Below are 144179 nucleotides of genomic sequence, written 5' to 3' on the forward strand. Positions count from 1 at the left end.
TATTGTAAATTATTACCTTGATATTCTGTATGATTTAAAAAATGAATTATCTTGTGATTTTGTGGTGAAATATGATCCGCAGGTTAAACAAGATTCAGTTGATTGATGTTCAGTATCTCTCACAAGGTATCATGAGTGCTTTTTTTTTTTTTTTTTTTCTCAAAGTATTTTATAATAGTGTAATATTGCATGTAATATTTTTTAAACTGAGAATTTTACTGTATTTCTTTTGGTTGTTACTTTTTTCTGTTCTGTGTAATTTTGTATCAGCTTGTTAAAGTTATTTTTCTCTTTTTCAGTAAATAAAAAATAAAAAAGAAACTTGATTTGACTGTTGATCAAAATACATGGAGATCATACAGATAAACATTCTGAGAAAAAAAACAACACATTTAATGAAATCTACAGCTGCAGCAACAGCAACATGACAAATTCATCATCTGATAATGAACAGCAAAGAAAAATACATAAAAACGCAAATCCAGGAAGGTTAATTTCTATGACAAACAACAACAACTGAACTGTGAGAGTTGATTAATCACCAAAAACCTGTAGAGGAACGAGAGCGTGTCTGTTTGAGCTTGTGTGAGTGTGTGTGTGTGTGTGTGTGTGTGTGTGTGAACAGCCCTTCTGTATCAAACACATTCTGTAGAGAATCTCACAGAATCATTTCTCAGAAGCGGCTTATGAGAACGACAAGAGACACTCATGAGATGATTTATCTCATGATTCATATTCCACCAGAAAATCAATCTCTGGATAAAAAAAAATATTATTAATAATAATAAAATTTAATTATACATTAATCTGATAACTGTCACTTACATTTTTTTTTACATAGACTTGAAAGTGCATGATCCAAACCTACATTTTTATAATGCATGACTGAAAACATTTTGTAACATGAATTTGATGTGCCATTTTCATGGTAATGCAATGTTTGATTTTAAAATGTGTTTCAAAGGATGAATTTTGAGATTTTAAGTTTTCAAGTGATAGATCATGTCTGATGATTTCTAAAGTGTGATAGAGAAAAAGGCAACAAAGAATACTTTTTTTTTGCCATAAATTAATCTAATACTTAAGATATATATAAAAAATGATATATATAAAATATCTACTTAGGAGTCTTAGACCTTTCCAACGATATATAGTTTGTCATGATTAGATTAGGATTTAATTGTAATATAGTGAAGTAAACGTAGGCGTCCCGTCCCGTACACGGGACAGGGTGACAGTTGTTAACAGGTTAAAAAAACAACACACAAAAACTAAAATCAAGGGAAAGGACAAGGCAAAGAGAAAATGAAAAATCTTTTGTTTTCACGCTTAAGTGTTTTTTTTTTATATATATTTATATATAACCCTTGTATTTAGTGTGTTTTTTGACTTAGGATGAAAAGAAACAGAGTCGGTAAAAGCTGATGGTTCTTTGGTTTTCATCCACATTCTCATTCTTGCAGAAAATAATAAAGCCAGTAAACATGAAACTAAAGTGCAGCAGCTCGCACAAAATCACTGATATACAGAATATAATAATCTACAAAGCATGAGACAAAAATTTAAATGATAGTAATATTAACAGATCAATGTTGCCTCCTCGTTTCAGTATTTTTGTCTGTACAAATACAAAAAATGATCAGAGGAAAGAAGCTGAAACGGTTCAAACTACATGCGCTGATAGTTCCATCTTTATGTTTCTCACACAGACTGTTGGAAAGCAGATAAAAACAACGAGATGTCAATGAAACATGTTAAATCATGCCATGAAAGCTGAATTTAAAAAAGGCAGTTGCTTTGGCAAAGAAACAAATGAAGTAGAAACATGTTAAGAGAGACTGTACACAGTAGTTCTGAGAGCAGAGTCTTCAGCTGAAGATCTGCGCATCACAGGAAGCAGCTTTAGCATCGGTGCTGGAGGTATTTCTGACCTCTGACCCCTGCGCTCATGCACACGCTACATGCCTCTGTCCGGCCATGGGAAACTAAACTAAACGAAACCAGACAAAACAAAACAAAACAAAACACAGACTGGCTTTGGTTGCAGCTTCCTTTGTGATTCTGTTTGCTGCTATTCTCAAATGACTCAAAGCGTCACAGGTAACAGCACATCAATAACGGCCACATGCAACTACAGTCTGAAAGAAAAACACTTATATTTGGGGAAAAACATTAAAGAGTGATCAGATCGATCCATTCACAGGCTTCAAATCACTAGAAACATGGGAAATAAAAGTTCAGCATCCAACATTTCATAACAGACATACATGTGGGGTGGAATTACACACAGATTTAATATATTCAGATTCGCCGCTGATTCACATGAAAACTACAAATAGAATCAATGTTCAAACAAACATGTCACAGCAGAGTTCATTTGCATCTCTCACAGTTGCAGCGCTCACTGTGATGGATTATAACTAGTTTAAAGCCTTCTAACCGGATTTATAAAGTGATGTTGAGTTAGAATACTAGTTTCAAAAGTCATCTGATAGAACCTCCACCCAGCGCTGCAGTAATTTGCAACATAAAAGATCTTTTGGATATAAATCTGAAATCATCTACAATCAGCCCATTTCACAGAGCCGCAAATAAAAAGACAAAACCTTGTAGAAAGTCAATATAAACTCTGTTATGTGAAATAATCTCTCTAAAATTTTTGGTTAATTTTGACGTAAGTTTAAGAAATAGATTGAAAAATAAAGTTAAATCCTGACCGTTTCCTAAAGCAATCAAATGCGCGACAGACATTCGGTTGCAGGAAGTACTAAGCATGTCAGAAGCATTTTTGGTAATAGCACAGGATTGGACCGAGCCGCATGCGCTCACTGAGCCTTTGAGGCCAAGGCAATGCTCTTGGTTGTCGTGGCAACAGAACTCTGCTGCAAGTCACTGGCCAGCTGCAGGTTGAAAGCTCCGCCTCCAGCCCCGCCTGCTGACAGCAGATTGGATGGTAGTAGAGAGAGGCTGGATGGGTTGAGGAAGAGGGGCGTGGTCACCAGACTGGGGGAAGAGCTTCCTGCACTGGTGTTGGCGAATAGCAGGCCGGTGTTTCCATTAATGGAGTTCAGAGGCAGAATGCCACCCGAAGTCAGAGCTGACCAAAAAACACATGGAATATATTTATATGGCACATTAAGGCTCTCACTAAAAATAAATTTGATAATGGAGTCATCGGTCGATTATTCTGACGATTAATCAGATTTTTTTTGTGGTAATAAAAATAAACCTAAGCGAACAATAGACTTAAAATACATGTATAATAGCAATGAGGCAATAATAATTGGTTCAAATAAACTATAAAAAGAAAATAATCAAACTGTTCAATAACTGTTCAAATGCAAAGTAATAAAACAATACAATTATATAACTTTGTATTTTAGCAGTGGCCTTATGATTGTTTTTAGATTGAGATCTAATCCTTGATTAATATTGACCAAACAACATTTAATTCAAAAGTCAACATAAACTTTAATATTTGCCTACTTCTTTCTGATATAAATGCTACACCCACTGTCATCGAAACATGCAAACTCAGAGGGAGTGTTTAATTAAAGTTTAAAAACTTACATTTTTTTTATACGTTATTTTATTTTGAACATATTTACAAAGAAAATTATGTATTCTTCTGTGTTGGCATAGGTTTATGAATTATTTACCTTATAAATATGATAGAAGGGTGCACATTGTTCCAAGATGAACTATCTATTGCGAATGGAGCCATTCTGAGATGCATGCATATTAAACCTGCAGTGTATATATTTATTTAATTGAATCACAGCTTTTGTGAATTCACACTAGCACTACGCTTTATTATGGTTTTTAAATGTTTTAATATTTCGTGCAGCCTTAGAAAATGTAATGCTTTTCATGGCTTCTCGTCCGTGGAATGCGCTACTTCCAGTATTTTGCCGGTTAATTGACAATTTTTAATAATAGAGTACTTGAATTTAATCAAGGAATCATGGCAGCCCTACAGCGCATTGCTTCATAGCAGCTTTACAAAAAATCATGGTGTTAATGTTTATAATGTCTTAATTTCTTCATGCCTTAGTCACATTAATTAGATTTGAGATGAACAATAACATAGTTACCCTGGATGGTGGCCAGTGCATTGTTGTTCATCAGCGCAGGACCAAAAGCGTTTCCCAGAGCAGGAGCCAAACTCAAAAACGCCCCACTGCAAAAAACAGAAGCAGAAATTATCTGTAAAGTCAGCCGTCTCTAACACATGTCCCAGTCAGACATGTCCTTCATCTCTGTGCAGCAGCGTTTACAACTAATGAGATTTAACTGTGGGAGTATTTCTTATCGTCAACAGAGTGACCAACAAAACCTCAGATTAACATGAAAGGTCACATGAAAAATATTTTTATTTTGCATTTTCATGCTGTCATTGAGTGTATGTTTTTGGTTATTTGTGTGTGTTTTCTTTCCACTAATCTGAACAAAGTCTGTCTGGAGCAAAATGGACCAAAATATCAAAATAGTCACCTTTATTAAAACAGATAAAATTCAAATGGATTAAGTGTAATAAAAGTGCATTAAATCAAAATGAATAAACAAACTTTAAATAAATACATGCATACTGGATTTTTTTCACTAGTCTAAAAGAAGACTTTATAGAAGCAAAATACACAAAAAACTCAAAATTGACCATTGCATGAAACACATGGGTTTTGCCCACAGTGTCTTGACTTAAGTAAAATAAAATTTCTTATTTTTTTATCCTTTTATTTTGGTGTGAATTGTGACAAGGGATGTTTTTAATGAAACCTGTCCATAATACCACACACACACACACTCACCCTTGCGTCAGTTGTGATGGCGTTATGATTGTTGGGTTCAAGCCTGTGACAGCAGTCAGATTAGCACCGCCCAGTCCTGTACCTGTCACCAGCAGCTGCCCTGCCCCCTGCGTGGCTGTTGTTGCAATGGAAACTGGCTGAGCGGCAATTTCCTTTTTTACGGTAGTGGCAGACGGGCTGATCGAGTGTGATGTCACGGCAGGGGCAGAAGTGGTCACAGCAGGAGCCATGGAGATGACAGACGGTGAGTTAGACATCACCTGACCCAGAACTCCACCTACAGCAGAGAGAAAGTGTCACATGACTCACAACCCCACATCAGGAATATTGAGCAAGGAAAAGTTGTACTGGTCAGAGGGACGCACCACTGAGTGTGAGGTTTGAGATGCTGTTGTTTAGAGGAACCACAGAATTGACAGTCAGTGTGTTTGTGCTGCTGGACACCTGAACACAAACAATCATTCATCAATAATCGATAAGAAAACACTTCACATGCAGAAACACTCTACAGATTACAGCATCATACACAAAACAGCTGAGGTTGCAGTCGTGCTGCAAGATTTTAGGAAAAAAAAAATATATAAAAGTGATTTTTCTGACAAAAATGGGAATTCAGATTTTAAAATGCCCAAAACAACAACAACAACAACAACAAAAAACTCCTGGTTTCCTGTGCTTGTCTGTAGGACTGCCCCAAAAATATTATCAATAAGACAACAAAAGAATAATAATTACTACTACTTTCATTACTAAATATTACTATTGTATTGTTTAATAGTTTTATTTTTTTATTTTTCGTAATGGTTTTATTTAGCTGTAGAAAAATTGTATAATTATAATTATTTTGTCATTTTATATATATTAAGAGAAATAGTACAATATATATTTATATTTCACTTTAGAATAAAAAAAAAAAAAACATCAATGACTACAACAATTATTATTAATACTTTTATTATGATTTTTAATGTTACTAAATACAAGTATTAAACAAAATAAGAAATGTAATTATTGTATTTAGGTTTGCACTGAAATGAAAATTATTGGCCGAAGCCAAACAAAGTGAAACACTTGGCCAAAGGCCAAATACGGGTTTTCACATTTTTCCCCATGTAGTCCTATTTTGCCTTATATAATACTAATTAGTAGTATTCAATAAAATGAGAAATATTACCATTGCATAATATTATTTTAATTATTTGCTTATAATATTCTGGTTCTGGAAGGGTTTAAATTGAGACGATTTAAAATCTCTTATTTTTCATTGAATGTATCATTATGTATTTTCCTGTTAAATACCAATAAAACGATTTTAAAATAATAAAATAAAAAAGTTTAATAATTATGTGATAATCACACTAAGCCATATGGTGATTTTGTTTTATTTCAGCTAATCGTGCAGCCCTTGTTAAAATAGGACACAAGATGGTGGCGCGAACACATAGCAAGGCTCAGCGTCTTACCAGATTTCAGAAAATAGTGCTAAAAAACAGTTTTCCAATGTAGTTTTGGATAATCCTTTCGACTTCAGCGAACTCCCGCCCGAGCTACATAGATCACCGCAGACAAGCAGATCACTCGCACCGACCGCAAGTGTTCAGCATTGGCGTAGAGATCATAAACAAAGATGGGAAAAGCGTGGAGGGCTGCACATCCCTCTTTCAACTGGGTCAGTCTCTCCAAGTATACCCTGATCATCAAATGTGTGAAACCTACAATAAGAATTGTTAAAATCTGTCTGGAATGTGCTGACTCCACTCTTCAACATCAATTCCAGCAGAGAGGTTCGGCTCCTGTTCAAAGCAAGAGATGCAGCCTTCCGGTCTGGAGAGCAGGAGACTTACAGCTCAGCCAGAGCCAACCTGAGGAAAGGTTATCTGCCAGGCCAAACTCATATACAAACAGAGGATAGAAACAATTCAATTCTTTAGATCCCCGGCATATGTAGCAAGGCATATAATCTATCACAGACCACAAACCACTCAGCACTGTGCCTCCCTCCAGCTCTGCCTCCCTCCCTGATGAGCTCAATCAGTTTCATGCTCGTTTTGATAAAAATAATAAGGAGATCTCCCTCAAAGCTGAGCATCAACCCAATGAACTGCTTTTCACACTCCCCACCTCAGATGGTCCTCAATGACTTCCGTCCTGTCACACTCACCCCCATCATTGCCAAGTGCTTTATGAGGCTGGTTGCATCCCACTTAAAATCCTGTCTCCCTGCTACACTAGACCCATTCCAATTTGCCTATTGCTGCAATAGGTCAACAGAGGACCCCATCTCAATGGCACTTCACTCTACCTTCATCCACCTGGACAGTCAAAATACACATTTGAGAAAGCTGTTCGCTGATTTCAGTTCTGCATTTAACACGGTAATCCCCTCCAAGTTGATCTCCAGCATGGAATCACCACATCCATCTGCAATTGTATTCTAGATTTTCTGACTGACAGACCTCAGTCTGTTATGTTAGATAACCTCTGCTCCTCCATCATCACCCTGAACACCGTCGTGCCACAGGGCTGCATACTGAGCCCTCCTCTGTACTCCCTATTCACCCAAGACTGCGTTCCTGTTTATGGCTCCAACACCATAATCAAATTTGCAGATGACACCACGGTGGTAGGTCTGATCAAAGATGATGATGAGTCAGCCAACAAGGATGAGGTGCAGCACCTGTCTGTGTGGTGTGCCACCAACAATCTGGAACTAAACACCCAGAAGACAAAGGAGATCATTGTGGACTTCAGGTAGACTAGGAGTTAAGCACACACCCCCATCTACATCAACGGAGCTGTCGTGGAGCGTGTATGGAGTTTTAAGTTCCTTGGCATCCACATCTCTGATGACCTCACCCGGTCCCTAAACACCTTCTGCCAGGTCAAAAAGGCACAGCAGCACCTTTAAATCTTACGGAGCTTTAAGAAAGTTCACTTGAATCCCAGGATCCTTGTGGAATTGTACCGCTATACCATTGAAAGCATACTCACAAACTGCATGGTACAGCAATGGCTCCGGCTCTGACCGCAAAGTACTCCAGCAGGTGATGAAAACTGCCCAACGGATCACCGGTACCCAGTTATCTACTATTGAGAACATTTATCACAAGCTGCCTGGGAAAGGCAACAAGGATGTCTCTCATCACACCATGGACTTTTCACCCTTCTTCCATCCGGCAGGCGTTACAGTCTCCCAGGCCGTGACCCTTCTGAACTCCACACCACCAATCTAACCTGCACCTGCTGTCTTACTGCACTGGTCACAGTACTTTGTACAATTTGCACTACTCACTGTATATTTTGCACAGTCTGCACATTGTTCAAGCTATTACACTGTAAACTGTCTAACATTGTTCCTGTACAAAGCACAGTAAACTGTCTATAAAAAAAAACAATCAACTGTATTTATTACCACTGTCTTACGGTACGTTAGATGCTAACTGCATTTCATTAGCTCTGTACTTGTACTCTGCATAATGACAATAAAGTTGAATGTAATCTAATCTATTTAGACCTGGATTGTGGGGGATCTACTGATCTCTTCAGTTAGGGCTTTCTGACCCAGATGTTCATCACCATTAAATTACTGTGTTAAAAAAAGCAGCAGAATAATGTCAGTAATGAACACGAATGAAGACAGTAAACAGTGTCACATGACTGCAGGATCTGTAATAACTCTGGTTTAGGACATACTGCTGTGGTGGAGCTGCTGTAGATAGTTTTAATGGCTGATCCAGGCGATCCGCCGATGCTACTGGGAGGATTGATCCGTTTCTCCTTCTGTCTGCGGTTACAGAACCAAACGCGTACCACCTCCTTCTCCATGTTGAGCTGATCCGCAATCAGCGTGATTTCCTCTGATGATGGCTTTTGACTCTGCTGTAGATGAGACAGAAACGCTCAAATGTAATCTTTGTCTCATTAGCGTTTATTACAGATATCAGCTAACCCCTGCCTCCAAAACATCAATCACCTTAACATCTATTGCCATCCGCAGGTGCTTGCTCTTTTGGATTGTTAACATGTAATTTTACGTAAATTATTCAAAAACGCAGTAGAATTTGTTGCGGTAATTTGCTGCAGTGTAAAGCAGTATAAATCAGTGTTTCTCAACTGGTGGGTCACAATACCGTTCTTAGTGGGTCACAGAGTATACAGTCAAAGAAACAACATCAACAACAGATATTCAACAAAATATTTCTGTGTTTTTCTGATGCGAGAATGTTATTTTGAAAAACTTAGTTTTGTTAGTAGAGACATCTGCTGTCAGATGAGATGTTGTCAGGCTTAATGTCAGTCCTATTATTCTCTCGTTATTTGTAACTTATTAAATAAAAAGTTTCACCTCAGAAAAATGAACCATCCTGTCCTGTCAGACGTTATACTGTGCTTGTAGCATACACTCTTCAATTGCATGTGCAAATGCGGCGTCGCACACTGTATATCATTTTACTAAAGCGCAAATGAAACTACTTTTATTTCACATGTTGCATGCTTGTGTAACAGATATGCAGGTCATCGATTCATGGGTTAAATTGAGGCATACAAATGAAACCCTGTTTGCACTAAATGCCTGGCCTGGCGCCAGCCTGGCTGGACTTAAATTATTTTACGATACCCATGCGAGCCTCAAAGGAGACCTGAAACCCCCCCCCAAATTCCTCAACACTGGAGACAAAGGAAACCTTTCGTAGAAGTTCCTTACTTTTATCATTTTATTAATAATATGTATTTTGAATATGTTTTGTGTGTACCATGGTTAATCCTTGTTATGTGAGGATTATAATTTTTCTAGTTTATAAATTGGAATCGTTTCTCCTCACTTTAACTTTCTCAAAGAGAGCCATGTTTCTGCAACCCCCACCCCGGCAGGGTTTTGTACAGGGACATCTATTTAATAGCCTTACCTTACAGGCTGTTTATTAATCATTATTAGATATATTCTTACAATTTATGTCTATGTTTAAAGGGGTCATATGATGCGAATAAAATTTTTCCTTTGTCTTTGGAGTGTTACAAGTTCTTGGTGCATAAAGAAGATCTGTAAAGTTGCAAAGACTAAAGTCTCAAATCCAAAGAGATATTCAAATATCAAAAGTATATCAAAGTTGATATTCTGCCACGCCCCCCTAAAATGGCTCATTCAAACATGCCCCCACGTCTACATCAATATGTGGAAATATTTGCGTAATGCCGCCCAAATGTTCATTCAAAGAAAGAAGGCGTGGTTTCAGTAACCACAGTTAGTGTTCATCGTCCATGCGTCCATCTAGGCAAAAGCACTTTATATTTGGCTTTCTGAAAATAGATGCATTTAGGAATCTTTAAGATTACTTACAACAGAACAGCAAAGCATTTTATGGATGACCTTTTGTGAACCTAAGACTTGAGGTAATTCTGACTTTGCTACGACAATCTGGGCTTCTGAATCAGCTATAACCCCGCCTTTTTTAAATAGTTTGGCCAGAGATTGCATGATATACCTATTACTATTATGGCAACACTGAAGAATACGCCGTGGTCAAACGAGGAGGTGATTCATACATACACTCGATTTCCTCCATTGTCCTGTGTGTGTGGGTAGCGGGTGTGTGTTGCGTTGAAGATTATGGTCACGGTAGTTTCCTGCGGTGTCGCTACCAGGTACTATTTTGGAGGTACCTATCTGCAATGGAAACGGAGCGAAAAGCGTGCAGAGACAAGACGAGACGAGTCGAGCTGGTACTGGTAAATGAAAAGTGCCAAAAGGATACCAAAGAACCAAAGGATATAAGGGACCAATAAAAGCACATATGTAACCCTGGACCACAAAACCAGTCTTAAGTCGCTGGGGTATATTTTTAGCAATATCCAAAAAAACACATTGTATGGGTCTAAATTATTGAGTTTTATTTTATGGCAAAATTCATTCAAATATTACGTAAAGATCATGTTCCATGAAGATATTTTGTAATATTTCAAACCTTAATTTTTGATTAGTATTATAAATGGCTACGAATTCATTTGGAGAAATTCAATGGTGAATTACTCACTATTTCATTTTTTTTTCAACCTCAGATTCCAGATTTTCAAAAAGTTGTATCTCAGCCAAATCCTAGCAAACCATACATCAATGGGAAGCTCATTTAGTCCGATTTGATAAAATTTATAATTGAGACATATGAGGGTCACATATGAAAGAATAAAATATCAGAACTGTATAGTGTGTACAGTGCAACAGCAAAGAGCTTTTTTACATTTTAGAAATGTCTGTGCCTGTGCATAAATACAATGTGCGATCAGTGCGTCAAGAGCAAACATACATGATTATTATAATGCATTTACTGTACGACTCCTGTACGCCACCGCAATCGTCTTTACCTTGATTGCAGTCTTCATCCATAAAAACTTTACTAGCGAGACTGGTTATCCAGTCCAGAAAGCGTTGTCTGTGTATCAACTTGGCCATACAGCTGTGGGATGTGTTTACAATTTGTTTAGTCTGTACTTCACACAGTGGGACATGTGAGGGCTCATGCATTTCAGAGACAATATGACAGAGCTTGTGTTTTAAAGTGAAACACACTGGAATGAATAATTCACTGAAAACGCAATGCAAGTCTCTGTTCTCTCTGCAATCTTTAATGTAATCAGCCATGTTTACTTTATAATAGCGCTGTTTTGGATGAATTGTTTGAATGCATTTGCTTACTGGATCATTGGACTGAAAATTTTCCTGGAGTTTAGCAGCTTAAAATGCCATAATCGCAACTAGAGAAGGGTTAGAATAGAAATTGTGCTTCAGTCATTTAGCATTAAATTATTTTATCGTATTAAGGATTGTACAATTAATTGCATGCGTTAAAGGTGCTGTAGGGAACTTTTGTAAAAAAATATATTTTTTACATATTAAACCTGTCATTATGTCCTGACAGTAGAATATGAGACAGATAATTTGTGAAAAAAATCAAGCTCCTCTGGCTCCTCCCAGTGGTCCTATTGCCATTTGCAGAAAGTCATGCGCTCCCGGTAAAAAACAACCAATCAGAGCTGCGGTCCATAACTTTGTTTGTGTTCAAAATGTAGAAAAATGAACATAATAAGCGAGTACACCATGAATCCATTTTCCAAACAGTGTTTATAGCTTGTCCTGAATCACTAGGGTACACCTATAATTAGAGTTTATATTCGGACTATTTTAGATTGCTTCGGGGGTACCGTGGCGGAGTAACCCAGTACCTTTGTGATTCTTCATAGACATAAACAGAGAGAAGTAGTTCTGGCTACAGTGTTCTTCCGCAAGACGCAAGCAGTTCTGTTTATTAACCGCTAGAGCGTCAAGTTCCCTACCGCAGCTTTAACGCGTTAACGTTGACAGCACTATTATATGTGTGTACATATATTAAAGTTGGTCGAGGCTTGATGACCATGGGAAAATATGGGTCCCATGGACAAACCTGTTACACCACTGGTGTAAATGACTGTGTCACAGTCAATAACATTTCACTAGCAAACACAAATCTGCAGCTCACTGTTATGTGTATTGTTACAACAGTAACCAGGAGGGGCAGAGCTCAGTGTGTGTGACAAGGTGGTGTATGCTGAGTTCTGATGCCCTCTAATGGTCATGCTCACCTCAAGGAAGCTCTTCTCTAAGGCAAGACGGATGCTGGTTTCGATGCTTGTCCGCTTCTTACGCCGCCGGTTCAGACTCTCACAGAGACCCGGAGACATTTCATTCTGACTCGACACCACACAGTCAGCAGACATGTTCTCTGAGGAAGAGCAGAGATGCTCATGAAAAAAAACCTACAGATGATCTCAAATAGACGTAGGAATGTGCAATATATATATATATTTTTTTTTTTTTTCTGGGATTTTGACAATAATTACAAGCGGCTCATATTTAGCTGGGTGTGTTTTTGTGCTGGTTTAGACCTGTTGGTGTCAGCTGACTCACAAAACTATGAGTATATCATATTATTACTTAAATTAAAGTGATAGTTCACCCCAAAATAAAAACAATTATGTTTATCTGCTTAAAAGCCCTGCATTTCAGCCCGAGCCCGACAGGCCCCGACTTATTTATGCCCCTAGGACCGGGCTTCGGGCCAATTTTCACGTTATAGCTCACATGCCGGGCCTTTTCCATCAGCACGACCCACGATTATACTTCACTTATATCCACTTATTGTAGTAGTAGCTATTATAGGCCTCTAAAGTAATGTAAATGTAAACAGCACGAGACCCTGCTGCCGCAACTGTCAAGACTGGCTCGCTCTGTGTTTAGTGTCCCGTCAGCAGCAGCAGCGAACGTGTCTTCAGCGCAGCGGGAAGAGTGATAGAAGAGAGGAGGATGGGGTTAAAACCAGTTAAAACCTTCCACTCTGGAGGCTACTCTTTTTCTCGACGATGCTCTTTAAGAGACTGTTGTAATTTTTCATTTGACTGGACTTTATTTTCGTTTAACTGTTGGAAACTAATGGAAAAAAGAATGGACATGTTCTGTGGTGCATTTTTGAGGTAAGATAACCTGCAAGTTTGTTTTTAATTAATTTAATTTGTTTAGATTACAGGCTATTTCTCATTTCGTTTGCGAGCGCTGTTGCAAGCCTGCCTCAGTATTTATTTTTTTTTATTTTATTTTACTCACTGTGGTTTAATAAATAAACATTTATTAAACTAACTGGCTGTGTGATATGCTTTAAGTGTTTTATATCTATGAATTTTATTGTAGCCAAGTAAAGTATTAGCGTTAATTTGAGAGGCTTAATTGATTAAATATGTTTTAGGCTACTTGCTGTCAGCTTGGCTGTTTAACGTTAATCATCATTTTTAAAAAAATGCTCCAAACATTTTTCTAAATTAACTTGATGAAGAACATAACACAAAACTGACCCATTTTTTAATTGTTGCAAATAGGGCAGGCTTCCGCTGTGTAATAAAATAAATAAATAAATAAAAACATGGGCTCGTGTCGGACTCGGGCGGATAATTCTGATGAGCTGTTGGACACGGGTCGGGCTAGGGCCTGAGCGTCTTGGGCCAGGGCCGGGCTCGGGCCTAGATTTGAGGCCCGTGCAGGGCTCTAATCTGCTTACTCCCAGGGCATCCAAGATGTAGGTGACTTTGTTTCGTCAGTAGAACACAGGTAGAGATTTTTTTTTCTTAAACCATTGCAGTTTGTCAGTCGTATAATATAAGTGGGATGGGAATCACAGCTTTGAGAGTCATAAAACATGCACCAACAAAACCAAATTAAACCCCATGGCTTGTGCATTAGCATTTTTAACCTTATTAGATGTATGCATGATCTTCTATGTCACAGTCTCAAGTTAGATGAAATTACCAATTTAGCAATCAAATTAAATTATTATCAGTCTTTGCTCTGCAAAAGCGACATAGAAGAGATTTAAATGCTGGACCAGCATTTAGATGCATTTACACTGACTGTTTAATGCAGCTCAGAGGTGTGTTGAACACATTTACACTGTGCGTTTACATGTTCATAAAAAATATTATGAGCAGGATTATTATACTTTAAAACTCAATCCATAAAAAAAATATATTACTTGAAATAAAAGAAATGTTAACAGATACAAATTTTAAAAAAGTCTGCTATTTGTCACCGCAACATCTCTTATTTTAGTTTAAATTTAGTTTAAAATAAACGTAAAATCAAAAACGAAAATAAAAATAAAAATAAAATAAAATCACAAAATTACTAAAACTTTACATAAAATAAAAAACGGACTTAGGACTGGTTAGGCAATGTGCTATTGAGTAAGGTGTGTTGACAAAAGGGTCCTGTAGAATTCCAATATTTTCAGCATTTATGCAGATTTCTACTTATCTACAAGTACAAAAGTACTAGTTAAAAAGTTCAAAAGAAGCATCGAGAAGACTAGAAGAGAAGCTGAAGTGAAGTGGACAAAGATGTTTGCAGTGACACAGAAAACACCAGTTTATTACTAAACAATTAAATGTCTCCTTGCATATTTTCGAACCAGCAGGCCATTCAGGGTTGAGCTAGACCCCACGGAATGAGCGTAAAATATGGAGAAATGCGCTCTCCGCTCACAAGCTCTGGACCCGGTTCCCCGATAATTTGAATAACTCTTAGCGCGCTAAGAAGACTCGAAAGATATATCTTACCAAAGTTGTTTATGTTCCTAAGTGAGTTCCCTGAAGTGTCCCTTAGGAAGCTTCTTAACACACTGCCTCATTCGTCCGACGTTATAAAAAAGCAAAATTCCGGCGCGTTAGCCTGGCAAGCGCAGATCTGAGAAGGTCCAGCAGCTCCATAATTGTCTCGAGTTGTCTCGGGAAGGATTTTTTTTTTTTTTTTATATATAGCCACGTCGGGCAAAATGTCAAAAGGGTTTAAGTTTTGCAAAAAAAAAAACTGAAATGGCTTCGCGGCTGGCGCCGTCTTTGATTCAATACAAGGACATGTTGGATCGATAGTTTGTCGTTTATTGGACAACACCATGCTTACCCATTTATAGATAGATTATCCATTTAGAGCTAAACTGTTTGCAAGATTTGTATTATCAAAAATGATTGCCAATTTGCTTTAATGACATTACGAAATAACCTAGGCTAATTACCACCATATTAGTTCTGATACCAAATAAAGTCAACTTCATAAATAGGCCTGTATCCATTGCGAACATATTTTATTATTAGTCTTAAAATGTCAATAACATAAAAAGATTGTTGAGGCTCAACATACAATAGTTTGACTTGTACTGCGCTGTGCTGATGGTTCTAAAGACAGCTGCACAGTGGCGGTGACTAGCGTCTTGAGCTCAAACAAAGCTAAGAAAGAGCTTACGAATGGTCCAGACCAACCTTACGAAAGTGTGACTTACAGAAGATATACTTAGAGTACAAATGTGTCGGGAATCGTGCCATAAGGTTAAGAGAGAGGTTAAGGAATGGGTTAAGAACTACTTAGCGAACGTTTTGGGGAACACAAAATAAAACTCAGGCCTTGTCCTCTCTCGTCCCTCACCGTCGTCGCTCCTCTTTTATATCCTTCCAATCTCCTCCGTGGGACGCGAGACCTGCGAGTGGAGCAGGTGTCGCTCATTTCCCAATCACTCCACCGACCTCGTTCCATTCCCACGGCCCCGCCAAACTCGTCACACATTCCAAACTCTGAATAATTTGTAATATATCCTTCCTAAATCTTCACATTGATCATCAACAGATCCCTGGAGCTGTGTGAAGTCCCCTCCTGCTTCAAACACTCAACCATCATCCTTGTACCCAAGAAACCAAAAATCACAGAACTTACGGACTACAGACCTGTTGCCTTAACATCTGTGGTCATGAAGTCATTTGAGAGACTGGTGTTGGCCTACTTGAAGGACATTACTGGACTCTTGCTGAAAATGCTTACAGAGCAAACAGGTCTGTGGATGATGCAGTCAATATGGGATTGCACTAGATCCTCCAACATCTGGACAAACCAGCTTTCTGACAGACAGGCAGCAGCTAGTGAGGCTGGGAAAAAAAATCACATCCAACACCTGCACCATCAGCACCGGAGCTCCTCAGGAGTGCGTTCTCTCCTCACTGCTCTTCTCCCTTTACACAAATGACTGCACCTCTAAAGACCCCTCTGTCAAGGTCCCGAAATTTGCAGATGACACCACAGTCATCGTTCTCATCCAAGATGGAGACAAGTCTGCTTACAGATGAGAGGTTGAGCAGCTGATTGTCTGGTGCAGTCACAACAACCTGGAGCTGAAAAAGCTCAAAACTGTGGAGATGATAGTGGACTTCAGGAGAAACTCCCCTGCTCTCCCCCACTCACCAGTATGGACAGCACAGTGGCTGCAGTGGAGTCATTCAGGTTCCTGGTCACAACCATCTTTCAGGACCTGAAGTGGGACATTCACATTGACTCCATTGTGAAAAAGGCCCAGTAGAGGCTGTACTTCCTTCGTCAGCTGAAAAAGTTGCCAACCTGCCACAGACACAGATAACACTGTTTTACTCAGCTATTACGGAGTCTGTTCTGTGCTCTTCTATAACTGTCTGGTTTTGGTCAGCCAGCAAATCAGATTTATGAAGAATGCAAAGGACTTTTAGGACAGCAGAAAAGATCATTGGTGTGCACCTGCCCAGTCTTCAGGACGTGTACAACTCCAGAGTGAAGAAACGGGCAGGTAACATCATCAAAGACCCCTCTCACCCTGGACACAACCTGTTTGCACTTCTCCCTTCAGGCAGACGCTACAGATCTCTGGGCACTTGAACATCCAGACAAAGTTTTTTCTCCCCATGTCATCTCCAGCTTAAACAGCTAGCATATGAACCATTACCTGTGTTCTGTAATTCTGTGTTCTGTAATTCATTTCTGTAAATCATTCAATCAATCAATCAATCACCTTTATTTATATAGTGCTTTAAACAAAATACATTGCGCCAAAGCACTGAACAACATTCATTTGGAAAAACAGTGTCTCAATAATGCAAAATGATAGTTAAAGGCAGTTCATCATTGAATTCAGTTATGTAATCTCTGTTCAGTTGAAATAGTGTCTGTTTTAATTTGCAATCAAGTCAACGATATCGCTGTAGATGAAGTGACCCCAACTAAGCAAGCCAGAGGCGACAGCGGCAAGGAACCGAAACTCCATCGGTGACAGAATGGAGAAAAAAAAACCTTGGGAGAAACCAGGCTCAGTTGGGGGGCCAGTTCTCCTCTGACCAGACGAAACCAGTAGTTCAATTCCAGGCTGCAGCAAAGTCAGATTGTGCAGAAGAATCATCTGTTTCCTGTGGTCTTGTCCTGGTGCTCCTCTGAGACAAGGTCTTTACAGGGCATCTGTATCTGGGGCTCTAGTTGTCCTGGTCTCCGCTGTCTTTCAGGGCAGTAGAGGTCCTTTCTAGGTGCTGATCCACCATCTGGTCTGGATACGTACTGGATCCGGGTGACTGCAGTGACCCTCTGATCTGGACACAGACTGGATCTGGTGGCCACCGTGACCTCGGAACAAGAGAGAAACAGACAAATATTAGCGTAGATGCCATTCTTCTAATGATGTAGAAAGTACGGTGTTATGTGAAGTGTTCCGGTTCCAGTTTACCTAATTAATGCAGCCTAAAAATCCTTTAACGGATTTGGATATTAAAAGCATATTAGTATGTTATGTGTATGCCAGGTTAAAGAGATGGGTCTTTAATCTAGATTTAAACTGCAAGAGTGTGTCTGCCTCCCGAACAATGTTAGGTAGGTTATTCCAGAGTTTAGGCGCCAAATAGGAAAAGGATCTGCCGCCCGCAGTTGATTTTGATATTCTAGGTATTATCAAATTGCCTGAGTTTTGAGAACGTAGCTGACGTAGAGGAGTATAATGTAAAAGGAGCTCATTCAAATACTGAGGTGCTAAACCATTCAGGGCTTTATAAGTAATAAGCAATATTTTAAAATCTATACGATGTTTGATAGGGAGCCAGTGCAGTGTGGACAGGACCGGGCTAATATGGTCATACTTCCTGGTTCTAGTAAGAACTCTTGCTGCTGCATTTTGGACTAGCTGTAGTTTGTTTACCAAGCGTGCAGAACAACCACCCAATAAAGCATTACAATAGTCTAACCTTGAAGTCATAAATGCATGGATTAACATTTCTGCATTTGACATTGAGAGCATAGGCCGTAATTTAGATATATTTTTGAGATGGAAAAATGCAGTTTTACAAATGCTAGAAACTTGGCTTTCTAAGGAAAGATTGCGATCAAGTAGCACACCTAGGTTCCTGACTGATGACGAAGAATTGACAGAGCAACCATCAAGTCTTAGACAGTGTTCTAGGTTATTACAAGTAGAGTTTTTAGGCCCTATGATTAACACCTCTGTTTTTTCTGAATTTAGCAGTAAGAAATTACTCGTCATCCAATTTTTTATATCGACTATGCATTCCATTAGTTTTTCAAATTGGTGTGTTTCACCGGGCTGCGAGGAAATATAGAGCTGCGTATCATCAGCATAACAGTGAAAGCTAACACCATGTTTCCTGATGATATCTCCCAAGGGTAACATATAAAGCGTGAAGAGTAGCGGCCCTAGAACTGAGCCTTGAGGTACTCCATACTGCACTTGTGATCGATATGATACATCTTCATTCACTGCTACGAACTGATGGCGGTCATATAAGTACGATTTAAACCATGCTAATGCACTTCCACTGATGCCAACAAAGTGTTCAAGTCTATGCAAAAGAATGTTGTGGTCAATTGTGTCAAACGCAGCACTAAGATCCAATAAAACTAATAGAGAGATACACCCACGATCAGATGATAAGAGCAGATCATTTGTAACTTTAAGGAGAGCAGTCTCAGTACTATGATACGGTCTAAATCCTGACTGGAAATCCTCACATATACCATTTTTCTCTAAGAAGGAATATAATTGTGAGGATACCACCTTTTCTAGTATCTTGGACAGAAAAGGGAGATTCGAGATTGGTCTATAATTAAATAGTTCTCTGGGGTCAAGTTGTGGCTTTTTTATGAGAGGCTTAATAACAGCCAGTTTGAAGGTTTTGGGGACATATCCTAATGACAATGAGGAATTAATAATAGTCAGAAGAGGACCTATGACTTCTGGAAGCACCTCTTTTAAGAGCTTAGATGGTATAGGGTCTAACATACATGTTGTAAGTTTAGATGATTTAACAAGTTTATACAATTCTTCCTCTCCTATAGTAGAGAATGAGTGGAACTGTTCCTCAGGGGGTCTATAGTGCACTGTCTGATGCGAAACTGTAGCTGACGGCTGAATGGTTGCAATTTTATCTCTAATAGTATCGATTTTAGAAGTAAAGTAGTTCATAAAGTCATTACTGCTGTGGTGTTGGGAAATGTCAACACTTGTTGAGGCTTTATTTTTCGTTAATTTAGCCACTGTATTGAAAAAATACCTGGGGTTATGTTTGTTTTCTTCTAAAAGAGAAGAAAAGTAATCAGATCTAGCAGTTTTTAATGCTTTTCTGTAGGATATGCTACTTTCCCGCCAAGCAATACGAAATACCTCTAGTTTTGTTTTCCTCCAGCTGCGCTCCATTTTTCGGGCTGCTCTCTTTAGGGTGCGAGTATGCTCATTATACCATGGTGTCAAACTGTTTTCCTTAACCTTTCTTAAGCGTAAAGGAGCAACTGTATTTAAAGTGCTAGAAAAGAGAGAGTCCATAGTTTCTGTTACATCATCAAGTTGTTCTGAGGTTTTGGATATGCTAAGGAATTCGGATACATCAGGAAGATAACTTAAAAAGCAGTCTTTTGTGGTAGAAGTGATGGTTCTTCGATACTTGTAACAAGAAGTAGAATTTACAATTTTGGCTATATGAAGTTTACACAGAACTAAATAATGATCTGAGATATCATCGCTTGGCTGAATAATTTCAACACTATCAACATCAATTCCATGTGACAGTATTAAATCTAGAGTATGATTTCGACAATGAGTAGGTCCTGAAACGTGTTGTCTGACACCAATAGAGTTCAGAATGTCTATAAATGCTGATCCCAATGCATCTTTTTCATTATCGACATGGATATTAAAATCACCAACTATTAAGACTTTATCTGCAGCCAGAACTAACTCGGATGTAAAATCACCAAACTCTTTAATAAAGTCTGTATGGTGCCCTGGTGGCCTGTATACAGTAGCCAGTACAAACATAACAGGGGATTTATCATTAACATTGGTTTCTCTGGATAATGTTATATGAAGCACCATTACTTCAAACGAGTTATACTTGAAGCCTGCCCTCTGAGAAATCCTGAAAACGTCGTTATAAATTGAAGCAACTCCTCCCCCTTTGCCTTTTAGACGCGGCTCGTGTTTATAACAATAATCTTGGGGGGTGGACTCATTTAAAATAATGTAATCATCAGGTTTTAGCCAGGTTTCTGTCAAGCAGAGCACATCTATATTATGATCAGTTATCATATTATTTACAAAAAGTGTTTTCGTAGAAATGGATCTGATATTCAGTAAGCCAATCTTTATCATTTGTTTATCCATATTGCATTTGTTTTTTATTTGTTGAACCTCAATTAAATTGTTAACCTTAACTTGGTTTGGACGTTTTTTGTATTTTCTAGTTCGTGGAACAGACACAGTCTCTATAGTGTGATATCTAGGTGAAAGAGTCTCTATGTGCTGAGAATTAACTGACCTCTGTGACGGGAGGCAGCTAGCAGACGGTCGGTTTAGCCAGTCTGTCTGCTTCCTGACCTGGGCCCCAGTTAGTCAAGTATAAACACTAAGACTATTTGCCATATTTCTAGACAGAAGAGTGGCGCCACCCCAGGAGGGATGAAGACCATCTCTTTTAAACAGGTCAGGTCTGCCCCAAAAGCTCGTCCAATTGTCTATGAAATCTATGTTATTCTGTGGGCACCACTTAGACATCCAGCCATTGAGTGATGACAATCTGCTATGCATCTCGTCACCACGGTAAGCAGGGAGGGGACCAGAGCATATTACAGTGTCTGACATCGTGCTTGCAAGTTCACACACCTCTTTAAAGTTATTTTTAGTGATCTCCGACTGGCGAAGTCGAACATCATTAGCGCCGGCATGAATAACAATCTTACTGTATTTACGTTTATCATTAGCCAGCACTTTTAAATTTGCCAAGATGTCAGGCGCTCTGGCTCCCGGTAAACATTTGACTATGGTGGCTGGTGTCTCTATATTCACGTTCCGTACAATAGAATCACCAATAACTAGAGCACTTTCATCAGGTTTCTCAGTGGGTGCATCACTGAGTGGGGAGAACCTGTTTAATGTTTTGATCGGAACAGAAGAGCGGTGTTTTGACCCACGACTACGCTGCCTGACCGTCACCCAGTTGCCCTGCTGCAGGGGCTCTGCTGGAACCGGACAATGTACAGGAATCCCTGAGCTAGACGCATCCAAAGCCATATCTAGAGCCCTAACATTCTTACTGTCCTCAATTAAAGTTTGGATGCGTGTCTCTAATTCTGAAATCTTCTCTGTCAGCCTAACTGTTTCCCTGCATTTATCACATGTGAATCCCTCATCAGCGACAGAGATAGATAAACTGTACATGTGGCAAGAGGTGCAAATAACAATTGTAGGAGAAGCCATTACTCACCGTGCTTGATGAAATATTCTTACTGCGGTTGTTTGATGAACTTGTGGAAAACTGCAGCGTGAGAGAGGAGAGGAGAGGAGAAAAGAAAACGCTAATGACAAGCTAACGAGTGCTCCAATGACCCAAAACTTACCACCAAGGCAACAAAAGGAGTGGCTCGAGAAGAAGTACATTAAAGTCATAGAGTGCCTAGCCAGTCTCAAGACCTCAATCCAATAGAAAATCTATGGAGGGAGCTAAAACATCACGATGCCAAATGACAGCCAAGAAACCTTAAGGATTTAGAGATGATCTGTAAAGAGGATTGGATAAAAATCCGTCCTAGGATGTGTTTAAACCTGGTGACCATAGACTGTATAAAAACATGGACGTAGTGTCCGTGACTCCTGAAGAGCGTTTTTGAAGGTTAAAGTGTGCAGAGCGGGCCATCGGCATCTTGGCAGCCCGTCACCGTGCGACTCTCCCGGAAAAGTCAAAAAGTGGCCACACCCTTAATTATTCAGAACTTTAAGGCTTAAAATAATTTAAACAGATGAGTTATAAAATTAAATTCACCCCCCTCACAGCTGTCATGAAGGGCAAAATTAGCTAAAAATCAAAAAAAAATTTGAACCAGGCTGTAAACATGTTTTTTTCTGCTGTAAAGTTGGGCATTTTAACATATGGGATTGACTCCCTTATGCAGCTAGCCTTAAGCGGCCAATCGAGGAATTGCAGTTTTAGTCACTTCCTTGTTGGCTTCACGAGAGAGATTGGGAGGTTGCCGCTCGCTGGTGACCAACTACAAAAAACATTTTACCTCTGTGCTTGCCAACAAGGGTTTCTGCAAGGGGATCAAAAACTTATTTCACTCACTGAAATGCAAATACATTTCTAACCTTTATATAATGAGTTCTTCTGGATTTGTTTGGTATTTTGTCTCTATATGTTAAAATAAACTTACCATAAAAATGACAGACCCTTAATTTCTTGTATTATTATTATTATTATTATTATTATTAATGTTGAAATGAGCTGAGAATATTTTTCCAGGTTTTTGGGGGATAAATTGAAAGAACAGCATTGTTTGTTACATTTGTTACATTTACATTTATTTGTTACATTTATATTATTTACATCAAGCTTTTGAATGGTATATTATCAGTATCAGAATGAGCTTTACTGCCAGATATGTTTACACATTTCATTTACAGTTCATTTTAATGATCTGTTTGTAAATGAAGATCACCGCAGACCAAGGCTGCAGACAGCACATCTTGTTTGTTATCTTTAAGTTTTGTTATTATGTCTGTATACCAAAAAGTAGACCCTTTACAGGTTTGATTGATGTATTGCTCTTATCTGCATGATAAATCTTCTGTTTTTAATTGTGAGTGCTTTTGCGGATTATATCTTACTCCAAAGGGATTTTTGTTTTTGCCTCAGCTGTTCGATCAAAATGTGCAGAGCAGTGGGGCGCGAGGACTGAGTTGAGAACCGCTGATATAAAGGGTAACCTTGGTCAGTTTAAATAGACCTTAGTATAACGATCCAATCTACTGTTAAGCCAAGGATGTTTTTGCTCATGTGAAGAGGATCTTTTCCGTCTATATGTGAATGCTTGTAAAGTACACGCAAGTATTAAGGTTAACCATTAATCGCTTAATTGATCGTTAATTTAAACAACGATCAATCATGGAAAAAGATAGAAAATTTACATCCCTATCATACACAATACATATCTTACAGCTCTAGATATATATGAATGAATAAAGACTATTTGATCACTGCCTCATTTTATGGTAATTTAGCATTCTGCTAAACGTCTCAATCTTAAGAAACTCATACGGCAGAGGCTGGTTTCATTCTTGAGTGTCTCACCTGCATCGCTGAGCCATTTCTCTAGCAGAGGTTTGAGTTTGCACATGTTCTTGAAGCTCAGGTTCAAGGCCTCAAATCTGGAAATTGTGGTCTGGCTGAAGTCATTTCCATAGAGTTTCCCCATCGCCAACCCCACGTCACCCTGAGACACAGAATTATACGTCAGTGTTACAAATGACCACTCAATTATGAACACCGATGACACAGCTCACCTGAGTGAAGCCCAGCTTGATGCGCCTTTGTTTGAAAGTCTTTGCAAACTGTTCAAGCTCCTCGAGGTCACTGGCCTCCTCTACACACGGTGCATCCATGTGCTTTGGAGTGGCCACCGCTGGAGCCGGCATGGCGGCAATTTTTCTTGTTGGTGTGGCCGCCTGTGAAATCAGATCAACTGCATTAATACAGATAATCTCAATTAACATGGACCACATCAGTAGAAGAACATCAGAGAAGGGAATTAATTATTTTATTTCATTTTTATTTCTCATATCTCATTTTAATGGGATTAAATAACATTTAAGCAATCAAAAAGTATGTCTAATTAATTGAAATCATTAAACTTTTACAATAACAATATATTTTTTTAAAGTTTAACAAAGACCACATTTTTTGTTCCCTATGAAATTGTTTTTATGTTTTCCAAATTCCATGCTAATAATTAATTTATACACAAATTCTGCTTTAATTTTTCTGCACTCTGTGGGATTGAATTAAGTTATAGTAATCAAAAAGCATGTTTAATTAATTAAAATCATTAAAATTACAAAATTTTGAAAACAGGTAAATTTGTAGGGCCCTATGAAATGCATTTTATTTTTTACCAAACTGTGTTTTTTCCTTTTTCTGGATTCCGCTTTAATGGTAATGTCTAATCAATTGAATTCATAAATCAACTGAAACTGGCCAAAGAAGTTCAAAATCACTCTCGAGCCGAGCTGGTGGAATGATCTCCCAATCTCAATTCGTACAGCTGAGTCTTTACTAAAACATCAAAAAGACTCATATTTTTTGCGAGCACTTAACCAACTAATACTAGCACTTTTCCTTTTCTTGTCTTTCATATTTAAAAACAAAAACACCTTGGCTATGCGTTCGGTAGTAGACTAACTGAGACTTGTCATGGCACTTGTATGCTGCTGTTGTTCTCTTGTTGACCTGACTGCTTCTATTGTTCTCATTTGTAAGTCGCTTTGGATAAAAGAGTCTGCTAAATGATTAAATGTAATGTAAATGTAATGTGTGTGTGTGTATATATATATATATATATATATATATTCAGGTCCGGTGACTGTGGAGGCCAGGTCATCTGGCGCAGCACCCCATCACTCTCCTTCTTGGTCAAATAGCCCTTGATGCCTTCAGTGTGACTCTACAATTTTCATAGTCATGAAAATAAAGAAAACTCTTTGAATGAGAAGGTGTGTCCAAACTTTTGGTCTGTACTGTATATTATATATATATATATATATATATATATATATATATATATATATATATATATATATATATATATATAAATAATAACTCCTGTAGTACGAGGCAACAATATATTTTTTTAAATCTTGATTAAAATCACATGATTATCATGATTATGCACAAAATTCAATAATGTATTCAAAAGTAGTGTATTGTGCATTTTTTTTCTTTTACAAGTACTGCTTTATGAACAAAAGTGCAATAACATTTGGTTTGCAAACACTTTAACCAAATAAGGTGCTTTTTTACAACAGCATTCCTTTTTATATTGTAGCAATTAAAATATTTGTTGTAAGTCTCAACTTATAACATTAATGCAATCAAATTAAATTAAAACAAGCTATTTGCCATTGCCAGACCTGCACGACTGTGGGACCCATCGCAACCTAACACTTGATGGGCGAGTGTGGGTGGGTAGAAACTCACGTAAGCGGGATGCGGGAGAATAAGGGTGTACACTCACACTAGGCGTTTTGAGCCAGAGTGCTTGACCCCCAAAGTCTGGTTTGATTAGTGTGATTGCTCCATGCCATGTGCAGGCGCAGCTTGTTTAGCCGTCCATTGCTCAGTTGGAGGAGGTGGGCCAGAGCAAAGTTTAGTTATATATAGATATGAGTGTGAACGCGAGCGCTAACTGCACCAGAGCGCAGAACCTGTTAGAGGGCCGTATCCCAATGTCCCAATCACCACAAAGTTAACAAAACAATGTACTCCACTGTAACTTCCTATTTCCCACTTATGCTAGTCATGATTATGAGCACATTGCATTATTTTTGTTAAAAATAACAGTGGACAGTGTTTTTTAATGTTAATGCTTTATCCAAAATAATTTTATTGGGAGCATTCATGTGAGATGCCTGATGAAACCCCTCTCAAGCCAGTACTGATCAACAAGCCTCCCTTCCTGTGACTTGTGGTTTGTCTGTATGTGAATTCAGAGCCAGTTAGCAACAGTCTTTCATAATAATACAAAACTGCATTAATGCACAATAAAATAATTGTTCCTGTTAATCACTTAATGCGTTAACGCGATAATGTGTTAACTTGCCCCGCTCTAGTAAAGTGACAGTGTGAACAGAATATGGCTGAGGTTTGATCAGTGTTGGGACCTGTGTGGTGAGGGTGATGCTGGTCTGAGTTGGGAGGAGGTTAGCTTGACTTTGAGGTAGTTGAGTCAGGAGATTTTGAGCTTGCAGGAGACCTAAGACAGACACAGACAAGTTAGAATTGCTGATGAGGAACAGCAGCATCACAACATGGTGGAAACACTCTTACCGGTCTGACCCTGAGGTGAAGGTGATATGATGAACTGCGGCTGAATCTGAGGACTGATGGAGTGGCCTGGCTGAACCAACACAAACTGCTGCAGGTTCAAACCCTGAGGCTGCAGCTGCTGCAGGATGACAGAAATACAGAGATTTACACAGGGCACAGAACAGTTTCACAGTATTTACTGTTAATATTGTTGTGGAACTGCCATCTAGCGGTGGACACTTTGGGAACCTGCGGAGAATGTGTAAAGCAGGAAGTCAACAGCTGAACACATGGCTGATGTATTTTTTTTTAGATGGGGTGCTTTTTTTGGGTAGTCCTCAATCCTTGCTTTAAAGAGTTTTGAAGAGCAACAGTTTGTTTTTCTATTTGTTTTGGGTGATATATATATTTTTATATTAATGTGTAAAGTAGATAAGATTTTGTCATTTATTAGCATAGCATGTTATCTTAAAGGGGTCATATGATGTGATTTCTGTTTTTCCTTTTTTTAGTGCGTTATGTAGCTATTTGTGTATGTATATGATCTACAGAGTTACAAAGCTCAAAGTCTCCCACAAAAGGATTTATTTGATCTAAAAGAGAAGGCTGATCCAGACTGGGTTAAAACACATTCAAACACGTCCCCATGTCTACGTCACGATATAGAAATATTTGCGTAATGCTAAGAAAGGCGGCGTGATTTCAGGAACACCCATAGTGTTAGATGATGCAGCCATGTCAGGGAGACGCTGTGTGTTTCTGTGCAAAAGCACTTTATTTGGCCTTCTGGAAGTTGATGCAAAGAGGAATCATTGGTTAAGATTTGTTTACAACAGAACAGCACAACCCAGTTGTTTGAAAGTGTTACACATTTTATGGCAGACAGTTTTATGAACTTAAGAGAGTACAAGGCTGGCTGAGCACAAAGGCTATTTATAAAAAAAAAAAAAAAAAGTTTTTTTTTTTTTTTTTTTTTAATTTGCCAGTTCCGACTTTGCTATGATGATCTGCCACTTCTGATTCCGTGACTGTAAGTGTGTTTTTGTAACAGTTTAAGTGTACTGACTGTTCAAATACGGAGTTTTGTGCAGTGTAGAGCAATGCATCATGTGTGTGTGTGTGTGTTTGTGTGTGTGTGTGTGTGTGTGTGTGTGAGAGAGGGGAACAGGGTTATATCACAGCCTGTCAGAAATCATAGCACCTCAGTTGTCTTAACCGTGGCTTGTGTACTGCATCACCACAGTGTCTGTCACGCGACTATGTTGCCCTTTCAGGCTTGAACTGATGGTTAAACTAATGACATTATTAACTGTCTTTATATTTACTTAGAAAGTCAAAGCTCACGATAATTGTAAGCGGCTTTATATTTCCGACCTGTGCTTGTGGGGTTCGGCAAATCACAATGCAATGGGTCAGCTGGCCAATCAGAGCAGACTGCGCTTATTGGAATGAGGGGCTTTGTTAAAAACGACACGTTTGAGATAGGCGGGGCATAGAGGACCTACAATAATTTAGAGAATTTAAAAAATCATGTTCTTTTTGTTTTTGCAAATGTTTGTACAATTAACTGCATTCTTGTAACCTGTATATCATAATTTGTGTTATTCAAACAAGTTTAGTCATAAGACTAATTAGATAACTGTATTTTTTTCACTTTGGTCTATTCATCAAAGCTGCAATAAATGTTGGAGTTGAAGGTTTAATTTCTCTACTTTACAATGGATTGATTTTAACTTCCTGTCAAACTTCGGAAAGGTTAAAGGGGTCATATGATGTTGCTAAAAATAATATTTTGTGTATTTGGTTTAATGCAATGTGTTTACGTGGTTAAAGGTTTAAAAAAAAACACAATTTTCCTTATAATGTACACTATTGTTTCTCCTCTATGCCTTGTCTTTATGAAATGCATCGAAAAGCTCATTGTTCTAAAAAAGCGAGGTGTGCTCTGATTGGACTCAGTCAATCTGCTCTGCTCGTGCACATCCCATCATTGGTTCTCTTTTAGCAGTTCAGTCGATGTACTGTTAGAAGTACAAACTATTCATTTCGAATTTGGTGAACTGGTCTGACCGATACACTAAGATCATCAAGTTAAACAGAACGATTCGTTAGTGATCTAGACATCACAAGACGAGACAAAACTAATACAAACCATCACAAAGGAGGCATTTATTGAATCCAGTGGGGACACTCTACACTGCTCAAAACTAACATATGAATCATCATTGGCAAATTATTTTTAAATATAAAAAACATACTTGCAGGCTGTGAGTCAGAAGTGACAGACTGTCCCTACAAAGTTGGAATTGTCCAACTTTGTAGAAACAGCCTTTGTGGTTCAGGAAACAGTCATCCTCCATTAAATGCACAGAACACATCTGAATGTTTGGGTTGAACTGTTCTGAAACATTGTTGTTAATACAACTTAACCACTGATTTCTAGTTGTTTCCTCTTTTGGAAGGCCATACAAAGTAGTCATACAAAGTATGTCTGTCTATGTGTGCAATATTGCACATTTTCAACTGATGAAGTCTGTATGACTACATGTTAATTGTTTCTGCAATTTCCGGAGCATGCTCCCAAGAATTTCACTCACCAAGGCACATGTGCAGTGGTGATGTGACAATAAAAGTGACTTGACGGTGTCTCCACAACATGGCGGCAGCGAGAATAAAAATAAGAATAAAAGTTAAACCTTCTTTCTTTGTGTGAACTTGGGCAGTGTTAAGCAAATCTTCACACATCGTGACATACACATGTGGGGCCATGTTAGAATGAACCATTTTAGGAGGCCGTAATTTAACTTTTATAAAGAATATCTCTTTGGATTTGAGACTTTAGTCTTTGCAACTTTACAGATCTTTAAGAGTTTAAGAGTGGAGGATAAACCCAACAAATCTGGTAATGCTTTGTCAGTCAGTTCTAGGGGAACCTCTTCAAGATCTTCGACCAGTAATGCAGAAGCAAGTGCTGTGGCTGAAGCGGCACGAGCATGTGCATCAATTACAAAGAGAGCTGGCCATGAAAAAAAAAAAAAAAAAAAGATTAGAAAGCAGAGAAAGCAACATTGGAGGGTACACTGGAAGCATTACAAGCAAAAAAGGAGGTGGCAGCTGTGCATGCTGATGCTGAGATTCTATCACGGTGATTACAAAAGCACTTCAGACATACCCCTAAGCATCCAAGAGCAAACAAATGAGTATGTTGAGGTACAAAGCAAACGTCTTGCGTACCCCATCATTTCCCCAAAAAGAGAAGTTAACAGAAAACTAATAAGAAACTAATAATATCTCTATTTTTTATAAAAGCTCCCGAAAAAAAAAAACACTATTATATTTTTATGACAAAGGCTACGTGGAGCTAAACTCTCGAGACGAGACTTATGAAAGATAAAATATATTACTACATGATTGTGATAGAGAATAAGAAGCTGACGTCTGATTTCTTCAAGCGGTCACAGTTTACCATGTTTACTATAGCAACTTTAATACTTAGCGTGCATAGTCTTTTGCATCGCTTATAAATATTTCTTTCTTTTATGGTGATTATAATCCACATCGGATCAGATCAAATTATTTCAAACACTCGCTGCTGACCAGGGCTGTCAACGAATATAGTTTAAAATAGTTAAAAAAAATAATTTCGAAGGTGAAAATTAATATGCGAATAAAAAAAAATGTGAAAAAAAAAACGCCCGTGGTAGTAGAGGCGTGGCTGTCTGCTTTGCGAACATCAGCGTGCGTGAGGGACAGGTCACAGGAGTCGCACAGTCTGGCACAGCATCACTGCTGAAAGTTAAAGCGTCTTCATGGAAGCAGAGAAAGCGAGGTAAAATTATTGACCCACAAGATAAAGTTGTATGCAAGCTATTTAAGATACAGTTAGCATACCATTCGACCACAAGCAACATGAGGTCACATCTAAAAAATATGCACCCAAATGAGCATGGCATAATGTGTGGAACTCCAGCTAAACAGTAACGTCTTGACACATAATGTTACTTTGCATCGCCTACCACAAGCTCTGTGTCTGCAACACGACAAGAGGCCATAACGGATAAATTAATTTCATTCATTTGTAAGGACATTAGACCGATCAGTGTCGTGGATGGGCCAGGCTTCAGGGAATTCTGTCAAGCAATGGAACTGAGGTTTGATTATTTATCGTTTTATGTCAAGGAAAAGTTCCATGTTTACCACAGCACAGCTCGCTCGGAGAATTCACTGTTAATTTTATATGCTTTAAAAATTTAATTAATATTAATAATATTTTTTACTATTATAGATGTGTTTATTATAGATGTGTACAATACTAGATGTGTTTCCCCCCAAAACGCTATAAACCTATCCTTTTTTTTTCATTTTTTTCACACCTATCCGTTTTGTCATTTTTAAAACGTCTTTTGTCATTTATTTTTCGTGTTTGCATTAATGAGGAAAAAACAATGTTATGTGACTCTGAAAGCGGCACTAAAAGACTTTCAAACTCTCACAGAGACCTCAAACAGAAAGCACAAAGCCTTTCTTTAAAGCGAATTTTGTTTTGTTTTACTTGTATCTTAATTGTAATCCAAGTTTCATTAACCAATTTAGGTTCAATCTCGATTGTGTAGGCTATTTTTGTAATATTTAAGTGTAAAATATTAGGCTGTGTATACCAACGTGGATCAATTATTAATGTAACATTTGATCTGTCTTTTGTAGGCATAGCTGATGGTGCACCAAAGAAAAAAAAAGCCTAGGACTGACTTCAAAGAATGGGAGGAGGAATCGGATACTATAATTCTGGAAGAAGTACAGAAGTATTCCTCTACAAACTTCCGTATAGACAGATCAGCAGAGGAAAATCTATTTTCATTTTGGGAGAAACAAGGCCAGTCATTCTCACTACAGCACCTTGCCAAGAGAATTCTATGCATTCCAGCAACAAGTGCTGCGAGCGGGCGCTCATTCAGTGCAGCAGGGCGCATTATAGAGGCCAGGTAATCTCGTCTGAATCCTGACACTGTAGATGCTATTTTATTCCTGCATAATGCCAAGAAAAATTCAAACTAGACATAAGGTAAGGCTTATTAAACCAATTAGCCTATGTTATCTAGGCTACACATAGCCCATGTTTAACAAACTTTTGAGTTCGGTCAGCTGATAATTTTACGTTCATATCGGTTTAGCCTATTCTATCCTAGACATTTTGTGCGTTAGTTATTTGGCCTCACTTTTACGTTCCGAGGCTTAAGGCTATTTTGCCAGAATTTCTTTGTCGCAACTGTGATGGCATAGTATTTCATTGATGCTTCAAGTTTGTGGGGATGATCCTAAGTCCATGCTATTTGGTCACAGACTTGTCATAAAGGCAATTTAGCCTGGTCAGACTCAAAGAGGGATAGCATATTTATTTTTCTAATTTAAGTTTCTGGGGGTGACTGAGCCTATAAGGCTTAGTTACTAGGGGTGTGACGGTTAGTATATAACCGTGAGACCGGCGGTTATAGTTGAACACCGTCGTCAGAACTCTATAACCGGCAAAACCGAGTCATTAAAATATTTTTTACAAACATTTTTTATCAAAAATTATTTTCATTTTTTAGATAGGATCATAAGATCCGCAATATATCGGGAAACATGGTTTTTACCACTTAATGAAGTTTTGTAAATCGTCAGACATATTTACCACTTCATTAAATTTTGCTTTGTAGAAAACCTTTCTTAAAAACGAATTTCGTTTTGTACAATTTTATCTTAATTTTAATAAATGTTTCATCAACCAATTGCATGTATTTTAATAAATAAAAAGCAAATATAGCAGACAATGATAACTGTGACATGGAAGCACCAGCACGCCGCGTTCACTTGCACTGCACTGTGAACTAGAGCGCATCTCATCGTAAATGAAACTCAGCGTAGGCCTATGCCTCATACATTAGCATTAAATATCTTTGCTGCATCCTTTCTAGAACAGACGGGTGCGGCTTTGAAATTTGCTCAAAAAACTGTGGCGCTGATGATGAGTTTTGTGACACATCTCCTTAATAAACGGAGGTCTGAAATCTCTGCCCCTTTACCGATCAGAGCGCGCGCTGACACGGAGTTAACCCGCTATCTCCAAGAACAACCAACTGACTCTACGACAGATCCACTAGCATACCACTCCCCCCCCCCCCCCGACGGTTATGTTATGAACCGTAACATTTGACTCACGTCATAACCGTCATCACCAATTCTGAAACCGGCACACCCCTATTAGTTACGATATGACGTTTTTATGACGTTTGCCAAAACATGCGACTATAGCCTATGCCTACATTAAGATATTTATTTTTATATTTTTTTACTGCCTGTTGTTTCTTTTGGCATATAAAATATAGAGATATCAATAAAGGTTCATCTGTGGCGCAGAATTTTTTTTTTTTTTCAGATTTCTACAAGCTCAATAACATTTACAGCAAAAAATAAATTAAATAAAAATAGTCGCAAAACTGTGCCTATTAGATGAAAAGGCAAGCAGGTAAGTTTTTGGGGTTGTTATGGACAACTACAAATGTGAACATTATTAGCCTATAATGTAAATGACTTGTTATTTTATTCGAGCTTTCTTTCTATTTGCTAAAAAAATTTGTGAAATAGGCATTTAGTAGAAGGCTAAATAGCAGCAATGTTGAAATGATGTGCCAAAATGCGTTTTCTATTAGGCTACAATGAAAATATAGTACAATACTTTGCGTTTAATTTAGGCTATTTATTTATTTTTGTCCCTGTGTGCTGATCGGAGACGGAGTTCACTGCTGATATTCTGAGAGCTTTCTAGTCTCGCGGCTGTCATCAGCAGCGTTTTGCATCGCCCAATCAGCGGATGGCGGGTGGGTGTGGTTTTGAAAATTGGTCAAAAACGCTGGTGCGGATGGATGGCGGATGGATGATAAGTTTTGTGATGCGGTTTCGAACTAAATAATAGCCCATCCACGCATCAGTCACGTACGGGAACACAGGAGATGGAAGATCCAAGTGCAGTGTGGTTTTATTAAGGGTAATCCAAATCAGGGTCTAAAACAAGCCGGGGACGTAACCAACATAATCCAAACAGAAACAAACAAACAAACAAACAGGAACAGGAACTCAAGGACTAGGAAACGCGAGGAAACTAGGTGACGGAAAGTTAGGACTCTGTGACAAGAACAGAAACAGAACAGTTTAAATAGGCAGGATAAAGACTGTGAAAGTGAAGACATCTGAGTGCAATTAACAGGTGTGCATTTACTGTGAAGAAGGGACAAGGCTTTGTGGGAATTGTAGTGCCTGCGGTGAGGTGCCTATGGGGAAGGGAGACTACTAGTGGACACCCAGGGAAACAGAGACCAGACAGCGTGGCATTACCCCCTCCTCCACGGAGCAGCTACCAGATGTTCCACCCGAAACCAAGAAGAGACCAAGGAACACAGTGACCAGGAGGGAGGTGGAGCGGAGGGCCAGATAAAAATGGGGAAACAGAGACAAGAAGTGCAAAACAAAAACAGGGAGCCCAGGAGGGAGGTGGACCGGTGGAGGATCAGGGGGAGGTCCAAAAAGGGAAAGAGAGAGAAAAGGGCAAAAAACAAAACAAAACAACAACAAAAAAAAAGTCCAGCAAGGGCAGAAAGTTCAGTGGCCCAGGGCCGAACTGACAGGGCAGTAATCCAGGGTGGAGCGAGGTGGAACTGGAGCCATGCGGTTGAGTCAGAAACCCACCAGGGCGGCGCAGAGGACCACCACATCCGTGCGGTCGAGACAGAAGCCCACTAGGGCGGCGCAGAAGACCACCACATCCGTGCGATCGAGACAGAAGCCCACCAGGGCGGCGCAGAAGACCACCACATCCATGCGGTCGAGACAGAAGCCATCCAGGGCGGCGCAGAAGACCACCACATCCGTGCGGTTGAAACAGAAGCCCACCAGGGCGGCGCAGAAGACCACCACAGCCGTGCAGTCGAGGCAGAAGCCCACCAGGGCGGCGCAGAAGACCACCACAATGGAATCGATGATACATGAGAGCAAGTCTGGATAGGCAAGTCTGAAACAGAAAACATGAACAAGTTAAGGGTGGCCTCCGTGGCCACGACGGGATCAGTCGAGCGCTCAGAGAGTTCGGCCAAGACGTGGAGAGGCTCTGGTAGTTCAGCAGAGACATGGAGAGGCTTTAGTAGTTCAGCAGAGACGTGGAGAAACTCTGGTAGTTCCGCAGAGTTTAGACTGGATTCAGGAAGATCAATAGTGACTTGACTCTGCTCATGAAGATCAATGTTGACTTGTATTTGCTCATGAAGATCAATGGTGACTTGCCTTTGCCCATGAAGATAGTCGGTGACTTGACCTTGCCCATGAAGATCACTGGTGACTTGCCCTTGCACATGAAGATCAATGGTGACTTGAATTTGCCCATGAAGAACACCGGTGACTTGACTTTGTCCTTGAAGATCACCAGTGACTTGACTTGCCTCCTGAGGTCTAACTGTGGTAGTGCTTCATGAGTGTCAACGGTGACTTGACCTGACTCTGGAGTGTCAACGGTGACTTGACCTGACTCTGGAGTGTCAACGGTGACTTGACCTGACTCTGGAGTGTCAACGGTGACTGGACCTGACTCTGGAGGGTCAACGGTGACTGGACCTGACTCTGGAGGGTCAACGGTGACTTGACCTGACTCTGGAGGGTCAACGGGAACCTGACTCGACTCTGGATGGTCAACGGGAACCTGACTCGACTCTGGATGGTCAACGGGAACCTGACTCGACTCTGGATGGTCAACGGGAACCTGACTCGACTCTGGATGGTCAACTGTGGCTGTCATCCCATGTAGAGGCGCTGGACAAGCGGCCATCTTGTGCCATGACTCTGGACCGGCGGCCATCTTGTGCCATGACTCTGGACCGGCGGCCATCCTGGGCAGTGGCGCTGGACCGGCGGCCATCTTGGGCAGTGGCGCTGGGCTGGTGGCCACCTTGTGCTGTGGCGCTTGGCCAGCGGCCATCTTGGGTGGTGGCACTGGGCCGTTGGCCATCTTGGTTAGTGGCGCTAGGCTGGCGGCCATCTTGTGCAGTGGTGCAGCGGTCCTACTGTCTGTAGACCCCAGTCTAGAACCGGCCATCTCACCGAGAAAGACAGGTGTGGCTGAGTCATACAACCGAGATCGATGCTGTAGGTACCTGGTGAAACCCCAAAAGTCCAGTATCTCCAGCCCCTTCATCTCCCACCCGGGCAAAGGGTCATCCAGGCAGTCATTGAAAAGGTCCTTCAGGGCCTCATCGTTATACCCCATCCCCACTGCCATTGTCCAGAACATTTGCACCAAGCCCCCCACCTTACTCCCCTTTTGACGGAGAGTGGTTAGGTTAGAAAGTCTCCGCCTCCGCTCCTTTATGGTGGCTGGGGAACGTATACGAAATCCCACACCGCTGGATCTTAGCATGATGGAGAACACAGGAGACCGTAACACAGGAGACGGAAGATCCAAGTGCAGTCTGGTTTTATTTTGGTTAATCCAAATCAGGGTCAAAAACAACATGGGGTCATAACCAACATAATCCAAACAGAAACAAATAAACAAACAAACAAACAAACAGGAACAAGAACAGGAACTCAAGGACTAGGAAACTAGGTGACGAAAAGTAAGGACTCCATGACAAGAACAGAACAAGAACTGTTTAAATAGGCAGGATAAAGACTATGAAAGTGAAGACACCTGAGTGGAATTAACAGGTGTGCAATTACCGTGATGAAGGGACGTGCCTATGGGGAAGTGAGACCACTAGTGGACACCAAGGGAAACAGAGACCAGACAGCGTGACAGCATCTCTACCCCCCTGAAATGGCTCATTCTATAATGCCCACACATATCTACGTCAGTATGTGGGAAGGTTTGCAAACTTTTATTCTCGTTGCAGCATTGTTATTGCCACCACCGCCATGTCGTATAGATGCTGTGTGTTTTACTGTGAAAGCCTTCCTAAAGAAGATGATATCTGCTTTGTCATGCCTGGAGCTGATCCTTGCTGTTTTCGCTGAGGAAATACATCAACTTTGCACTGTGGATCACCGAATCGGCTTTCACCATGGATGGAGCTGCGTCCGACCCGGAGTTGACACTCTAGGCCTTCGGCCTCTGCTCACTCATGCCTGCAGGCCTGGAGTTGTCACTCTAGGCCTCCGGCCTCTGCTCACTCAAGTCCACGGTGTGTGATGTTGTTCCATTGAGAAAGTGAAACTACTCTTGTTTTTTGCCTTCCAAAAGAAAAAACGACTAGAAATCATGTTTATGTCATGTTTATAATGGGTTTTATGTTTGTGTCTCGTTACTCCGGCCAGACAAGGATTCACAATATGTTAAGAGGCGTAACATTTCTGTCTTGCGCTTGAGGCATTTGGCCAATAACAACGTGCTGGATAGTTGGCCAACAACAGCACACCTCACTTTTCAGAGAGATGTGGCTTGTGAAAATCGACGCGTTTCAGAAGGCAGGGCATACAGTAGAAACAATAATGTACAGTATCTGGAAAATAATGCGAAATGAAATAATCACTTTACCATTAAATTCAAAACTTAACTTTTTTTAAATAGCTGAAACTGTAGTATAAGCTGTTTTGGGAAAACGGGGCAAAAAATACGGGCTGGACATCGTCAAGTGAGTGGCGGGGCAAACCGAAAGTTGATGCTGAAAGTCCAGCACTCGTAATGTTAATTATTTGAGTAGCCTACAGGTCTGCTCATGTCTGAAAATAATGTGTGAAAACAAACTTATTTTACATAAAAACATTATAGCTTATATTTGTTTAGTACATTTTTTAATTAATGTAAGAACTAAAATGAATAGTAAAACTGAAAGTTATGTTTAAAATTGTGTTCAGCATGGTGAGCCGCATTTGAATTTGTGATGGGCTGTATGTGGCCCGCGGACCACGGGTTGAGAACCACTGGTATAGCATGCATGGAAGACTTCAATTATAAATCATTATTTTATCAAAAATAAATCTTTGAACTTTGACTTGCTGTGGCTATAAGTTTATAGATAACACAACATTATAATATTATTTTCCAATTCATATTTAAATTATCACATATTATATATCAGTTCCACTTAAAAAAGATGCAATCTAATCCTGTTTACATGAAATAAACCTGCTCCTGAGCTCTGGACCTGTTGCTATGACAGCAAGTCCAGGATGAGCTTCGAAGAACCAAATAATCCAAGATCATGCCAAATTGCCAGAAAATCAAATCCAGCTAACTAGTGATGTACGAAGAATGGGCCTCAGAAAAATTATTAATTTTGTTTTTAAGGATTAAACCAGTTGTGAATGAGCAGCCATTCTTAATCTGAGACAGACAGACAAAAGTGATGCATCCAGTGTTAGAGGGAGAGTCCGTAATCTGGAATCTAAATTTGGGCAGTGAGATGTCACTTACAGACGCAATCTGAATTGGTTGGGACAGTGTGATGGGCGTGGCTGCAGAGGCAGAAATACTGGCTCCAGTGGTGCTGCTCTGTTGACTTCCAGACTGCTGCACGGCTGCGGCGAGGAGCTGCGCCTGCGTTTGCGGCAACAATACCTGCGCTGGAGTTAAACTCAACTGCACAGAAAGAAAAAGAGAGAGCGTGAGAGAGAGAGAGAGAGAAAATAAAGGATCTGTGATTGACAGCTGCTCAAACAAACACAGAGACAGCTAAGCTTAATAACACTTATAAACACACAAAAAAATCAAATAGGGTAAAACACAGTACCTAAAGAAATTCATAATACATTTTTTTGTTATATGACTGACTTTTCGCAGTGGCTTTTCTCAAAACCTGAAGCAATATTTGCATGATTTCTTGTGTTGTTTTGCAGTGAAAAAATAACAATCTTAACTACTTTTCTGACCTCAAGAAACTTTTGGCCATGCCAACACTCTCCATTGATTTTGAATTGCAGGAAGCTGCCTCCTTGTCATTTCTGACTTGTAACAAAAAACTGAATTTGTAGAAGCTGCTGTGTGACAGTACACAAAAAAAAAAAAAACAGAACTACATTTTTATAAGATGTCAACCCCCCAAAAAACAAGCATTTAAGGACAAAAGAAGAGAGCAATGTGTCATATTACTCTGAAAACTATGCCCACTGGAGGGAAACGTAATCGTAATCAATGACAGGAAACATTCACTATTTTTAACCATGTCAAAGTATTATTTCACCACTTTATGTGAACTCGAAAGGAAACTACATTTTATTGGTATGTCAATGCCAGACACCTTCCTTACCTTCCTTTAGTTGGAGAAATTATCCAACTTAGTGGCACTGAAAACGTGAAATACCCTGACATCTACAACTATTTGATCAAATCACCAGGTAACAGCATCATTTAATCTACCTAACAAAGATCAAAACACAGCTTAGATGGCTTCAATCATTTAAGACATATCATAACTTACGTAATGATAATGACAGAAAATAGCCTCAGTTTTATGAAAGTTAGAAGGAAGCAGGGGTGCAGTTGATTACTAAAATGATGGGACAAATTAGCTATTAGAAAGCTTATATTAGCTATGCATGTTAGCAAGCTGTAGCTTGGGCCAATCATCCACTTTGAGATATACTAATTAATATGAACTATATGATAAAATTGTGATATTTACAAGTATTTGTTTATAATCAAATAGGGAATGTTTCCTGTCACCGATAACAATTATGTTTCCCTCCAATGAGCATAGTTCTCAGACTAATATGACACGTTTCGCTCTACTTTTGTGTCCTTAAATGCTTGTTTTTTTTTGGGGTCGACAGCTTATAAAAATTTACTTCTGGGTTTTTTCTTTTTTTTTTGTACACCTTTTTACTGTACACCTTTGTCAACAGCATCCTTTAAGCATTGTTCTCGGTTTTTATTTATTATTATTCTTTTTTTTTATAAGCCTTATACCCCTGTCCATTTTTGGTGGTTTCAAGCCAATGTGTGCATATAGATTGTCTCTCTTTTGGGCCATTTTATTTGTCTTTTTTTCCACGTTTCCACTGAAATTACCCAGAACAATTGTACCCGGAAAAACTGTACCAGGAACTTTTTTCCCCAGGAATTATTTTCTTCCCAGACCTGTTGCTTTCTGTGTTTCCACCGCGGTCTAAAGTCGCGGGAAGATTAGGCAAATACACTGGTGACAGGTCTGCGAAGTACGCAAATTTCGGACTTGCATCCTCGGTAGTTCAGACTTTGTGCATTTGACTCGGGAGTGTGATGTCTGCGACAATGCAAATCCAGTAATTCTGCAAACAGCAGCATACCTTATAACATCAATCAGCCCACATTGACTACTGCAATTTTCATCACTGTACCGTATTTTCCGGACTATAAGTTGCACTTTTTTTTCGTAGTTTGGCTGGTCCTGCGACTTATAGTCAGGTGCGACTTATCAAAATTAATTTAACATGAACCAAGAGAAAACATTACAGTCTATAACCGCATTTTTTTCCGCAATGTTTTCTCTTGGTTCTTGGTTCTAAATGAATGCAACTTATAGTCCAGTGCAACTTATATATATATTTTTCCCCGTCATGACGTATTTGTGGACTGATGCGACTTAAACTTAGGTGTGACATAGTTCGAAAAATACGGTATATTTATAATAAAACAAAATAGGATATCAAATACCACTGCCTCCTTTCGTTTTTCATTTAAACATAATAATAGCAGCAGAAATGTATTTAGTTCAGGTAAATGTTTATATATACTAGGGATGCAACGATACCATTTTTTCAGAACAGTTCCGATCCTGAAAATTCTGAGTATTTGCCGATCCAATCCAATCCGATATCAGCATAGTTTTATTTATTAAATATAGAATTTCTATGCTTCTCTGTGTTGACCTGATCATCACTCTTTTGTGTTAATCACAATATGCTAGATAAACACATTTCAATTTAATTTTAATTAGAAATAACAAATGAAAAAATATATAATCATAAACGATTACAAAAATATTATTATAAACTAGGTTGGAAGATAATTCAGCAGCAAAACATACTATAGATTCTAGAAAAATCACGGGAGCACAATAATTGTATAAAATGTATTGAAATATTTTATTTACAAATAAAAGAGAATAAGTCTAAAATCTGGTAAAATGTTACACATTGCTCTTTGTATTGTTGTAAAATACATTATAAAAAAAAGTATAGACATTTATATAGAAATCTAAAAGAGGTTTCTTTTAAATCTATAGCACAGTAATAAAGGCAGCAACATATCATAGATAGGACAGAACAAGAAAAACAATGAATAATCTTTGATTTCGCAGAAAATATTATAATACTCTAGGCGCCAATATAGAGCGCAACAGAGCGCTTATGCGCATCCTGTGTGCAGAATGATGAGCTTGAAACAACACGGAGTCACAGTGCACAGGCTGCACAACCCTCAGAGTCTGCATAGAAAGCTGCTTGTCTCGTGTTCATCTTCAGTTCTCTCATCACAACAGTTCAATCAGTGTACTGTTTAAGTAAATGAATAACTCTGTGATACTGGTTTATTTCAACTCACTTTAAAAAAGTAAATAAACTGTGGATAAATGCTAACTGGAGACGCAAATCAGTTCAAACAATTCAGTCCTATCTGGTGAACTGGTTCAACTGGTTCACTAAAGCCGCGTTTCCACCACAGGAACTTTACCCAGGAACTAGGGACTTGGTCCGGTACTTGGTGTGTTTCCACCGCAGGAACCAGGAACTAAATAAAAGTTCCGGGTAAAAAAATGCCCCCCAGAAAGTCCCTGCTGGCGAGGTGGTACTTTTTTAAAGTTCCGGAACTTTCGGGGGCGGGACTTTGGCGCTAAACATCCTGATTGGTTGAGTTCACGCAGCATTGGTTGAGTTCAACCACCATTTATTCGGATCAACATTTTCAAAATATTACTGTTATTGTGTCATGAAATGTAATTTTAAAAGTATTTCAGGCGAGAATGTAGTTGTTTCAAACTCAAATCTGTTGTTTATTTATAAAGACAGCGCCTATTTAAAAAAGTGTTTCGCCGATCTCGTAGACGGTGAGCTCCACTCGATCAGCGGGAGCTCAGTCCTCATGTATCCGCAGAGAGCAGCCTCTCCTGGGATAGACCTTCTGATATGTGCCGCTGGCTCTGATGTGTCTTTAGTGGTTAAACATAAAATATAATTCAGCTGCGGGGTAAATCTAACAGGTTTTCTTTGGTCTGTATTCAATTTATCTATATGTAAAAATGAAAATAAAAAGGCAAGTCTATATAATATTTCTTTCATTGTAATGGCTGTATATAACGTTACACTTATCCCTGAACTAAGTACATTTCTGCAGCTGTTATTATGTTTAAATGAAAATGAAAGGAGGCAGTGGTATTTTATATCCTATTTCGTTTTATTGTAAATATACAGTAAGGAAAATTGGAGTAGCCATGACGAGCAGACTGAAGTTATCAAGTACGCTGCTGTTTATAGATTTACTGGACTTGCGTCGTCGCGGACATCACACTCCCGAGACGAATGCACAAAGTCTGAACCAACTACCGAGGATGCACGTCCAAAATCAGCGTACTTTTTTTTTTTTTTTAATCAGCGGTACTTTGTTTTGAGAAACGCGCGCAGACCTACGTCACCAGTCTATTTGCCTAATCTACCCGGTACTTTACACCGCGGTGGAAACGCAGAAAGCAACAGGTCTGGGGGGAAAAAAGTTCCTGGGAAAAAAAGTTCCTGGTACAAATGTTCCGGGTAATTTCGGTGGAAACGCGGCATAAGAAGAACCAGTCAAATCAAACGATTCGTTTGGGAACCAGACATCACTAGTACAAAGGGAAGAGATATTGATGTGTAGTCTATTAAATCTGTGCATTAGTTTAAAAAGCCTTTTCTTTGAACGGATATAAACCTCAGTTGCTGTGCGCTCTTGAACAGAGTTTCATCGTTTTGACTGTAGTTACTGAACGCGACACGCAGTTTGAACACTGAATGGAGAATGACAGACATCCACAGTGGAAATAAGAGTTTATGTGAACTTGAATTTAATGACTTCAAGTTAATGCTGTGGATGTAAACATGAGCACTGAGCTCACACTGATCTGCAAAACATTTCGGAAAACGGTGCTGTCTTTATAAATAAACAACACATTTGAGTTTTAAACAAATACATTCTCAACTGAAATACTTTTAAAATTACATTTCACGACACAATAACAGTAATATTAAGAAAATGATCCGAATAAATGGTGGTTGAAATATCAATGCTGCATTAACTCAACCAAGCAGCATGTTTAGCGCCCAAGTCCTGCCCCCAAAAGTTTCAGAACTTTGAAGAAGTACTACCTTACCAGCAGGGACTTTCTGAGGGGCACTTTTTTACCCGGAACTTTATTTAGTTCCTGGTCCCTGTGGTGGACACACTTGCCGCGTTTCCACCGAAATTACCCGGAACATTTGTACCAGGAACTTTTTTTCCCAGGAACTTTTTTCCCCCCAGACCTGTTGCTTTCTGCGTTTCCACCGCGGTGTAAAGTACCGGGTAGATTAGGCAAATAGACTGGTGACGTAGGTCTGCGCGCGTTTCTCAAAACAAAGTACCGCTGATTAAAAAAAAAAAAAGTACGCTGATTTTGGACGTGCATCCTCGGTAGTTGGTTCAGACTTTGTGCATTGGTCTCGGGAGTGTGATGTCCGCGACGACGCAAGTCCGGTAAATCTATAAACAGCAGCGTACTTGATAACTTCAGTCTGCTCGTCATGGCTACTCCAATTTTCCTTACTGTATATTTACAATAAAACGAAATATGATATCAAATACCACTGCCTCCTTTCGTTTTCATTTAAGCATAATAACAACTGCAGAAATGTACTTAGTTCAGGGAAATGTGTATATGCAGCCATTACAATGAAACGAAATATTATATAAATTTGCCTTTTTTATTTTCATTTTAACATATAGATAAATTGAATACAGACCAAAGAAACCTGTTAGATTTACCCCGCAGCTCAATTATATGTTATGTTTAACCACTAAAGACACATCAGAGCCAGCGGCACATATCAGAAGGTCTATCCCAGGAGAGGCTGCTCTCTGCGGATACATGAGGACTGAGCTTCCGCTGATCGAGTGGAGCTCACCGTCTACGAGATCGGCGAAACACATTTTTAAATAGGCGCTGTCTCTATAAATAAACCATAGATTTGAGTTTTAAACAACTACATTCTCGCCTGAAATACTTTTAAAATTACATTTCATGACACAATAACAGTAATATTTGAAAATTATCCGAATAAATGGTGGTTGAACTCAACCAATGCTGCGTGAACTCAGATCGCTTTGGCTACTGTTATTTTCCCCTCAGTATATTTACAATAAAACGAAATAGGATATAAAATACCACTGCCTCTTTTCATTTTCATTTAAACATAATAACAGCTGCAGAAATGTACTTAGTTCAGGGATAAGTGTAACGTTATATAGAGCCATTACAATGAAAGAAATATTATATAGACTTGCCTTTTTATTTTCATTTTTACATATAGATAAATTGAATACAGACCAAAGAAAACCTGTTAGATTTACCCCGCAGCTGAATTATATTTTATGTTTAACCACTAAAGACACATCAGAGCCAGCGGCGCATATCAGAAGGTCTATCCCAGGAGAGGCTGCTCTCGGCGGATACATGAGGACTGAGCTCCCGCTGATCGAGTGGAGCTCACCGTCTACGAGATCGGCGAAACACATTTTTAAATAGGCGCTGTCTTTATAAATAAACAACAGATTTGAGTTTGAAACAACTACATTCTCGCCTGAAATACTTTTAAAATTACATTTCATGACACAATAACAGTAATATTTTGAAAATGTTGATCCGAATAAATGGTGGTTGAACTCAACCAATGCTGCGTGAACTCAACCAATCAGCATGTTTAGCGCCAAAGTCCCGCCCCTGAAAGTTCCGGAACTTTAAAAAAGTACCACCTCGCCAGCAGGGACTTTCTGGGGGGCATTTTTTTACCCGGAACTTTTATTTAGTTCCTGGTTCCTGCGGTGGAAACACACCAAGTACCGGACCAAGTCCCTAGTTCCTGGGTAAAGTTCCTGCGGTGGAAACGCGGCTACTGAGTACTAGCCATAGTTCCTGGGTAAAGTTCCAGTGTTGGAAACGCTGCATTTGCTGGCCAAAACTAGTTTAGCGGCCCTGATGGCCCAGGTCATTTGCACCTTGGCTCCAGACGCAGAGAGTGCTTATGTGTGAACAATGGGCATTGGTGATTGAATTAGCCTGTGATTAACAGGTCATTGATGTAGTCTCTCTTGCCCTTCACCTCTGGCAACATAATAAAAATCATACAGACGAGATCCTCAACACATGCATTTCAAATGACAAAGTGCTCACAAAATCTCAATAAAGATTTATGATGTGTATACATTAATGATATACATTCATATATATAAATCTTATTGTCTTATGTAGAGTGATGCTACAGTTTCAATCTCTGCTACGTGTGGATATAAAGTGGAACGAAAAGTCGCACCTCACAGGACCACCGTGCTACATTAATACAGACATAGAACAATGAAGTAAAACAGTATAAACCTATACACTACTAACCTACTGACAGATTTTGACTATAAATATACTATATACATTTTTACCTACACAAACTAAAAAATACAAACTATACGAATGTTTCACATAAATACTGCACCTATACACTACTAACAGATTTTTACTATAAATATACTATTTACGTGTGTGTGTGTGTGTTTACCTATACATAAATGGAAAAAAAAAGATGATACGAGTGCTTCACATAATACTGTACCTGTGCAAAAAAAAAAATCGTAAGTTAAGAAGCTGGCTGGGGAACAGTGCAATATGATTTGTAGTGGATGAGCATGTAAACATACACATTGTATTTTTTGGGATTATGTACACAAAGCAGTGTGTGAAAGGTCTCTAGTGCACATAGAGAAGTGTGTGTTACTACAACTGCGTGTAGCCCACTTTGAAATAAATTTCAGAAAGTTTTTTTTCTTTTATTAATTTGGGGGGTGATCGAGGGGCGGAGGAGGTGAGATGGTCCATGTTTCAGGAGGTAGGGGGTTTGTTTGGGTTTTAGGAAGAGAGTGGGGTTATTTGAGTTCAGGGCTCTCACCAGGTGGGCAGGTTTTCATATTTTTTTGAAGCACCCCTGGGCGCCGCAATTGGCTAGCTAGCGGATCCCCACCTGCTGTTAGCATTCCATTGACTCCCATCCATTTTCCGTCACTTTGACAGCAAATAACTTTACATCTGAGGCATTTAAAGCCTCCATTTGTCCATTCATTATTTCTAAAAAAAAAAACATGAAAATGTATAAAAGGCCCCATTACCTTGTATCTTTTGCCGCGTTTCCACCGAAATTACCCGGAACATTTGTACCAGGAACTTTTTTTCCCAGGAACTTTTTTCCCCCCAGACCTGTTGCTTTCTGTGTTTCCACCGTGGTGTAAAGTACCGGGTAGATTAGGCAAATAGACTGGTGACGTAGGTCTGCGCGCGTTTCTCAATACAAAGTACCGCTGAAAAAAAAAAAAAAAAAAAGTACGCTGATTTTGGACGTGCATCCTCGGTAGTTGGTTCAGACTTTGTGCGTTCCTCTCGGGAGTGTGATGTCCGCGACGACGCAAGTCCGGTAAATCTATAAACAGCAGCGTACTTGATAACTTCAGTCTGCTCGTCCTGGCTACTGCAATTTTCCTTACTGTATATTTACAATAAAACGAAATATGATATCAAATACCACTGCCTCCTTTCATTTTCATTTAAGCATAATAACAACTGCAGAAATGTACTTAGTTCAGGGAAATGTGTATACAGCCATTACAATGAAACGAAATATTATATAAATTCGCCTTTTTTATTTTGCATTTTAACATATAGATAAATTGAATACAGACCAAAGAAAACCTGTTAGATTTACCCCGCAGCTGAATTATATGTTATGTTTAACCACTAAAGACACATCAGAGCCAGCGGCACATATCAGAAGGTCTATCCCAGGAGAGGCTGCTCTATGCGGATACATGAGGACTGAGCTCCCGCTGATCGAGTGGAGCTCACCGTCTACGAGATCGGCGAAACACATTTTTAAATAGGCGCTGTCTTTATAAATAAACCACAGATTTGAGTTTTAAACAACTACATTCTCGCCTGAAATACTTTTAAAATTACATTTTATGACACAATAACAGTAATATTTGAAAATGATCCGAATAAATGGTGGTTGAACTCAACCAATGCTGCGTGAACTCAGATCGCTTTGGCTACTGCAATTTTCCCCTCAGTATATTTACAATAAAACGAAATAGGATATAAAATACCAATGCCTCCTTTCATTTTCATTTAAACATAATAACAGCTGCAGAAATGTACTTAGTTCAGGGATAAGTGTAACGTTATATACAGCCATTACAATGAAATAAATATTATATAGACTTGCCTTTTTATTTTCATTTTTACATATAGATAAATTGAATACAGACCAAAGAAAACCTGTTAGATTTACCCCGCAGCTGAATTATATTTTATGTTTAACCACTAAAGACACATCAGAGCCAGCGGCACAGAAGGTCTATCCCAGGAGAGGCTGCTCTCTGTGGATACAGGAGGACTGAGCTCCCGCTAATCGAGTGGAGCTCATCGTCTATGAGATCGGCGAAACACATTTTTAAATAGGCGCTGTCTTTATAAATAAACAACAGATTTGAGTTGTAAACAACTACATTCTCGCCCGAAATACTTTTAAAATTACATTTCATGACACAATAACAGTAATATTTTGAAAATGTTGATCCGAATAAATGGTGGTTGAACTCAACCAATGCTGCGTGAACTCAACCAATCAGCATGTTTAGCGCCAAAGTCCCGCCCCCGAAAGTTCCGGAACTTTAAAAAAGTACCACCTCGCCAGCAGGGACTTTCTGGGGGGCATTTTTTTACCCGGAACTTTTATTTAGTTCCTGGTTCCTGTGGTGGAAACACACCAAGTACCGGACCAAGTCCCTAGTTCCTGGGTAAAGTTCCTGCGGTGGAAACGCGGCTTTACATTGTGTCCCCATAGAAGCAGTTTTTGTAAAAAATAGGCTAACGATTGCATCATAACCTGCAACTCTCTGTCGCACAGTAGAGAAATTACCGTATGGACAGGAGGAGAAGCTCGCAGGCAATCTTTTACTGTCTATGAGGCAATCGGGGGGACGTGGAGGCATGACGTCAAGGGAGAAGCCCATAGAGAGTCCATAAAAGCAACGGAATAAATTATTCAACAACGTCTGCAAGATTTGGTGGGTGATTCAGATTTTTCTTGGTACAGTGGTTAGAAGACTTACAGGTTGCACACGTGACATTTAAGTCATCAAGTTCAGTTTGAGTCTGCGCAGTACGCTTGACCCCCAGGAAGTGCGTGCTTCTAATTGACTTCACTTTTCTCTGTTGAATCCAATGGGGTCACTGTGTCCATTTCTTTTACTGTCTATGACTCTCACAGCCTGGGGGAAAAAGCTGTTGAGTGTTCTGGTTATGGGTGGGCAATATAGCCTCAAAATTATATCACAATATTTCAAGGATAAATGCGATAACTATATTTATTACTATATATAAATACAATTTATTACTATATATATATATATATATATATATATATATATATATATATATATATATATATATATATATACACACACACACACACACACATACACACACAGTACAGACCAAAAGTTTGGAAACGTTAACACTACTGTTTTTGAAAGAAGTTTCTTCTGCTCATCAAGCCTGCATTTATTTGATCAAAAATACAGAAAAAACTGTAATATTGTAAAATATTATTACAACTTAAAATAATAGTTTCCTATTTGAATATACTTAAAAAAATTATTTGAAAAGCAAAATGTTATTGATAGTGTAAAAAACTAACTTTGAAACATATGCTGATTGATGGACTAGTATTACTACTTACTACTAGAGCCCGATGCACAAAGGGTGGTGTTCGAGAGGGCTCTCTGTTCACAAATTGGATCTCTGTTCACGAATTGGATCTAGAACTTGCATTACCGAGCTAAAGATGATCGATTATTGAACATTTCGAATTAATTACTTCAAGTTCACTTGTAAAGCACATAAAGCTATCAATTAACTTTTATTTCATGCATGAGTCATATGGATCGGTTTAACAATGCAAAGTGTGAATTATAGGATAATCTTTGTGTCATGATGAGCATGTATACACGCTCACAAGGAGTTGCTAGATGAACAGGCTACTGCACTCAGTTTTTTGTTTCAGTGGAGAATCAGTTGCTGTTTTGGTTAAAAGTAATCACTTTGGTAATCTAAAATACTTTTCAGATGTAACTGTAATCAGATTACCCTATTTATAATCCTATTTATAATGGATTATAATGAAATACAATTACTCATATTTTGAATTTTAAATACGTAACACGGTTAAATGTATTTCGTTACTCCCCAGTGCTGGGGATAGCCCATTTGAAATGTCAAATTAATTCAACATTTCTCTAAACTTCATTTGTCTTTTCAAATGAATTCTTCAACTGAATTAATCTGTAATTAGCTATGCCTTCATGAGGACTAGACCACAATTTAGTCTTCATATTCAAAAATAAAATCTAAAGCTCTTCAAATGCAAATTCAGCAGTTTTCAACTGCATTGAGTTTGTGCAGGAACAATTCAATTTAGTAATACATAATAAATAACTAGGGATGCACCGGTTGACCGGCCATAAATTGGAACCGGACGGTTTTAGCTTAAAATACGCAATCGGCCGGTTTTTGGTCTTTTTTTGGCCGATTTTTCCGGACGTGCGCCCGCTTGCACAGACTACATTGTAATCATTCGCTATCATGTCGTTTGCAGAGGAAGTATTTCGAAATCTGTGTGCAGGACACGGGCAGCCGTTCAGCGCTGCAAGTGCAGAGCTACACTTCTGAGGTACAGATAGCAGGAAGCGATCAGCAGCTTGTTTACTGGCGCACAAATAAAAGTCTTTCCTGTGCGCACTGAAGCTGTGCAAGCGTATACTGTACCGGTCCGTGCCCTGAACACGAGTAGACCGTGAAGAGTTGTTCAGCTCAACTTCTCGCGTGTAGGATGATTATGTTTATTTTACCTTAAAATTAAATCGACTTAATTTGATTTAAAAATCACCTACTGTAGCACAATGAAAAAAGTTTTCATTCATCCAATTAAAATATTTTAGGGTAATGATTCACATCTATATTTTTTTAACTTGAGACAATAGTTTCAACCCAATTCAAAAACAAAAGCTAAATGCTGATGTCTGTAGCATCTATGTTTGTATTGAATGTAGGCTACTTACTGTGCAGTAACTGCTGTTAATTTCAGATGGTTACGGTTTTTGTTTTCAATAGTCAAAAGCCAGTTTGGCCTATTAAATACCAAATAAAAATCTTGTTTATGCACACTTTCCTTCTTTCTTGCTTGTTGCTTAATAATAATTGGAAATCGGTATCGGAATCGAATATGGTAAAATTTTTATTTGTGCTGAATGACACATGAGCAGTAATCTCTAAATAAATCTAGCCAAACCTGTGCTCGCTCATCTTTGTCTGCAAGCACGCATGCACTCTCACGACGATCTAATGCCCTGTGTGTCGGATTTTTAAAAACAAATAGGCTAGGCCAAAAGGCAGTCACAGGCGGGCCACAGTTACGTTTGGGATAATTTTATTTTAAATGCCATAATGTCAGTTGAAAACATTGCACAACAAGCACCACAAAACCATGTAAAGAGGCGTGTTCAGTGGTCAGGACACAGTCAACAAAGTAAATGACCTCAAACGTATAGCGCACTCTTCATTTTATCAAATGATCATAATCACATATATTCATTGTATAATCCTGCTACTAGCATTTTAGTTAGACTAAAACCCCATTAATTCAAGTGAGAAAGTGTTTTGTGTGTGTGTGTGTCTGTATGGCTTTTGCACATCTTGTCATTCCAGGGACCGCTGCCTGCAATAGATGCATTTTGCAGCATTGTGGTTAACGATTAATCAATGAATTGATCGTTAATTAAAACAACAATCGATTATGGAATATATACAATACACATATATATGTTTTGAAGATTTACCCATTTTAACTCGTTTAATTGCCATAAGCAAATTATGACTTAAAACATTTGATCAAACTCACAACGAACAATTAATCTTGCTCAGGATCTTAAGTTACAATGGAGTACATGTGTAAGAATTGAATTTATACATTGACAGCTTCTGTAAATATTGTATTCTGTAAATACTGCACGTGTTCACTTACGATTTACATGGCAAACTTATGCCTTTTATTTATTTTCAGTTCCATAGTTACAGAAATGGAGCTAGACACAATAAATACACATAAAACATATTGACATCTTCAATATTCAGCATAATAAAAATATTATGAATGCTCAGTGTTCACTTCGGTTAGAACAAACCTTTAGATTTTTTAATGAATCTCTATGAACAAATAATGACTCAAAAAGAATATTCTTACTTAACAACTAGCTAAAAAAAAAACAAAAAAAACATATATATATATATATATATATATATATATATATATATAGCTAGCTAGCTCCAGGTCATCAGTTACAAAAGCAGACAACAAGGCAAAAGGCAAAAATTATAATTAAGGACACAAGGTGAACACAAACACAAAACAATCGTATAAATCATCGACAGCTTCTAAGAAAAATATTAATATTTAAAATTACAGTTGGCTAGAAACCATTTTTATTTATTTATTCAGGTCAACATACATTTTGAGATTTTTACTTAGCCTAATGAGCATTTAAAATCCAACAAATAATTCACATAATTAATCTTCAAGCTTAATCGCAAGTAATTTACATATCCTAAAGCATATTAACAGCTTATAAGAAATCGATATGAATATTATGGACACACACTGAACTTGGTTAATACCACACATATGGGTAAGAGCTTATGGTAGAAGTATGTATTATAAAAATAATAATAATAATAATAATAATAATAATAATAATAATAATAACAACAATATAAACAGCACATTCTATATTTGAGTAGGCCTATAACTGAAACAAGTGGTTCCCTTTCAAGGGAACTTCGAACTGTGTCCTCTAGGGGTCGCTATGGGGAACACGTCCCTGCCAGTGTGACTATAAACAGGCACCTGGAGAACACATCATTCTCTTCTTCGTCTTCACTGACTGTTCTGTTTGAAGCGTGCATCTAAAAGAACTGGTAAGAGCGATCTTTCTCTGTCTATCATGGCAACTACAAGCAAGCGTTTAGACAATGTGTGCATCCATGTCGGCGTTATTTGACACCCGATGATACAAACAATCTTTTGCGTCATTTGTTTGAGAGAAGAGCACGTACGCGATGCCTTTGAGGAGGCAATCTGCGTGCATTGTGAGCGTTTTTTCAATGAAGAAACTCCGCTCTCGTTCATCTCTCTTTCAGAGGAAAAAAAGGGAAAAAAAGGCAGGGATCTGCTCCCCGCGGTTCAGGACCCACAGCTGCTGAGGCACGGAGTAGAATGAGCTTGTGAAAATTACAGGTGGATCTGTCTGAATGGTTTAGAGAGGGACTTTCCCTTTCGTGCTCGTAATGGCGGTGGATGAGAGAGAGCCTAGGGAGGACGATGTTATATATTTAACACTTTCTGATACTGAGGTTAGAACTCTGCTGGGTTTTTACCCAGGAAAAGTCACACTCTTCCCCAACCTGCAGGCAGGAATCATGGGTCACGAGAAGGTAAGCAGAACCTAAGGGATGTGATCCAGACGAGGCAGTGTTCATGCCCGAATCAGAGCAATACCTAGGTATCTATTTTTAACTTCTGCTTTAATACTCCCCTTCCTAATTCTCCTGTAACCACTAGCTCTCCACCTGATCGAGGTTAGGTGGAAACTTTTCGCATAACAGTCTTCTATGCTGGACCTATAATGTTTTTGGCTGGTTCTATGTTCATTGCAACCACATTACTGATGGTCCGGACTAAAAGGAGGCGCCCCTTGAATGGGGCTCCAGCCCAGTAGGGTGGGTGAGTATGTAACCCATTCTGTATATACTTATGTGGTTTAAATTGCTGGTGGTTATGTGTCTACTAATAAACTGTGAGTTTCCTTTGCAGTGCTGAGTTACAGTGTTTACTAAACACTAGTCAGCACCAGCCACCCGGCTTCATGTTCCGGTATTAGGCGGCTGAGATCACAGGTTTCTACAGGAGCCTCCTTGATCATCAGGCCTGGTACAGCACTGCAGGGAATTCCATGGATGTCCAGCCAGGTCACCCTGAGGGGTCTCCTGGCCACTTAGTTGTGCCGTCACATACAGCGGGAAGTGGAAATGGCAGTTACAGAAGTCTTCTTGTATATGCTGCCTCTGTGATTCTTAGGAACCTTTAGGTACACACGCTAAGCTTTGTTTACTTTCTCAAAACCACATGGTGGTCAGTGTGCAAGTGAACATTTTGCACACTTTCTAAAATCCACATAAGTGGTAAGTGTGCAAGCAAGACTCTGCGCACTTTCTGAAATCCTGTATGGTAATGGTAACACAACTCACTGGAAACTCTAGTCCCATCAAGAGGGGAATATTTCTCTTGTTAAGTGAAACTTTTTTATGCAGCGCATATAAATTCTGGTAACACTTTACAATACTGTTTCTTACTTACTACATAACTAATAAGGAATTATTGAAGAACTAACAAGTGCATATTCTCTTCCACCTGTTTACGAGTGACAGAAGCACTGTTTAATTAACACACTGCACTGATCCCTCCAGCGATAACAAACACTGGAGCCATGGAAATGATGGACGCTGTGTTTAACAGCCTCATGTAAATTTGTGTAATTTCACCATACATTGACATTCTGTGCTCTTCGTGTACCTGTTGGAGCAGTGCTTGTGCCTGAACATTGCTGATTGCACTTGTTCCTTGTCCATTTGATTTATGGGCGTCCAGACCATTGGCCTGATCTGCTGTTGGATGGACAGATGAGAGTTAATGAATCAGCAACTGTGAGACAGACATGCAGATGTTATGAGTCAAAACATCATAGCTCACCTCCTTGTGCTCCGTTTTCCATGCTGCTTTTATTTTGATCTGCTGGGTGGCCACTGGAATCTGTTCAGAGAGAAAACGTGTTAAGAACCAGTGCAGCTCTTTTCAACAAGTAAAAATTTATTGGCTGGACAATTTCATTGATTAATTCGCATTAATGTTTTGCCATCATTTTTTTTTTCTGTTCTGAATAAAAAATATTAGCAGTGAGAAATTTTGACAATCCACCAATGTTGATGTAAGTGCTGATGAAGTGCTCACATTTGACGAGCTATATGGAGCATAACATAATCACTAGTCCTGAGTGGCGATTCACACAAAAGGAAATTGTGCTGAAATAAATGAGATGCTGCAGTGAAACAGGAAAAATACAAAGTTATGAGATGTCAGTTGAACTAATTTTTATTCTAGCACCACGTTTCTTTAACCCTTGTGTGGTGTTCATATTTTTATTACTCCGGCACAATTAAAAAATATATATATATGTTAAAATACTCAATAGATATTTGATATTTGCCCTTTAACTTGGTCAGATCCCATTTATTAATTAAACTGCTACAAACTTGTGCAGGAACATTAGGGGTGGTAATGCAAAACTCACACTTACACTCACACTCTCACAGACGCTCTCTCTTCTTTGTGTCTCTCATGAACACACATACCCATACTAATAGCAGTCCCAGACAGTAGGAGGACAGAGTGAAAGTACAAAGGACCTACAATTTCCACACTTTTATTTAGTGGTGGGCCGTTATCGGCGTAATATTGCCGTTAATCTATTCTCAAAGTTGGGTTGGGAGCTGGGTCTATACTAAGCAAGCTATGATGACTTTCACCTTGATATTTTATATAACTGACCGGCTGAGGCCAGCCTAAAAAGGTGCTCAGGACAGTTGACGGGCCACTGATGCGCATCGTCACAAAGGCTACAGGTGTCAAGGTACAGAAACCAAATAATTACATGTAAAATAGCAATGGATAGTCTTCAATGTAAAAATGAAATATACAATCAAACCTACATTTGATTGTATTACAGTTTTACTTTATACAGTACAGACCAAAAGTTTGGAAACATTACAATTTTTTTATGTTTTTGAAAGAAGTTTCTTCTGCTCATCAAGCCTGCATTTATTTGATCAAAAATACAGAAAAAAACAGTTATATTGTGAAATATTACTACAACTTAAAATAATAGTTTTCTATTTGAATATACAAAAAAAAAAAAAAAAAAAAAAGTATTCCTGTGATGCAAAGCTGAATTTTCCGCATCATTACGCCAGCCTTCAGTGTCGCATGTAACATCCAGTCTATCACATGATCTGTTAGAAATCATTCTAATATTCTGATTTATCATGAGTGTTGGAAACAGTTCTGCTGTCTAATATATTTGATGAATAAAAGGTTAAAAATAACTGCATTTATTAAAAAAAAAAAAAAATCTAATAATATATATTCTAACAATATATTTTCTTTACTATCACTTTTTATCAATTTAACACATCCTTGCTGAATAAAAGTATTGATTTTATTTAAAAAGAAGAAAAAAAATACTGACCCCAAATTACTGACCAGTAGTGTATATTATTACAAAATATTTATATCCTTTTTGTTTTCTCGTTATAACGACTTAATCTTCTCATTATCTCGACATAACGGAAGTCGTTTTCTCGTTATAACGACTTATTTTTCTCGTTATCTCGACATAATGAAGTTTGTTTTCTCGTTATAAGGACTTATTTTTCTCGTTATCTCGACATAACGAAAGTTTGTTTTCTCGTTATAACGACATGACTGTTGCTATAGTAATGAACTCAACTTTGAAAGGCATCTGATGGACAACCATGCAGGCGCTCTTACTGTAGCCTATATTTCAGCAAATTTAACTTCGCCTAGGTAATAACGTCTACAATACTGTATATAAATAAAGGCTGATCAATCACTGTTGATTTTTCCAGAGACAGTACAACAAACGTTTTGTTTTTGTAATTAACATGTTTAAATGGCAACACCGCAAAATTAGAGCTGCTTGGATTAAACTCACTTTTAATTTTCCCTATATTTGAAATAAAATTATATATAATTTGTAATTTGTAGTAGTCATTATATGATGTGGCAGATATCATGTGTGTTACAAGCTTCTGTTTGAAAAGAGCGTCCATGTGTAGGACTACGTGTAGTGTGTGTGTGTGTAGAAAAAACGATTACAACATTATAGAACAAAACTGAATTAAATAAGCCTATGGATTTTACATATACATCACATTTCTCATTAATATGGTTAACAATAAAGATTAGTAATAAGGAAAAGAAGCACATCAGCCTACATCGTTAAATCCCGTCCTACTGTACATAAACAGAATACAGTGACGTCAACCTTGGTTTTGATAAGCAGTTATTTTATGACACAGTTGGTGAAACTCATGCATCTAGCAGGAACTTAATACACAAAATATTCATATTGATTCAAGCATATTTAACATTTATGAATTAATTAAATGTCAGTAATGAAGACTGCACAAATTATAGCGATCACGAGGAAGGTCCGCGTACAGTAAAGTGGATAGTGTACAACACCGCATCAGTTATATTCAGGTCTATAGTGCCACCTGCTGGTGCAGACGAGAAAATTAAGTCGTTATAACGAGAAAACAAGAAGAAAAAATATTATAATGCATGGCCGCTTAGAACTTCCGTACAGAAGAAACTTCTTTCAAAACATTAAAAATAGTAATGTTTCCAAACTTTTGGTCTGTACTGTACATAGCAAAACTGTAATAATGTAAGAAATGTTGAAGGTGTCTAAATAAATGTAGGTTTAATTGTATATTTCATTTTTACATTGAAGACTATCCAGTGCTATTTTACATTTAATTATTTGGTTTCTGTACCTTGACACCTACAAACTTGAAAAAAAAAAACTTAAACATTGTGTAAATAGCACAAATAAATGAAAATAAATGAACATACAAATTAAACAATTTAAAACAGGGCCCACTGGTACAACCTTCACTACGGCCCTGCTCACGCCTGTTTCACACATAATCTGTCTGCAGTGCGTATGCAGTCCGTGTGTGTTACGTATGTGGTGCAGCACAGACTCGATGTGCCTTCACACACAGGGCCGGTGTAAGCTCAAATGCCGCTCTAGGCAGAGCACAATCGTGCTGTAAACAAATAAAAAAAAAACAATTCTATAAAATTACACAAAAAAAAAAGGAAAACGTGTAATCATGGTTTCAGTAGTTTTTTTTTTCAAACTGCAGCGTTAAAAAAGTACACAATGCAACAGCTGCTTAATTTCTACTTTATAGTGTACAGAATAAAACTAAACATATGCAGACAACTTTTTAGCTCTTAAGTACTGGAGGTATCTTTCCTTGACTGATACACACGAACACACATTCACACAACTATTGTGAGCCTACATTTCAGAAGCGTGCGCGTCGGGCTTTTGCAGCGGCAAACGCTTTGATTGCGTCCTTGAGTTTAACTTGTACTTCGGAGATAATTATTAATCAGTTTAAGCTTTGAGAAACTGCGTTCTCCAGAGCTCACAGTGACGGGGAGAGTGAAAAGCACTATCAATGCTACAAAAACATTTGGAAAAATTAATTCCATCCCTTTTTCACAGATGAATTTAAGCGCATCCAGTGGTTTAGCTCCAACAACCAGGCGTAGAGCTGTAATTGGGCTTAGGCCCGACAGGACCCGAGCCCGACAAGTACATTTTGATTGACAGCTTTTTTAAAGCCCGAACCCGTTTACGGCCCGACATTATTTAAATGTGTGCAAGCACACAACTCTTTTGCCTTTTGTCAATAATGAGTCATTTATACATGTTTCTGTCACGATAGGTATTGGGGAAAAACACAAAGAGAGGGTAGATCCAAATGCAGGTAAGGGTTTTATTTAAACAGAGGGGTAAATACAAAATAAACAGTCATGAGAGACAAATCAAACAAAAAGGGAACCGGATGAAACGGGGAACTCGGAAGAACGGAAAGGTAGAGGAAGTCTGGTGGAACGAGAGAATGAGACACATAGGGTAAGACAAAGCAAGACTGATGGACCTGAAACACAATGACATCAGACAAGGACTCCGTGACATAGACTAAGACAGACTGGGTATTTATACACAGAAGGATAATTGGGAAACAGGAGACAGGTGGGGTGAACAATCAATCAGGTAACAAGGAGGAAGGTGACCATATAAGGGAACAGGAAGTGATCTGGGACAGGCACCGTGAGAAGGAGGACATCTAGTGGAACCCCGGGGAACAACAACCCAGACACTGTGACAGTACCCCCCCTCTACGGAGCGGCTACCAGACGCTTAAAGACAAAACATGACACAGAGACCAGGAGGGAGGCGGACAGGTGGAGGCTCAGGGGGAGGGACGGAGGGCCAGAAAAGGAACACATGGGGGACAAACACCAGAAATGATACATAAAACCGGGAGATCAGGAGGGAGGAGGACCGGAGGAGGTACAGGGGGAGGGACGGAGGGCCAGACTAAACTAAAGAGAACAGACAGAAACAGAACTCAAAAAACACAAAACATAAGTCCATGAAGGACATGTTGAGGCGTCCACTAGGACGGAGCAGATGACCACCACAGCCGTGTGGTCAAGGCCAGAGCCCTCCAGGGCGGAGCGGAAGACCACCACGTCTCTGTGGTCGAGGCCGGAGTCCACCAGGTCGGAGCAGAAGACCACCACGTCCTCATGGTCATCACCAGAGTCCCCCAGGGTGGAGCGGACGACCACCACGTCCTCGTGGTCACCGCCAGAGTCCCCCAGGGCGGAGCGGATGACCACCACGTCCTCGTGGTCACCGCCAGAGTCTCCCAGGGCGGAACCGAAGACCACCACGGCCTTGTGGTCACCGCCTCGGGAACTGTAACGGACACCGCCTCGGGAACAACATCGGGCACCGCCTCGGGAACAACCTCGGGCACCGCCTCGGGAACAGCATCGGGCACCGCCTCGGGAACAGCATCGGGCACCGCCTCGGGAACAGCATCGGGCTCCGCCTCGGGAACTGCATCGGGCTCCGCCTCGGGAACTGCATCGGGCTCCGCCTCGGGAACGACCTCGGCCTCGGGAACAGCATCGGGCTCCGCCTCGGGAACTGCATCGGGCTCCGCCTCGGGAACAGCATCGGGCTCCGCCTCGGGAACAGCATCGGGCTCCGCCTCGGGAACTGCATCGGGCACCGCCTCGGGAACTGCATCGAGCACCGCCTCGGGAACTGCATCGAGCACCGCCTCGGGAACTGCATCGGGCTCCGCCTCGGAAACAGCATCGGGCACCGCCTCGGGAACTGCATCGGGAACTGCATCGGGCTTCGCCTCGGGAACTGCATCGGGCACCGCCTCGGGAACTGCATCGGGCACCGCCTCGGGAACTGCATCGGGCACCGCCTCGGAAACTGCATCGGGCACCGCCTCGGGAACTGCATCGGGCACCGCCTCGGGAACTGCATCGGGCACCGCCTCGGGAACTGCATCGGGAACTGCATCGGGCTTCGCCTCGGGAACTGCATCGGGCACCGCCTCGGGAACTGCATCGGGCACCGCCTCGGGAACTGCATCGGGCACCGCCTCGGAAACTGCATCGGGCACCGCCTCGGGAACTGCATCGGGCACCGCCTCGGGAACTGCATCGGGCACCGCCTCGGGAACTGCATCGAGCACCGCCTCGGGAACTGCATCGAGCACCGCCTCGGGAACTGCATCGGGCTCCGCCTCGGGAACTGCATAGGGCACCGCCTCGGAAACAGCATCGGGCACCGCCTCGGGAACTGCATCGGGAACTGCATCAGGCTTCGCCTCGGGAACTGCATCGGGCACCGCCTCGGGAACTGCATCGGGCACCGCCTCGGAAACAGTATCGGGCACCGCCTCGGGAACTGCATCGGGCACCGCCTCGGGAACTGCATCGGGCTCCGCCTCGGGAACTGCATCGGGCACCGCCTCGGAAACAGCATCGGGAACTGCATCGGGCTTCGCCTCGGGAACTGCATCGGGCTTCGCCTCGGGAACTGCATCGGGCTCCGCCTCGGGAACTGCCTCGGCCTCGGCCTCGGGAACAGCATCGGGCACCGCCTCGGGAACTGCATCGGGCTCCGCCTCGGGAACAGCATCGGGCTCCGCCTCGGGAACAGCATCGGGCACCGCCTCGGGAACTGCATCGGGCACCGCCTCGGAAACTGCATCGGGCACCGCCTCGGGAACTGCATCGAGCACCGCCTCGGGAACTGCATCGAGCACCGCCTCGGGAACTGCATCGGGCTCCGCCTCGGGAACTGCATAGGGCACCGCCTCGGAAACAGCATCGGGCACCGCCTCGGGAACTGCATCGGGAACTGCATCGGGCTTCGCCTCGGGAACTGCATCGGGCACCGCCTCGGGAACTGCATCGGGCTCCGCCTCGGGAACTGCATCGGGCACCGCCTCGGAAACAGCATCGGGCACCGCCTCGGGAACTGCATCGGGCTCCGCCTCGGGAACTGCATCGGGCTCCGCCTCGGGAACTGCATCGGGCACCGCCTCGGAAACAGCATCGGGCACCGCCTCGGGAACTGCATCGGGCACCGCCTCGGGAACTGCATCGGGCACCGCCTCGGAAACAGCATCGGGCACCGCCTCGGGAACTGCATCGGGCACCGCCTCGGGAACTGCATCGGGCTCCGCCTCGGGAACTGCATCGGGCACCGCCTCGGAAACAGCATCGGGCACCGCCTCGGGCACCGCCTCGGGAACTGCATCGGGCACCGCCTCGGAAACAGCATCGGGCACCGCCTCGGGAACTGCATCGGGCACCGCCTCGGGAACTGCATCGGGCTCCGCCTCGGGAACTGCATCGGGCACCGCCTCGGGAACAGCCTCGGGCACCGCCTCGGGAACTGCCTCGGGCTCCGCCTCGGGAACAGCAGCTGCCTGTCTCCTCCTCCGCCCTCTACGATGGGGAGTCGGTGGCGTTGAGTCGGCCATCTTGTGCTGTGGTGCTGGGCTGGCGGCCATCTTGGGCTGTGACGCTAGGTTGGCGGCCATCTTGGGCTGTGGGGCTGGGCTGGTGGCCATCTTGGGTTGTGGGGCTGGGTTGGCGGCCATCCTGTGCTGTGGGGTTGGGCTGGCGCCCATCTTGTGCTGTGGGGCTGAGCTGGCAGCCTTGTCTGGACACTCTGGTGTGGTTGTTGCATCCCACTGGGCACGATGGTGCAGGTAATTGGTAAACCCCCAAAAGTCCAGTATCTCTAACCCCTTCATCTCCCATGAAGGTAAAGGATCATCCAGGCAATTATTAAATAAATCCTTTAGTGCTGCATCATTGTAACCTAGCCCGACTGCCATAGTCCAAAACAATTGCGCCAGGCCACCCACCTCACTTCCCTCTTGATGAAGGGTGATTAAGTTCTGGTATCTCCCCCTCCGTTCCTCCATGGTGGCTGGGGAACCGATTCGAAATCCCACACCGCTGGATCTAGGCATGACGGAGTCCTTCTGTCACGATAGGTATTGGGGAAAAACACAAAGAGAGGGTAGATCCAAATGCAGGTAAGGGTTTTATTTAAACAGAGGGGTAAATACAAAATAAACAGTCATGAGAGACAAATCAAACAAAAAGGGAACCGGATGAAACGGGGAACTCGGAAGAACGGAAAGGTAGAGGAAGTCTGGTGGAACGAGAGAATGAGACACATAGGGTAAGACAAAGCAAGACTGATGGACCTGAAACACAATGACATCAGACAAGGACTCCGTGACATAGACTAAGACAGACTGGGTATTTATACACAGAAGGATAATTGGGAAACAGGAGACAGGTGGGGTGAACAATCAATCAGGTAACAAGGAGGAAGGTGACCATATAAGGGAACAGGAAGTGATCTGGGACAGGCACCGTGAGAAGGAGGACATCTAGTGGAACCCCGGGGAACAACAACCCAGACACTGTGACAGTTTTAACATAATTTATTCATAACTAACGTAGATTAGACCACTTGGAAGTTTGAATAAAGAAATAAAATAAATCCTCTGTGACATCGTAACGTCTCAGCATTCTAGACATAGGCTCAGTTAACCTATAAATAGACCAACGCACCAATAAAAACGAGTCATTTTTTTACAAATTAAATTAAGATAAATTTTAAATTAAGATGGGTATTTGGCAATAACGAAATTAAGATAAAGGCTCCGCCAGATTTGCTTCGCACTAGCAGATGATATTTAATAAATAAATAATGCCAACATTAGCGTAAATACTCTGTCCACATGCATTTAAGTCTCAATTAATATTTAGTTATCATTTGAAAAACCATAACTCACAGCGATTAGCTAGGTCTTCATGTTTTTGTGGAGGAAAATGATTGAATCCACTGTAGATGTCTTCAGCGCGTTCATGCGCTCACTGATGGTGCGTCATTATTCCCTCATTATTCCCATAAACATGGTCAAAACTTTTCCACACCTCAAACTTTGCTTTAGTTGCTGGTGCAACCAAAACGTAATCGCCAGAGGCAAGCTTCCGTTTCACCTACTCAGCATCCATTTTCGCATCTTTCTCGCGATAATCAAAACGCATCACATGACCGCTTGTTTATCTCGCAAACCGGAGGACAAGCCCGAGCCTGACCCGAGCCCGCGTAAGATGATATAAATTAAGTCCGAACACATCGATCTTCAGCTCTAACCAGGCGTCTCCACAAAACAGCCAGCTCTTCAAACAATTCATGCCCATCAACATCTCGCGAGTCTCCATGAGTCAGGGCCTTTTCCAGTCTTAAGCAGTCCTGAAGAACTATTGTATTCTCCTTTTCTTTAAGAGATGCGATGCCATATAAAAATCCAAATACGCTTCCAATCAGCAAAAAGCGCTCTTCCACGGAACGGAGGTGATGCATTTAAAAAAGGAGAATTGTTTCTCCAGTGCTTGGTCATTTAAAAGCCGTCGTCTTTTGTACTCATGACCATATCATTTTATTCGTTTTGACCTTTTTTGGAATATACGTTATAATATTTTGCATGTATATATATGGGGCGCGGCTGGGCAGGGGTTTTTATTCAAATTTTAAAGTTAATTTAAATTTATACTAATGGAGTGGGGGAAAATGCTGTTGATATAAGTGCGATAATTGTAACTGTGGCGAGTGGGGCGGGGCCGAGAGGCGTGGGAACGGGGAGTGAGGCCAGGTGTAGTGATTGGAGATGAGCTACACCTGCGCCCCACCGCCAGTATCGAGTCCCACGTAGGAGATGGAAGGATATAAAACTGGAGTGACGACCGTGAAGGACGAGAGAGGACCAGGCCTGGGACGTTATTTTATGTGTTTGCTTTTATTTGTGCGCGTCAGTCGCCGTGAGGGGCTGACACGCTGTTTTGTGTTTATTTTGAATATTAAAATTATGTTTTGATTGTGCGCCGGTTCCCGCCTCCTTCTTCCCGATGAGTATGGAGATTGTATCGTTACAGTAACCTAATGTAAAACAAACAAATAAATTAATAATTATCTCTCTCTTTTTCTTTCTCTCTCCCTCTTGCCGCCCTGGCTGAGCTGCCGCCCTAGGCGGCTGCCTAGTTCACCTATAGGCACGCGCCGGCCCTGTTCACACAGGACGTGTTTGCAGTCCGCTACTCGGTACGTAAACGATCGCTGCACTGCTGCAGACACAACACTCCTGGAACGTATGGAATCCGTTAACATGGGTGTGTAAAAAAAATATGCAACGCATACGCACTGCAGACGCAGTATGTGTGAAACAGGCGTAAGGTTGTTTGCACCTTGTGCAATGTGGAATTAGTTTACAGCTTTTTCAAGCACTTTGTGATGCATTTTGGAAAACGGAGATGAGCCCCTTTTCCAATGCACCACCTAGCTTGATAAACCCCTTCTCAAAGACTTACTGTTTGTCAATTTTATTTGGTTAACACACATATTCTGAATGCCTTCGGCAGAATTCGAATGAGTAGGGGTGTCACGATTTCAATTTTAAATCGAAATCGATTGAAATTAAGTCACAGTCTCAAACTTCGAATTAAAAACTGGAATCGTCGATGCTGCCACGCCCCCATGTTGAATGACGGCAAATCAATGACAAAAATAACCGAGCATTCAACTGATGCTGGCGCGCGCGCTATATGGCTTCCGCGAGAGGAAAACTGAATCGGATGCGAAGAAACAGGAGGCCGCGAGCTCATTTCAAACTCTGCGCGCAATAAAAGCCCTCGCGCGCGCATGCTCATTCCCCACATCCTCGCGCTCGATCATCTCACCTCTGCTCGCGCGAACAATTTTATTTTTGTCAGTCGTGGGGCGGGGCTTGCTGTTTTAGTTGTTATATCAAATGTCATTGGTTATTCCCCTTTTCCTAAAGTCAGTATTCGACGCCTGTTAGAAAATTATTAATAATTCACTTGACTTGACCCATGACTTCATCAGTGGACCAGATACATGTGAGTAATCATTCGTTTTGCTTGTTTAATTTATTTTTGTCTTTAATGTAATTTAATGCATTGTTTATAGAGTAGATCTTTTGTAGATACTTGATTAACTGGAATTCTTCTGATTGCTAGTGATTGCAGTCTTGTAATAAGAGATACACATATTTTACAGACTGTAATGATGCACACACACACATACATACATACATATTTATATATATATATTATGTATACATATAAATAAATAAATAAATAAATAAATATATATATATAAATAAATATTATATATATATATATATATCTAAATGAATGACAGTGAAGTGTTTAACAAGTGTTTTATCTTTAATCTTTTAAATAGATACATCGTAATATTTGAAGGTTAGTTTAGTCATTTTTTATTGTTTTTGTTTGTTTTGTTATGAACTTGAATGTCATCTTTTATGAAGACTGCACTTACAAAAGAGAAACTGGATGGCAGTTTATTTTAAGTTTTCAATTGACTAAAGATATAAGTTATTGTTACATTATGTTGTTAATAAAAGTTTTAAATTTGACAGTGTAATGTGGTACATTGCAAACAAAGGTCAGATATTATATTACATAAAATTCTAGTTTGAAAAATGACAATCTGTGCTTTAAAAAGAATAAATGTAAAAATCGAGAATCGAATCGAACAGTGACCTTAGAATCGAAAATGCAATTGAATCGAGGATTTGGAGAATCGTGACACCCCTACGAATGAGCCATTTTAATCCAGATTAATTTCAAGATCACAGTGAGATTAATCTAGATTAAAAAAATTAATCTATGCCCACCACTACTTTTATTACACCCTGTGGACCCGAACATACTGTATGTAATAAGTGTTTTGGTGTAGTAGAGAGTGTGGTCATTGAAAATTTGTTCTGATATATGTTCTTCACAGAAAATGGGCCAAGGCCAATGAGTACAAGTTTGAAAAACAATAATTCATCGTATAATTTTTCTTTTGACAAAAAGTGAACCGGTACCACAGACCTGAACACCATAAAAAGGTTAATGCCATTTCATTCGGAAGATTCTGCAAAAGATGCAAGACACGAGTGTAATGGTCAAAGATATCCGCCAAGTGCATGTTAACTTAAACAAAACCAAAAGGAAAAGCAGAAACCTGTGCTGAACTACTACTGTGTGTTTGATGTTTCATGTTTGCCAGATGAAGACTGACTGAAGGCTGCTATTTTCACTTACTGTTAATAATCACCTACTACTGCTACAGTCATAATAAGCATTTTTCTTTTATATTATTTTTATTATATTTATATATATATATATATATATATATATATATATATATATATATATATATATATATATATATATATATACACACACACACATACACATATAGAACTTTACCTAGACGGTTAATAAAGAGAATGTTAACTCTATTCATGCTGCAGTTTAAAAAAACAAAATATGGAAAAAGTTACAGCTGCAATATTAAGCACAGAATATCAAAGTCAACCAAAGCAGAATAGTATTAACCCACCATCACATTTCCTAGCAGAACTTTACAGCTCTGATTCACTTACATGGCAGATACATGATCACAATCAACAAAGTAAATGCTGCCCGCTTTAGTTCATTAATATCTGGATCATCACATGAGAAACTTACCTGCATCCATGAGTGGCCACTTGAACCAAATGCTACCTGACACACTAGGAGCTCCAGAAACAAGCTATGACGGGTTGTGCTACAATACTGAATGTTCAAAGATAGAACCAGCGCATCAACGACAACAACCGCTTCTATGCTGATGCATCCGATGGTGAACACCAGGATGGTTGTTTGTTCTGTGGCGAGCAAAACACAAAGACTACAGCTGTAGGCACCGCATCCATAATAAAAGTTGTTCAGTATGCATCTGATTAAAGCCATATGCAAATCGTATACCCCATTGCTCATTAGAAGAGAGCCGCTTTGAAGTTCTGCACACAATTCATTTCACATGGACCTCTGAAAGCTTTCTGCATAATTCAACATTCCACATAAATATTTATCAGCTCATTAGCATATTAATTGGATAGCTTTTAGAACAGAGGAACGGTGAACACAACAGTGAGAAAGAAGTGAGACAAGGCCAATTACCAGCCGTGTGTGACTATTTTAATTACTGGGGGTGGGGGGGCACTTCCCAGCATGCAACATGGCTATGATGAAAGAATGTGTTGTTAATGACCACTGACTCAAAATATCTTGGAGCTCATTTAAACAACATCTCAAACAACAGAAATAACAAACCCTTAACTCAGCCACCGACTGAGATCAAACATATTTATCACCTGATTAATGTTGTTCCAACAGTTTGAGAAGGGAGGCTACTGATGATGATGGAATCAAGGGTGATCAAACCTCCTCTTTTTCAGGACATGTTCTGCCCTTCTAAATTTGCACAAATTGTCATGGTTTTAGCTTTGTATTTTCTATTGGCAGTCTCTCTGCTAGTGGTCAACTGGATTTTTTGATGGTTGATATCTTAGAGAGCAGATGACTATATATGTATATGTAGTCTGAGTGGCCACACCTGCGTGCCATCAGCCGCTACACATATAAACCCTGCAAGCGGGCACAGAGGTGAGAAATGTCTCCACGAGATTCAGCTAACATTGTCTTTTCCTCTGCCCTAAAAAGCAGGGTGTGACCGCCAGCCCCAACGCCGCAGGAGAGCACGGACCCACACTGCACTAGAGCACTTCCAAGACAGGACCGCGAGCACCGAACACCCAAACCACCTCAAAGCATCGCCAGTTCTTTTACAGAATTCCCTTAATAAAATCCACCCTTCGGGGAACTTACCCTCCTTCTCATGTCATGTCCTTTTTAACCCCACCACACTGGTGGAGAATGCTTCCCCCGGAGCTAAGCACCTCCTACGAGGACATATGAAAGGAGATCCTGGGACGAATGGGGTTGTCACCGATTAGCGCTGCTCAACTCTTCAACGAGTGGACCTTCGACCCATGGCAGCCAGCCCGGGCCCAAGCCGCTAGCCTCTCCCGTTTGGCTCAACAGTGGTTGCTGGCCTGGGGTCCCACCGTACACCAAGTAGCGGAACGCATCGTGGTCGACCACCTCTAACGTGCCCTTCCCCGCCCACTACGTCAGGCCGCCGGGATGCGGAATCCGGCCAACGTAAATGAACTTTGAGCTGGCGGAGGCCACCCAACACCGGGAGATAGGGGAGAGAGCGCCGCCATTTCCGGAGGTGGTGATCGAGATCACCCATGCCCATCCGATGGCAAGCCACCTAGGAGCCCAAAACACCATACAGCGCCTCCGGGACCGATTCCAGTGGCCGGGCCTCGAGGCTGAGGTCCGTCGATTCTGCCAGGCCTGTCCAACATACCAGCGGACATCGCCTCAAACCCCTCCCCCCAGCCCGCTGATACCGCTACCCATCATAGAGGGGCCCTTCGAGCGGATTGGGATGGATTTGGTGGGGCCGCTGCCGAAATCCGCCCGGGGGCACGAACACATTCTGGTCATCGTGGACTATGCTACCCGATACCCTGAGGCTATTCCTCTTCGGAAGGCAACGACAAAAGCCATAGCCCAGGAGCTCATCCTCTCCAGCCGGGTCGGTATCCCGTCGCAGATCCTGACTGACCAGAGTACCCCCTTCATGTCCCGGATGATGGCGGATGTCTGCAAGTTACTGAAGGTACAACAGCTCCTCACCACAGTGTACCACCCTCAGACCGATGGGCTTATCGAGCGATTTAATCAAACGCTAAAGCAGATGCTGCGCCGTGTGGCAGCGAAAGACAAGCGGGACTGGGACCAGATGCTCCCCTATGTGCTATTCGGCATTCGGGAAATCACTCACTTTCCACTGGCCTCCACTGGCTTCACCCCCTTCGAACTGCTCTTTGGTCGACAGCCTCGCGGACTTCTCGACGTGGCCCAAGAGGCATGGGAACAACAACCGGCGGTACACCGAATCACCATCGAGCATGTGCGTGAGATGAGGGAACGGATCGATAGAGTGATGCCCATTGTACAGGAACATCTCATAAAAACACAACAAGCGCAGCAACGGCATTACAACCGGGTGGCCCAACCACGGGAGTTCCAGCGAGGAGACCACGTCCTGGTCCTTATGCCCACAGCTGCCTGCAAGCTCCTCGCTACCTGGCAAGGCCCTTATACAGTCACAGAAAAGGTCGGCCCCATTACGTACTGTGTGTGGCAGCCCGGAAAAAGAAGGGAGGATCAGCTCTACCACATTAATCTGTTGAAGCGCTGGATCGGGACCCAGGAAGGTGCTCACGGAGCTGCGCCGGGCTGGCCTGACCGCCAACCCCCGGAAGTGTCATCTGGCCCTAGCCGAAGCCAAGTATTTGGGGTACCAGGTGGGTTGCGGCCTGATCCGACCTCAAGAGAATCAAGGTAGCAGCTATCCTCTCTGCGCCGCGGCCCACCTCGAGAACACAGATACGGGTCTTTTTGGTGTTGGCGGGATATTATCACTGCGTCATCCCTAACTTCTCCTCCTTAGTTTCTCCCCTGACTGACCAGGAAGGGGGAGCCGGAGAAAGTCTTGTGGAACTCCAGAACAGAAGCAGCATTCCTCAAGATCAAGGAACCTGACGATGGAACCGGTCCTCTGTGCCCCGACTTCAACCGCCCCTTTCTGCTGCAAACCGACGCGTCCGACACCAGGTTGGGAGCCGTCTTGTTGCAGGGCCACGACGGTGAGGAACACCCGGTGATGTTCATCAGCTGAAAGCTGACCCTTGCAGAACAGCGGTACGCCACCGTAGAGAGGGAAGCATTGGCCGTCAAGTGGGCAGTCCTGGAGCTCCGTCATTACCTCCTCGGCCGCCACTTCACCCTCCTCATGGACAACACTCCCCTGCAGTGGATGGCCCGGGAGAAGGAGACCAACGCCAGGGTGACGCGGTGGTTCCTGGTGCTCCAGGACTTTAACTTCACCCTACAACATCGGGCAAGGACGGTCAACACTGATGGACTCTCCCGCCTGTGGTCAGCTTTCGCAGGTCTGTCAGGCTCCACTCCCCGCCCTCCCCACTGCTCCAGAGGTATAGGAAGACGCTTAGGGGGGAGCGAGTGTGACGCGTGTCCAGAGCGCTCATCAGTGTCACCCTGGCAATGGCGCAGACACACCTGCGCCTACTCATCACGGGCCGAGCGGCCACACCTGCGTGCCATCAGCCGCTGCAAATATAAATCCCGCAAACTTACCCTCCTTCTCATGTCGTGTCCTACTTCACCCCGCCACAATGTATATATTACACTGTTTAACTTAAAAATAGGTAAAAAAAAAACAACAACAGCAACAACAACATGCGTAACTGCTGAAATTTAATTTATATTTATTTTATATTTACATAATTATATTATCTGAAAAAGAAAATTTGTTTGAACTTTGAAATATTTTTATGTATTTAGATAGCAACTTCTTAATTCTATTACAGTAATTTTCATTCAAACATGATTAGCTAATTTCATTTTAGCTTTTCGCACACAGTGACACACACATAGTCAATTATTTACAATGACTGCCTACGTGGTCAACCTACCTTTTAGTCATTACCTTCAAGTATGAAAACAATAGGAAAATAAAGCCAAAATCTGGGGTCTTATTTATGAATGTTGAGTATGCACAAAATGGGCATAGAAATTGCATCCACAATTTTCCACGAACATATCAGAATTTATAAAAAATAAATTTGGTGTAAATATGTACACGCCATATGGACATTCTAGACCATGCGTACACTATTTTTCTTGGAGTGATAAAGTAAACAACTATTTTAAACTATTCAGTCATTAAGGAAAAACCACTGTGTTAATGCTGCAGAGACACTCAACATGATTTTGTTCGGAACCATTTTCTTTACATAAATAGAGCAAAAAAGCACAATATTGTCTCTGCAATATAATAACTTACAATTTTTTTCTTGTTCATTGAATTGTTGCCCTGACATTTTGTTGCCCCCATTTTCCATTGGCTGTGGCCTAATGGTTAGAGTTGGACTGGACTAGTTACACGAAGGTCGCCGGTTCAAGTCTCGATGTTGGCAGGAGCTGTAGAGGTGGGGGGGGGGGGGGGCGTGAATGAACAGCACTCTCTTCCACCCTCACTAACCATGGCTGAATTGCCCTTGAGCAGGGCACTGAACCCCCAGTTGCTCCCCGGGTGCTGGATATATAGCTGCCCACTGCTCCAGGTGCGTGTTCATGGTGGGTTCACTTCTCACTGCTGTGTGTGTGCTCTTGGATGGGTTAAAGGTGCCATATGCAAAAATTGAGGTAAAAATATCCAAAAAAAATGACCTACACGCATTAAAAGAATGAGAAGAAATAAGGGCGATGATGTCATTCAAAAAATGTCAAGTTATAGTGCTGCAGAGATATCAACCTTAATTAGCATTACTAGCCCCGGCCCGACAGGTGTCATAATACCAGTTTCGGCCATCGGAGGCGGTATGCGGGCAACATAACCACCAGCCAACCTGCAATACACTAATAACTTGCACGGCTTGCGGGCATAACTGAACTTGATGTCAATCATGTGGAAAGTACAGCCCAGTACTTCATTTCAGTTCAGGGAAGAGAGAGGAAGGATGGCTTGGGTGCTTGAGCGCCTGCCCCTTTGGTGCCCAAAGTGCCCTTTTGTCAAAGCAAAATTTCCTCTATTGTTTTTTTTTTGTCATAACGTTTCCTTTTGTGAATGCCTGCTCATGCCCAATCTAAATATTAGTAAAATTTTTAATAATAATTTAGCCGTCAAGAAGATGACCAACATGATGACCTTTGACCTGACGACGACGACCTCCTCATCCGATGGGACGATTCGTCACGCTGCACGTGCATTTTTTAATTGTCAGAGGATATTTTCATTACCGCGGAAGCTGGTAAGTGGTGTTTCATTCTCAGCAAAGTGATTTTGATATTTATTTACTTATTATTATTTTACAAGAACGACGTGATGCAGATATGTTGTTTATGTTGCGGTGTGTAGCCTGTAATGTTAGCGTGCTGTTTGAGGGAGAAACGTTTCACAGGCATCGAGGGCAGAGGCGTCATGCCCTATTCAAAGATTTCTGAGCCAAGTTGATTTTAAATGTAGCTTCCAAACGAAAAAAAAAAAAAAAAACAGCAGAATAATATTTTTTATATATTTGATATAATCACACTGTTGTGATTAGATCGTTCAGTGCACAGCATCAGCTGCTAAATTCAAATCTGTGTTCGCTGGCTGGCGCTGAGCCAGAGACGTTCGTACAACGCTTCATGATAACCAATCAACTGTTCTGTTGCGCAAATGCATTGGCCAATCAGAGACGTGCAGAAGAGTCATCATGAAACGTGGTGTTTTTGTTCACTTGCTCGCTGACTGAATTATTTAGCGAATTCTTTCTTCAGAGAGAGAGAGAGAGAGAGAGAGAGAGAAAACAAAAAAAAATCCTGATGTGCATAATGTAATGTAAAGTGCTTCAGTGATTGTAATGGCTAGACTGAATGAAAATGTTATTTGATAATGTAAATGTTCTTTACTCTCTGTAAAATGAAAGTGTTAAAATAAGTAACTTACAATATTGTTATTAAAATTTACATTAAATGCAAATCAGTCGTATTAAAAATATTTTATGGCATGATATGGCACTTAAGTAAAAAGTCAGGGTTTTATGTGTAGTTAATAGATTACACTACCTTTCCATTTATTGATCAAATAACAATCTATTAAGGTGCAAAACGTGTTTACTTACACGTTTGAGAATCGAGATATTTACTGAAATATTAAGCATGTTTGGAATTGTTTTGAATAAAAAGGAAAAATAAATAAAACATAAGCCTATATAAGTTATACAGTGCTTTCATAGCAAGACTCAGTTGTTTATTGTTTTGTATCAATATTTAAGGTGGACTTATTGATTAGGTGCAAGAATAGTAGTGATGGTTAAAATAATAGATTGATAATGAAATAGTAGATTGTGCCTTGTTCCTAGATGGACAGAGACTGGAAAGTAAAGATCAGATGAGGAGATGGAGATAGAGGAAGAAAAAGAGGCAAATGTAGATGCACAAGTGACAGAAAGAGCAGGTAAGCAAGCCAGGAGACAGAGGCTGGTGAGAAAGAGGAAAATGTAGAGTGTTTTCTGTAGTTTTTACTATAACAGCTGTTCTTAATAATTCTGTAGAACAGAGAAGAAAAAGCCATCAGGTTGGGACAATTTAAAACATTTCAGTTTCTAATCCCAGAGTTATTATTAGGTGGAATAATTTTTCTTTTTTTACTTTTAAACTTAAACTCGTCTCTTCTCATCTTTTTCTTTTTCAAAACTGCATCACAGCATTTGCTGCCTTATCAATAAATAATCATCCATATCAATACGCAAATCGGCAAGGAATGCATCACAATTTATTGCTGTATTGCTATTTTGAACCGCGCTATTTAAAGCCTTGTTCCATGTGCCCCTTTTATACTTTGAGCACCTGCCCCTCCAAAGGTCTCTGCACGGCCCTGGGTTACAATTAGTGTTGTCACGGTACCAAAATTTCAGTATTCGGTACCAACACCAGTGAAAATCCACGGTTCTTTGGTACCAAAATTGCAAAACAAAAATATTCTTATTAAAAAAAAGAAAAAACACTTTTTAATCACTAAAAATAAAACCAATGCCATTCTTTATACTTATTTACAATTATATTTAAAGTTTTTCTACAATTAATATAATTATGAAAAACAGTAAACAAGTTTCACCCAAATTCAATTAGTCTTAATTAAATGTAAACATTTAATTAAAGGACTAATTGAATTTGGGTCAAACTAACCAACCAAACCATTTATATAAATGCTCTAAATGCACTTAGTCCTAGAGAATACAATTATATGATTAAATATCAATATTTCTTTCTTCACTTGACAATCCTCAGTAACAAATAACCTCATTTCAAAAGTATCACACAGCGATAAGTTATAGGCCTACAATAATGCTGGGTACCAATACCACATGATAATTGGGCTGATTTGGGGCCGATTTCTCCCCTTCTGACAATCATGTCCCGATTGTCTTGGTGGTTCTAAAGATTATCTAATCAGATTTCCCTGTTGTGTGAGTTGTGTTAAGTGTGACTGAATCTGCTCAGAAGAATGTCGGAGGTGCCCCGATGATGAATCCTAAATATTTAACATCCTGATGTGTGGGGGGAACCCCAAGGAAAGCGCGGGCACAATTATGAAAATTGTGAAACTAAACCATTTCCAATTAGAAAGGGAGCTGACTGAAGATGGAGGCATAACAAATGCTAACATCACAATTTCTTCCTGCCTATCGTCCACCATATTTATTCTCAAGTTTTAAACAGATTTTTAACTAAGGGGGGGGGGGTTGAATGACAATGCAAGTAAACACTGTAGGATTTCAAGAAAGCAAATCTGCGGTACTAACAGAAATGATTTTAATGTCCATGAAAACTGATTTGTACAGGGCATAGTAAAAACATTCGGGGCCTTACTGAAAACATTCAGGGCTTTAGCCTGAACTATAGCTAGGCCTAACTAACCACTACTATGTCCTGTGTAAGAGTGAAGAGTGTGTTTCAAACTAAACAGCCAAACCAAAGCTTTATAAAGGTGAAGAATGCTCCTCAGCCTGACATGCAGCAGCTATCAAAGACTCACATGCATCAAATGCACAGATCTGCTGCTCTGTTACACAGAGACAAACTAAGTCATGATGTGGCTTAAACTCAAGCTGTTGCCATGACATCAAACCTACTGAGAGAGAGAGACAGACAGAGAGAGAAAGACAGATGGATCTTTAACTCAAAAGAAAACAGTTGAGAGACACAATTTACATGTTGCTGCTGTAAGGGATTCAGTAAGCTAACTGATTATGCAAATGTTTTAATTAATAGAATTTAAAATAAGCAATTAATTAGCCTTTAAAACTACAGAACGCAGCGCTGCATAATTTAAAACCGATAAGTGGCATGAGGCACAATGTAGGAGAAATGAAGTATTCATTGAACAGAAACATTTCAACTCAACTGCAGTACAAACTTTTCTATTAGACCTCAAGAACTCATTAATATTCATCAGCTTTAATTAAGCCTTCATTCTGTTGTGTCAATCATGTACTCCAATTCTGCGATGCCTTTGCAACTAAACTGAACTATACTTTCATATATGACCAGATCAGAGCCAGTCTTTAATAACAAGTGGCTCAAAAACCTAGTACAGACAGGCTGCACTGCTGCAGTGATGCTACGGTGACAGTTCATTGATGGCAGACTGATGCTACAGTGACAGTATAGTGCAGTCAACATTAGTGACAGTACATTTACTGTACACTGATGGTGCAGTGATGCTACATTGATGTTATAGTGATAGTGCAGTTATGTTGCAGTAAACATTACAGTGACAGTAGTGGTGGAAAAAAATTATTTAGATTTCGACCTCCTCGCATGCCTGAGGAAAAAGTCAGAAATGCAATTAACTCAGAATTACAATCAGAGAATACATCACAATTCTGTTTATTGAAATTCATTGCAGTTCAAGTCAATTCTGATTCTGTCAATTTTCTATTTGTTTCCATCCAAAAACATTTTAATGTTATGATATGTGATATAATCAAAAAGATAAGTGAACATTATCAGTTGATGCTTAGATGGTTTCCAAATTTACCAATAGCCCAAATCAGTGCCCAAATGGAGAGTTAGTATTGTTAATCCATTTTGTTTGTTAGCTGCTAACTAATTAAATAAAGCTTTATAAAGCTATCTACAGTCATAGTTTAATGTCAGTTCAACAAAGTCATGAACTAACGCATTAGTATACGAATAGGTAAACATGAGAAAAAGTTAAGTAATGCTGAACAGATTAGTTAATTTTTAGTTTATTTAAACCACAACATAACAGGTTAATCTGTTAAATGTAAAGAGATGCATTAGTAAATAAAGTTAACATTAACAAAACATTAAGTAATCCTGAACAGTGGAGTTGTTCATTGTTAGTTAACGTTAACTTATACAAACTTATTGTAAAGCGTTACAAAATTATTTTAAAATAAAAAGGGAGTATTAAATACAAACACAATTATTTTATAGTAAACTTAAAAATAAAATTCTATTAATATATTTTTTTTATTATTGAAATTTTCACCTTTATTATTTTTCATTTGAATTATTTTATATTTTTCTTTTACAAAATTGTAAAAATAAAAATTGAAAACGTTAGCGGGTAGCCTAGATTTACATTTACATTTAGTCATTTAGCTAAAGATCATAAAGATTTATGCTTTCAGTATGAATAGAAATCTTATCCGATCAAAAATGGTAATTGTCGATTAAAAGCTGTCAACTAGAGGTTGACCGATTTATTGGTTTTGCCAATTAATCGGCAGCGATAGTTGATTGCTGGAACAAACATGCTATCGGCAAAAATCCATGCCGATAGTTTTTCCAGGTTGAGTCCGTAGCTGGAGCGTCTGAGTAGGGTCTGATTTCATTATACAGTGCGAGAGCGGTCTCTAGTGGCTAAAATCACTGACAGCACATTAGGGCTGAATGATATGGACAAAATTTCATATCTCGATGTTCATGCCAGATATCTCGATATCGAAACGATATGACTACGTGTTCTTTTGCTTAGCACGACCTGCACAACACGTCACTCTGGTTTACATCATCTTTTCTGAATCCAAAATACTTCCAAATTATGGAAGATGATTTATGTTTTGGCACCAAGTCAGATTCTGCACTGCCACCGGCCGCATTATCTCCCGAACTCATTTCTTTCTTTCTAATTTGTCCGCTGTCTCTGTACAATGTGTATAGACGTTGGAAAAGGGGGTGCTGGGGGAGCGTCCAGAGACAGGCGCGCTAAGAGCTAGTGCTTTCACTTTTGTGAAAAAATCATTTTAAATTTTTAAGACATAAGTGTTCATTGAATCGGTTGTAAAATTGATTTTCCATGTTCAAAAAAAAAAAAAAAAAGTTTATTTTTTCAACGTCAAATAACGGACGAACGTAAATAGAGTGCTGGAAACGCACAAGCAGGGCCGGCGCGCCGCACACGCACTGCGCGTAGGGCACCAAGTGCTTGGAGGGGGGCACCAAAAAAATCTGGGTCGTGAAAAAATCATCACAATAGGCTACTAGTATAAATAACAAATAAAATATTTCTAAAAGCATGTTAATATACAAAAGCAATTCAAAAGTAAATAGGCCTAGACCAAATTAGTCGAGAAAAAGGTGAATCTCTGTGCCAGTCTCCCTCTGGTGCCCCCCCTTCCTCACCTCCCAGTGGTCTGTTCAATTATGCCTCAAGCAATGTCAAATTTGGCAGACACCGACCTCAGACATGGCCTCGAAAAGGCACCAAGAGTCGGGGGCGGAAAAAAGAAGAGACAGCGGGATGATGCTTGCACGTCGCTTGCAGGTTAGACAATGTTTTAAATAAAAATGTTAGTTTTGTAGCCCTTGCGTGTAGTATGCATGTCCAGGGGCGTTGGCGCGTCCGCGTCGCTAGTAGTGCAAAAGATCCGCTTTTAGCCCTGCATGTTGAGTCTTTTATTTTAACGGGGTCCGGGGAAATTGTGAAACTTGGGCTGTTAAAGATGCAGTTTGTTTGAGAAGGAAAGGAAGGCCAATCGTTGGGGTCCTCATCGTCATATTTGAATGACAAATAAAGCTAATTATCCCCGTACGTTACAGATGTGTCACGTGTGCAGCTATTAGTGCAGAACATTCCTATTGTAATTTCTTCGCTTCAATACAATGTCTATCTGCCTCAGTCTGTACTGTAAAACCCTGCAACTGAACGTGATGTGATTTTGCCAAATTAGACCACTTAGATAAAGATTTTTCTTTGTTGTACTATGGCATGCGGTCATTTTCAAGAGGTTCGGCCAAGGGCGACTTCTGTTGGTGAAACTGAAATTAGAAAAAAAACAACACAATCTCAGTGTTTGTATATTTTCATATTCACGGAGTTGTCAAATTATTAGGGCTGGGAAAAGATTAATGTCGATTAATTGCATCCAAAATAAAAGTTTGTGTCTACATGATATAACCTAACTAAGAAATTATGAATGGTGGTTATTTCTTTGGTTTGCATTTGTGCTTTTGTGCTTGTCACAAGTCAGCAATATTTCTTATTTATTGGCATGAAGTTTCGTGAAGAAAAGCAAACGGCAACAGGAGTGCAACATTCTCGAAAAATATATGCAGAGGGGATGGCTGCCATAACAAAAGAAAAACATCACTGCAGGCTTCAACCCGGCTGCATTTATGATTTAGGCAATTCAAAAATCTCCAAAATTATATTTAATAATGATTCAATCCATTTAAAAAAACTGTTCAAAAAATGAAACTTTAAATAGACTTGAGAACAGGCCATGTGTGTTTTTTTATTTAACATAACCGACACTAGGCAGGCATATTGTAATGCGCAAAAAGGCACAAAATAAGGCCATTACAAATTTATTGGACAGGAAAACAAATCGATCAACATTTTCGGGGTCCAGAGCAAAGCGTTTTTAATTCACTATATGTCCAGCTGTTGAGAAGACGCGCTCCGACCGCAATGATGTCCCAGGGACACTCAGGTACAGCTGCACAAGGTGGGGGTATTACTGCCAATTTCCACCACAAAAGCCGGTCGCTCTCAGCTTGCAATGGTCCTTTTCATAACTCATAATTATGCGTAGGACGTTTTGTTGCTGCGTCGACCAAAGCGCAAGCGCAGCGGTGCGCACGCCGTGGTCAAAGTTTAAAGTAGTTAAACTTTTGCCGCTGCGCTCTGTGACAATTACCAGCGTGACCAATAGAATCGGAGGATCCAAACAAGCACGGAAATCAAAATGGATGAACGGCGAGTACTGTGTGTGTCAGAATTTCCTTAGCTGTACGATACAAGTTTGAGGTCGTACCCACAGCCTCTTCTTCCTTGCTTCTCTCTTAATTCTTATCAGCAGGACTAGCGCTATCGCTCGCTTCTTACAACGGGACAGATACATGTTTGCTGCTGACTGAAAGGAGGAACAACAGACTATGAAAGAGCTCCCGCTAAAAGTTTTTAAAACTCCGCCTACGCCATAGTGCAGCGCAGCGCAAATCGCGTTGTTGTTGAAGGGCAACGCTGAACCCAGCTGCTGCGGTGTGTCACATGACAAGCAATGACGCGTCACCATGGAAACGCCATCCCCCCTCTCACAATATAGTTCCCACGTCCCTAGTGTGTGCGCGTGCAGTCAAGGGCACACGTAAAACTGATGTTTGTTGTAACTGCCAGAGTTGTATGCAGGGCGAGCACGGAGAGGGGAAATCTATATCGTCGCTTTTTTCAATATTAATATCTTGAAAGTTCATATCTTGATATAGATACGATAACGATATATCGTTCAGCCCTACAGCACATGCTGTTTGTTTAGACACGTGACACTTAAACACTTAAATCATTATTTAAAACTACAAAAGGAGACAACAATGGAACAGAGAAAATGGCATTCTTTCCATCTCCACAAGGACCACGTCAGATCAACATTGTTTGTCGCGGACAACTAGTAATGTATAAATGCTGTGTAGTATAATAAATTATAAATGCTTTTTTTTATTTCATATAAGAAGGTGTAACATTAAAATATATTAAAGCACACAAACACACACAAAACTCAAGTACATATGGAGGGAGGGATTCTAGCAGACCAATCATACTGCTTGCGTGTAGAATTGACGCTGTTAGATTTTTGGAGAGGTGTACATCAGGCTACAGCATAAGGGAGTGTGTCCAGTGGATCTCACACTGGCGAGTACATTGGACAGTTGTTTTTAGACATGCTTACCGAGTGGGATATAGACAGTGAATGTGTGCTGCTGGTGCTCATGGACAGTGGAGCCAATGTTGTTAAGGGGATGAGGTTGGTGGATATGCCTGACCTCAGCTGCAGTGCTCACACCCTCCAGTTTGTTGTGAATGATGGCCTCCAGGCACAGAGCACTGTAGGTGACATCCTGGCCAAACTGAAGAGGTGTGCAACCCATTTTGGTCATTCAGTCCCTGCCAAGCAGAGGCTTGAACAAATTCAGAAGGATGTTGGTCTACCTGAACACCATATTCTCCAGGTATGCCCAACCAGATGGAATTCTACATTGCATATGCTCCAAAGGATGCAGGAGCAAAAGAGAGCACTGACAGTCTACTCTGGGGACTTTTGGACATTTTACATGTCCAAGTGTGGAGGAGTGGGACCTGGTCGAAAAGCTGATCAACACACTGAAACCAATTGAGGAAATTACTCTAGAAGTGAGTAAGTCTGATGCATCTGCACCATGCATCATCCGCACCATTGAGGTTTTGAAAATATTTCTGGATACTCAGGGTCCTGAAACTAGAGGAATTCAGACTTTGAGGAAGGTCATGTTCAACAGCATAACCAGAAGGTTTTCCAAGATTGCAGAGTCCAAAGAAGCAGTGCTGGCCTGTGTGATGGATCCTCGTTACAAACAGTGTCCCCTCTCTGACAGCACAACCAAGAAGGCCAAAACCTGGCTTGAAGAAGAGGCAGACAAACAACATCAAGCAAGCTCAGCAACGACTCATAAGGATGCCGAGGGATATTCAAAGAAACCTAGGATGGAGAAGTCCCTAGACCAGAAGCAGAGTGTGCTTGACCATCTCTACGAGGACATGTTGCAGAGCCAGCAAACAGTGACAGGGGTGTCTGAGAGTCTGAACGAGGAGCTGGATCGGTATCTTCAAGAGCCCGTTCTTGATCGCAAAACAGGTTTCACTATTTATTTTTCAGTGATATAAAATTAAATTATGCTTTTGTATATTAAGTATATAACATTTGTATTTGTCATCATCATCATCATCAGGTGACCCCCTGCAGTGGTGGAGTCAAAACGCTGGCCGCTTCCAGACTCTGGCTCCATTGGCCAGGAGGTTTCTCACTCCTCCACCTTCTATTCTATCTTCATCTATCCTTAGTGAGAGGGTATTCAGCACTGTGGGGGCCATCTATCAAGAAAGGAGGAGCTCTCTAACAGGTTCCAAAGCAGAGATGTTGTGCTTCCTGTACTACAACCTGCCACTTCTCAACTGGCAGTACTAAGGACTGAGCACCCTGTTCAAGACATTTTTCAAAACACTGTTCAAATATTAAAGTTCAGAGCAAGACAGAGTAAAATTCTAAAAGTATAATTGGTAAAAAGTAGTGGAGGAGGAAAACCTCTTGCCTGTGTGTTGTATATATTGAGAACATTCTACATTGTTTAAATTATATTTTGGTATTATTTATTTATTTTATATTTTAGATTTATTTATTTCATATGTAGCTATACATTTAACTTATTTAAATTTTATTTTCAATTCATTGACATGGTTTTGTGGAATATTGAATTTGTTTGGTATAGCTCTTTTACTTTAGTATTATAATTTATTTAAAGTAAACACACAGACTGTTAAAACCAGCTTCAACTGGAAGTAAAACTGTTAAATGTTTAAAACAGTTTTTTGATCATTAAAAAATATATACTTTTGATGCAATTGTTTAGTCATTGAGAGTGTAATTTAAGGCTTTTTTTTTTAAATAATCCCTTCTGGAAAATGGCTTATACAGCCCGCATACATAGAACAGGGAGATATTTTGCAATTGAATGTTGTGTAAGTGTAGTTTATAGGAAATGGGTCTAATATCCAGTTTATTTTCAAAATATCCATATTGGTCGGGCTCTAATATATATATATATATATATATATATATATATATATATATATATATATATATATATATATAATTGAGAGCTTGTGATTGAAATTCAGAACAGTTCAACCAGAATATTCAGATGTGTGCAGCACATTTTATGGAGGAACGTTTCCTGATCCTGGGAGAGAAGAACGATTTGCCACTGATTAATAAAATGCAATATTTGAGCAGTGTAGAGTAGCGCTTGTTGTTTGTAGTTTCTCTGATAATTAATGCAGACATGGTTTTCTGTTTTTACGCAATGCCTAAAAAGACAAGATAAAATGTAATTATGTTCCCACTGGATGCAACAAATGGCTTGTTTGTAATAGCATTGCCACGGTGAAGAAAATTTCCCACCAGTTAATCGATGTGTGACAACACCGGTAATACCGGTATCACTGTGTGTGGGGGGGGGTCCTCTTTTCCTCGCTTCCTTGCTTTTAAGTTGCTTATAAATGCATGCGTGTTATACTTTCACTTTTGCGGCAATTGGCAATTCTGCATCAATTGCTTGAAATTAAATGGACAAAAAAAAAAACCCCTGATATTAAATACAGACCTTTTTTTAACAAAACGAATAAAAATACCACCATGTATAGGCTGAAAAAAACTGCGAACTGTGGACCCAAACAAATAAGAATGAACGTTTGTTGCCTAGCCAATATTAGAATGTTTTTAAAACGAATAAGAAAATAGGCCTAAATAAATTACACAAAGTTTAAATAAGATAAAACCATATAAATAAGAAACAGATGTAAAAGCAAAACTTCCAAAATGACCTTAGCCTACATAAACGACAAGTCAGCACTCTGTAAAAAAAAATAAATAAATAAATAAATAACAACAAAAAAACAAAAAACTTTAAATTGGCATTTTTAACAGTGCTTGCGGAGTTTACTTTTTTTTTTCCTTGGGCTGCAGCTCGAAGCGGCTTCCTCATTTTGTTCTCTCTCTTCTCTCACGGGGTGCATTGACTGCGCTTTCCTACCGAAGATGCCCGTTTATTGGTCACTTCAACATTCAGGTTGTAGTAAGCCCGGTAGCGTGGGACTTTTGTCTAGCGCAGGGGTGGGGAACGTTGACCGTGGAGGGCCTGCAGGGACACAGGCCCTCCAGGACCAACGTTCCCCACCCCTGGTCTAGCGCATAAGCTGCTGGCTTGCTTCTGGCAGAGCTTCATATTTCTAGTCTAAAACAGATATGATGCTGGCTTTCAGGTTGGCTGTCAGTTGTCCGTCCTCATCTGATGTGGCCAATGTGTCATCAGTTTTCAATTATAGTGTATGCTTCTAAACCATTATTTTTTTTTTTTATAATTATTATTCTAACTTAATTCAAATAAATATTTAAGAAAAAAAGAATTCTTAAAAAAATCCAAATGACAGGGGGGACGGTGTCACGGTGGGAGAGTGATGTAACCAGTGTTAAAACCAGTGACACCATCTATCGCAGCAAGCCTAAATTGTACTGAAATTTTTTTTTTTTTTTTTCTCATGCGGTGTTCTGACCGGGGGCCTGTCCTTCGTACGTCGCTAAATCAGTTAGCTGGATTTGAATTTTGATGATTTGGCGTGATCTTGGATCATTTGGTTCTTCGAAGCTCATCCTGAAGCTGCTGTCATAGCAACAGGTCCGTAAGCTTAAACCTGCTCGTAAGCAGGCTTATTTCATTTAAACAGGATTAGATCGCTTCTTTTCAACCAGAACTGATACTCAAAATATGTCTGCTACCACCGCTATTTTATTACAAGAGTATCGTACTGACCCAGGGACAATAATTTAAAATAATAATCATTTAAAAAATTTATTTAAAAATAATATAAAAATGCTGTTTAGTCCATAACAGCCAGTTTTACTCACTGAAATATTTATTTGTCATAAAATTATTACTTCATAATTGTATTAGAGTCTTACATACAGATAATAGAGCCGTACATTATTTTGAGTGATAACTGCTATTATAAGAGTGGTTTGATGGAGTGCAGGAGATGCAGATAACATGATATTGACCCTTAAGAAACTTTCATTAATGCTGTCAAGTAACAAATCTGTCCAAATATAAAATGAAATGAATAGATAATTTCTACATTGAAATAAAAATGTAAAGACTGCACAACTATTATAAATTGCGAATCTAAATAATTGGGAATCATGAAAAAAATTCTAATACAATAAAAACATGTATCTATTATCTGTTTCATGTATCTATTATAACATTTATGTAGTTTTGTTTGCTTGGCTGTTTCCTTATAAAAGTCCAGAAATTTGTCAAGTTTTTCGTCGGGTGTCATTTTAAATTATATGACGTCAATACATTGCCGTCTTGCCACCAGCCAGTCGCTGCACTGCTGATCATGGTTTCGAGTATCGATACATATCCCCTTTTAAGCCAACACATGAACGCGCAATTATCTCAGATAACTCAATCCAGCGATACTAATCATACACAACATGTGTGTTCAAAGAACCCAATTAGGATCATGATTAGCACGATGATATCATCTTGGATGTGTCATTTGACTTTGGATGTAATAAGCGACGTACGAAGAACAGGCCTCAGGACACGCATCTCAGTATAGTCAAGGGCGTAAACTTTCGGCCAATCACAAAGCACTGGATAGCTTTCCAATCAGAGTACACCTCGCTTTTCAGACCGATGAGATTTGTTAAAAAACAAAAGAAAAAAAGGCGGGGCTTAGAGGAGAAACAATAATGTACAGTACGTGTAAAATGTGTTTTTTAACCTTAAACTGCATAAAAATTTCATTACACCAAATACACAAAATAATGTTCTTATATAATGTTTTATCAACATCATATGACCCCTTTAAAAACTTCATTTTGTAAATTTTAACCTTCAATATTATAGTTATGTAGTACCAAATGACTTTCATGTATATTTTACAGCATTAGCTAAAATTTTATTTACTTGATAAAATTGGTCAAGTACTGTACAGATATGGATCCAAACTAATTGAATCAGTAATCGAAAGCTTGTGAATGAGAATCGAATCATGAAATTTGTGTCAAAACCCAGCCTTAATAAATAAATATATACACACAAGCAATGAATGCATTCCTGAGAGACAAAAGAAAATCTGAAAGAAGTACAAGGTAACGTCCACAGAACTTGCATTCCAAAGCAAATCACACAGCGCATTTGCACTTAAAAATTAATCATTCATGAACACGGGGTTTGTACTCATTAATATTCATCAGCAGTTCTGTATATTTAATCCGTGCGATAAATAAGTAGTGTGGCACCTCTCTCATTTGGAATGAAATGGATGTCTAAATTATGCACAAGAATTAAAAGCATTGAAGCAGGTATAAAGTTAGGCAAATGCACTTTAACTTCTGTTTTTTTCTTCCTATCTATAAATGTAGTTCCTACACAACAACTTTACCTCAGAATTAATAAACACGAGATGCGTTTGAGAAAAACCTTTTGGACTTTGTCATTTATTATGTGTTAGATACAATAAACATCCCCCTACACACGCGTAACGTTACTCATACATTAACAGACCATGTTGAGGGATTTCGTTTGCTTTGATCTAGGGAAGAAAAGAGCAAGCTGGATTTTTACTTTAATTTTAGTTAGCCGTCGCACGGATAAAACTGATGAATTATATATTAGGCTACGCTTGACGTTTAGTGCAAACATATACATATGCAAATAGGCGGACGTTGAGTTTCTCTCGCGCCCAAGCAAGCAACACAATGCTCCCTGATGATAGCACGGCTGCTAATTCACACTCATAACACTTTACAAACATAATTATAGCGCATAAAACCCCGACCAAACCGAGCAGTTTGACCCACGCTCACCAGTTAACCCACACGCAATGAAAGCACGAGAGTCTGTGAATATGCAGCGCGCACGCGCGACATTTCAAAAGATGAGAGTTTTGCACAGGACAAACAACTCTCATCTGCTGTTGATGGACTCAAAATATTTCTAAAATAACAAAACATCTTCGCCATTGCCATCGGTTCAGTCTACAAAATGATCGGCGCTTGTGTTTGACTTTGGTTGCGCGAGGCGGATTGGGAATATGAATATGTAAAATGTAATGATTACCTGCAGTCGAGCGCTCATCTTGAGTCGTTAATCCTCTGTCCGCCATTTTGAATATTTAGTGTGAGACCGAAACCCCGCCTACTGCTGAAACATCATACACACCTCTCCCTGACTGACAAAACCCCAGAACAACCACATAATTCATAATTCAATAAGGTTTATTTTTTCAAATTATCCCGTTTGTATGTTTTCCTGAGCGTACAAACCCCACTTGCCAGATTTTCAAAACCAGATATCTTTCAGTACCAGATTTTTAAAGAAAAGTCCAATTACTCAAATGTTTTCTTTAGCATTGGTTTGTTGGTTGGTTTTAAACTGTCATCCTAAAACGTAAGACTATCTATTGTGAAACAATTAAAATAATAAAACACACGGGTGAAGGCAGATTTGAAATGAAATCATTTCATAAATGTCAGGTCTTGTTTAATAAGGTAAACCAAACTTTTAATTTTTTTGCTGTTTTAATTTGTTTGTTGTTTCATAAAACTGTTTGCAGCTGTGCAATAGTTTAATTATTAGCCTATTGTTTTGCCTTCATTGTGTAAAATGAACCAATTTTGTTTCTTTTTCTTTTTTTTACTAAATGCATAGGCTATTCATTATTATTTTTTGAACTATTTCATTTAATGACTCCAGAGCTGCTAAATATGTTATTTTTCACAATACATTACACACCATTATCTTGATATATCTTTACATCTCTTTATATATCTTCACATTATATTTTCTTTATAGATAAATAGATATAGATTGCAGATTGCACAATATTGCACTTTTTACTTCACTATGAAAGTGACATTCAGCCAAGTATGGTGACCCATACTCAGAATTTGTGCTCTGCATTTAACCCATCCGAAGTGCACACACACAGAGCAGTGAACAAACACACACACTATGTTTCATATTAAATAATTTTATACTTAATTATATTATACATCTATTAATTTCTTACATTTACTTAAGTAAAAGTAATTGAAAGATTTACTTGAGTACAAGAAAGTTTATTTTTTTATGTTCTAAAGTATTAAAGGTAAAACAAATAACAACTTTTATTTATGAAATTAAGTGCAGTAATAAGTATGACATTATGCTTTGGAATGTGGTGAAGTAAAGTTTTCCAAAGAAAAACATTCTGATGAATCACATATATTACTTTAAATTTACTTGAGTGAAGTAAAAAATATTTCACTACTGTCTGCCTCATGTGCCAGGAGGAGTATGTGGTTCTTCTCTGTCATAAAGACTTTTGTCAAACTTTAGCTTCATAATGAATGCAGTGATGTTATCTTCTATTTGTAACACTTATATACAATATAGAATAGAGCTCCATATCAAACAAGTTTTAAGAATATTGTACTGAACAGTTTTGTCTATGAATGTCAGCCTCTCAATTCACACATATGAAACATTAAATCATTACTGCTGTGATATTTTATAGATAATTATATATTTTGCATAAAATAATTTTTTAATTAGTTTTTACTTTGAATGTGTGACTTTGACTCCTCCTCTTTCCTCAATGCAGAAAGAATTTCATTATCCTCCATTTCTTTTACCAACTGTGCTCTCAACCTCTGTTTAATCTGAACAATAGAAGCAGATATTTCCTCCTCTTCCTGTCTTGTTTTATCAGTCCTCAAAGTCTTGTTGTTCTCATATAGTGAGGCATGGGAAGATTTCTGCTTTGCCGAGTAGCTCTGTTAACCACCTCTCTTCTCATCCTCATATTTTAGCATATGATCTCCTGGTTCTGTAATTAGTATCTTCACCTAGGCTGTTACATGAAGAAGGTGGGAACCCCTGAGATGGACAGTAAATCTCTGGACTGGGATCTCGACTCAAATCCATGTCATAATCAGCCGGATGCCTGGATGAAAATCTTGAGACATGACTGTCACGCTGTCTAGTCTCTGTTTCCCTGGGTGTCCACTAGTGGGCTCACTTCCCCTAAGGCACTTCACCGTAGGCGCTAGAATTCCTCTAGTCTTGTCCTGTCATCACAGTAATTGCACTCCTGTTAATTGCACCAGGTGCAGTCACCTTATTGTCATTAGCCTCCCTATAAATACCAGTCTTTTCCTGTTGTTTGTATGGAGTCCTTACCCTTCATGTATCCAGCATTCTCGTTCCCCGAGATTCTTCCCAGTCTGCTAGTCCTCCGAGTCCTCTCCATTCAAGAGTTCCCTTTCCTGTCCCTTTCCTTTTGTTTGTTTATTTTGGACTGTTGACCTTTGCTTGTTCTGCTTGTCTTGATTCCCAGGAGTGTTCACGTCACGTCTGCTGAGCCAGCACCACAGTACAAGATGGCCACTAACCCAGCGCCACTGCATAAGGTGGCCACCAGCCCGGAGCCACTGCAGAGGAGGGCAGCTACAGTGGGCTTTCCAGAGTTGAATCAGGTTCCGGTTGACCTTCCAGAGTTTGACCTCCCCAGTCACCGAGCAGGAGAGGAATGGTTTCGAGGGTACCCCCCTGGTCGTGTTTCGTTTGACCAGCAAGGGGTCGCTCAGGAATGAGTGGTCGAGAGGAGGTCCAGCATCACTCTCCACTATGGCCCCCCGTCGACCCTGGGTTCGGGAGGAATGGATGGGAGCCACCGTCTCACCATTGTGGACCAAGAGGGGAAAGGAGGCGCAAGTCTGCCGAGCCAGTGCCGCTGCACAAGATGGCCGCCAACCCAGCGCCACTGCGCAGAATGGCCGCCGACCCAGCGCCATTGCACAGGATGGCCGCCGACCCAGCACCACGAGGCAAGATGGCCGTCAGCCCAGCGACACGAGGCAAGATGGACAGACATTTTTGGATTATTTCTCCATGCTGTCAAAAATCCTACAGATTCCCAGGAGTGTTCACGTCACGTCTGCTGAGCCAGCACCACAGTACAAGATGGCCACCAACCCAGTGCCACTGCATAAGGTGGCCGCCAGCCCGGAGCTACTGCAGAGGAGGGCAGCTACAGTGGGCTTTCCTGAGTTGAGTCAGGTTCCCATTGACTCTCCAGAGTTGAGTCAGGTTCTGGTTGACCTTCCAGAGTCGAGTCATATTTCCGTTGACCCTCCAGAGTTGAGTCAGGTTCCCGTTGACCCTCCAGAGTTGAGTCAGGTTCTGGTCGACCCTCCAGAGTCGAGTCATATTCCCGTTGACCCTCCAGAGTTGAGTCATGTTACAGTTGATCTTCCAGAGTCAGGGTTAGTCACCTTTGACCTTCCAGGATCAGGGCTAGTCACCGTTGACCTTCCAGAGTCACGACTAGTCACAATTGACTTTCCAGAGTCAGGGCTAGTTACCGTGGACTTTCCAGAGTCAAGGTTAATCACCGTTGACCTTCCAGAGTTAAGTCAAGTCACTGGTGATCTTCAAGGACAGAGTCAAGTCACCGGTGATCTTCAAGGACAGAGTCAAGTCACCGGTGATCTTCAAGGACAGAGTCAAGTCACCGGGGTTCTTCATGGGAAAATTCAAGTCACCAGTGATCTTCATGAACAAGGAAACACCATGGGAGTACCAGAGTCTCGTCATTTTTCTGTGGAACTACCAGATCCTCGTCACGTCTCAGTTGAACTCTCTGAGCACCCGACTGATCCTGCTGTGGCCACAGAGGCTACCCCTAACTTGTTCATGTTTTTTGTTTCAGACTTGCCCAATCAGACTTATCCTCCTGTTTATTCGGCCACATGGAGGTGGTGGTCTTCTGTTCCATCCTGGGGGGTGTCTGGTTTGGACGCACGGATGTGGTGGTCTTTTGCTCCCCCCTGGGGGCATCTGGTTCGGCCGCACGGATGTGGTGGTCTTCTGCTCCGCCCTGGGGGGTGTCTGGTTTGGAATGCTCGGATGTGGTGGTATTCTGCTCCGCCCTGGGGGGCATCTGGTTCGACCGCACGGATGTGGTGGTCTTCTGCTCTGCCCTGGGGGGCATCTGGTTCGGACGCATGGATGTGGTGGTCTTCTGCTCCGCCCTGGGGGGTGTCTGCTTCAGCTGCATGGATGTGGTGGTCTTCTGCTCCACCCTGGTGGGCGTCATGTGATGTCCTTCTTGGATTTGTGTTTTTTTTTGTTGTTGTTTTTTTTGTTGTTCTTCTCTCTGTTTTCCTTCTATGGACCTGTCCCTCCGTCCCTCCCCCTGATCCTCCGCCGGTCCACCTCCCTCCTGGGTTTCTTGTCTGTGTCTTTCGTTCTGTTTCCCTCTAAGGACCTGGACCTCCGTCCCTCCCCCTGATCCTCCGCCGGTCCACCACCCTCCTGGACTCCTTGTTTTGTGTTGCACTTCTCTTGTCTCTGTTTCCCATTTTACCTGGTCATTTTGTCTCTGTTTCACCATTCTACCTGGTCCTCTTGTCTCTGTTTTCCCCATTTTACCTGGCCCTCCGTCCCTCCCCCTGGTCCTCCGCCGCTCCACCTCCCTCCTGGTCCCTTTGTGTTTGTGGTTTTCCCTTGGGTTCGGGTGGAGCATCTGGCAGCTGCTCCATGGAGGAGGGGGTAATGTCATGCTGTCTAGTCTCTGTTTCCCTGGGTGTCCACTAGTGGGCTCACTTCCCCTTCGCACTTCACCGTAGGCACTAGAATTCCTCTAGTCTGGTCCTGTCATCACAGTAATTGCACTCCTGTTAATTGCACCAGGTGCAGTCACTTTATTGTCATTAGCCTCCCTATAAATACCAGTCTTTACCTGTTGTTTGTATGGAGTCCTTACCATTCATGTATCCAGCATTCTCGTTTCCCGAGATTCTTCCCAGTCTGCTTGTCCTCTGAGTCCTCTCGTTTCCCAAGTTCCCTTTCCTGTCCCTTTCCTTTTGTGTGTTTATTTTGGACTGTCTTTTTGGTGTTGACCTTTGCTTGTTCTGACTACGATTTGGATTACCCTATATTAAAGACATCTGCTATTGGATCTCTCTCTCTCCCTGTGTCTCTCTGGATACACGATCGTCACAATGACTCACTGTTCCCATCATAAGGTTTAAGTTTGCTTTGAGGAGGTATTACGTTTTTGAGCCATTCATCAATACTGCTGGTTTGGTTACTGGCTGAAGCTGGAAGGTTCATTATTTCTGACCGCCCGTAATCTCTTTTGGGTTAAGGTCTCTCAGAAGAATGGGCTGCCAAATCATCAAACCCACTCGACTTTCCATGACTGGCATCATCATCACCGTTTTCCTCCTTCATTTCTTTTTTTTAGTAAAATGTACTGTGTTTGTCCTCTGCAGTCCTTTTCCCCTCATAGGATGCCATCTTGTCCCTCATGTCAGACTTGATTTCTTTCCTCAAGGGTCCCCAGAAGCTCCTCTCATTGCTTTCTTCCCTTGATCTTAGCTGGGTCCTCTGCTTGACTCCTCTCCAGAATTTCATCTTTGTTCCCCTCACCACCATACTTCTTCTGATGCTTGAGTTTCCAGGTCTGATAGACCATTAAGTTGACATCCTCCAGTGAGGGAGTGGGAGCTATGGTCTCAGCCTCCATTTGCACTCCATCCTCTGCCACTGTATCTTTTTGGTTCCATCCAAACTGAATTTGCTTAATCTTCCATCGCTCCAAATGTGTTAGATTTTCCTTGTTCTTTTTGCAGAAGTTGTACAGCTGCTGTTGGACAGTATGCTTTTAACATCATTGTCAGTTTTTTTGTGGCTTGCTTCACTGTCCTCGTCAGTATCGTGCAGTGACCTCTAACTCCTTTAGACGCTGCTTCCAGAGACTGGAATAACTGCTGCAGCTTGATGTGGACCCTGCACTAGTGTTGCACGGTGCACCGATACTTCAAAAGTATCGCGATTCTCGGAAATTAAAAACGTCATGATACCTAAATTTATTAGTATCGATACTGCGAAGAATGACTGCGTTCCAGATTTGTAAGAGACGTATTTCATGTTGGTGTGTGCAACGCACGCTTCCAGTGCCTCCCTATGGGCGTCTGTGTTTTTTTTCTCCTCACGCAAGCGAAAAAGCACTACTGCCTGCATTAGTGGCTTTACTAAAATGTGTGCATAATCGCATTAAATAGTTTAAATAAGTTGTTCAGATGAACAAAGCACGAGGTTTTCTTGCATAATTAACATTATAATTGTTTGGTCAGACAGTTCATATATAATATTCACATTAATCGGGGATTAAACGTGGAGTTATGTTCTGTATGCTAAATATGAAAACGAGCGTATCTGCACAGCACCTATAACTGCGCTTTGTATCTGCTGATTGCTGATCGAGATTTACATGCTTGGCTCACTAACCCGTTCATAAATGATGTATCAGTTCATTCAACTCATTCACGCATGAGAAGATCTCTCGATCTTGTTCAGTGAAGGGCGGAATCGTTCACTACATTCAACAAATCACATGCTCCGTCATATCTTGAGTAACTCTTTGACAGGATGAAACTGTTCACAGAGCTGTTCACGAGCTGTGCATGCGCTGCTAATAGCGCCGAGCTCACGCGCTGCTGTGTTGGGTAAAGAAATGTTACTTTATTTGCGGGCTGGGGTGGGCCAAATTATTTTTAAAAAACCCGACCCGCGCATCACTAGGCTGCACGTGCAAGCACGAGTGATACTGTGTCCGCCGGTCCACGATTGGTATAAAAAGATGACGCTCATTAAAGATGACGCTCATTAAAGCTCACTGGCTGAGTTTTCTCCTCTGAAAGAAAAGGTTGCACAACTGACAGAATAAGTTACAATATCTGAGATATTGCTGCTAAAATATTTTTGCTTTTTTTTTTTTTACTTGAATGCCATTGCTTAAATTGATATTTATCTTTTGACATTTAATCTTCTGAGTTCAGAAACATTATTTAATATAATCGCTGTTCATATTTTTTATTCAAAGTTCAGAATCAAAATAAATTTATTACTCTTATGTTTCTTATGATAGCTGAGATAATGCTCCTAATTGTATTTTTTTCTTTACCTTGAATGTTGGTCTATTTTATTTTTATATTTCATATCTTGTTCAAATGTTTAATATATCTGCTGTTCATATGTTCATTTATTAGTGTGTTATATGATTAGAATGTTGTCCCGGTTTTAAAATAAAGCACATCAATGATATTTGAGAATGTATTTTCCCTTTACAGGAAAAGTATTGAAAAAGTATCGAAATCGCAATTCTAGACTAGGTATCGGTATCGAAACAATAATTTTGGTATCGTGACAACACTACCCTGCACCAGAGGTGGGCTGATGGGGATGACGTCTGATGTGTTCCTTCACCCTTCACACATCTTCACTGGTCACACTTTCCAGGTCCTCAGGTCGCATGGCTGGCTGCTTCCTGTCGTGCAGCAAAGACTCATTGTCCTCCCTATCGCACATTAGCTGGGCCTCCCACCAGTCCTCATTCTGGTACTTCTTGTTGCGCTTCTGCCATTCTCTTTTCATGCTGTCCACATCCCCATCTTCATCATCCCCATCTTTTCCAGGGAGCGACGGGACCTTGTCAGTCACCTTTATGTTGGGTTTAAAGGGGGGGTGAAATGCTCGTTTTCACTCAATATCCTGTTAATCTTGAGTACCTATAGAGTAGTACTGCATCCTTCATAACTCCAAAAAGTCTTTAGTTTTATTATATTCATAAGAGAAAGATAGTCTGTACCAATTTTTCCCGGAAAAACACGACCGGCTGGAGGCGTGACGTGTGGGCGGAGCTAAAGAATCAAGAGTGCGAGTAAGCTTTTGCGTTGAGAGTGTTTGGAAGCTGTGACAGCTGTGAAGGCTGAAACTGAACGAGAGCAGCAGCAGCTACGACTCGCTCCGAGGGGGGCTCGAACCCGGGTCTCTGGCAGGGGAGGCGGACGCACTAACAAGGAGGCAGAGATATTTTAAACAGTTTTACTCACCGCATGCGGTTCCAACACACGATCGTGACCCTTTTTCGTTGGGACTGCATTATCCTTAAGAAATAAACGATGTGCAAATCCGGCGTCAAACTGGGCCTTGTTTGTAAAACAAGCATCTTCGAAATGCAGGGAACAAACAAAAACACTTGCACAACTCCGTTGATGCTCTGTAAAAATAAACTCCATCTACTGTTCCCTTAATGCTGTTTTTTTTGGTAATCTGTGCAGGGTTGTCTTGCCCTGGCAACCAAAAACACACTCCTTTTGTGACATTTCGCGATGCTCTCGCTCTGATCAGTGAATGCCTGTGCTCTCTCAGTGCTCTGCTATACGGGAGCGCGCGCTCTTCCGGCAGAAGTGCCCTTATAAGGAAATTCCGCTCCATCTAACGTCACACAGAGCCATACTCAAAAAAAAACTTTCCGAAACTTGTGACAAACTGGAAGGAGTATTTTTGGAACAAAAATACTCCTTCAAACGCACAACTTAATTTTTGAAACTTTGTCCATGTTTAGCATGGGAATCCAACTCTTTAACAGTGTAAAAAACTCAGTATGCATGAAATAGCATCCCCCCCCCCCCCTTTTAATAGGGCCGCCAAGGAGTCCTGGCATCAGAGCTGCAGTGGCAGCAGAAGATGTAACACTGCTCATGATGCTTAAGTCTACAAGCATCAGCCTTCAGCACAAGCCACGTCTACCCACACCAGAGATATATGCTAGTGAGTCTAATCATTGTAGAGCATTCTTAACTAAGCGTTCTGTCATTTTCTCTATGACCCAAAGGAACACGAGATATCAGATTGTCACAAGTTTCACATATTGCAGCCATAGCTTCCTCTACCCCAGATACGACTATGACAAGGCTTGTAAATACTGGCATTCTACCACCCCCTATACATCTTGAGAACAGATTTGAAGCATTAATGAATGTGGGTGAGGAATCCCCAAATGTGATTAAACATCTATTGGATCAGCCAGCAGCTAACACCTCTACTAACAGGCGCTCAAGGTCGAACAGGCAGCGGCATTCAGCTCAGAGCAAAGCCGAGCCCAGGACTCTGATAATGGGTGACTCTATTAACAGAAATATGCGTTGCAGGACTACAACAACATGCTGCCTTCCTCAAGCAATGATCTCTGATGTGAACAAGGAACTTCAGAACATTCTGATGGAGCACATGACTGCAAATCAAATCATCATCCATGTGGGAAAGAATGATATTCAGAAAGAGCAGTCAGAATTCCTTAAGAAGCACTTCAGTGAACTCTTTGAAACACTTCGAAGACTAAAAGTTCAGTCGTTCATCAGTGGACCACTTCCAGCAAGGGGAACAAATATGTTTTCACGGTTGCTTGGGCTGAACACATGGCTACAAAGATCTTGTAATATAAAAGGAGTGAATTTCATCGAAAACTTCAATCTTTTCTGGGGCCATAGACAATTGTTTAAACCAGATGGCCTCCACCCAAACAAACTTGATACGAGAGTGTTTACTTTTCCCTCCGTCATCCTTCAGCAGAGTGTATCAATCCATTTAGCACACACACACCGGGTCCGAGTCATCATGTGGTTGACATATCCCACAAGAACACTGATAACTCCATGCAGCCAAAACAAGCACTGTTGATGGACACTATCCCAGCTGAGCCCTGCCCACAAAGCTCCTCACAGACATACTGTGATGTATCAAAACAGCTACAAGATTCAGCACCCAAGGACGACTTTCTGGAAAACAGCCAGGGAAGACAACATATCACAGCCACCAGAAACACCAGGGACACAGCCCATCTCACCAGACACATTATCCCTCTCTCCAGCATCTCCACTTCTGTGCTTTTCACAGAAAATGGAGGAATTGGTGTATGCTGGGACTAAACTCTCTCACTCATTTGCTGCAAGCCTGCAGATATCAACAAAAAAACGGTGGGCCCTGCTCCAGTAAGAGCTCTCCGACCGCTGCCACAACGCCAGGGCCCAAACCCTCTATCTGCTGAAGGTGAACCAAAAACAACTGATAGGAGCACTCTAAAAAGAAAAAGAAAGTCTAAGACCATCTCAAGCAGAGGGGGGAAACTCATCTAATCTGCTGCCTATTATGCATCAAACTAAGATTGATTTAAAGACACAAAGCACAGCCATCAAGTTAGCATCTTTAAACATTTGCTCACTAAAAAATAAGTAATTTATAATCAATGACTTTATAATCACAAGCATTCTGGATTTTATGTTTCTAATGAAACATGGCTAGAAGATCCTCAATGAAGCAGCCCCTCCTAACTTCACCTACATGAGTGTCTGCAGGACTGTTAGGAGAGGTGGAGGTGTAGCTGCTCTATTTAAAGATGTCTATTAATGCAAGCAAGTGTCATATGGTCAGTACTTGTCTTTTGAATATCTAGGGATTGTTCTGAAAGGTGCTCCACTCATTCAGTTTATTATTATTTACAGGCCGCCAAAATACTCTCCAGCCTTTGTTGAAGAGGTCACAGAAATGTTATCAATTTCTTCAGAGTTTGGCTGTTTTGCTATTGCAGGTGATTGTAATATTCACATAGACAATATAGAAAAAAAAACTACAAAAAATTATAACGGTTCTAAACACTTTTGACTTGACTCAGCATGTGCATGGACCCACACACAAAGGTGGACACACTCTAGACCTAATCATCAGTAGGGGTCTAAACATTTCATCCATTGTTATTAAGGACATTGCATCTGATCACTTCTGTATTTTCTTTGATATTTTGATCTCTGCTACAACTGAATCTAGATCGGTCTCTGTCAGAAGTAGATGCATTAACGAGAACACAAGTGTACTATTTATGGAGGCTATAACTTTAACTCCAACCATTGATATTGATATTGCTCCAATAATAGTCAGTAAGAAAACAAACAGACAGAAACCAGTTTGGAGAAGATCAACAGCAGTTCAGACTATGAAAAGACAATTCAGAAAAGCTGAGCGGATGTGGCGGAAGACAAAACTTGAAATTCACTTAAGCATCTACAAAGACAGTCTTCATGCTTTTAATGTGAAAATGTGTATAATATGTCTATTTTTGAAGCAATTGATAGCAAATTCTTGGAAGACCTAGTGCAGCACCTAAAATCGTCAACCTGCTATCTTGACACAATTCCAACATCTTTTTTCAAAAGTGTGCTTAACTGTTTAGAAGCAGATCTTTTAGAAGTGGTGAATGCCTCACTTCTTTCTGGGACATTTCCAAACTCCTTAAAAATTGCAGTTGTTAAGCCCATCCTGAAAAAGAACAATCTTGATAACACCATTCTGAGCAATTTTAGACCAATATCTAATCTTCCTTTTATAGGCAAAATTATAGAAAAGTGTCATGGTTTCGGTTTCTCTTCTCTTCCCCCCTTTCCCTCTGCTTGTCATCTTGTTACACTCACACACTTCTTCAGCTGTTTCTCATTATCTCTTCTCTGTCACACTGATAGATTCACACCTGTTCTCTCTTCTCCCTAATAACTTCCGCTATTTCTAGTTCCCCATTTTCCTCGCTCTTTGCCAGATTATTCAGTTTCGATATTTGATGCGAGAAGCTGCACTGTCGCCCCTACTCTTGTCCTGTCTGTTAATCTCTGGTCTTAGGTCAGATCAAACTGTGCTCTGGATATACCTATTGCTCTGCTCTCTTTCCAGTCCCGCTGGTGCTGACGAGTCTTCCAAGTGATCTCTGCTCCAGCCTTCTGACGTAGACTCATTAGTGAGAAAAGAGATCAGCAAATGCCTTCACCTGCACACTGCCTAGTGTGCCGATCCGTTTCCTGAGAAGGACCATCGGTGTGCTGATTTTTCATAGAGAGAGTTTTTATGTTCCCAGTTTGTGTGCCGGCTCATCGGCTCTCCTTTTGTTGCTCTTTTGAAGACCTTTTTTTTTTTTTTAATCGCTACTCTCTATTAAAAGCTTATAGGGTAGGGCTTTCTGGGATGGTATTCAAATGGTTGAAGTCATACATAGAAGGGAGAGGCTATTATGTGAGTCCAGGAGAGCATAAGTCTAAGTGGACGTCCATGACATGCAGAGTCCCACAAGGGTCAATTCTTGCACCGCTCTTGTTTAGCCTGTATATACTCCCACTAAGTCAAATAATGAGAAAGAACCAAATTGCCTATCACAGCTATGCTGATGATACCCAGTTTTACCTAGCCTTATATCCAAATGACTGCAGCCCTATTGACTCCATCTGCCAATGCATTGATGAAATTATTAGTTGGATGTGCCAGAACTTTCTTCAGTTAAACAAGGAAAAAACTGAAGTCATTGCATCTGGGAACAAAGACGTTTTCAAGGTGAATCCAAATAGCTGATTCACCATTCAAAAGTTTCTTAAATGCTGTCTGTTTGCCAACACTAAAAATGTGTGAGGTTGTATCCCATCCTGTGAAGGTGTGAATAAACAGCAAATGGTAACACAAGTCACTACCCAGGACTTGTTTCATCTGAGCGGCGACCTCGCGCTCTTTCTCATGAAGCCAATAAGGAAGTGACAAAACTGCAATTCATTGACTTGCCGCTTGAGGCTGGCTGCAAAAGGGAGTCAGTCCCATAGACTCCCTATGTTAAAATGCCCAACTTTACAGCAGAAAAAAACGTTTACAGCCTGATTCAAAAAATGATTTTGGTCTATATTGCTAATTTTGCCCTTCATGACAACTGTGAGGGGGGTGAATTTTGTAAAAACTCATCCATTTAAATTATATTAAGACTTAAAGTTATGCATAATTAAGGGCGTGGCCACTTGAGTGACAGGTGGATTGCCGCTGCTTACAATGCCGTCGCTCTAGTTGGGCGTGGCTTCAGCAATCAGCTCCCGCCTTTTTGCCCATTTTTGATTATCCGGGAGAGTCGTGCGGTGATGCGCTGCCAAGATGGCAATGGCCCGCTCTGCACACTTTGCGCTTCAAAACCGCTATTGAGGAGTCTATGGATGACGTCACGGACACTACGTCCATTTTTTTTTACAGTCTATGGTTTCATCTCACTGATGTTGCACACTTTAGTAGCTTTGGACTTGTCTGAACAAAAATAGGGACCTCTATTATTCATCCCTGCATAGTAGAGGAGAAGCATGAACAAGTCTGTATCCTCCCCATCAAGGTTGTGGGCTGATGTTCAAAGGCCTTGACTGCAGCTTTAACAATATCCATGTTTGCATTACCTGATGCATTGATAACAGTGCAAGCCACCTTCTCCAGCTCCTCAATCAGAATATTGATAAATCCTTGTTTGTTGCAAGATCTGGAAAGAAAATCATCCTTTCTTCCCAAATCTCAGTCTCTGCGTTGAAGTTAACGATGAGGTGAGTGTTTTCACCACATCTCTGATGCATAGGACCTTTGCTATAACCATCAAAAATGACTGTGCAATGGCACCGTAACAGTCACCCTTTTTCTATGACAAGCGGTGAACCAGGGAGCCACTGTCAACGTCATATTGCTCAGTTGGTGGGATGCTGTCAGGACAGATTTGTTAGATTTCTTTATTGCTTGAGAACTCTCTGACTGCCTGTGCTAGTTGGGGCTTGTTGGCTTTACAGAAGATTTCCTTTCTTTCGAACAGGGCCAGGGCCGGCGCTCCGCACATCCACATCACGCACTGCACGTAGGGCACCAAGTGCTTGGGGGGGCACTAAAAAATCTGGGTCGTTAAAAAAAAAATCATCACAATAGGCTACTAGTATTAATAACAAATAAAATATTTCTAAAAGCATGTTAATATACAAAAGCAATACAAAAGTAATATAGGCCTAGACCAAATTAGTCGAGAAAAAGGTGAATCTCTGTGCCAGTCTCCCTCTGGTGCCCCCCCTTCCCCACCTCCCAGTGGTCTGTTCGATTATGCCTCAATCAATGTCAAATTTGGCAGACACCGACCTCAGACATGGACTTGAAAAGGCACCAAGAGTCGGGGGCGGAAAAAAGAAGAGACAGCGGGATGATGCTCGAGCGTCGCTTGCAGGTAAGACAATGTTTTAAATAAAAATGTTAGTTTTAAAAGAACGGCGTTAGGTAACGACGTTATTTTTTCAGTAACGCGGTAATCTAACTAATTACTTTTCCCGTCGTTACAACGCCGTTAACGTTACTGAACGTTAAATGCGGTGCGTTACTATGCATTGATTTAATAAACTTTGCAATCCGAACGCACCCCTGGCTCACACAGCGAGTGAGCAGGTGGGTTAATGGCGAGATAAGCGGTTGTGATTGGCTAAGGCAGAGTCATGTGTTTCATGGTAGCCATGATATTTAGTGCTGCGCCAGCGGCACCATACTATACACACACACACACACACACACACACACACACACACACACACACACACACACGCAACAGCTACACAGAGATTTGCAGCAGAGATGGTGAGATGGCGAGTCAGGAGCAATCCGATGAAAAGTTTGCATTTTCAAGGTGAAGATATAAGCACTACTTCAAATTCGTTGTGGTCAAAGGTAAGAACGTGCATGTAATGTGTACATGTAATGTGTGACACGCATCTACAAAGCTAGTGGCCAAAAACATTATTTTATACAAAGATAATACTTGGAAGTGCAGGATAAAACTCTTGCTGTCTATTGACGTGCAATAAATATTGAATGTTATGTACCTGTCTGTTCTACTCATTTCAACTGACTTGTGAAAACTGCCAAAAAAAAAAAAAGTACAAATTCTCTGACATGTAGCAACTTTTTTTTTTCTTTTTCTTTTTCTTTTTTTTTTACAGTAACTCAAATAGTTACTTTCCCTGGTAACGAGTTACTTTTATTATAGAGTAAATTCAGTTACTAACTCAGTTACTTTTTGGAACAAGTAGTGAGTAACTATAACTAATTACTTTTTTAAAGTAACGTTCCCAACACTGCTGATAGCTGATTTTGCAGCTAGGAAATGTAGGCGTGTGCCTCTGTAGGGCCTCTGACAACTGATGTTAGTGAAAATGTTTAATATAGTTCTATAGAATAGCAGAATGGTCTCTTTATAGAGATGTAGTCCCTCTGTTGAGTAATTTCTACTGTGCAGTTATGCATGGTTATTTGCAGTTTAAAATGTGCACTTTAAAATTCATACTTCATAAAATTCATACACTTATACTCTTATTTGCACTAAACTTTTTTTGCACTTTTAACTTTCTGTTTACATTGTTCAGTTCCAATTATTCGTTTGCAGCAGTTATTTTGGAAGTAAAGAGAACCTAACTAAGAAATTCTGAATGGTAGTTATTTTGTTGATTTCAGTTGAAATAGTATCTGTGCAATCATTTGCAATCCATTCCACGACACAGGCGGGGGGCCAGTTCTCCTCTGGCCAGATGAAACCAACAGTTCAATTCCAGGGTGCAGCAAAGTCAGATTGTGAAGAATCTTCTGTTTCCTATGGTCTTGTCCCGTCTGAAACAAGGTCTTTACAGGGGATCTGTATTTGGGGCTCATCTAGTTGTCCTGGTCTCCGCTGTCTTTCAGGGTGGTCAGGTCCTTCCTAGGTGCTGATCCACCATCTGGTCTGGATACTGACTGGATCTGGTACCTATGGTGACCTCGGAATAAGAGAGAAAGAGACAATTATTAGCTTAGATTCCATTCTAACGATGTAGCAAGTACATCAGGTGTTATGGGAAGTGTTACCGGTTCCGGTTTACCTAATTAATGCAGCCTAAAAATCCTTTAACGGATTTGGATATTAGAAGCATATTTCTGTGTTATGTGTAACCAGAGTTAAAGAGATGGGTGTTTAATCTAGATTTAAACTGCAAAAGTGTGTCTGCCTCCCAAACAATGTTAGGTAGATTATTCTAGAGTTTAGGTGCTAAATAGGAAAAGGATTTGCTGCCTGCGGTTGATTTCGATATTCTAGTTATTATCAAATTGCCAGAGTTTTGAGAACGCAGCTGATGTGGAGGACTATAATGTAACAAGAGCTCGTTCAAATACTGAGGTGCTAAACTATGGGATCAGAATGTATTGCTGACACAGAAAAATAAGCATAAATCAAATATTTAAAAACACATGTAAAATAATGCACAAAATGGAAAAACAAATGCATTTTTTTCAATAACAAACAGCACAGTCATGAATTGAAAAATAAGTGTGAATCAAAAATTTAAGTGCATTTAAAATTATATTGCACAAAACTGAAACGTGAATTAAAAATTTTCCAAATCTCAAACAAAATCAGGTTTCCTAATCATGTTATTTTTTTTGTGTGCTTGTGGTCTTTTCCTGTTTGCTCTTGTTGACACGTTCTGCGCTTGAGTTTTTAAATGTTGCAGTTAGAGTTTCATTTAGGCAGCCATATCACCCTGGAGCCCAAGACCGGTTGCCCACAGAAGCTAAGCAGGGCTGAGCCTGGTCAGTACCTGGATGGGAGACCTCTGAGAAAAACTAGGTTGCTGCTGGAAGAGGTGCTAGAGAGGCCAGCAGGGGGTGGTCTGTGTGGGTCCTAGCGCCCCAGTGTAGTGATGGGGACACTATACTGTCAACAAGATGTTAAACCGAGGTCCTGACTCTCTGTGGTCATTAAAAAATCCCAGGATGTCTTTCGAAAAGAGTAGAAGTGTGACCTTGGCATCCTGGCAAAATTCACCCATTGGCCTCTACAGCTTCTTCTCTAGCCAATCAGTCCAAGGGGGAGTTGATGTCACTCCAATGCAACTCGTGGCTGCTGTGGCAGGTGTGTGAAGTAGGTGACACACGAGTGGATTCAAATCTCTCCCGTCCCACTCCCGCAAAAATAAAAAATCCTGTCCCAGTCCCATGAAGAAAACTTGGGGAAAATTCCATTTCAATCAAGAATGACTCCCGTTGCCTCCCACTCCCATGTTGTATTTTTTTTTTTTTTTTTGGCCGGAATCTGTCAGTTACAGTAAAACAAAAACAAAAACAAAAAACAAAATGGTACAGATTACAGCATGCCCACTTTAGTTAAATACAAATTCAAAATGTAGTTTTTTGTTGTTGTTGTTGTTTTATTGAACTGAAAGCTATCTTAATTCATATTATGCAATGCACACACATTCAATTTCATGTAAATTATCCATGCTAACACGTTTTCTATTTTATTATTTTTTTCATTTGAACGTAGACCTTTCACTCTCTATAAATTTATTTTTCATACTCAGAGTTTTGAAGTTTCTCGCTCAAGTTCATATGACCGAGACGGAAAAAAAACATCTTGTTTTCTTTAATTATTTCTAGGAAGCACAATGTTTCATTGTCATTCTGAGTGCACACAAATAAACATATGCAGATTTGAAAGATTTATTACTTTTATCTGTGTGAGCAAAAATTAAGGAGTGTTTTAAGAGCAAGTGAGAGCACCGGTGACTCCATCTGTCCTGCTATGAGCGCTGCTGTTCAGTTTCCACACACACTTCAATAGCGCACATTTATGTAGGTTTACATTAGATTGAGCGGCCATGTAAACTTATTACTACATGCATCTTTTAGATGAAAAGCTATCTTTCAGGTCTATGAATGATAGGTGGGCTTTTGGATGTACTGTCCGATGTAGGCTACTGTATTACCACATAGACCATCCGTTAACAAACCAAAGTGTTATTATGATTCCAGGTCCCGCCGACATTTTTTCCCATCCCAATCCCGTGATTAATAGTGATTTCGTTTCCAATCAATGTCAGCCTCTAGTGTGAAGATTTTTTTTTTATTTAGTGACAATTCACATACAAATGAACAATAAAAGCAAAAATATAAATACTGTATATTCAACCTGACAATAATTGTAAAAAAAAAAGAAAAAGTAAATACTAAATAAATCAACAAACAAAAATAAGAACTATATACAGAGGGGTATTAAAAACAAATCCATATCTCCAACTACAAAATAAGTATACAGAAGTCCTTAAAAAGGATAACGTTTCAAGGCTTTACAACAATCTATAGTCTTTTTTGCTTTGGAGTTCCTTACACATTCCATCACTTTAAGATACTGACGTAACTCAAATTTAAATTGTAAAAAATTAGGTGTACTCTTTGACCATCGACATTTATGAATGTGATATTTCGCTAATATAATAAACAAATTAATAACAAAATAGAATGTATTCTCTAAAGGCTTATCATAATAAAATAAAACATTCTTTTCTTCTAAAGTAATGTCAATTCCTGAAATCTCTTCAAAGAAGATCCTAAAATCATACCAGAATAATTTAGTACAAATACAATCAAAAAAAAGATGACATATACTTTCATCATTCAAATTACAAAAGACACATTTCAAATCAATATCCTTCTTAAATCTTTTAATAACCTCATTTACTGGATAAATACAATGAATAATTTTAAATGAAACCTCGCGAATCTTATTGATGACACAGTATCTCCTGGAGATTATAAAAGCCTCCTCCCAATTAATGTCCTTAAAGCGAGAATTCCAAAAACTTTTAGCTGGGGGTATTCTAAATGGCCGACAAAACTGTCTAAGAAAATTATTATTGCATTTTTTATCAAGAATACTTATACCATCTAACTTTACATTTAAGTCATTAGTTATGTTCAAATCAAAAGCATCAGCAGCTCGCATCAACTGAAGAAGACCAGAAGGTATAGCATCAAAGACCACTGCATAATCCTTTGCAGAAATTGGAAGTTTAAACTTATCTAAAAATTCTCCATATGAAAGTAAAACACCATCAGGACGAAACAACTGTGTCACCAATATAATATTATTTCTGAACCAATAATCGAAAAAAAGTGTCTTATTCTTATATTTAATATCTTTATTGTTCCAAATCAAACACCTGTGGGGAGAGAAATTGTGTTTGTACACCAACAACCAAGATAATGTGTCTATGAAAGTTAGACAGCTTAAGGGGAATTTTATTAATATCAAAGTTACAATTGAGGAGAAAATTAATACCGCCAATTTTGTCAAAAACTAAATTTGGGATGTAATACCATAATTGATTATTAGATTTAATACAATTTTGAATCCATTTAATTTTAAAGACAACATTAGATACTCCAAAGTCAATAGCATTTAAACCACCTTGATTAAATAAATTACCTAGAATGTCTCTATTTAAATAATGTAGTTTATTCTTCCAAATAAAGTTATACATTTTCTTATTTACCTGACTAATACATGACTTTGGAGTATCTAAAACCATTGCTGTATAAGATAATCTTGACAGTCCTTCAGCTTTTGATAGTAATATTCTACCATTCAAAGATAAATCTCTAATTAACCAAGAATTAAATTTATTTTGTATTTTATCAATCAATGGAAGATAATTTAAATCAATTCTTTCCTTCTGATTTTTACAAATTTTGATTCCCAAATAAGAAACATGGGTTTTAACTGTTATACCACACAATTCCACCACACCATCAGATATATCTTTCAGTGGAAACAGTTCGCATTTATTAATATTTACAGTTAAACCTGAGACTGATGAAAACATATCTAAACACCTAAGTGCTGCATCTATTTCTCTGTTACTTCTTAAAAAAATAGTTGTATCATCTGCAAGCTGTGAACATTTTATTTCTTTGTCAAGTAAACGGATACCCTGAAATGGATTCTTTTTAATGTGAAGACACAACACCTGCATTACTAATAAGAATAAGAATGGAGCTGCAGGGTCTCCTTGTTTTACACCTCTAGAAGTGTTAAATCTGGGAGTTGTTCCAAAAGGTAATTTAATAGAAGTATTGCAATTGCTATAAATTGTACGAATAGCTCTAATAAAATTACTGCCAAAGCCAAAGAAACCGAGAGTCTCCATCAAGAATGAATGATCCACAGAGTCAAAGGCTTTATAATAATCAACCAATAATATATAACTTTCTTCATGAATTAAAAAATTATAGTCAATTAAGTCCAAGACTAACTGAATATTATTTCCAATATACCTGCCACGCATAAAGCCAGACTGGCAGTCATCGATAATTTTATCCAAACAAAGTTTCAACCTTTCTGCAAATATAGCTGATAACAATTTAGCATCATTATTAATTAATGATATTGGCCTCCAATTTTCAATACTAAGTGAATCTTTACCTGACTTTGGAATAAGTGCTATTAAACTTTGAGTCACTGTAGGCACCATCTGCTCAGCTTCCAATATTTCCTGAAAAAGATCTTCCCGAAAGGTTTGATAAAATTCAGCAGTTAGACCGTCATTACCCGGCGATTTATTCTTCTTCAGTTTGACAATATTTTTGTTTATTTCTTCGAGTGTTATTGCTTTATCACAATTATTTTTCAAGTCTTCATCTATTACAATAGAATTTATTTTAATATTCTCCAAGAATGACCGTGCATCTCAAATACCTTCATCTTTTGTGTATAACTTTTTATAAAAACTTGTTACGAACTGAGAGATCTCACTTGAGTCTGTTGAAACTTTATCATCAATTCTAAGTCTCTTTAAAGAAGATAGTTCTGTATTTCTTTTTTCCAAATTGAAAAAGTATTTTGAATTCTTTTCGCCTTTCTCCAACCATTTACGCCTTGACCTCACAAATGCTCCTTTAGCTTTATTCTCAAATATTTTATCCAATTCTAATTGAAATTTCACCAACATATCTTTATCTTTCTGAGACAAATTATGTTTTTAATATATACAAATTATATCTTTAATTAAGGAATCCTCTTTAACCCTTCTGGCTTTGGCCATGTTTTTCCCAAATCCGATAGCAAATTTCCTTATTGAATACTTCATAAATTCCCAGTTTTTTCCAAACATTTTAGAAGTGTTTGCCTTATTATAAGAATCCTTTATAATATCTTTAACAGCTTTTTGAAATTGTTCATTTTCAAGAAGAGAATTATTTAACTTCCAATAATTAAACCCTAATTTTTTCCCGGCCAAACTATCAAAACTAACAATAACATTAATCATTTTGTGATCCGTAAGAATGGAAGGTATTATTTTAATTTCCTTAACTTTTTGTACTAAATCTTCAGATAATAACCAAAAATCAATTCTGGATTGTTTGGAACCATCCTTACTGCTCCAAGTAAACTCAACTTTGCCAGGATTCCTATTTCTCCATATATCAAGACAGTTAAGATGCAAACATAAGTCATTAATAATATAATAACAATGATTTCTTCCATGTCTTGGGGGCAGACAGTCCAATAAAGGATCACTGATAGTATTCCAGTCTCCACCCAAAACCAAATTAGCATTTGAAAATTTTGATAACAATCTTGAAACCTCCTCTTCAAAACTCTGCAACAAAGTTTGATTCTCATTTTTGTTATTATATCCGTAAATGTTACCTAAAATAACAATATTACCTTCTGTCTCTAGTACCAAAATTACCCATCTTCCAGATAAGTGTACATTACTTTTAAGTATTTTCCCTTTAAACATTCCTTTCAAAATCGCAACACCCGCAGAATTACTGCTTGCGCAAGACAGCCAAAGATCATCTCCCCATTGATTCCTCCAAAATATATAGTCAGTTCCTAAAGCATGAGTCTCTTGCAAAAAGTAAAAGTCCGCCTTGAATTTCTTGAGATATAAAAAAATTGCTTTTCTTTTTAACATATCACGAATACCCCTCACATTAAACGAGTATAAACATAAAGACATTGTGTAGAAAAATCAGTCAGTGAAGAAAACAGGCTATCAAACGCCAAAGAACAATGTAACTAAATAGTCAATCAGTAATCCAGTGTGTATATTAAGATGAATCTATCAGCGTGAGGGATGATAAATGTCATGTACCTTAAAGTCCAACGCGCTCCAAAATGGAGCTTATAAATTAACATCTCAATCAGAGACCAGGTGTTTAAAATAAATGAAATAATAATAATAATAAAAAAAGAAAAACACCTCACAAGGCAAACAACTGTTGCTCCTTACATTCGAACTTCTTTTCCATCTATTATTGCTTTAGCTCCCATGTAGAAAGCTCTTTTTCCTTCTTTACGTGCAGCATCAATCTGAGGCCACAGCTTGTTACGAGCCTCCTTGTCTTTTGTCGTCAGATCCTCCCCAAAACGCAGCTTCCTAGATTTTAAATACTTCGATCCTTTAGCGTTCTTCCAGATGAGATCCCTTGTAGACCTGGCGACGAACCTGATAATAACTGGACGAATCTTCTCCGCGTTTTTCCTGCCGACTCTGTGGCTGACATCAATGTGCTGCTGACAGGCGTCCTCATTATCCGGAATGACGGAGCGGCAGATTTGAACAACTCGAGCTTTAACATCCTCTCCTTCCTCTTCTCCCAGTCCATACAGCCGCAAGTTCCACCGTCGCTGGTACCTTTCTGTTTCATTGAGCTTGTCCTCCAACTCCGTTATCCGTTTCTGGTGGTCTTCACTCGTTGTTTTCATATTAGAGATGTCTGACTTTACATCTTTCAACTCCTGAAAGAGGTATTCTGTGGCTTCCTTCAAAGAATTGACGCACTCACGGTTTTGTTTTATCTCTTGATTAAGAACATCTGTATTCTGACTCATCTTCTCCACCAATATCTTGACTATATTGTCTTGTACCTCCCCGAGTGTAGGTTCGGGCCGACTTCTTTTAGAATCTGGAGTACAAGGTTCTGATTCGGGCAAAGGTATCGGATAGGTACCTGCATCATTCTTACGTGCATATAAGTGCACTTCCATGTGTTCAAGCGAATCTTTTACTCGCCCAGCTGCCATTTTATCTTTGCTCTTTACAGGTCTCTTCTCTGCCATCGTTTAAATGATATATCAAATACAAACAACAACAAAAAAAACTTGAAGCATAAGATTACTCCCTCGCAGCGTTTTAGAAATTCACACTGTACAAGCGCAAACGATTACAGTTACCGTTGTTCACATGGCGCAAAAAGAAAATTACTTTCTCAGGACATAAAATGTGTGCGTCTCGGTCGCCATCTTGGCCACGCCCCCCCGCCTCTAGTGTGAAGATGGATAACCAGCGTCAGCAGGTAAATCCCGGACGAACTCAGGTAATTAGTTTAATATTTTGTTAGCGGGTGACAGAAACATTCGCTTTGTGTGATATTTAAGGGGCTTTCACACTGGCAGTTTAGTGTGGAACAGGGCATGGTTCACATGAAAAATCACTAATGTAAACGCTGTCATCGGACCCTGGTGCGCACTGGGGTACCGAACCCAAGACTACCTGGAGAACCTGAGTTCGGTTGCTCCAGAGCCGTTGCGTAGTTCGCGTGAATGTGCATAGCAACACGGACACGGGTGCGCACTTGTCACCGGTGATAACTGCGAGATGCAGGCCGGTTAGAAAAGTGAAAAGTTACATCCGCCTTGCTCTGATGTCATGCTGACGTGTGACAAAAAAACTCTCATGACAGCGAGGCGGCTGTGTCGGATTGAGCAGTCGAGCGCAGTTGGTCTCCAATGATTGCGCTGATCAAAAGCATATTGGGAAATGACTGACTGATGACACAGCTTCATGTTCATTGGCTGAGAATGTCAACTGATACATTTTCTCTTTACACTAAGAATTAGATTATAACTATTGAGTGTGAAAGTAGACCAACGCTGTGGGCGCCGCCGGGAACAAAATCTCGCTCAGGCTCAGACCGCAGCAAATGAGCCCAGTGTAAAAGCCCTAATAATGCGAATCTTGTCAGTAAAGCCAGTTCAATAATCAGCGGTAAATCTCAGTCACTGTGCATTTTCACATGGAGCAGCATTTGGCGCGTTCGACTTGAAGGGGCGCTGCACAGAATGATCACTGTATGACATCAAAGTACTGCGAGAGTGATTTGAATGCATTGGATCCATGTGCTCTCTTATTGTTCGCGTGGTAATTTGATGTCATATAGTGATCATTCTGTGCAGCGCTGCTTCAAGTCGAATGTGTCTAATGCTGCTCCATGAGCAAGCGTGCAGGTGATGGAGATTTACCGCTGATTACAGAAACGGCTTTACTGACAAGATAAATTAAATATCCTTGTGATTTATCATGCAGCCCTACTGCTTACAAAATAAAGTATTGTTCACTAAACCAAACTAACAAGACACGTGTTAATAGACTAGATTACACAGAGCTTGCAGAAAATATCATAACACACATGTTTCTGTCACCCAATAACAAAATATTTATGGCTAATTACCTGAGATCGTCCGGGATTTTCCTGCTGATGCTGGTTATCCATCTTTACACACCTGCCACAGCCGCCACTAGTCGCATTGGAGTGACGTAAACTCCCCTTGGACTGATTGGCTAGAGGAGCAGCTGTCAATCTAGAACTTGTGGGGCAATGGTGACGCTGAAGCCCACCCTGATTTACATGAAACTCTAACTGCAACATTTAGAAACGCAAGTGCAGGAATTGGAAACAAGAGGAAAGGGGAAAAGACCACAAGCACACCAAAAAAATAACATTAGTAACAAACCTGATATTGTTTGTGATTTGGAAAATTTTGAATTCAGGTTTCAGTTTTGTTCAATATTTAAATGTGTTTAAATTTTTGATCCACACTTATTATTTTTCAACCCTTGACTGCGTTGTTTGTTATTTAAAAAAATGCATTTGTTTTTCGGTTTTGTGCGTTATTTTACATGTGTTTTTAAATATTTGATTTATGCTTATTATTTTTTGATCTGTGACTGCAATACGTTTGGCCGGATTCTGATCCCATACTAAACCATTCAGGTCTTCATAAGTAATAAGAAAGATTTTAAAATCTGTGAGGGGTTGATGCGCTGTTTTGTGTTTATTTTGAATTATTAAAGTTTCATTTGATTGTCCGCCGGTTCCCGCCTCCTCCTCCTTCCGGATGAATATGAAGGTTTTATTGTTACATCAGCATAACCGTAAAAGCTAACACTGTGTTTCCTGATGATATCTCCCATGGGTAACATGTAAAGTGTGAAGAGTAACGGCCCTAGTACTGAGCCTTGAGGTACTCCATACTGCACTTGTGATCGATATGATACCTCTGCATTTCGGCTACGAACTGATGACGGTCATAAGTACGATTTTAAACTATGCTAATGCACTTCCATTAATGGCAAGTTTTCTAGTCTATGCAAAAGAATGTTGTGGTCAATAGTGTGAAACGCAGCACTAAGATCCAATAGCAAAAATAGAGAAATACGATAAAACGATCAATTGATAAAAGCAGGTAATTCATAACTATAAGGAGAGCAGTCTCAGTACTCAGAGCTGATCAGTGTTGGGAGGTAATTGAACACGATGGTTTGGTGCAAGTTTCCCAAAGTGATATTCAATGACTAGGAATTTACTTTGAACTGCAAACTCAAGGTTTGTAATGTATCTCCCTGGAATGACACATTCCTTTTTTCTTTTCTTTTTTTGCCCTGGAGTGACTCAAGATTGTCCCCAGCAAAAAGAATTGCCATGTCCACCACATCTATGTCATCCGCTAACATATCTGGGGCAACTGAATCTGCTACATTCTTTTCAAAACACAAATCTTCCTTGTATGATGAAGTAAATCCAATTTCATGAAGGGTATCCACAAGGAATTGTGACCGATACATATGATGTGCCTGCACTGCAAGGACAAGTTGTAATGGAGCTTCTACAGCATGTGGTTATGTTGTCTGGACAATTGTCTGTCCAATTCCTGCAACTTTTCGACTTGTTTCCTTACCCACAAAAATACCATTCAAGTTTATAGAGAGTCTTAGGAAAAAGCTTAAGTGACTTTGTGCTCTGATACTGATCCATAACGGATGGGGCATTGGTTTTGATATCACTTTTGATCAATCATGCAGCTGTTTGAATGATCACTTGTTTCTGGGATTCCTCATCCTTTCTTGTTTGCTGAAATAAGATGATCATATTTGTGATGTTCTCTCTCTCTCTCTCTCTTTCTCTCTCTCTCATTATTACTATGTCATGGAGGCCTTCCCCTTGTACATTTGTACATTGTCCTGGTACTATTCTCTCAATTTTCTCTTGAGGTATTGACTTCCATATGGTTCAGAATCTTGATCTTTCAGAGATTCCTTCATTTTGTCTTGAAAATGGGGTAAGACGGGGTGGTTGGTTTAACCTGTTTAATGTCACCCCGTCCCGTATACGGGAACCCTACGTTGACTATACTATATTACAATCAAATCTAATCTAATCTTGACAAACTATATATCGTTGGAAAGGTCTAAGACTCCCAAATATATATTTTACCAATATTTTTTGTTAAACATTATGTAGGAAAAGTAATAGATGAATTTATGACAAGAGTGCACCCTCAGAAATCTACATTACAAAAGGAGCTTTGACCTTTGTTTAAAGGGGGGGTGAAATGCTCGTTTTCACTCAATATCCTGTTAATCTTGAGTACCTATAGAGTAGTACTGCATCCTTCATAACTCCAAAAAGTCTTTAGTTTTATTATATTCATAAGAGAAAGTTAGTGTGGGCGGAGCTAAAGAATCATGAGAGCCAGTCAGTGTTGCCAACTTAGCGACTTTGTCGCTAGATTTAGCGACTTTTCAGACACCCATAGCGACTTTTTTCCAAAAAAGCGACTAGCGACAAATCTAGCGACTTTTTTTGACAGCCCTTATTTAGTCTCTGAGACTCTCCGGTACTGCCGCACGAGCTCTCTCTCTCTGCATCTGCTATGTTCAACGAGCAGAGAGGAGCAGCACTTTCAGTTAAAAAAATATATTCTGTTGCTTCTAACTCTATTTTACATGTAAGTATAGCCGAAATCACAGTACAATCATTATCTTAATCTGATGTGTATGTGATTTCATTAGACAATGTTCTGAATAGGATTTTAGTGCAGAGATTAACATAGTCTTAATAGGCGCGTTTCAGTCATTATAATATTAATTCCGTTGTCGGACAACAGAAACATTCAAATATAATAATAAAAAACTTTTATTGAGAATTTTGGCTGCCTTAAAATGCAGTACATGAGCACAGAAAGGGCAAGATAATATGACGCACCTATGTCATGAATATGCTAATTAGCATATGACGTCATCTAGCGACATATAGCGACTTTTTAGGCAGGGTTTAGCTACTTTCCATTGAAAGAAGTTGGCAACACTGGAGCCAGTAGGCTTTTGCTTTGATAGCGTTTGGAAGCTGTGACATTACGTGAGGACAAAACCAACCAAAACAAACCATTGCTAACAGTCAGATTCAGCGTATATTTATGATCCAGAATCAGATCCAGAGGCTGAAATTTAACAAGAGCAGCAGCAACAACAGCGTCTCTATGTGGTATATACTAAGACTGTATATATTTGCTTAGTGGTTTTGGAAAATGACTAAGTTCCACTTTGTCGTCTTTTTTTTTTTTTTTTTTTAAGCTGTACATGTGGAAAGTGCAGTTTGATGACAACATCGCATGTTGTTTACTTGATGTGCTTACGCGCCGATAGCTAAGTTAACAACACAGAGATATTTGAAGCAGTTTTACTCACCGCATGCGGTTCCAACACACGATCATGACCTTTTTCGTTGTGACTGCATTATCCTTAAGAAATAAACGATGTGCAAATCCGTCGTCAAACTGGGCCTTGTTTGTAAAACAAGCATCTTCGAAATGCAGGGGAACAAACACAAACACTTACACAACTCCGTTGATGCTCTGTAAAAATAAACTCCATCCACTGGTCCCTTAATGCTGTTTCTCTTTAGGTAATCTGTGCAGGGTTGTCTTGCCCTGGCAACCAAAAACACACTCCTTTTGTGACATTTCGCGACGCTCTCGCTCTGATCAGCGAATGCCTGTTGTGCTCTCAGTGCTGTGCTATACGGGAGCGCGCGCTCTTCCGGGAGAAGTTTCCTCAGGACCCATATATGGAAATTCCGCTCCATCTAACGTCACACAGAGCCATACCCGAAATAAACTTTCCGAAACTTGGGCAGCGTTATAGGAGGACGTGTGCTTGTCGCTCTGCAAGCAATTTCGAAGGGTTTATGATATTACTGCCATTTTTTTAAATAAATTGATGGCAGAACCTTAAAAAGGAGAGGAGGGGAAGAAAAATATAGCAAGACATAGTAATTGTAGGCTACCATGAATGCCCAAGTCTAAAAAGAAAAAGAGGAACACTGAAAGTTCAACGATTTCTCTACACGTGCCGCTAAACATGGAAGATAACCAGTCTCAAGAGTCGGTAGCCCAGAATCCTTTGAGTGGAGAAGAAATGTGCTGGTATGAAACCACCCCAGAGCCATTGTCAGACACCGGTTTATTTCCCATTTTGGCGGTGGAGACACCAGAGAAGCCTGCCAAGAAAAGGAATCGTGAATCTCAGTCAGGTGGGCGAAACTGGGAGACGGCTAATGCTGAACTCATGGAGGCGATAGCAAGCAAGCAGCAAGCAGGATGAAACACTCCGGAGAGTCTCTGCTATAGGCTTAACTACTGAAGCTACTTCCAAACGTGTTGAGGAGCTGACAACAACTGTCAAACAGCCTTCACTGGAAGTTCAACAACACAAGCAAACACTGGAGAAAATGAAAGTTGCCAATACAAAGCTCCAAGAAGAAAATAAGCACCTGAGAGAAGCTGTTGCTGTGTGTCAACGCTACAGTAGAAGGTGGTCGCTTAAGATGCACGGCGTAAGGGAGTCAAGAGATGAAGACATCAGAGGCAAGATAATCGACATCCTTGGGAAAATGGCACCAAAGCTTCGTGAAGACTTGAAACAAGGCATTGACATCGTCCATCGCGTCGGGAAACTGAGAGATGACGGCACTGCGAGATCAACTATAGTTTTGTTTGCCTTGCGTCGCCTTCGTGATGCCGTCTGGAAAGAACCTAAAAACTCTCAGTATCTGCAAGAGAATCGTCTCAGGATTACCGAAGCTCTTTCTCCGGAGGACAGAATGGCTCGGGAGAAGCTCTGGCCTTTGATCAAGAAGGCGCGTGAAGAAGGGAAAAAGGCTTCATTCCGAGGTGCTTCGGCTGTCATCAATGGAAAAGTTATTGACTGTCCGGAATAGCCTCATTGGCTGAGCATCTTCTTTTACCAAGCCATAGGTAGGCATGAACACTCTGCCAGCGCCCGTTGCAGACTGAGATGGTTGAGCACTTAATACTAGTGCTACCTTAACAGATTTTACTTTGGTTTTTTTGTTGTTGTTTTTTTTTTCTCTTCACACAACTATATATTATCTCCTTGTCGGGCTCTAAATGAGATCATGTCGGTTTAATTTACTATAAGTGCAGCCGTCTTGAACGTTCTTGTTTCTAAGTTGACGGCAACTTGTACAACAGGGTTCTTGCTATTTTAAGGCAGGTTATCATCACCTTCTTGTAAGGTCTTTGCATACTTTTTGCGTTCAATAGCACTTTCAGGTAATTTCTGTTCTATATCTCCGTTCCTTTATGGACTTTTTGTTTAAACGTTTTAATGTCTTGTCTTTAAATGTGAGAGGTATTCGGGACTTAACAAAAAGAAAAGCATTATTTTTATTCTGTAAAAGGTCTGAAGCTGACTTGATTTTATTACAGGAAACACACTCTTGTGACTCTGATACAAGGTTCTGGAAAGCTCAATGGGGTAATGTTGTTCACTTTAGTCATGGTTCTAATCATTCTGCGGGTGTCTCAATCCTTGTGCATGGTTTCAAGGGGAATATTTTGGAAGTTGTGCCATCTAGTGACGGAAGATGGATAATAATAACAGTTAAGCAGGACAATACAGTTTTCATCGTTTGTAATGTATATGGATTTAATTCACACTTTGACAACAAAAACTTATTCAATATCATTACTGGCAAGCTAAGGGATCTGAGGGGAAAATACATAAATGCCTTTATAATTCTTTCTAGGGATTTCAATGAATGCCCTGACGAAATAGAGGATAGATACCCACCTAGAGCGGCTCGCTCCTCCCAAGGAAGTGATTTATTTTTAGTTTCCTGTTCTGCTCTTCAATTTGTTAATGAGGTTAAACATGTTTATGCACCCCTTTCGGACCACAACTTAATTATTTTGAAACTAGGCTCCATTGACCCGCAATCTGGCATAAGAGGTTATTGGAAATTTAACAACACTCTTTTGAGTGACAACTCCTTTAATGAATCTGTTAAGCTTCTAGCGAAAGAGATCTTCGAGATTGACATTAATAATGGACATAAGAAAAAGTGGGAGTACTTCAAGTATAAAATTAGACAATTGGCTATAAAAAGATCTAAGGAAATAAAGAAAGAAAAATTTAAGTCAGAACATGTCTTGATGAATAAGTTAACTCTATTAATGTCAAAAGGAAACATTAACCCAGAAGAAGAAATTGAGCTAAAAGCCATCCAAATTCAGATATATACAGATATATACCAAATATATACAGAAATGGCAAAGGGGGCATTTATTAGATCAAGGGCTAAGTGGCTGGAAGAGGGCGAAAAGAACACCAATTATTTTTTTGCTTTAGAAAAAAGGAATGCTAAAAGAAATTCTGTAACTGAGCTCTACATTGATGGCACCCTTTCTAAGGATCTAACTCACATTTCTAAATTTGTTAGCTCATTTTATGGTAATTTATATCAGTCTAATTTTAACAGAGAAGAAAGTGTAAGTTTTTTTGAAAAAATTCAGCACAGAATCCCTATTATTAGTGAAGATTATAAAGCATCTTGTGACGCTGATATCTCTTTAAATGAGGTTAAAAATGCTTTGTTTGCTATGAAGAAAGGAAAATCTCCCGGGATAGATGGGCTAGGAGCGGAGTTCTATATTAATTTCTGGGAGCTTATTCAACTCCCTTTAATGCACATGTTTAGGGAGTGTATTGATCAAGGGGAAATGACCACAACAATGAAGCACGGCATCATCTCCTTGATCCCGAAACCTGGTAAACTTAATTGATAATTGGCGTCCTATCACATTATTAACTATAGATTATAAAACTCTGGCCTCTGTATATGCAAATAGATTAAAATCGGATTTAAATTCAATAATTGCAGAAACTCAAACGGGTTTCATGAAAAACCGCCACATTAGCAATAACATAAGGCTCGTTTTAGACTTGCTTGACTATGCTGACGGTGTTGATTCTGACGCCTTCATTTTGTTTCTTGATTTTTACAAAGCGTTCGACACAATCGAACACCCCTTTTTAATACAAGCTATCAAGGCATTTGGTTTTGGAGGCTCTTTCATCAACATTGTCAGCATGTTCTACAAAGATATAAATAGTTCTGTTATAATCAATCAAAATACTTCTCCACGATTTCAGATTAATAGGGGGGTCAGGCAGGGGTGCAACATTTCTCCCTTTTTATTTATCCTAGTAACCGAACTACTAGCTATACACTTAGTAAAGGAAGCACATTTTTAAGGAATAAAGATTTTTGGAAAAGAAATAAAGATCTCACAGCTGGCGGACGACACCACCATTTTTTTGAACAACAAGGACCAGTTGAGTGTTGTCTTTGAATTGGTGGAGAAATTCTCTTATGCATCTGGTTTAAGGCTTAATCAATCCAAGTGTGAGCTATTGCCACTTCATTGTTGTAGTGACTCTGCTATTGATAACATTCCAGTTAAACAGATTTTAAAATATTTAGGTATACATGTATGTAAAAATATTATAGTTAGACAGAACCTAAATTTTTCGAATAGGATACAGAAAACCAAATTAATATTCAACTGCTGGCTACAAAGAGACTTGTCCGTCTTAGGTAGAGTATTACTCTCCAAGGCAGAAGGCCTTTCTCGCTTTGTTTACCCTTCCTTGTTTCTGTTTGTAAAGGATTTTGGATTTTATAGATGTGGTCAACACATTCAAAATTAATTGGTTAAAAAGGTGCATTCAAAATCCTGATTCTATTTTTTTCTTTATTCCGAACTTTATTTTTAATAAACTAGGTGGGCTCTCGTTTCTTCTAAAGTGTAATTTTCTACCAAATAAACTACCTATCAAACTGTCCAACTTCCATCAACAGTCCCTCTTGGCCTGGAAATTATCCTTCAATCACAACTTCTCACCACAAAAATCTCTCCTTTGGAACAACAGCGACATTCTTATTAGAAATAAATCAGTATTCTTCCCTAAGTGGTTCGATAGAGGAATTAACCATGTACTCTGCTTATTTGATGATTCTGGCACCATGTTCTCTTATGAACAGTTTATGGAAGCTCATGATTTCCCAATACCTTTTAAAGACTTTAAGTCTATCACTGATGCCATCCCTATCGGAATTAGACAATTAATTAAAAATCATCTGAGCTATGGAAACAAAGATATCAGACAGCCTTCACTTATGTTGGATTGTGTAGAACTGTCTGATAAAAAATGTAACAATAAGCATATTCGCCGAAATTTGCAAAAGAGTAACTCCATTGCTCCAAGGGGTATGTAATTGGAATTCCTTAATAAGTTAAATAAATTGGAAAAAAAACATGGTTGATTCCTCACAAATACTGTGTCTCTAATAAAGCTAAAGAGGTCCACTTTAAACTTTTACATAACATTTACCCTACAAATTGTTTTGTTGCTAAGTTTCGAGACATTTACACATGCTGCAGCTTTTGTAAACAGGACACTGAAACCATTCCTCATTTATTTTTTAATTGTCCAGTTACCAAAAGGTTTTGGGGAGATTTGGGTACTCACTTTCTCCAATCTCAAAATATAACACACTCATTCACCCTGAAAGATATTATTTGTTACTTTTGTTTCCCACAAGATGGCACCCTGGAGTTTGTATTAAATTTTGTAATCTTATATGCGAAGTTCTTTATACACAAGCAGAAATTTAATAAGTCTTCCTTTTGTTTTAAACATTATACTTTGGAACTTAATATGCTTCGTAAATCACACAAGCTTGTAAAGAACAAGAAGAATGGAAAACTTTTGTATAAATATTATGACCTATTTCCCGAATCCTCTTAATATTCTCTTTTTTCTACCTCTATGTATGTATGTTTATATTTTATTTTATTTTATTTATTATTATTTTTTTCATTTAATTTTTTGTTGTTGTTGTTGTTCTTTGTTTCTGGTATGGTATGTCTGTGTAAATATTTGTTTGTATATTGATGGTTTTACACGTTTGTACCCAATGTTACTACCTTCAATAAAAAAATAAAAAAACTTTCTGAAACTTGTGACAAACCGGAAGGAGTATTTGTTGAACAGAAATACTCCTTCAAACGTACAACTTAATTTTTGAAACTTTGTCCATGTTTAGCATGGGAACCCAACTCTTTAACAGTGTAAAAAACTCAGTATGCATGAAATAGCATTTCACCCCCCCTTTAAAATAAAGACTTCCTCGTTGCCTTTTTCTCTATCACTTTTTAGAAATCATCAGAAGTTATATATCACTTGAAAACATAAAATCTCAAAATTCATCCTTCAAAACCCATTTTAAAATCAGACATTGCATTACCATGTAAATGGTACATCAAAATCATGTTACAAAATGTTTTCAGTCATGAATTATAAAAATTTAGGTTTGTATCATGCACATTCAAGTCTATCTTCAAAAACGTGAATGACAGTTAACAGGTTAAGCAGTAAAGGATGAATTTTGTTCATTTCAATGAGGCAAGCAATATCAAATATCAGTATTCTCTTCTACCATCTTTTGAATTGCGGAAAATTATGAATTTAGCTTTGTTGTGTTTAGTATAATATCACCTTTATACTCATCTACATCTATAGAGGATGCATTGCATATGTATTACCTTTTATTCAAATTGAAATGAGTGACCATTTTAGAGGGTTCACACACAGGCCTCTGATCATAAATGACTCTGAATTAGCCCAAACACAAATTTATACAACTACAGGAGCTACATGACATAGGCTAATTTGTTTACATCTCTGGTTCACCCCAAACAATGAAAAAACCTTACAGTAATCTCACAAAAAAATGTATTTCATAAGTATGCAATCATGTCAGCGTAATTTTGATATGGAAGTAAATTAATTTTGAATTAAAAAAGCTTGTTGAATTACAATGATGAAAAAATATGCATTGCATTAACCTTACTTGCATTTTAATGCATTGAATTTGTAAGTCTTGCATTATTATGGGCTGAAATTCAACATGGTTGTATATTTAAGCCATGATTATTTCAATTATAAACATTTCAAACTGATTTTCATATTGAAAAACTCAAGAATCCATATTCACCTTTCAGATTTCACTTCCAAAATATTCGATCTTTAAAAATACATCCTATAATATTCAAACAGGCAAGTTTCAGTCCATTTTATTTCACTTTACAAATTTGTTTCCACAAATTCAGTGGTTCAAATTCAACAGTAAATTCAACATTTCACATCTGGGAACAGCAGGAAAATCTGTAGATTACCGAGCATAATATCATCTGCTGTAAATCTTCTTCACCAGCAGGAGGTAAAAGCACATCATGACAAGAATCAAAGCAATAGAGACGAGAGGCCTTCATAACACGTCATAAGTCGAAATGGACGGAGCGGTGAGTACAAGTTATGATTTTATTGGTCAGTATACTGTATTTATATGCGGAAAATTAAAAAGTAAAAAAAATTACTCAAGTGTCTAAGTGATTCCTCTTTACCTCGAGTACACAAGCTGTGTTTATTTACTGCAAAGGTGATAATGTGATCAATACAAGTCCATAATTATCTTGCCTTTGTTTTTATATATTTGTTTAGTAAAACCACTATAATACGCTGAAATAAAGAGTGTATGTTTTGGTTATGCCCAGGGGTGTAGTGGTAAAAAAAGAGGTGGGTAAACTATAAATTCTGGATGACCACATCGTGGTCGAGGTAAGGTGGGCCACTGCCTACCAGTGTATGTGTATCCTGATGACATCGCTATAGGCTATCATTTTGATTTTACTACCAAGGGTATCACTGGTTGTTCCCTCCCATCTCTGTTCAGTTTCTTCATTCTCTGTTTGCCTTTCCTCCTTTTCCCTCTCTCTATCTCTCTCCTGAGAGGAATTCGTGGCCTAGTGGTTAGAGAGTTTGACTCCTAACCCTAGGGTTGTGGGTTTGAGTCTCAGGCTGGCAATACTATGACTGAGGTGCCCTTGAGCAAGCCATTGAACCCCCAACTGCTCCCCGGGCGCCGCAGCACAAATGGCTGCCCACTGCTCTGGGTGTGTGTTCACTGCTGTGTGTGTGCACTTTGGATGGGTTTTTGAATGCAGGGCACGAATTCTGAGTATGGGTCACCATACTTGGCTATATGTCACGTCACTCTCTATATCTCCGATTTCTGCATAATTGTCTGTAAAATAAAGTTAAAATGGAGAAAAAACAGCTTAGCACACCACATCCTATCAAGTAGCTGGTCACTTTATAAGGCCTATAGACTAACCCTTTCAGAAAAACCATTAAAATAAATTATTTAGTATGCATTCAATGTTTAGGTACCCAGTCTGAATGCTATAGCAAAACAAAAACAACAAATATTAAGAATATATTTGTTAAATGTATAAAATATTTTTTTGAATGTAGGATATCAACTACACACTAACCAAAACTCAAGTGTAGCTACAAGTGTGTTCATGCTTCATTTCAAATCTTAGGATGATATCCCTAAAAGTATACATTTTATAATTGAAAGACTATATCATGGGAGGCTTCGGAGAAGTTTTAGAAAAGGCTGATAAGATGCTTTCATATATTTTATCAGATTGCACGTGTACAGACTGCACGTGAGATGATTAACAGCTTGACAAAATAATGATATCGCACTGATGTCATAGCTCTGTTTGAGATCTTCAGATCGCATAAATCAGTGCAAAATGAATTAAAAATTTTATTCTGTATGACGAAATATTTTGCAAACATTATCATTTTATTATCACACAGAAATGACCAGGTCAGTAGAAACTGTATGTTAAATTCCTCGCTGATTATGAATCTTAGGCCTGTTCTGACCTCCATGTTACAATTTTTAAAACAGGTCCTTTCCTAGATTATTCTCAAATCATAGAGGAAAACAACATTTCACTGGACCATGTCCTGTGCCCATTAAACAAAAACCATTTCAGGTCACGTTCCATCTGATGCCAGCCCAATGTGAGTGGTCCCCTAGTGGTCCAGATCAACTGCTCCATACACAGGCAGGACTAGGATGCAAAACTGCCACTCTAGATGAAAGTATGACTCATCAGGAGGTAATGTATGGTGGCGAGAAAGCTCAGCATGCTGCAACTTAAGAAAACACATGCAAATTGAAAAAAACATCAGCAAATAATGAAAACATCTTCATCAGTTTGACAACACAAGTGTTGCAAATCATCACAACACATGCATATAACGAAACGCTGCAAATCTTCACAACACATTCATATATCAAAATGCGCTAAAAAATCATCACAACACATGCATATAGCGAAACGAAACGTGTTATATGCTATATATGCATGTGTTGTGATGATTTGCAGCGTGTTTCGCTATATGGATGTGTTGTGATGATTTGCAGCATGTTTCGTTATATGCATGTGTTGTGATGATTTGCAGCGCGTTTCGTTATATGCATGTGTTGTGATGATTTGCAGCGCGTTTCGTTATATGCATGTGTTGTGATGATTTGCAGCACGTTTCGTTATATGCATGTGTTGTGATGATTTGCAGCGTGTTTCGTTATATGCATGTGTTGTGAGGATTTGCAGCGTGTTTCGTTATATGCATGTGTTGTGAGGATTTGCAGCACTTGTTTTGTCAAACTGATTAAGATGTTTTTTTTTAATTTGCTGATGTTTTTTCAATTTGCATGTTTTTTCTTAAATTGCAGCGCGTTGAGCTATCTCGGCCACCGTAGTAATGTGCCATTACACTTCATGTCCAAAGAACCTATTCACTAATTTATTTTTGTGAATGGTCATAAAGAGCAGTGATAGCAGCTAGATTAATTAATCATGTTATCTTTAACAGTTATGTTTCTTTTCTGTTTTTCTTTTTTTAAGTTATGTGACAAACTCATGGAATTGTATCCAAAACTTGGTGAGGTAACTGGAGGTTGGCTTCTTTTTAAGGCAGCAGGTAATATTTACTGCCTTCAGTAACTGGTTGGCCTAGCTGTTTAAATATTTAGTTATTAATTACACACACACACATACATACATGCATACACACAGAGAGAACAGTACTGTGCTGAAGTGTTATGCACATTGATTTAGTGTGTTATTAGGAAATGTAAGCTCTATCTATTTATCCATATATATAATAATAATAATAATTATTATAAATAATAATAATAATATAATTACGAACCAGTAGCCACCACAACAGAACAAATAGCAGAAGAAAAATAACAATCTATGCATACTGTACATGTAATCTTGCAGCCAGTGCTTCAACTGTGGAAAAACATCAATAAAAGCATGATACTTGCAAAAAAATCAAGAAAATTAGATTAAAACAAAAAGACTAAACATTTTGACCTATATAACAATGATTATTATTCTGAATAAAAATGTATCAAAACCTGCTTTAAGTGCAATTTGTTTTTCTTTTTAGTATTTATTTGAGTGTTGATTATTAAACCTAAAAATAAAAAAGGCAACTGAATTTAATAGTTTGGGTTCTGTTAAAGGGATAGTTCGCCCAAAAATGAAAGTTCATACAGGTTGGGAACAACTTGAGGGTGAGTAAATGATGACAGAATTTTAATTTTTTGGGTGAACTATCCCTTTAATATTATAGTAATGTGCAGGAAAGTGCTCTATGTGTCTACTTTACTGCATAGCTGACTGTGACTTCAATACCGAGGAACGTACTGAACCGTCATGTTTGTGTACTGTTACACCCCTTATATATATAGGGTGCAGGTGTGAATGCTCGGTTTCCAGGTCGATGCTGATGAGAGCTCGGGACACAGTTCCTACTGACCTGATAATTTCTGTTTGAACAGAAGATGGCCCCGGAGTTTGGCCTCTAACATGAGATGATCTGACAAACCAAAAAAAAAAAATAATCACAATTTTTATCACAATATACGTGTTGCCATTTAATAAAAATGTTTTAAAAAAAATGCAATACCTGTTTATACTCTGACTCGTAGAAGACCCATCAGCTCTTTCTTGTGTGTCAAAAGTTGCCTTGCTGATCTCAGCACTTTCCCTTGATAAAACAAACACAACATGGATGGAAGATGGAAATTATCTTAACAAAATATTACGTCATCATAGATATCAAATTATTAATGTAGATACAGGACAGTCTTTCTGAAAAGCATCGTGAGTGGACAGGTTTTCCCACACATTGATTTATTTGTGGCGGACTGCCACAAACAGATTGTCCAAAAGGCTTTGACTTAATTAAATAAACATGAGCACTGCACTATCAAAATCAAAAACCAGAGTGGGTGTTTTTCATCACTTTATTTCAGAAGGAAACTGACTGTGTTTAGAAAATGTTCGATTTCATTTTCATTTAATTTTGCATGTAATGCTTGATAAGGCAGCATTTGTGAGCTCAGCATTGCTTTACTATGGAGCCAAAAGAGTATCAATAAAGATAAATGCACACACTACATTCACATATGCACACATAGGATTCATACATGCACACACATAATTCATAAATACACACACAGGATACACAAATGCACACAAAATTCACAAATGCACACACAGAATTTAAAAAGCACAGAAGATTCACAAATGCTTACAAAATTCAGAAATGCACACAAAATTCAGAAATGCACACACAATTCAGAAATGCAAACAACATTTACAAATGCACTCAAGATTCACAAATGCACAGGACAAGATTCAGAAATGTATTTCTGATGCACACACACATATATCTTGATTTACAAACTGCTTGCGGTCTGTGAACTTCATTGCATTTGTGTGTGAATTTTGAGACTCCTCTGACTTGGCTCGACACACAAATGCCCTTTTTTAAACAGGGAATGATCTGCAACCAATCAGATATTTCCCTTGTTTGAGCCAATCACAAGAATGCACCCCATGTGGGGGATTGTTCACTTATAAGCCAATCAGCGAACGACTCACTTTCCTCAGCGAACAACTCACTTTCCTCAATCAGCGAACGACTCGCTTTCCTTAGCGAACGACTCAGCAGCCGGCGACTCACTTTGCGCAGCCGGACACCCACTTTCCGCAGCCGGAGACTCACTTTCCTCTCGCAGCGAACGACTCACTTTCCTCACGCAGCGAACGACTCACTTTCCTCATGAGTCACGCAGCGATAGACTCACTTTCCTCACGAGTCACGCAGCGAGCGACTCACTTTGCGCAGCCGGACACCCACTTTCCGCAGCCGGAGACTCACTTTCCTCTCGCAGCGAACGACTCACTTTCCTCACGCAGCGAACGACTCACTTTCCTCATGAGTCACGCAGCGATAGACTCACTTTCCTCACGAGTCACGCAGCGAGCGACTCACTTTCCTCAGCGAACGATTCACTTTCCTCACCCAGCGAAGTTGAGCGAATGATTCCCTTTCCTCACGCAGCCGGCGACTCACTTTGCACAGCTGGAGAGTCACTTTCCTCTCTCAGCGGACCACTGACTCTCTCTTCATGTAGGGACCGAATATTATAATTAAAGTGACTTCTATATTGCATCCAAAATAATATTTAGATATATTTAAAATATTCAAAAAGGTGTAAAAAAAATTTGTTTTACTTTCATAAAAATATTTCAATAAAATGAAATAATTGCCTATTGCAAATTTATGAATCCATGGTTAACTTTTTTTCTGCAGTCACAGTCTGGGCTATATGTACAGTATTGAGACATTTTTTAATTTATATTTTGTAAAAAAAATATTAAAAAATAAACCTGAATTGTAATCTAAACATCTGTATTTCCATACAATTTCATAAATAAGTAGGCTATAATATGTCACACCACAGGCATACTCATGTGATTGGCTTATAAGTAAACAACCACGTGGAGTGCGTTCTTGTGATTGGCTAAAAGAAGGGAGACATCTGATTGGTTGCAGATCATTCCCTGTTTAAAAAAAAGGCATTTGTGTGTAGAGCCAAGTCAGAGGAGTCTCAAAATTCACACACAAATGCAGTGAAGTTCACAGACCGCAAGCAGTTTGTAAATCAAGATATATGTGTGTGTGCATCAGAAATACATTTCTGAATCTTGTTCTGTGCATTTGTGAATCTTGAGTGCATTTGTAAATGTTGTTTGCATTTCTGAATTGTGTGTGTATTTCTGAATTTTGTGTGCATTTCTGAATTTTGTATGCATTTGTGAATCTTCTGTGCTTTTTACATTTTGTGTGTGCATTTGTAAATTTTGTGCACATTTGTGTATCCTGTGTGTGTATTTATGAATCATGTGTGTGCATGTATGAATCCTGTGTGTGCATATGTGAATGTAGTGTGTGCATTTATCTTTATTGAGACTCTTTTGGCTCCATACTTTACAGCCGTTACTGGAGAAACCTCTACCTCTCCTGCTACTAAAGTGCGTCCTGCCGCCATGAATAGAGTGTAAGGCTGCGGCAAACAATCTACTTAGGCCTACGATGTTTTTGATAAATGAAGCCCTTACCTGGACATAGCAGAGACAAGTCCTATTTAATTAAAAGACGGAGATTAACTAATATACTGGTATAAATGTAACTTTTAATTTACAAGTGGCAGATTTATTTTATAATTGCGTTTAGGTTGTATTTAATGGTGCTATACAAAAATGGTGCTATTTAGTATCTTGTCATTAGTGGCATAACCAAACAATACACTCTCTATTTCAGTATACTAAAGTGGTTTTACTAAAAAAATATATAAAAACCAAAGGCAAGAGAATTATGGATTTATATTGATCACATTATATCACTTTTGCAGTAAATAAACACAGCTTGTGTACTCGGGGTGAAGAGGAATCATTTAGACACTTGAGTAAACAATGATTTGGGTCTTAATCTTTATTTTCCTCGTATAAATACAGTATACTGACCAATAAAATCATAACTTGTACTCATCGCTCGGTCCATTTTGACTAATGACGGTTTATGAAGGCCTCTTGTCTCTATTGCTTTAATGCTTGTCAAGACGCACTTGCACCTCCTGCTGGTGCAATTTACAGCAGATGAGATTATGTTTGGCAATCTACAGATTTTCCAAGATTTATGTCTCTGCCGTGCAAAAGTGGGTATGTCTCTGCCGTGCAAAAGTGGGCGTTATCACCATGTGGGTGTTTTCAAACTGCTGGGTGTTTCTGAATCATGGGTGATCCCCACCCAACCCCACCCCTAAACCTAATGTCACTTTTACATCAACCAATCAGGTATCATTGTGTAAAAACACCTTGATCTGGTGACTCCCATTACTTTCCTGCAGAGACCTATACTTGGATTTTGCTGCTGTTCCCGGATGTGAAACGTTGAATTTACTGTCGAATTTGAACCACTGAATTTGTGGAAGCGATTTGTAAAGCGAAATAAAATGGACTGAAACTGCCTGTTGAATATAGTAGGCTGTATTTTTAAACAGATCAAATATTTTGGAAGTGAAATCTGAAAGGTGAATATGGATTAATAAGTTTTTCATTTTGAAAATCTGTTTTAAATGTATATTAATGGCTTAAATATACAACCATGTTGAATTTCAGCCCATAATAATGCAAGACTTAAAAATTCAATGCATTAAAATGCAAGTACGGTTAATGCAATGCATATTTTTTAATTATTGTAATTTAACAAGCTTTTTTAATTAAAAAACATTTGGCATTAATTTACTTTTGCATATTTAGTCCAATGGATTCATAGACCCAGAAAACATGGCGTTTGACACCATGATTGCTTGGCTAGGTCAAATAATGGAGTTAGGATATTTTAATGCTTCCTGCCCATCTTTGACAACATCTTAAAAATTACACCTTTCTAGTGATCAAACTTTGGTAAACTTGTACTATGTTATTAAGGACACTGAATACAAAAAAAAAAAAAGCTGACCAATCTTTTGTTGTAATATATATTTTATTTTATTTTAATTTTGTTTCTTATATGCCGCCGCCTAGTGGGAGAATAAACATCCCCGCTGTTCCTCATTTTAGACTCTTTCTGAGGAGATGAAACTGGTTTTGATTGGCTGGTTTACGGCATGAGAACAGGACCATCTCTTACTATTCCATCAAGTTCCAGAGCCTGACAGCTGAGTGCAGGTGGAACGAGGAGGCAAAGTAGGACATGTTCCTGCATGGGTTGGCTGAATTTATCCAGGAGATATTCACCATGGAGTTACCCTCTGGTCTTGATGGACTGATCAATTTTAGCTCTTTGGGTTGATGCATGTCTTCAGCATTATGATCAACCGGCCGGCAACACTCTGCTGTCGGAACTTCAAGTGCTCTCTGCTGTCAACTCTGGTAATATGGTCAGTCCCACATCCGATCATGAACCCATGCAGGTGAGTAGAGCTCTGCTTTCTCGGGAGAGAGGGACCATCGGAGAGCTAAGGGACTAAGGGATTTATATTGTGGCATAGAGGGCCACATCCTGGTTTACTGTCTGGTAAAAGGTCAAGCCTCACAGTAGAACCGAGGTTACCTTCGTGTGGTTGCAGGAAGCATAAATTTTCTCCAAATTGGATTTGCTCAATGCTCATCATTTGGTCCGCATAAGGGGGTTTGGGTGAGTGGAAGACTGCATTCAATACACCTAGGGGGCACTTTGAATATCTTTCTTTATGCCCTTCGGCTTATCCAGCTCCTGCCGTGGTCTTCCTAGCACTTGTCATGACGTGCTGAGAGACATGGTCGATAAGTTCATATGTCTACCTGGATGACATATTGATATTTTTCTCATCTCTCCCGGAACATGTTCAGCACATCAGGCAAGTGCTTCAGAGGCTGCTCTGCACGCTTCGTGCACAGTCAATTCCATTTTTAATCAAATTTGATCATAAACTCTTCGGAAGGAATGCGCATGGATCCCAATAAGGTTAAGTCTGTGGTGGATTGGCCAACGCTGGATTCCTTTAAGGTCCTGCAGAGATTCCTGGGGTTTGCCAATTTATACCAGCATTTCATTTGCAATTTCATTCAACTAGCCACTCCTCTGACTACCTTGACCTCCACTATGATGACATATGACATTCAGGTGGTCGAGTGCAACCAAAGCTGCATTTACCTCAAGAGCCACTTGGTTTCGGCTCCCATTCCCGTGACCTCTGATTCCGACGCATCAGTTTGTATTGGAGGTTGATGCATCAGAGGTGGGGGTAGGTAGGGTGTTGTCCCAGCACTTTTCCTCTGATAACAAGATGCATCCTTGCATGTTTTTATCCCATAGCTTATAGCCTGCCAAATATTACTATGGCATTGGTAACAGAGAGTTGTTGGCAGTCAAGTTAGCGCTGGAAGAGTGGGATAAATGGTTAGAGGGTTGGGGGGTACCTTTTTATTGTCTGGACCATTCATAAGAACCTTGAGTATATTAGGTCTGTTAAACGACTTAACTCCAGGCAGTTTTTATTGTCTGGACCAATCATAAGAAACTTGAGTATATCAGGTCCGTAAAAACCACTTAACTCCAGGCAGTTTTTCAGTCATTTGGACTTTATGCTTTCCTACCATCCAAGAACATCAAACCTGATGCAGTGTTTCGCGTTTTTGAACTTCCCAAGACTTATTGTCTCCATACTCATATGGGAGGTCATGTCAAAGGTCTTAGAAGGGGTAACTCTTCCGCCCGGATGACCGCCGGGTTGGTCATTTGTGCTGAAGTATGGTCCGACGTTATTCGGTGGGGTCATTGTTCCTGCCTTGCTTGTCACTCAGGAGTGAATCGGGCTAGATTCCTTGTTAAACAGCGATTCTGGTAGCACTGTATGGCTCATGACATTTGAGATTTTGTTTTGGTCTGCTCTGTTTGCCCTCAAGGCAAGACTTTAAGTCAACCCCCAGCTGGGTTACTCTAACCGCTGTTGGCCCTACGAGACCCTGGTACCACATCGCGCTCGATTTCATCACTGCCCTCCCAGAGCAATACGGTTATTTTGACCATAGTGGACCGGTTCTCGAAGACAGCTCATTTCATTCCCTTGCCTAAATTACCCTCTGTCAAGGAGACAGCGGTTACTGTCATTGATCACCTTTTTCACATTCATGGCCTCCCGATGGATGTGGTCTCTCACAGGGGGAACCAATTTGTTTCCAAATGTAAGATTAATAAGGGAATTAAAATCAATATAACTCAAAGGGGATTGAATTACAATGAATAAGAACCAAATTAGTATGCAAATTATTCAGAATTAATATTTTTTTAATATTAATATTTTTTTCAGAATTAACACTTTATCAACTATTCGTCCACCGATAAGTTGAGGTTAGGTTATTTTATCAGTTCTGGACAAAATATTATCCCGTGGCCTACGGTAATAATATAATACAATTATGATAACTGATTATGAGCAAGGTAACAGAATCTACAGTTTAAGGCAGTACCTTGTAAGCACATAGCACAAGACACTGGTATGTAAAATCAAACAAGGCTTTATTGAACTACTCTAATACACACAAACTAAACTAATGAAGACACACAAACATTCATTCAAACAGTGACAGAGAAAAGTGATGTTGTTTACGGAGGGTGAATGGAGTCCCAAGTGTCTAGCGTTAGACACTATTTCTTGACCACAACCTGAGAGAATCAATCTACTAGCACTTTAATATTAGTTTGTTTTCTTAATAAGATTTGCACCAGTTTCAGCCAGAATTAGGAGATATTGTGTACTTGCGTTTGGATGCTCCTGTGGGTGTATTGCTGGAAGTTGCTGGAGACGGAATCTCTGGCACTGATTGGCTGGCAGTCGGTCCATGACGCATTCTGAGGGACAGCACTCGATGGTGATTGGTTGGTTGGCTTTGCGGGGGTGGCGATTCGTTTGCGAGACTTCCTAGATTGCGGGTTGCTATGCAACGGAGATTGCTCTAAGTCTGGAGCGACTAAGAGGATTTTTTTTTTGATGAAGTTCAGCGAAGGATCTTACAGAAGAGTTGATAAGTTTTGAGTGAGCTCTTGGTGGTTTGAAGAGTACACACTGGACGATGGAAAGGTCAGCACAAAACATAGGCAAGAGCCCAAGTCACTGCAAGAAGGGCAAAAAGCAAGTCAAAAAGCAACGCATAGTTGCTTGTCATTGGGTTATAAGCGTATTCAACTGACCCGTCCTTCTTAGTGCGACAGCAAATCAGATATTGTCTAGGGCGGGACCTACGGTTCTCCGGTTCTTGCATGTAATTAGTGTAATGTCCATGTGATCGCGTGTGTCCAAATTCCTGAGAGTTTAGTTTAAACCCTTTAATAAGCAAACTTAATCGTTTAAATATGGTGCATCCTACACACATCTACTTTATATCAAAATTCTAGAAATCATTTACCCATCAAGAAGGTACCAAACTAGATATACTTCCCATAGTTGAGGTGAAAGTAAATAAGGATTTAGCCGTGATAAGTGTTTAACACACAAAATTACTTTAGTGATATATAGCATGCATAATACAGAGAATACACATGTATGAGGCAACTTCTGGTGATTAGTTCCTATCACTGAGGTAGAAAACCCTATGAATAGGCTGTAATGAAAGTTAAACATACAGAAATAATTCCACAGGTTATATAAAACATACATGATACTTAAAATATATGTGAGGTTAAAACTGGTAATCAATTTAGCTTATTGGAAGCAATTTTGAGACCGTTGTTTGTATTAAACCACAAGTGGGTTAAATTTCAGTGTGGAGACAAAGTCTCTGGAATTTACAGCTGCAGAAAGGAGGTGTTGCCTGGTTTAAGGTTTTTGGTTATCCTGGTCCAAAGGAATGCCTTAGCATCCTTCCTGATAAGGCTGGGGATTTATGCATTGGGGTCACCACAGGGTTTCTTGGCCATTTGGTCTTAAGTTTGGGGAACCAAGAGAAATCTTTCCTGCTTTCCTGGCGTCACTGGTATGAGATTAGACAGGCACAGAAAGGGAAAGGGGGTGACATCTCCTTTAGCCATCTTGGCACCATGACTGTGTTTTATGACGCACTAATGGTTCGATGGGTAACCGTTCTGTACTGTGGAATGCGGTGTTGGGTTCTTTTAATGAAATGGACTGTTCAAGGATAATCCTACAAAAATTTTGGAAGGAGTTTTGTAGATTGCTGGGAGTGAGTGTCATTCTATCCTCTGGTTTTCATCCGCCGACAGGCCAACCAGGATCTTGAGAGAGCTTTGCAATGTTTGGTGACACAGAATCCTTCCTCCTGAAGCCAGCAACTCTCATCGGTATAGTACGCACACAATGCATTAGCAGTGTTATCCACGGGCCTTTCTCTGTTTGAATGTAGCTTGGGGTACCAGCCACCTATTTTTCCCAGTTTGGAATCTGAAGTTACAGTCCCCTCTGCTCACACCTTCCTCCAGAGGTGTCGTCGCACTTGGAGAAGTGCCAAATAGACTCTCCTCCAGTTGGGAGCACACACCAAGGCTCAGGCCGATCACCACCGGTCGAAGCCTCCCATTTACATCATTGTTCAAAAGGTGTGGAGAATATTCCTCTCTGATCCATTTATAATAAATTAATAAGATTCTTAGCCCGGTGGCAGTCCCCCTCAAACGTTCTCCGGCATACAGATGAATTCACCCCATTTTTCATGTCTCCAAATTAAAATTTCAGTCCTTAGTGGACTGGGAAGGTTGCGGTTGATAGGAGAGAAGTTGGGTTCCTGATAGGGACATTCTGGACCACTACCTTTATTGATGATTACAATCAAAGGGTAAGTTCATCAGAGAGGGGGTCTCCCTAGGGGGAGGGGTACTATCACGATTCATGGACTCACTGACAAATTTTTTTTTTTGCTCTCTCTGTGTGTGTTTATGTGTGTATGCCGGTATTGCCAGTGATCCGCGACATCAGCTGATTAGCACTGTAGCCGCACTGGGTAGTACATTAAAGTAACTTAAATGATATATAAGGAATTTTAATAATTAATCAGGAATATGATTAATATATATCTCATATGACGGTTACATTAAAATGATCAAAGATGGAAAAATAGGTCAATTGTATATTTAATAACTCATTACAAGGCACTGTAATTTACTCATTAATATGTCAATATTCCATTCTTCACATCAATTATCGTGACATCTTTACGTGATATCAAATGGCCGTAAGATTAACTTATCATCTTTCAATAAACTTATAATTTCAGGAAAAATTGTTTCTGGCCATGAAACTATTCTCCTGTCCTTATACAATTTAGGTTACTGAAAAGTAACATAAGCTTTGTAGCTAAGATCAAACATTTCATTGACTCGTGATGTGAGCATTTTAGACAGAAGCAATCATGAATATATATTGGATTTTAATAATTGAACTAATAATACATCAAACTACGATTCACACAGAGTAAATATGCATATAACAATACAAACAGTGAAAACAAATACAAGACATAACGGATACAGATGAGAGAGAGAGAGAGAGAGGATGACAGAGAATAGGCGCGATCACAGAATAATCGCTCAGTATGGCAAAATCTCAGACAGTAACCCTTAAAAGACAACAAGGAATCAGATCACCTTGAAAAGGTAATAGACAAACTTTAAGCAGCATTTAAATCTCTCTAGAAAATAATACTTGCATGTGGTCTCTTTGTGACCCACAAGACGAGTGTGCGTGTGTCGTTCTTTTGTAGCTGGGCGTGTTCTCTCGTGTCTTCCGGGGCTACGGCAGACTCGCGTGAAGTTTCAAATGTTCACCGAATGAAATAATTCAGAGTTCATCTCCCTCGTGGGGAGAGGCGAATATGAGAATAAATTTAGTACAGAAAAGAAAAGAAAAAACGGAGATGAAAGCTTCCTAAGGAGCCATGAGAACGGGCTGTTCTCTCAGAAGCAGTGTTCGGACAAAAAGCTAAAGAAGGGAAGAAAGTACGAGAGTACGAGAACTTCCTTGGACAGTTCTCTTATTGATCGACTGGTTCACGCCTCTGTTTGCACGAACAACCAATGAATGTCCGCGATCTGAAGCGGGAAAAATGTTCCTTTGTCTCTGGGGAAACATCCACTCGCGTGAGTTATAGCTTATCAGAATTCAGCAGTTATATTCTAGCAAGTTGGTAATTCAAGATTAATACATTTTAATGTAATTTCCTATGTATAAGTGGGTCCGTCAAAGCATGACGGTTAAACAGATACCACGAATGGCAGATATAAATGATAGAAACATGAAGTTACATTTATATGCAGAAGTACACACATTTAAAGCTTAAAAGATTAAACATCCCCGCTGTTCCTCATTTTAGACTCTTTCTGAGGAGATGAAACTGGTTTTGATTGGCTGGTTTACGGCATGAGAACAGGACCATCTCTTACTATTCCATCAAGTTCCAGAGCCTGACAGCTGAGTGCAGGTGGAACGAGGAGGCAAAGTAGGACATGTTCCTGCATGGGTTGGCTGAATTTATCCAGGAGATATTCACCATGGAGTTACCCTCTGGTCTTGATGGACTGATCAATTTTAGCTCTTTGGGTTGATGCATGTCTTCAGCATTATGATCAACCGGCCGGCAACACTCTGCTGTCGGAACTTCAAGTGCTCTCTGCTGTCAACTCTGGTAATATGGTCAGTCCCACATCCGATCATGAACCCATGCAGGTGAGTAGAGCTCTGCTTTCTCGGGAGAGAGGGACCATCGGAGAGCTAAGGGACTAAGGGATTTATATTGTGGCATAGAGGGCCACATCCTGGTTTACTGTCTGGTAAAAGGTCAAGCCTCACAGTAGAACCGAGGTTACCTTCGTGTGGTTGCAGGAAGCATAAATTTTCTCCAAATTGGATTTGCTCAATGCTCATCATTTGGTCCGCATAAGGGGGTTTGGGTGAGTGGAAGACTGCATTCAATACACCTAGGGGGCACTTTGAATATCTTTCTTTATGCCCTTCGGCTTATCCAGCTCCTGCCGTGGTCTTCCTAGCACTTGTCATGACGTGCTGAGAGACATGGTCGATCAGTTCATATGTCTACCTGGATGACATATTGATATTTTTCTCATCTCTCCCGGAACATGTTCAGCACATCAGGCAAGTGCTTCAGAGGCTGCTCTGCACGCTTCGTGCACAGTCAATTCCATTTTTAATCAAATTTGATCATAAACTCTTCGGAAGGAATGCGCATGGATCCCAATAAGGTTAAGTCTGTGGTGGATTGGCCAACGCTGGATTCCTTTAAGGTCCTGCAGAGATTCCTGGGGTTTGCCAATTTATACCAGCATTTCATTTGCAATTTCATTCAACTAGCCACTCCTCTGACTACCTTGACCTCCACTATGATGACATATGACATTCAGGTGGTCGAGTGCAACCAAAGCTGCATTTACCTCAAGAGCCACTTGGTTTCGGCTCCCATTCCCGTGACCTCTGATTCCGACGCATCAGTTTGTATTGGAGGTTGATGCATCAGAGGTGGGGGTAGGTAGGGTGTTGTCCCAGCATCCTTGCATGTTTTTATCCCATAGCTTATAGCCTGCCAAATATTACTATGGCATTGGTAACAGAGAGTTGTTGGCAGTCAAGTTAGCGCTGGAAGAGTGGGATAAATGGTTAGAGGGTTGGGGGGTACCTTTTTATTGTCTGGACCATTCATAAGAACCTTGAGTATATTAGGTCTGTTAAACGACTTAACTCCAGGCAGTTTTTATTGTCTGGACCAATCATAAGAAACTTGAGTATATCAGGTCCGTAAAAACCACTTAACTCCAGGCAGTTTTTCAGTCATTTGGACTTTATGCTTTCCTACCATCCAAGAACATCAAACCTGATGCAGTGTTTCGCGTTTTTGAACTTCCCAAGACTTATTGTCTCCATACTCATATGGGAGGTCATGTCAAAGGTCTTAGAAGGGGTAACTCTTCCGCCCGGATGACCGCCGGGTTGGTCATTTGTGCTGAAGTATGGTCCGACGTTATTCGGTGGGGTCATTGTTCCTGCCTTGCTTGTCACTCAGGAGTGAATCGGGCTAGATTCCTTGTTAAACAGCGATTCTGGTAGCACTGTATGGCTCATGACATTTGAGATTTTGTTTTGGTCTGCTCTGTTTGCCCTCAAGGCAAGACTTTAAGTCAACCCCCAGCTGGGTTACTCTAACCGCTGTTGGCCCTACGAGACCCTGGTACCACATCGCGCTCGATTTCATCACTGCCCTCCCAGAGCAATACGGTTATTTTGACCATAGTGGACCGGTTCTCGAAGACAGCTCATTTCATTCCCTTGCCTAAATTACCCTCTGTCAAGGAGACAGCGGTTACTGTCATTGATCACCTTTTTCACATTCATGGCCTCCCGATGGATGTGGTCTCTCACAGGGGGAACCAATTTGTTTCCAAATGTAAGATTAATAAGGGAATTAAAATCAATATAACTCAAAGGGGATTGAATTACAATGAATAAGAACCAAATTAGTATGCAAATTATTCAGAATTAATATTTTTTTAATATTAATATTTTTTTCAGAATTAACACTTTATCAACTATTCGTCCACCGATAAGTTGAGGTTAGGTTATTTTATCAGTTCTGGACAAAATATTATCCCGTGGCCTACGGTAATAATATAATACAATTATGATAACTGATTATGAGCAAGGTAACAGAATCTACAGTTTAAGGCAGTACCTTGTAAGCACATAGCACAAGACACTGGTATGTAAAATCAAACAAGGCTTTATTGAACTACTCTAATACACACAAACTAAACTAATGAAGACACACAAACATTCATTCAAACAGTGACAGAGAAAAGTGATGTTGTTTACGGAGGGTGAATGGAGTCCCAAGTGTCTAGCGTTAGACACTATTTCTTGACCACAACCTGAGAGAATCAATCTACTAGCACTTTAATATTAGTTTGTTTTCTTAATAAGATTTGCACCAGTTTCAGCCAGAATTAGGAGATATTGTGTACTTGCGTTTGGATGCTCCTGTGGGTGTATTGCTGGAAGTTGCTGGAGACGGAATCTCTGGCACTGATTGGCTGGCAGTCGGTCCATGACGCATTCTGAGGGACAGCACTCGATGGTGATTGGTTGGTTGGCTTTGCGGGGTGGCGATTCGTTTGCGAGACTTCCTAGATTGCGGGTTGCTATGCAACGGAGATTGCTCTAAGTCTGGAGCGACTAAGAGGATTTTTTTTTTGATGAAGTTCAGCGAAGGATCTTACAGAAGAGTTGATAAGTTTTGAGTGAGCTCTTGGTGGTTTGAAGAGTACACACTGGACGATGGAAAGGTCAGCACAAAACATAGGCAAGAGCCCAAGTCACTGCAAGAAGGGCAAAAAGCAAGTCAAAAAGCAACGCATAGTTGCTTGTCATTGGGTTATAAGCGTATTCAACTGACCCGTCCTTCTTAGTGCGACAGCAAATCAGATATTGTCTAGGGCGGGACCTACGGTTCTCCGGTTCTTGCATGTAATTAGTGTAATGTCCATGTGATCGCGTGTGTCCAAATTCCTGAGAGTTTAGTTTAAACCCTTTAATAAGCAAACTTAATCGTTTAAATATGGTGCATCCTACACACATCTACTTTATATCAAAATTCTAGAAATCATTTACCCATCAAGAAGGTACCAAACTAGATATACTTCCCATAGTTGAGGTGAAAGTAAATAAGGATTTAGCCGTGATAAGTGTTTAACACACAAAATTACTTTAGTGATATATAGCATGCATAATACAGAGAATACACATGTATGAGGCAACTTCTGGTGATTAGTTCCTATCACTGAGGTAGAAAACCCTATGAATAGGCTGTAATGAAAGTTAAACATACAGAAATAATTCCACAGGTTATATAAAACATACATGATACTTAAAATATATGTGAGGTTAAAACTGGTAATCAATTTAGCTTATTGGAAGCAATTTTGAGACCGTTGTTTGTATTAAACCACAAGTGGGTTAAATTTCAGTGTGGAGACAAAGTCTCTGGAATTTACAGCTGCAGAAAGGAGGTGTTGCCTGGTTTAAGGTTTTTGGTTATCCTGGTCCAAAGGAATGCCTTAGCATCCTTCCTGATAAGGCTGGGGATTTATGCATTGGGGTCACCACAGGGTTTCTTGGCCATTTGGTCTTAAGTTTGGGGAACCAAGAGAAATCTTTCCTGCTTTCCTGGCGTCACTGGTATGAGATTAGACAGGCACAGAAAGGGAAAGGGGGTGACATCTCCTTTAGCCATCTTGGCACCATGACTGTGTTTTATGACGCACTAATGGTTCGATGGGTAACCGTTCTGTACTGTGGAATGCGGTGTTGGGTTCTTTTAATGAAATGGACTGTTCAAGGATAATCCTACAAAAATTTTGGAAGGAGTTTTGTAGATTGCTGGGAGTGAGTGTCATTCTATCCTCTGGTTTTCATCCGCCGACAGGCCAACCAGGATCTTGAGAGAGCTTTGCAATGTTTGGTGACACAGAATCCTTCCTCCTGAAGCCAGCAACTCTCATCGGTATAGTACGCACACAATGCATTAGCAGTGTTATCCACGGGCCTTTCTCTGTTTGAATGTAGCTTGGGGTACCAGCCACCTATTTTTCCCAGTTTGGAATCTGAAGTTACAGTCCCCTCTGCTCACACCTTCCTCCAGAGGTGTCGTCGCACTTGGAGAAGTGCCAAATAGACTCTCCTCCAGTTGGGAGCACACACCAAGGCTCAGGCCGATCACCACCGGTCGAAGCCTCCCATTTACATCATTGTTCAAAAGGTGTGGAGAATATTCCTCTCTGATCCATTTATAATAAATTAATAAGATTCTTAGCCCGGTGGCAGTCCCCCTCAAACGTTCTCCGGCATACAGATGAATTCACCCCATTTTTCATGTCTCCAAATTAAAATTTCAGTCCTTAGTGGACTGGGAAGGTTGCGGTTGATAGGAGAGAAGTTGGGTTCCTGATAGGGACATTCTGGACCACTACCTTTATTGATGATTACAATCAAAGGGTAAGTTCATCAGAGAGGGGGTCTCCCTAGGGGGAGGGGTACTATCACGATTCATGGACTCACTGACAAATTTTTTTTTTTGCTCTCTCTGTGTGTGTTTATGTGTGTATGCCGGTATTGCCAGTGATCCGCGACATCAGCTGATTAGCACTGTAGCCGCACTGGGTAGTACATTAAAGTAACTTAAATGATATATAAGGAATTTTAATAATTAATCAGGAATATGATTAATATATATCTCATATGACGGTTACATTAAAATGATCAAAGATGGAAAAATAGGTCAATTGTATATTTAATAACTCATTACAAGGCACTGTAATTTACTCATTAATATGTCAATATTCCATTCTTCACATCAATTATCGTGACATCTTTACGTGATATCAAATGGCCGTAAGATTAACTTATCATCTTTCAATAAACTTATAATTTCAGGAAAAATTGTTTCTGGCCATGAAACTATTCTCCTGTCCTTATACAATTTAGGTTACTGAAAAGTAACATAAGCTTTGTAGCTAAGATCAAACATTTCATTGACTCGTGATGTGAGCATTTTAGACAGAAGCAATCATGAATATATATTGGATTTTAATAATTGAACTAATAATACATCAAACTACGATTCACACAGAGTAAATATGCATATAACAATACAAACAGTGAAAACAAATACAAGACATAACGGATACAGATGAGAGAGAGAGAGAGAGAGGATGACAGAGAATAGGCGCGATCACAGAATAATCGCTCAGTATGGCAAAATCTCAGACAGTAACCCTTAAAAGACAACAAGGAATCAGATCACCTTGAAAAGGTAATAGACAAACTTTAAGCAGCATTTAAATCTCTCTAGAAAATAATACTTGCATGTGGTCTCTTTGTGACCCACAAGACGAGTGTGCGTGTGTCGTTCTTTTGTAGCTGGGCGTGTTCTCTCGTGTCTTCCGGGGCTACGGCAGACTCGCGTGAAGTTTCAAATGTTCACCGAATGAAATAATTCAGAGTTCATCTCCCTCGTGGGGAGAGGCGAATATGAGAATAAATTTAGTACAGAAAAGAAAAGAAAAAACGGAGATGAAAGCTTCCTAAGGAGCCATGAGAACGGGCTGTTCTCTCAGAAGCAGTGTTCGGACAAAAAGCTAAAGAAGGGAAGAAAGTACGAGAGTACGAGAACTTCCTTGGACAGTTCTCTTATTGATCGACTGGTTCACGCCTCTGTTTGCACGAACAACCAATGAATGTCCGCGATCTGAAGCGGGAAAAATGTTCCTTTGTCTCTGGGGAAACATCCACTCGCGTGAGTTATAGCTTATCAGAATTCAGCAGTTATATTCTAGCAAGTTGGTAATTCAAGATTAATACATTTTAATGTAATTTCCTATGTATAAGTGGGTCCGTCAAAGCATGACGGTTAAACAGATACCACGAATGGCAGATATAAATGATAGAAACATGAAGTTACATTTATATGCAGAAGTACACACATTTAAAGTTTGGTTAACACACAATAACATTGCAGATACTACAATTTGATATGGGAAGTCATCTAATGCACAAAAAGGCAACACAGTCAATATATTTACAATACGTTTTAGAAAGGTACTTTTCTCTTTTCTGACAAGAATTCCAGCAAGCTGCGCTTTCCTGTCTGTTTCTTCCCAGTAGGGTCATAAAGTTTTATGATCTGGTCAGGGGTAGGGTTACAAACTCATGACTCTATTTGGGAACATTAATTCCAAAAATATTTCCAAGTTACAAGTCAGCCAATTATAATCCTCGCATAACAGGATTAACCAGTTATGCAACACACAAACCTATCAAAATACATCTTAGTAATAACTTAGATGAAGAGTGTAAAGAAAGGTTTGTGTGTGTGTGGTATGTGTTCTGGTGTTTCGTTTCTTCTTTGAGGCTCACACGGGTATCCCCAGGCTCTCAAAGGCGTAATAAATGTCACCCCCCATAGGAGGTTGCCGACATTGTGGTGCCCAAATGGTGAATTATGTTGGAAGATGTTGTAAAACGAAGGTCCTTGTTTACTCACGTTCTGGTCTTTGAGTGCAGAATGTGTTAGAGAGTCAGGATTCATTAATATGGAACAGATGGCTGAAATACCATCCGCTCATTAATGTTACAGCACCAACTGTGGCTTATCAGCTCGGCTATTTAATGTCTGTGCTTTCCGTCCTGGGTTGTCAGTTAATTGTGTTGTTGCGGAGTTAAATTGAGTCCACCTCTCCCCATTTGTCTATTTTTCACTGCTTGGACCACAGAGGAATTGACTGCTTCTTGGAGTCCCTGCGCTGCCAAAAGTGACTGTTGGCAGTCTAGTCTTATTTGCAGCTTGCCCTCTTCCTTACTGGAAATCTAAATAAACTGTTATACGTCACATTTGCTGCTGAATCCTTATCACCTGACAGTAAGAGAAGGGCTGTGAATCTTTGGGTAGACAGTGTGACGAGTCAGCTGCCTCCTCCCTGATTATCATCGGTGATCGCACCCACCCATCTCACAGCTTCTTCAGTCTGCTGCCATCATGGAGGAGACTGCGGAGTCTCCAGGCCAGGACCAGCAGACAGAAAGGACAGCTTCATCCACCAGGCTGTCAGGAAGCTGATTATATTTATTTATTATATGTCTTTTTTTTTTTTACATTCCCTTATTGTATAGTTGTATCTGCATTTTATATTTGATCTCGATTTTTAGGCTCTACTGTTAATGTTATCTGTATGCACCGGGGGTTTGAGAGTAACGCAATTTAGATTCTCTGTATGTATGTACTGTACATGTGGAAGAATTGACAATAAAGCAGACTTGACTTGACTTGATTTTGCCATAAGAAATCAAATACACTGCACGAGCATAATCAATCATTTGTAATCTATATTATTTTTCCTAATGGCAATTTTATGATTGTTTTGAAAGTATTCTATAGTTTCTATACTGCAATAAATAATATGTTCATTAACACAGCATTTATTTATTGTTGATTGTCTTAACAGTTCATACTGCATTTTTTTAATCAGCTTAGCTGCAGACATAGCCTGGTATGTCTTAAGTTCTCTTTTAGTGCAAAAACTTCTTTATCTCATTTTCATAAACTACAAGGCTATAATAGCTATTTAACTTTTCCTTTCCATTGGTGAATAGTGATTCAGAATAAAAACGCGCCCGATGTCTGTTTGCTCTAGCAACAAACGCTACTTTCATGATTATCATGTAAACCTTGAGCTCTTATTGCAAGGTTTTTGTCAATGCTGTGATTATTTTAACAGTTTCCTTCATACATTCGGTTCAACTAAATTGTTAAAACACATGCAATAAATACGCAGCCTTAGACTGCACAGGTTACAGGCTGTCTGTATAACCAAGAACCATTGAAAACTACAGAAAAGCAAAACTATTTCACTTTAGCGTTACTGGCCATGAGTAAGGAGAGATCACACATCAGCTGCTCAAAAAATGTCAAAATATATTCTAAAAGAATTCAATCGCTAGAGTAATCATGATTCATTCGATTCTTACCATTTTAAACTGATTATTGTCTGAAATTGATGATTCACGATTCAAAGATCCATGTTCAAGATCAATGCATATGCATGGTCAGGGTTTGTAATTGATGCATCAAGAAAAAGATGGAATCCTTACACTCCTACTAAAGAGTGAATTGAAGAGTCATCAGTTCCCCTGTTGTGGGCATGTCCTTGAAACTACACGCAAACGAAAGGAACTGAAAATATTAGTGCATGCTTCTAATTCACTACTTGTTTAATGGATTTGAACATGTAATGAAGTGTCAATGTTAAGCATTGAAGCATTGCAACAGTGTCAAAACAATGCAATTTGTGTAATATGATAAATCGTCTACAACAGAAGCTACAACTAACTAGTACCCCTTCTAACTTAAGACTACTTCCGGCTAACTCCATTTCCTCTGTTCATGTTCCTATAACCCCAGTACCGACACAGTTTTTTGCGGTATTTTTACGCTTGACAGCCACCAAGTTGCTATCTCACTTTAGTCTTAGTATTCCTTTAGCCCTTATTTATAAAAAGTCCTACTATAAAAATACAACTAAACATTTTCTCACAACTTTACGTGAATTATTGTGACAGAAATGCATTATTAAGAAATGCACCTGCTATTAGTAGCATTAGAGCTAACATTAGCATCAAGCTGCATCAGACAATTTATGAAATTATTAGTACACTTTTAATCAAAATTCACTTTTAACCCCCAGATCGAGTGTTTGTAATAACTTCCTTTTGCGATCACGGGTGGAATTTGTTGTAAAAATATGCTATTTATAGCCTTTTACAACGCTGCACAAGTTAGCATTTCAGATGTACATTTTCCTTTTTTTTTTTTAATAAAAACACCCCAGATCTCAAGAAAATCTCATACAAAGATTTACTATCATAATCGTGGGTTTATTATTTGGATATTTCATGTGTATCTCCGCAGATATGCATCTTTGGTCTATAAATCCTTTTTGATGCTGTCCAGTGAGTGTATGTGAACACAAATAAACTACTGCTGACGTGACTGAATATGAATGAGTGGTGAATTTCTATTCAAAATGTGGCATAATACGGATTCATTATTTTGCACTCCTGACATAAATTACTTAATAACTGTCACTGCAACAATGTTTTATCAAAACATTGGTCAAATATCGAATCTAGAGTCTTTAAACTTTCAATTGATGCACAGTTTGTCCAGATCAAGTAAGAGAGTGATGTTTAACGTGCTGTGAAAGTGACACAATAATAAACTGGGGCCTTCGCCGATCCTTGCAAGCAAAGGGGGTAAGCTGTTTTGCTTGATTGATTACAAACACACAGCGAAACAATAAGTGAATAATCTATGCTAACCTGGGGTAATATAGTTTCTTATTTTTGGATGTGTTTAGCTTTTTATACTTTTTATTTGTGGGGCATTAATTGTTGCTTGTATAGTTTGATTAGCCTGTAGTTAGGATACTGGTGACTATTACTGCATTGTGTTCACAACAATGCTTGAAACAAATCTGTTTAATAAATATAGCTATAATCTATATCTATCTATCTATCTATCTATCTATCTATCTATATATATATATATATATATATATATATATATATATATATATATTACATTTGGATTGTAAGGGAAACAGGTCAATTTAGCTCAAAGGGAATCATTTAAGATTTTAAAGGGAATTTGAACAGGATCACTGTTTCACGGCTGTTCACGGAGACGCGCCTGCGGTTCAGTGAACGAGCCGTTTAACATCAAATCTGCGCTGGATACTAATATCCAAACTATAGTGAAAACACTATCAATTAGCACAGTAACAAGATCGGCAGTTTAAGACATTAACTCGTAAGCACAAAACACAAGATACTTCTCTTTTCAATATGAATAAGGCTTTATTAGATAAATCTAAGACATATAAACTAATCTAACACATAAACGCACGCACACACACATTCACACAAGTTGCAGGAAGGTCGAAAGTTAGGGAAAGATGAGTTTAAGAGAATGGAAATATGGAATTCCAAGTTTACAGCAATACGTTAAATTGCATAGACATGAACAACCATCAATCACGTAATTAGCGCTCGCATTGAGTTCCTCAATGGGGTTAAAATTATATTAGATACACCAGCACAACAAATATCTGGGAATACGTTGCCTTCGTTTGCTGTGAAAGGCACTCCAGTTGAAAGGGGTATCCCGGTGTCGCTGATTGGCTGGAAGTTCAGTTGGCTGAAGTGACGTCTTGGGGAGCCCGTGCTTGGTCGTTGGCTGAAGCTGGAGTTGTGTGGCTGGTTGGAGTTCAAACGCGCAGACGAGGTCGACGTTACAAAACTTAACTCAGAACACGAAACTCTCAAACGGAAAAGAAAAGAAATAAAGTTTGACGAGACTAGGTTGTGTTCCTTCTCATCGTGGCATAGTAGCAGCAGGCAGGCACGCTGGAACCGCGCTCAAAGAACAATGATGACTAACCGCATGGCTAGATGCTACAAGCTAAAGCTAGGTAGCAAAGCTACAAGCTAAAAGCTAAGAGCAGGCATGACTAATAGCATGACTGATAGCACGAGCAAGGCTGGAACTAAAAGCAAACTAAAAACGAAATTACATCGTGTCCAAAGTATTTATACTTCCTTGTTGGCCACCCCTCAAATGTTGCCTTGACCAATCAGATAAGGTCTTGGGTCTGGGGTCATAAATCATTTGTTTATCTTACCAAGCATGTGGTTCTTGCCTCACAGGATCTAATTTTGGACATGATTCCTATAACACAATTATGATATATTTTACAAATAAATGATTGTCAGGACAATATCAAGCAAGAAAATTCGATTATGTCAATACTAGACATGACTATGTATCCTATAGTTATCAAAAGACATACACAATAAGTGATTATACATGATAGTCAAATGTGTGGGTTACACATAAATGAATATGGAGTTAAGCAATGGAACGATTCATTTATAAGTCTTTTTGAGTTCATTCTGGTCCATATATAATGTACAACAAGCAGTTTCTTTGCCATTCTCTGGCAAAGGGACTTTTCTGTGAAGACAAAGGTT

At 39.7% G+C, this 144179-nt stretch overlaps 1 protein-coding gene and 1 pseudogene across 2 annotated transcripts; both read right to left on the reverse strand.

Annotated features, from left to right (window-relative positions):
* Positions 1 to 1137: 1137 nt before the first annotated feature.
* Positions 1138 to 85015, reverse strand: LOC113088627 (POU domain, class 2, transcription factor 1-like). Of its 2 annotated transcripts, none has more exons than XM_026255820.1 (14): positions 84933 to 85015; positions 53640 to 53699; positions 53463 to 53554; positions 37954 to 38118; positions 26541 to 26658; positions 26375 to 26466; positions 24002 to 24163; positions 23790 to 23931; positions 12423 to 12562; positions 8502 to 8684; positions 5174 to 5252; positions 4809 to 5085; positions 4095 to 4180; positions 1138 to 3097 (listed from the first exon to the last, which is right to left on the reverse strand). In XM_026255820.1, exons 1-14 carry the CDS (start codon positions 84976 to 84978, stop codon positions 2826 to 2828), a joined length of 1914 nt encoding a protein of 637 aa, XP_026111605.1. In that variant the 5' UTR covers positions 84979 to 85015; the 3' UTR covers positions 1138 to 2825. The 2 variants fall into 2 exon arrangements, with proteins under 2 accessions (XP_026111605.1, XP_026111583.1); XM_026255798.1 differs by having other exon boundaries at positions 8502 to 8687.
* A 5156-nt stretch (positions 85016 to 90171) lies between these two features.
* Positions 90172 to 104679, reverse strand: LOC113109175 (inactive dual specificity phosphatase 27-like; annotated as a pseudogene).
* Positions 104680 to 144179: the final 39500 nt, after the last annotated feature.

Source organism: Carassius auratus, chromosome 1 (assembly GCF_003368295.1).
Source record: "Carassius auratus strain Wakin chromosome 1, ASM336829v1, whole genome shotgun sequence".
Classification (NCBI taxonomy): domain Eukaryota; kingdom Metazoa; phylum Chordata; class Actinopteri; order Cypriniformes; family Cyprinidae; genus Carassius; species Carassius auratus.

Bases quoted from the DNA above. Each gene is read 5' to 3' on its own strand.
- LOC113088627 (XM_026255798.1), bottom strand. From the start codon at position 84,978: ATGGCGGACAGAGGATTAACGACTCAAGATGAGCGCTCGACTGCAG. The intron at 26,659-37,953 runs GTAAGTGACATC...GTCATCCTGCAG, and splicing joins AACCAATTCAGATTGCGTCT to CAGCTGCAGCCTCAGGGTTT. The intron at 24,164-26,374 runs GTCCCAACACTG...CTGATTTCACAG, and splicing joins GCATCACCCTCACCACACAG to GCGGCCACACCAACAAGAAA.